The sequence below is a fragment of the Cygnus olor genome, chromosome 1 (assembly GCF_009769625.2).
Source record: "Cygnus olor isolate bCygOlo1 chromosome 1, bCygOlo1.pri.v2, whole genome shotgun sequence".
Classification (NCBI taxonomy): Eukaryota; Metazoa; Chordata; class Aves; order Anseriformes; family Anatidae; genus Cygnus; species Cygnus olor.
This window is the reverse complement of record NC_049169.1, coordinates 186421863-186527369: the sequence shown is the minus strand read 5'-3', so window position 1 is coordinate 186527369 and position 105507 is coordinate 186421863. Positions and strand designations below refer to the sequence as shown.

At 45.2% G+C, this 105507-nt stretch overlaps 2 protein-coding genes and 1 long non-coding RNA gene across 4 annotated transcripts in view; 1 reads left to right on the top strand and 2 right to left on the bottom strand.

Moving 5' to 3' along the window:
* LOC121063453 (arachidonate 5-lipoxygenase activating protein) overlaps positions 1-10750 on the top strand; it is a 12722-nt gene extending 1972 nt beyond the window's left edge. The window contains exons 2-6 of the mRNA XM_040543878.1: positions 1830-1951; positions 7086-7185; positions 8321-8391; positions 9023-9104; positions 9926-10750. Of these exons, the coding sequence (XP_040399812.1) occupies positions 1882-1951; positions 7086-7185; positions 8321-8391; positions 9023-9104; positions 9926-10088 (486 nt within the window). The 5' untranslated portion in view covers positions 1830-1881 and the 3' untranslated portion in view covers positions 10089-10750. The remainder of the gene's footprint in view (positions 1-1829; positions 1952-7085; positions 7186-8320; positions 8392-9022; positions 9105-9925) is intronic.
* Positions 10751-52179: 41429 nt separating this feature from the next.
* Positions 52180-74791, bottom strand: LOC121063452. Its single transcript, XR_005815984.1, has 5 exons — positions 74675-74791; positions 72328-72418; positions 71911-72139; positions 70908-71349; positions 52180-52191 (listed from the first exon to the last, which is right to left on the bottom strand). It is a non-coding gene; the product is annotated as an uncharacterized LOC121063452 (long non-coding RNA).
* Positions 74792-80377: 5586 nt separating this feature from the next.
* Positions 80378-103217, bottom strand: HSPH1 (heat shock protein family H (Hsp110) member 1). Of its 2 annotated transcripts, XM_040543876.1 has the most exons (18): positions 102936-103217; positions 102645-102702; positions 99405-99545; positions 97550-97672; positions 96368-96467; positions 93006-93139; positions 92324-92568; positions 91187-91415; positions 90152-90258; positions 88680-88813; positions 86282-86487; positions 85371-85502; positions 84481-84618; positions 83933-84058; positions 83304-83411; positions 83083-83202; positions 81791-81952; positions 80378-81242 (listed from the first exon to the last, which is right to left on the bottom strand). In XM_040543876.1, exons 1-18 carry the CDS (start codon positions 103040-103042, stop codon positions 81042-81044), a joined length of 2571 nt encoding a protein of 856 aa, XP_040399810.1. In that variant the 5' UTR covers positions 103043-103217; the 3' UTR covers positions 80378-81041. The 2 variants fall into 2 exon arrangements, with proteins under 2 accessions (XP_040399810.1, XP_040399811.1); XM_040543877.1 differs by lacking the exon at positions 85371-85502 and having other exon boundaries at positions 102936-103206.
* Positions 103218-105507: the final 2290 nt, after the last annotated feature.

Below are 105507 nucleotides of genomic sequence, written 5' to 3'. Positions count from 1 at the left end.
TGGGACCCAGCGGAAGCACAAAGCAGGGAGGAAAAGCAGCGATATCAAGAGGGAGACAAGCTGGTGGGGATGAGGAGTAAGTGAAGGCATCAGTGGCACCCCAGCCCTCACCACCTGGCTAGCACACGTAGCATAAGTTTGGGTGGGATAGCTTGAAAACCCACTGGCTCCCACTATATATATTTATTTTTTGCATTAGGGCAACTCCAAACTTAACATTGAGAGCCATCCTTAAATACCAGCTATGATCCCGTGCTTGGTAGACAACAAAATTTTGATGCTCAAGTAAGAAAAGACAGTTTTGTGGGGAGAATAAGAACTTCAGGCCAAATAAAAGCGTTCTCAAAGCGCAACTGTGCTTCTCTTTTTGTTCTTCCTTTTTTCTTCCTACAGCAAATTTACCAAGAATTGAAAATCTGGGGAAAAAAAAAAATCACAGCCCAAATCTATATCTAATTACTGTTTATGGCCTCGCCACTCGTACAGTAGTGTGCGGATGGTGGTGAAGGTCTCCCAGAAGTGCAGCCTCCTCCTGGTAAGCTAACAGTAGGTCACAGCTCACAGGCGGTGTTAGCCACCCCCTCGCTGTCAGCATGTTTCTGTATGTTTGCTTGTACCCAAGTTACCCGATAGCTCTCCTTATCTATGAATTTAGGTGATAACAATTTGCATGATAGAGAGGCTGGGTAAAAACACAGCTGTAGGTAAATTTGTCCCCACGGAACAAGGCGGATTTTGCAACGTGCACCCGCTGGAATCCTGCGCCTGGGTGAGTCGCAGGGAAATGTGAGCAGTTGTCTGAGGGCAGCTCTCAGGCCTCCGGGGTAGCATGTGGTGAAGTAAAAGTTAATGTTTTCAACAAGGCTTTTCCCCATGCAAATATGGGCAAAAGGGAGCAGAATGGTTCTGGCCAGCTAGTGGTGTGCACTTTGGATGAGGACGCTTTCCAGCCATCTGACAGAATCACAAGATGGTTTGGGTTGGAAGGGACCTTAAAGCCCACCCAGTTCCAACCCCCTGCCATGGGCAGGGACACCTCCCACCACACCAGGTTGCCCAAAGCCCCATCCAGCCTGGCCTTGAGCACCTCCAGGGATGGGGCAGCCACAGCTTCTCTGGGCAGCCTGTGCCAGGGCCTCACCTCACTGAAGATGCTGTGAACTTCACAGAAGCCTTTCCGCAGCTTCCACTCCCACAGCCTGTGCTTCCCTGCCACATGGGATTCCATCTTCCATGGGATCAGAGCTGGGGCAGAAAACATGCTGCAACAAGTTTATTCAGCCATAATGGGCTCAGCCTAGTGAAACTGGGGTGCACCTGCAAAGGCTGAGCCAGTAAAGCTGAATGCTGGCAGCTGTCACCATCTTCCAGAGGGAAGGATGCAGGATCCATCCCTGGTAATGACATATATTTTGCGCCCACTCATAATGCTCACGGCATTTGTGTTCTCCCTGCTCAACCTACCTGTTCCAACACGCTGCATGCACGGGGAGCTTCTGCTTGTGACCTGAGGGTCTCGTCACTGGTGGGGCTGTGACTAGAGGGGTTCTGTGTCTGGGAGCAGCAGGGTTACCGAGACTGGCCAACGTCCTTTCTCCTCCTAGCTGGGCAGTGGTCAGGCACTTGCTGACTTGTTTCTCTGCGCTTCATCTGTAAAAGAGTGAGAGATGAGGATGAAAAAGGGTGTGATGACGGAGCTTGTGGGCTGTGGCTGTGCTGCGCTGGCAGGCATCCGAGTGCGGGGTGCTACTGCTCTCCTGTGAGGCCATAGGAAGTGTTTCACGATTCAAGATAAGAGAGATCATCACTTCCTCCTTCTGTGCTCGCAGGGCTGAGCTGCCACCACGGCTGCAGCGTCCACCCTGACAGCCTGCTTGCAAAATGGACCAGGAGACCCTGGGAAGCGTGGTCCTGCTCGCCATCGTCACCCTGATCAGTGTCGTCCAGAACGGTGAGACAGAAATCAGCATTTGTGGAAGGGCTGAGAAAAATCCAGTGTGATGTATGCTGAGCTGATCGCTGGGCAAATAACCTCTTGCTCTAAGTGCGTGCAGGCGCAGGTATCGCTTTGGCTTTAGGGATGGTCTTTTTCCCTTTTCAGGGATCATCTTGCATATCATCATTTCAATAGCTTGTCAGTCCTGCTCTGTGTGTTGGTCATATGTATGTCAGCTAACGAAAGGGATGCCATGCTGGGGCTGCCGGTGACAACGTGAACTTATATTTGATGACTGGGACCTCTTTCTATGGATAAAGACCCAGCACTGCTCTTTGACTGGAACCTGATGGGCTGCAGGGCTCAGAGCTTTGCACAGAGCTGGGTGAAGGCAGCAAAACTGCACCAACCCCTCTGAGAAACCTGCTTGGATGATTTTGAGGGCACCCAGCTGTCCTAGTACTGCAGCTCAGCTAATTTCAACTATCCGCAGTCCCTCCCTAGAACACTGTGCATTTCCTAGAATGGGGAAGTTTCCTTTTTTAGATCTTATTCAGACCCCTACACTCAGTGTTATTCTTCAGGGCTTTTTAAATCAAACTGCAAGCTTCTCTCCTGTGCAAATGTGTTTTTAGCCTGATCATCATTCTTTACAAATACTTAATCATTTTAGCAGAAAATGGTGCTGAGCAGCCAGATAAGGGAGTGGGTTTTGCCCTGGGTACACTGAGATTGTCCGAGTTCAATGCGAACCAGAAGCATGGTGGGGATCTGATGCAAGTGCTTGAAATCTTCTGCTGAGGCTTCTTGGCATGAATAGGAGATTTTCACTGAGGACAAACTTCTTGATCGGACCTAGGAAATGGGCTGTGCTGTAGGGAGGGGAAGTGGTGGGAGCTCAGCATGAGCCTGGCTGCCACAGGGCGGAAAAAGAGTGAGGATTGGTAAAGTTTTGACATAGGCACTAAATGCTGCATCATTCGACCCAATCCTCTTTTCTGGTCAATGTCCAGTATGCCATGTCAAGGGTGGCAGAATAGGGCATCAGAGCACACGCCACGAATAGAAAGATGTTCCAGATGTACGTCTGACCAGATGCCTGACCTTAAATGCTGGTTTGCCCTCTCTCTCTCTGTGGTGGCTTAACCTTATCTGGCTGCCAGACACCCACCCAGCCGCTCTCTCACTCCCCTCCTCAAAGGGAAAGGGGGAGAAAATGCAATGAAACAGCTCGTGGGGTTGGGTAAGGGTAGGGAGATTGCTCACCAGTTCCCGTCATGGGCAAAACAGACTCAACCTAAAGGAGACTAATGTAATTTATTGGCTATTGATAATGGACTAGAGCAGCGAGAACCAAAAGCAACCTAAAGAAACCTTCACTCCCCCACATGCCCTCTCCTACCTCTTCCCCATGAGCAGTGCAGGAGAATGGGGGAATGGGGGTTGTGGTCAATCTACAGCACTTTGTCTCCGCTGCTCCCTCACGGTCCCTCTCTGCCCCTGCTCCCTGTGGGGTCCCTCCCACGGGATGCCGTCCTTCCCGAACTGAGCCTGCGGGGGCTGCCCACAGGCAGCAGCTCTTCAAGAACTGCTTCCACACGGCTCCGTACCACGGGGTCCATCCCCCAGGAGCAAACTGCTCCAGCACGGGTCCCCCACGGGCGGCAGCTCCCCCCAGACCCCCTGCTCCTGCGTGGGCTCCTCTCCACGGGCTGCAGCTCCGGCCCGGGGCCTGCTCCTGCGGGGGCTCTCCATGGGCCTCAGCCTCCTCCAGGCCACATCCCCCTGCTCCACCGGGGGCTCCTCCACGGGCTGCAGCGTGGAGATCTGCTCCGTGTGGGACCCGTGGGCTGCAGGGGGACAGCCTGCTCCACCAGGGGCCTCTCCACGGGCTGCAGGGGAACTTGTGCTGCGTGCCTGGAGCACCTCCTGCCCTCCTGCTGCACTGACCTGGGGGCTGCAGGGCTAGTTCTCATTCCTCACTCTCCCAGCTGCTGTTGTACAGCGGTTTTTATCCCTTTCTTCAACCTGCTCTCACAGAGGCCCAGCCAGCGTCATTCATGGATCCCTTTAGGAGCCAGCTGGAGCTGGCTCTGATCTGACACAGCTCCTGGGCTCTTCCTCACTCCCCCCGCTACCAAACCCTTGCCACATAAACCCAATACACTCTGAAACTCAGGCCTTTGCCTTGCAGACTGACACGCACTTTGGTTTCCTGGAAATCCGTCTGTGAGACTACTGACCTGACTGCTGTGGACTGGCTGCATTGCAGAGGGCTCCACGTGCCACTCAAGGGTGACACGCAGCCCTGAGCTATGGTTTCAGAGCTTGCATTCACTTCATTTCCTCCTCCCAAGCTTTCTGACTAGAAAGACCTGACTGATGCGGATGCTGTATATTATGTATACAGTAATTAGGGCAGTAGAAATGCTTGTCAAGGGACTGCAGTTGTGCTAAACTCTTGTTGTGGTTCCAGTTCAGCACAGCAGAAAGAAAAGCCATTCTGGTGAATGCTGCTGTTCCAAATCCAGATGCAGGCTGTGGTGCTGCTCCCCACCCGTTTGCCATCACCTTGCTCATGTCAGGAATCTCCGCATCCTGCAGAATGACTCGAGTGGCCGGACGTCTCTGAGTCACCCATGTAGCTTTGGTTTTGTTCTTGCATCACTGTGATGTTGCAATCGAGCAGCTCTTAGGGCAAAGCAGTGCTCATTGCCGAGCAGATCAGGGCAGAGGAAGCGATGTGAAGTGGAAGGAAGGGGCAGCCTTGTACGCTCGCCAGTTTCTGCTCGGCCGGAGTAGCATCGCACTGGCTCTGTTTGTGTGGACTTGCGAAACAACCAGGCCTCCTCCCCTCACACGGCCACACCAGGAGCTGGTTCATGGGAATGAAGCGCTGAAAATAGACCTGAAATCAAAAGTGTGTTATTTCCGGCTGGATCATCTCCCCAGCTCCCTCGCTGTGTGTGCCTGGGTGCTGGGCTGCGGTGGTTCAGGCTCAGAGCAGCTGATGCAGCCCTGGAGCCTCGGGGCATCATGCAGACGAGCCAAATTAAGCCCTTCGGCCTCCTCTCTCCTCACACCTTCCTGCTCTCCTCACTGGTCTTGGGTTGTGAGAAAGCACCTTCTCACCTCGACGGTCAGAGAAGAGCAGGAAATACAACTACGGTGCTGCAAGCTGCTTCACACCGCAGAGTCTCCCATTTCCCCAGCCTAACAGGAGCATGATGCTGCTGTTCGGTGTTTTCGTTTTGGTGCTGCCAGCCCAAAGCCGTGGCAAGGGCTACCTCTGGGTAGGACCTGCCAGTGCTGCCCTGCTCCTCGGCAGAGCTTCAGGAGAGGTGTAAGGACAGAGAGGTGAAATCTCCAGACACCAGGTTCCCCCCAAATTCACTGCCCTCACCTTGGGGAGCCCATGAGGCAGCTGTGGTGGTTTGGAGGTGATCGCCCCATGCATTTTTGTGAGCCAAGAGGAGGTCACCTCATGTGAGCTGATTGTCTAAGCTCTTTCTGGGTTCAGTGGAGAAAGGTCAGCACTTTGGTGGGGTGGTTCCTCTCATGCTGGTACCTCTCTGAGGGATGGATGGGCCTACAGGCACTCTGTAGGTGCCTTTCCTCTGTTTCCCTCTGTAACCCACTGATTAGAGAAGCAAAACACCCATCCCCCCAATACTTCTCAGTGTCTCACCCACGATGTGGGTGTTATGATAAACCCACCTCCGTCCTTTGCCTGAATGCCCGGTCCTTTGACCAAGGACCCATACACCACATCAGAGGTGTTGAGAGCTTCCAGGACAGATGCCTGGATTTCCACAGCCAGGGCCTTGCCCAGGAGACCCAGGACCCCCAGGCCTGTCCAGCCCTGATGCTGGAGGCTGGGAGTGGTTTCCCATCACAGGAGCTCTGCACTGGACACAAAAAAAATGCTGTTTGTCTTTGACCATGTCCTCTTAGACCCCATAAGAAGGTTAATAACCCAAAGGTTGGGTCAGCGGGCAGAGGGGGACACCAGGAGCTCTTGGTGGCTGTGCTGCTTGATGGGGTCAGCTCTGGGCTCTCCAGGGCCAGGTCCTCCAAGACACCATGCTGGTGGCTCTTAGTGGATGCTGGCTTAAAGTCCTGTGGGTTTTTCTGAAGAAAGGCTGTGCATACCCAGGGAATTACTCTATATTGGAAAGCAAAAATCTCAGAAGTTTTTACTGAAGGCAATATCAGTACAAAAGACATGCCTCCAGCATCCGTGAGGGGGAAAAAGAAGTAGCTCTTTAGATTCCAGGGAAGAAGTCCTACAGCTTATCAAATCATCCTTCTACTGTTACGATATTTATTTATTCATTTTTTTGTGATGTGTTCTCTTCTATATACATCTTCGGCTAATATTCTAAACCACAGGGTGCCTTGGGTGCGCTGAGATTGGGTGCGTGATAACACAACACTTGCAGCTTGTAGCCTGCCACAGCGCTGCCTGGTATATTTAGATGCATGATGGATGGTCTCTGTTTTAGTGTCGTTAGATAAAGCATGTTTGTCAAGCACACGATACGTTATCTTGAGGTACCGCATTTTTGCAGCGGCTAACATCCTGACACCACACTATTGCTTAAAAGTGGGAAACACGACATGGATACACAGAGATCTGTCATCCAGACAAGGTTTTCAATGAGCCTTTTAGGGAAATGAATACGTCCTGTAGGATGGCCTTGTTTTGGCAAATGGGTGCCACTAAAAGAGAAAGGAATCTCTTTTCTCCCTGCTCCGTTAGAGAGTGAGGATGGAGTTTGGCGGCTCTGACTAGGAAGTTTTTCCCCCTGGGGGCACAAATGCCTGAGTCGTACCTCTGCAGGTATGGGGATTAAACAGGGCTTAGGGCTGCTGGTCACATGTGAGAGCATGGGGACGCCTGAGGTGACACCACATGAAACACTTGCACAGAGGGTGGGGTTTCACCATGGTGAAGTGAGCGTGCTGGCCACATCCTGCACCGCCACACGTCTGCGCACTCTCCTGCTGTCCAGGCACACATGGGGATGCTCACGACAGTAGAACTGAGCCCACAGGGACCAGCTTCAGAACTATCTCCAAATTACATCTCAGATCAAACAGCTTGTGTGCTTTGTGGTGTTTTTTTTTTTTTCTTTTTTCTTAACAGCTTTTTTTGCCAGCAAAGTGGAGCATGAGAGTAAACACTGCAACGGCAAAGGGATCCAGCGGCCGGGGTCCTCTGCCTTTGACCGCGTCTACACTGCCAAGTGAGTAACAAGCTCATCTCCCTCTTCCTTAGGGCTTAATCCAAACCCTTTTGGGGTCCACAGGTGGGTTCCCAATGCCCTCAGCTTAAGGCTTTGCTCTGCAATCCCATCGCTGGGTGCATTGTGGCAGCGTTCGGACCCGCGGCTTTCAGTTGTGTTTGCTGGTGAACCCAGGACTTGCAGCCCTGGCATGTAGGATGTCCTGTCATTTGGGAACCAGTTCCCCCAGGAAACACCTAAAGCTGGACGTGTGCCACAAGCACAGCCGGTGTCCCAAAAAGCTCAAAAGGGAAGAGATGCTGACTCGAGGAGCAGGGGGGTGGCAGAGCTCCTAACAAAGCCCTGCTCCTCTCCGCTCTCCACTTCCCAGCGCATCTTGTCTTTGACATCCCTTCAGAGGGAGCGGGGCGGGGGGGGGGGGGGGGGAAATTAATTCCAAACCAGAGGAGAAAAGAACATAAAGTATTTTTTATTACCCGTGAAGTGGTGGCATTGCGCTTGAAAAGGCACGGGACATCAAAATGCTGCCCTTCACAGGTGTGTGACCTTTGCAAGAGGAGAATGCCTCCCTCTGGAAGAGCGTTCCCAGCTGACGGAGGGAGTTGGAAATAACTCCTGTGCACATACAAGGAGACACATTAACTTTGTCAGACGCTCCTTTCTGCTGCGCAGTTTTCCTCTTGTTGTTTTCACTCAGCTCTCAATGCCCTTAACTTGAGTAATACGACTTAAGCACAAGGATTTCCCGAGCTGACAAAGCACACATTGTCTGTTACACATGCTAGAGGAGGCAAACACATTTCCCAGCTGCCAGGCACGTTCGCGGGGCGGTTTGTTTCCCCGAGCAGGCAGAACAAAGGTGTCCATTCTCTGCACGAGGAGGTGGCAGGTAAGCAAATCCATGGGCGAGGCGGCGATGGTGCTGGGACACGGGCACGCAAGGAGCCACTTCCCAGCTTCTGCTCACACGCCTGCTCTGCCCTCAGCTGCCTGCAGCATCCCCATGCCTGCACGTGGCCATCGTGGAGCTCGCACAGCCCAAATCCACCCCACCGTCGCTCGTGGGTGAAACAAAATGATTTTCTTTCCATTTTCCCTCTGTTCTGACTTTTCTTGCTCACAAATTCCTTCCCAGCCAAAACTGTGGGCACGCGTACCCTACGTTCCTTGCCGTGCTTTGGTGCGCCGGGCTTCTCTGCAGCCAAGGTAACACTTATTTTTATTCCCCCTTCAACCTGGAGTGACTTTCAGCAAGGGATGGAGAGCACTTTGGTGCTTTGGACTATTCCCATAGAGTCATTACCCTCTGCTCAGGGTGGAGGGTTTGGTGCTGGCTGCTGGGCGTGCCATGCTATTCACCCTCAGAGCTGGAAATGGGCTCATTTGATTAAATTGCCAGAGCTGCCCTGGAGGGGGCTGTGAGTTTAGGCCCTGCTGGGGAGAAGGTGCCTGGGGCCACGGAAGGTGGGTGTGTGAAGGTGGCATTGCCACCCACCTGGGGCCAATGCCACGCACTAAGCGTTTACCTGCTCTCCTAGATGATATCCCCTCCAATGCAATGGGAGTTTTCCTAAAGTTAGGACCAGGAGCATGCTTAGTTAATTTCCTAGGGTCAGTGGCTGTTCTTTCTGGAAGAGAGGAGCTTCATGGCCAGGGGAAGAGGTGTGGGGAAAGCCGTTACGTTCCTTTCTGGGTTTCTGATGGGACCAGGTGCATCTTTTGCGTGGCTGAGGGCAGAATTACACCCAGAAAGTCCTCAGGAAAGGGAGAGTGTGGACAGTACATGCAGAGGGACCCAAGCTGGTGTTTGTAATGTGTTCTTCTGTGCTTTATGCAGCTCCTGCTGCTTTTGCTGGCCTGATGTACTTGTTTGTGAGGCAGAAGTACTTCGTGGGCTACCTGGGGGAGAGAACGCAGAGGTAAGACTGTGCAGAGCCCTTCACAAAACCCAGGGTGCTTCAGCAGCTCCTACTCAGAATCACAGAACCACAGGATGGCTGAGGCTGGCAGGGCCCCCTGGAGGCCCCTGGTGCCACCCCTGCCCAAGCAGGGACACCCAGAGCAGGCTGCCCAGGACCACGTCCAGGCGGCTTCTGGAGATCCCCAAGGAGGAGACCCCACAGCCTCTCTGGGCAGCCTGTGCCAGGGCTCCGTCACCCGCCCAGCACAGAAGTGCTGCCTGGTGCTCAGAGGGAGCCTCCTGGGTGCCCGGCTGTGCCCATGGCCTCCTGTCCTGGCGCTGGGCACCGCTGAGCAGAGCCTGGCTCCGTCCTCTCTGCACCCTCCCTTCAGGGATTTAGGGACACGGATGAGATCCCCCTGAGCCTCCTCTTCTCCAGGCTGAGCAGCCCCAGCTCTCCCAGCCTCTGCTCACGGCAGAGATGCTCCAGCCCCTCACTACCTGTGCAAATGCATGCATGTGTTTGTGCTAGCATTTGCACGTCTTCCTCTCATCCTAATAAAGCTAATTAAGCACATGAGGAATAAAACTGTCCCACAGCCGTTGATGGCTGTGAAGATGGACCAGGTCCCTCTGAATGGCCTCTTAGGTGTTTCCACTGACATCTAAGAGCTTGCAGGTGGATGTGGCAAAAGCACAAGCCACAGCAGGAACTGCCCAGCTCTGTCACAACCCCTGGGTGCACCAGCTGGTCTCAGCCACAGAGGCTGGAGGCCGAGTCCTCCTTGAGGTAGGTGACCCATGATAACGAGTTGCTTCCCTCCCTTCCTGTCTCCCCAGCACTCCCGGCTACTTGTTTGGGAAGCGCATCATTTTGTTCCTGTTCCTCATGTCCGTGGCTGGGATACTCAACTACTATCTCATCTACTTCTTTGGAAGTGACTTCGAAATGCACATCAAGACGATAACCAGCGCCATCTCACCACTGCTGCTCATTCCCTAGCTCCCTGCAGAACTGAGGGGGTCAGCCTGCTTCACGTATCGATACCCAGAAGCAGCTATAATTCAGATGTTTAAGAAATGAACCTATAACCCTTTCAGATTGCTGTAAATCTAATGCTCAGTGGGCTTTGTAGTTTGATTTAACCTTGCTTTTTCCTTCAGGAAAAAGATTTATTGTGAGCGCTCAGCATGCCCAAGGAACGGTAACAACTTCCAGCTAATTCTTCAGAGGTTTTTTTTTCCATAAACTGAAGCTTGAAAGCTGATTGCACGACTGTAAGGGGTATTTTATGCTTCCATCGTAACTGTGTTGTCCTTAGCTCCTGTCATGAAAAGTAGGAGCCTCTCAGCCTCACCTCTGAGGGATTGTGCAGCCACGACCACCTCCCACATGCATGCAGGTTTTCGCCATCGTCCTGCACCCAGCTGCCCACACAAATGCACAGGGCACCCTTTCCTTCGCATTTGTTGGTGACTGAGTACAGGAGGACAGCAAGCTTCCTTGGTCAATATAGATGTGTGTAATGCTCCCAGCACTGATCTCATCCACGCCTCGGCCCGGGCCTTCTCCCAGAGCTGTGGACAGGGGTCTTGGGTCAATGAGCACCAGGTATATTGAGGGGGTTGGGTTTGTTTTGCTTTGCTTAATAAAGCAGCCTAAAAGGATGAAACCCATTCACTGCCATCTTTTCGCTTTGTGGACCATCCCAGTACCCAGAGGCTCGGCAGGACGCGGGCAAGCAGCGCAGCCCCGGGCTCTTGCAGGAGCTGCTGGTGGCCGTGAGCAGCCCTGAGGGACGTGTCTTTCTCACCTCCCTCCCTATTAGCAAGCTCAATTTGCCGCTTCCGTCACTAACGATGTGCCCCTGCACGCCCATGCCAAGCAGCAGCCTGATGAGAGAAGCAGACCGAGGCGGGCAAAGAGCCCGGCGCAACCTTTGTAGGCACTGCTGCCATAAGAGCGCTTAAGCTCTTAAGCCCGTCTGATTACCACACGCAGGACGGGTAAAGCTGCATTTTATGACTCCTTTGGGAGGGACGGAGTCATGGCTACGTGAGAAGAGGGTTTGCAGAGCTGCGTGCCAAAGAGAGCAGCCTGCCTGCGTGCTGCGGCTTTGTGCCACGGTTCTCTCTCCGTACCTCATCAGTAGCCACCCATCCTCGATGGTGGCCCACCACCCCTCCATGGGGCCAGCCCGAGCAGAGGGTACCAGGCAGCAAGGGACGGCAGCACCCCCGGAGAGAAGGGGCAGCTCCTCGTTGCCTGGAGCCAGCGCTGCGGCAACGCTCACGCTGCCGGTACTGTCACTCGGTTCAGAGGAGGAGATGCTCTCAGGGGCTCCACCAGCACCACGGGCCTTGCTCTCCAGCCTGCCTGCTCTCCCTGAGGTCTGAGTCCTGGTTATGGAGGCCACCGCTTGTTGGAGGTGGCTCTCCCAACCCTGTGTGTCTGCCCTGTGGGTCTCAGTAGCCGGGTGAGGCTCCCCTGGTGTCCTTTTTGTCCTCTGCAGCCCACTCGAGCTCCTTCTGACAAATCCCGCTAGCATGAAAACAGCCCTACCAGCCTCCTGATTCTGTCAGCTATAAAGGGCAAAGGATGAACCAAATGCCTCTTTGGGGTCAGAAAAGCAATCCCAGTACTTTTAGGGTTCTCTGTCAACTCAATGGCTATCTTCTACACACCTGTATGTAGGTGAAATCATTTCGGGTCTAAGTCATTTTCAGAGGGAACTAAGTCAGGCCCATCTTCTGCCGTAATCACTTATTTTGCAAGAATGTCACCTACCTACTTCCTCAAAGCCTTTCTGATAACAAAAGAAATGAAAATGTAGGCAAAATCTATTTTCCATCTCTCTATAAATGGAAACGATGAGAGTCCCAGACACACAAACAGGTGGTGCACAAACGGAGCGCTATGCAAATTCTCCATGAATGTCACACTCTGTTTTCTATGCTGCAGGCAAGGCTTGTGGTTGCATTTGCCTTTTTGCTCTTTCTATGCGGAAAGGCCGCACCAGTTTATTTGGGCTTTCCCTGCCGTGCTGCACAACTCCAGTTTTTGCTTTCTGCAGGCAAAACCACCCCGTTCTCGGTGGTGCAGCCGCCAGCACTTTGCACACCAGCACACCAGGAAGCTGCAAACATACATCCACGTGCAAAAATAAATATATGATCACAAAAGACATGCGGGTGCATACGGGGGTCATAGAGACGTGGACCTACAAGGACCTTCTGTGTGGGACATGGGGGCAAGGCTGGTGACAGAACCCTGTGATGGCTGTATGTGATGTGTCTATATGCACAGGCACAGTGTATTTACTTACTATATCCGTACGGACTTATATAGGAGCTGCTGAGTCACGGGAATGCTAGGTTTTCGGGAAGGGCAGGGAAGCGGGTCGCTCAGGCAGCAGCTCTCCTCTCACAGCTTGTGGGCTGTGTACATCATGGACTGCGGAGGCTGCGGGAAGCTGGGCTATAGCAAGATGCTTTCCATCTGCTGACAAAGCGCCGGAGCGCATGCAGTATTCCTGCCACAGCAGCGCATCCTTTTCCGTACAACACTACAACCCTCTAGTGGAAACTTGCTCCTATCGGCACGCAGGTGCTTCGGAGCTATTCCTCTGAGATTTCCAGCCTGACAGTGATGTAACAGCACCTTACATCTGTGAACAGATGCATTTCTACTACTGAATGCTGTTTTATTATTCTGCCACATCGGAACCCCAGTCTTGAAGCAGGACCCCAGCCCGCCCATCGCAAAGCAAGCAGTCCTGCTCAGCACTGAGCCCCAAAAAAGCAGGCAGGATTTGAAATCTATGCGTGCCACCCACAAGAGTTTCCTGGAGCATTTGCCAGCTTCCCAGCTTCCCAGCAAGCACCCTTTCAGTCTGTGTTGTGTCTGCACCAGGTGAGGGTTGGGAGAGAAATTTTGCTGGCATGGAGCAAAGACTGACCCTGGGCAGCTTCTTCAGCCCTGAGATTGCATTTTTCTAGCAGAGAAGCTGGTTTAGCATCCACAGACACCTTTCAAAAAGCAACCCAATGCCTTGTTGGGGTGGGTTGTTGCCAAGCATTTAGCACTGGCCTGGCTTTGCCCTGCCCACATCAGTGGTGTGCGTTTTGTAGACCACAGTGGGAGCAGGATTAGGCCATGCAGGGAATGTTTGGCAATAGTCCATCCTTGATAAATGAAAGGGTAGCACAGAATGAGACTAGTGGTAAAACCATTCCCTGGGTTGTTCTAAATTGATCTCATGCTCCAGCTGGAGCGAATGGGATGAGCATTCACATGGAGAAGCTGCAGATACTGTAGAACCTAGCAGAGCCCTTAGAGAACATGCTGGCACCCAGGAGGGGGAAGGACCTCCCTTTGGGGCACCCAGGGGATGTGCATGGGCTTCACCATCCCTTTGGGTGACAGCTCCTGTCCCTAGGCCCATCAGCAAGGTGCAGGACACCAAAGGACAAGCAGCCTCCACAGTGAGCTCCTTTTGCTCTTCAGAGGAGAAATAAATGACTTTTCAGTCCCACCTGCAAGGATCTTCTCGCTGTGAGATGATTTCATCAGGCAGATGAGCTTCTGGGGCTCCTTGCTGGCTTTTTATGGAGCTGCTCAGATGCCACCCGCTGGGGACATCCCACATGTCCCCAAGGGCAGGGGACTGGACACCAATGGGCCAGCAACAATGTGATGCACAGGGAGCAAGCATGGAGTTTTTTTTCACCTAAATAAACAAATACATGAATACATAAATAAAGCAGTGGTGGTATCACAGTGGGGGGTTGAAATTTGGATTGTAGCAATGCTAAGTCTACCACAGTGTTTGTCTGCACACTGTGACCGCTCACAAGGCCAGAGGCTGCTTCAGGAGGCTTAGGAGAAGGACTGATGCCTGCTGTGGTGCTGCTGGCCACCACTTGTATGAGCTGTGGATGATTTGTTGTCCTTGTGTTTTCTCAAGAGCATGCCACCAGAGCCCCCATCACCAAACAATGTTACTCTGCATTTTTGGCACTGGCTCGGTCCTTGAGGGGGGGACATACTCATGCTCTGGGGTGAAGCAGGGCAGCACGGTGCCTCCTGGCCACCTGCTTCATGCTCCTCCTGTGTCACAGCACAGGAATTTCTTTTCCAAAGGCAGCAGCAGCCCTCAGCAGATGGGAGGGTTGGTGCCTGTCTTCACCAGCAGCTATGATGCTGTGGTTCCACCAGCTGCCATGTCCCTGTGGCCTCCCACCTCCAAGGAGGCCCCGAGTCCTTGTCGTGGACAGATTTACTTCCTTCCATAAAACAAAATACCCCATCATTCATCAAAGTTTAGATTAGAGCTTAGTCTTGAGCTATGTTTTGTGATACTGAGGATTCTTGAAGCATGTCTCGCTCCACATGCCTTCAGCAGACACTGGTGCTGAATACAGTTTTTGTGGCATGACTCCATCACTCAGCCCCACTCCAACCTCATTCCCCAAATCTCCCATGCCCCTGTCCCTGCTCCCATCATGCTTCCCAACCATCCACTTTGGTGCCAGCCCTACTTTTCCATCCCTCTCCCACACTTGATTTCCCTGCCCATCTGTCTGATGGGTACGGACAGGTCTCTTGGTAGATCTGCCTGGTGAGCCAGTGCAGGAGCTGATCTGGCTGAAAACAACATTTTTTTTTCCTTTACTAAGTTATCTTTAACCCAGCTAAGCTCCCTGATCTGTCATAGCCACAGTGGCACAACCAAGATGCCTGGGCAGATGGGGACCCCACAAAAACACTTGTGGGGTTTCTCCTCCATCCAGTGTAAATGCTGTCTTGATGTTTTAGTCTCCATCCAGTGTAAATTCTGTCCTGATGTTTTAGTCTTGAGGCACCCCTGTGTGGGAGAAGTTTCCATTCCCTGACTCACACGGAGAGTGGCCAAGCCAAAACCCCACTTCTCACACCTCACCTAGTCCATAGGATTCACACAGTCCATCACAGAAAATATGATTGTGCCTGGTTTCTGCTAGCCTTTTCCTGCTGCTGTGCCAGATCTCCAGCAGCACCTACCCCACACAAGGTCTACTAGCAACACAGCTAACAAATGGAAAATAGCAGCAGGAAACTGTCCGGGCATGTTATGGGCACCAAAAACCCTGTGAGTCATTGCTTGTCCCACCCACTGTTGGTTTAATGGCTCCTGGACTGCTTGCTGTATTGCAGAACAGTACCTTCTTTTCCAAAGCACGGACTTAAGATTGATTTTTTTTTTAATATTTTATTTTTTTTTACTGAAGTAGCAGGATGTAGCCCTTCTGATGGGACTTGGCTGGCAGCAGCAATGTCACGGTTCAAGTTTGCAGAGGTTGCTAATGAAACTCGAGTTCCCTGGCAAATACCAGCTGAGCTTTTCCTGGCCCCACACACGTCAGACTGCCTGTGAAACAGTGTTTTATTGAAAGGGAGAACTGAAAAGCAGGAAGGTAGACAAACAGCGATGCCTTTTTAGTAGAGAAACACCTTATGTAGGATTGTTTCACACGTCCACCAAGTCCTCTTCACCTCTTCTTCTCACGAGGTGCCACCAAAACCCTGTCCCACTTCCCTGTGGGACATCCCTGAACCAGGCCTCGCTTGGCTGCTGCTGACCCTGAGCACAAGCCTCACCAGGGATGCACCCCGGCGTGCCCAGCTCCGGCATTTCTCTCTAAAACCCATTTCCAAGAGACTGCCCTGTCCCCTGTGGTGTCGGGGGCCCTGCATCATGCCTTGCCCCATGGTGGGCTCCTCCAGTGGGCCAGGCTGCTGCTCGCCTCCCAGGCCCCATGAGGCAGCTCCTGGTTTCCCCAAGCCATATGTGGTCTCTCAAGCTGCCAGCCGGTCGTGAGTGCCATGTCCTAACTGGAAACAGCACAAACCCACCCCAGCCATGTTCCTAGTATTTATCAGGTGCTGGGCACAAGGCGGAGATGGTCACCCACATGGTGGGCCCACTGTAGGCACTGCGTCATGCACCGGTGTACATGGGGTAACCCAAAGGAGGCCATGAGGGGTCTGGTTGGGACTTCCACGTGCAGCCACCATGCAAGTGATGAGTAAGGAGTTGATGGGTGAGGTGTGACGTTACACCTCACATGGAGAGACAGCAGCTTCACAGAGAGCATTGTGGTAGCTTGCAGGCACTGGAAGGAGATGGCTCTCAGCTTCCCGTGCTTTCCTGAACCCCCTCCAGCTCTGGGGAAGGGGTTTTCTCACCCCCACCTTTACATAGACACGGATGAGATCTGATGGCCTCTCTCTCAAATGGCAGAGGTCTGCCCATTTCTGCAAGCTGCAGCAGCCTGCGGAAAGCATCTGACAGAGGCCAGAGCTGTTGCAAGATAAATTGCAGGAGGAGGAGGCACAGAGTGCAGCCTCTGCCTGTGGCTGGATAGTTATAGTGCTGGAGATGAAATTAGTGGAGTCACTCTGAGCCGGTTAAATGCTCCTTTTAAATACAGCTGTAGATTATAGGAGGCCTGGGGAGTACTGCTGTGTTTACCCTGTGCTTGCACCCATTCACAGGGAACTATCTGCTCTCATCTGCTGTCAGAGGCAGGATCCTGCCTGCAAGCGTTTCTGGTTTGACTCAGTAAAGCTGATCTTATGTTTTTATGCATTTCTTCTCCTCACTTATTTTGCAAAGCACACCATGGCTCTCCACCAAGGTGAGGGGAACAGCGCAGTGACACATGCTGGAAATCAATTAAGAGACACCCTGCCAAATCTGTTCCTTTGTCAAATGATTCAGCAAGCAACTATGGGATGGTACAAATGGGTTTTATCAGCATAGCATGAAAAAAAAAAATCAGCACTGCTAATGAAAGAAAGATTAGTCCACGGTCCCTCTAGACCGCAGCTGGGCAGGGCTTGCTCTCTCCCTTCACCAGCAGATGACCACCTGCCACACACACACCTCAAACATAAGGTGGTGGACAGATGTCCCCTGCTCCCAGTGACATCCTCTCATTGCTGCATTCTCCACTGAAAAGAGATCCCACACGGGTGCTCGAAAACATCACCCCATCCTGGGGTCCTCTCTCCACTGCTGCTGCATGCACTGCTGGTGCTCAGCATCCTTTGGTTGGACCTAGACCCCGTGGCACATGGTGCTGCCCTCTGAATCTTTGTCACCAACAAGAAATTTAACAATGCAGCCAGTGGCAACAGCTCCAATCTGATCCTGTTTTCTTTCAGGGGGTCTGGAGTGAGTAGGAGTCAAACTGTCTCCAATCTGCCACTCGTAGGACTGGTGGCACCTGTGAACCCACACCGCTGGACCTTCTGCAGCTTGCACAAGACACTTAGTGGTGCTGGGGCTGGGCACGCTCATTTTTGAAAGAAGTGGCACCCTCAGGTTGTCATGCTACCTTCACCCAGGCGTCTTTCAAGCGAGTATGACAGGAGCAGCCCAGCAGGGAGCCGTGCAGAAGACATGAATGACAAGATGAATGCCCCACTGTGCCACACAGCACACCTACACCATTGCACCCCCTGCACCCCATGCTCAGCCTCCTTCAGCAAAAATGTATCTGAACACAGGCTCAGGGCACACCTTGAGGCAGATGCCTCTCTAAGAGCCAGCACAAATTCAGCACCAGCAAATGTAGAAGCATGGCTCATGGCAGCACTTGGCAGGCTGCTCGCTGCCTCCTCCCTGCATCCCTCCTGGGCTGAGGAAGCACAGAGGGTGATACAGCAGTTGTTTCTCCAGCACAGTCAGTGCTGCAGCTCTTTGTTTTGTAGTGGGGGTGTAACAAGCCTGGAAAAGCAATGCATCCCAGGAAGCACCTGAGTGTGGACAGCCTCAGAAACCAACTACAAACCAGCTTGCAATGGTCCTTGGCAAGTGCAAGGTGCGCAAGATTTCATAAAAGTTTTGTCCCCTTCATGACAGTGTTCTTTATCCTTGCTGTCTGGAGTTTTCTAACCCAGATGGCAAATGCTAATTGGCTTTTTGCTATGGGTGACTACTGTAACATGCTTTATCCTAACAAGGGCTCTAAGGTTCCTTACCGATCCGGTTTCTTGGGCTTTCATTATGTACAGCAGTAGAAATCTGTGGGAGGTATACTAAAGATACCCCTACCGTAAGTGTCCATTTGTGGTATAGCCCTGCGGGAGCCACGCAGGGGTACATAACTCCCTCTTTATGTTCACCGTCAGTATGGTTAAAACTGAATTGATGGCATGCAGAGCCAGGCCAGCTTACGACATGCGTCCAAAGCTCTTACACTGGTACCTTGATTGCCATGCCAGGAAACCCCACAGAGGTTATTGCTTTGCTGCGTGCAGAGGCAGCCTGGGGGCTGGGGTAGGGTAAGCTGTGAGCGGCTGCCTTGCATGCTCTTTTTTTTTTGCCTCAGCACATCTTATATCACTTAGGCCAGCGCTCTTCCAACAGGTCTCAGGATTTAGTGTCGTTCGTATTTGATCAGGCAGATCCCCGAGGAACCATTTGGATAGTGGAGGATATGAGTGCAGAATATGAAGGGAACACCTGGGTCATTAAACCCCGTTCCCTGTCGTCCCTGGCAACCATATAATAGACATTTAATCCAGAAAGGCCCAGCTACCTCCATTCCCTCTCCCCTGTGTGGCCGGAGCCTGAAACATGATATTAAAGCCATCACCGAAAGCACATTTCTTGCTGCAAAAAGGCAGCGCTCCCAGAAAATGGAAATTCTCTTGTGTCTTTGGTCATAGTATATCGGCAGGAATAACACCGCTTCTAGCAATAGCATTTCACACAGCCAGACTTGGCATCTGCCCAAACACTTTCTCAGCCATTTTAGAGATTTATAACTAATAATTGCATAGCTGGATAAATAATTAGACTCTAAGGTTTTGTCTTAGCTTTTTTTGTCTGATAAATAAATCCCTTATTCACAAGCTATATTAAAACACCTGTCAGTAGTATAATGGGCCCTTCGTATTGGTGACTTGCTTATTTCCTGCCTGGGTACATTGATTTTATTTCCATTATCCGTACTATTTTATTCATGCAATTATCAGGCCTATCTTCTGTCAGAAGTACATCTGCTGTGTGTGTGTAGGTGTATATGAGTGTCCATAGGGATATACTGGAGATAATTCACATACACAAACACACACTCATGGTTACAGAGAAGCGGGTCAGTGCAAGGCAGAAACCCACCAGGAGATGGTGGAGCCATTTTACATTAAGCCTGATCTCCAAGTGAGTGTCAAGATACGGTGGAGACATGGCGTAGAGCCAGCTGAGATGTGGCAGCCACATTGTCCCTCGAAGGGGGACACACAGTGTCCCTCCAACTCCACCAAAGAACTCTTGGATGATGTCTGGAAATAACTCAAGAGGGTGTTTCCAGGAGGTCCTTGTGAGAAGGGACAATTAATAAGGCAGAGAAAAGTACTGCAACGCTGAGCTCTCGTGGAACCTAGGGTTATCAGATATGCCTTAAACATCCCTAATACATCCATTCTTGGCGTGCTCCAAAGCAGCTGCACAACTACTTAAAGTCAAGGACAGAATAGGCATTGGGTTAGATTTATGAAAGGACAGGGACCCTCAGCACTGAGAAGAGATGAGCACATCACCTTATGGCAACTGGAGGCAGGTATGTTGGAGGGAGGATGTGGGGGCTAGGAGGGGTGCAGCATTACCATCTCCTTGGGGGATGTTCTGGTAGTGAGAAAGCAAGGCAAAAGCTGTCTAGCAGTAGACTGCCTCTTACCAAAAAATGAAATGTAAACTCTGAAGACCCAGAAGATGCTGGAGCCAAAGCCCGGGTTTTCTCTGCACTTGATTCCCTTTGCATTTCAAGCCAGCTGGGTTCTGTGGTGAGCCAAAGCCAACGGTGCTGCAGCAAGGGGGGCAGGAAGACCTGCGACCATTGCTCGCATTTCAACCTCACTGCAAAGCCTGGGTATAGCCAACATGGACCACCTGAGCTCATCAGTGAAAACTGGGCTCATTTTTGTGCTGATCAACTTGATTTCATGGCTATGTGGGGATACAATAAAAGTAAAGGCACTGGCTTTGGGCCCAGCATCTTGTGCCTCAGAGGGTGAGAGTTTATGTGCAAGAAGTATTTCTTAGTGACAGCAATTGCCTTTTGTCCACCTGGGAGCTTCTGGCACAACACCAGCAAGTGGCAGCAGCAGTGAGGTGGATAAACATTGCTTTTTCCATTTTTATTCCAAGGATGGACAAAGTTTGCATCATGCAGCTGTAAAAAGTAAACCCTGATGGGTTGAGTCAAGAAAAAACAATCTACAGGATCTTACTAATTCCCCGTAACCACTTTCTGATTTTCCCCCTTGGGCCCAGGCCTTGCAACAGGAGTCACAGAAATGGTTTTTAGACAAACCCATGAGGCAACTCTGCAGGAACACCACCAGAAGTGGAAGGGCTGAGCAGAGCCCCAAGGACTTTTCAGAACTCTCCTTTAACATTGTGTTTTTGTTGGAGGTGCCTTTGCCTTTTGCTGAAGGGCAGCAGTGAGCTGTCCGCTCCCCGACAGCCGTGGCAGGGTGATGGTAGGTGGCCAGCTGCTGGACGGGGTCCAGGAGAGTTTCAGGAAAGATACCAGTCACGCCACTTCCCAGAACACTCTTCAGTAACCACCAAGTGCTCTCACAGCCCTAAGGGGTTTTCTTTTCATTTCCCTGGTGTGTTGGGTTTTATTTTTGATATTACCTTGTGAAAAGCCCTGGAGAACTCCTGCCCTTAGCAGCTGAACCTGTCACCGCCTCTCAGAGCAGGCAGGTGGCCCCAGCACCCTGCAGAGGGATGCTCTGCTGCTGCAAAGCCTTCCCAAAGCTGAGCCATGGTTCAGCATCACTCAAGGAGTGCCCGGACACTGCAGTCACATCCCTTGCACTCATCTTGCCTCTTAGAACAGCAGTTTTGTGCCATACTGATGAAAAATCAAAGTACTCTTTCAGCCATTAGTTGACCTCACGGGTCATTTCCCTCTGTATGTAGACAAGAGTGAGAGGGATCACGTTGACCTATGTTTATCATAAATTTTCACATAATTAGGACTTTCTGACCAGGGTCTGTGCTGTCCTCCAGAGGCCTGACCAGCCAGATGTAGTCAGAGCAGCATGGGGAGAGCAGCCAAGATCTTCTCTAATGAGGTGAACTGTGGGACCTAGAGGCTGGAGCACACTTTGTACAGGGCTACTGTGTCCGGCATTAGGGAATTACACTGCATAACCTACATGGAAAACATTCCCAATGATGTTATACCATGTTCTCTCCTGGATGGGATGGAGTTGGAGAAAAGGCAGAGAGAGACAAATAAAATGACGAAACATTTTGAAGTAAGGAGGGGCTGAAAAGGCTTTGGAGAGAAGGCAGCAGGGCAGGGGCAGGGGGTGTGACTGACATTTGCAAAATCATAAAGGCAGTAGACGAGGTGAATGCAGAACTGTTATTTGTCATATCCCACGTACTAGAACTTGGAGGGGGCATGATGAAACTTGTAATAGATTGGGTTAAGGTAGATAAAAGGGCTTCTTTAAATAGCAGAGTAGTGAACCTCTGAAATTTGAACATGAAGGGAAAGGAGATAGGACAAAAGGGGACTAAACACTCTTATGGACAACAGGTCTGTAACAGACGGCAAATGAAATACAGAGGGATGTACCATCTACCAGCCCTAATACACCAATTGTAGCTGCTGGGGGAGTATAGGGGAGAAGGGCTGCAGAAAATCTCTGGTCTCATGTGTGCTCCCTAAGAAGCATTTCTTAATGCCATGGTCAGAGACGGGGTCCTTGGCTAGAAGAAACATTGGTCTGAACATCCAGGACATTTCTTGTGTTCTTAGAGAGAAACATGTTGGGGAAAAAAAAAAAAAAAGAAAAAAAAAAAAAGAAGAAAAAAAAACATTTCTCACTGATGTTTAAAAATGACTCAGACGGAAAATGTATCCCATATGCTTCTGTGCAGGAACTGATTCTGGTCCAAACAAAGGGAAAGAAAGGGCTAAGGCACAATGGCTTAGGAAGGGGGCAATGAAATTAGAACCTGCTGGAATAGTGCTTAAAGAGTGTCTAGAGGGAGTCCGACCTGATGTGATCCTGTTCGTTCCCTCTGAGCTGTCCCCAGAGCCCTAATTGGTCTTTTTCTTGGAGAGAGCTACCTGGACCACATGCAAAACTGAATGAAGATACGGGCCAGAAGTTAAGCAATGGATCGGTCAAGGATGATGAGGGTCCAATATCCCCTCTTTTACATATCACTGTCATCATATCCATTGTGCATGTCTCTAGCCTGCACTCACTGACAATTTTGCAAAAAGCCATGTAGGTGCTCATCTGTTTGGCTTATTATAAGAACACATCTTCAACCTATAATTCTTGCACAAAAAGTAAAATAAGAATTAGGTATGAAAAGCTGTGATTTACAAGAATGAGTAAGCCAGTGTTTAACCTAGCCAGCTAATTTTCCTTTAAATCTCTGCTGAAAGCCACAGGCAGGCTTCCAGCATGTGAGTCTTTCTTCAGCATTTCCTACAATTTGAACAAGAGTTCATTTGGAGTTAGAGATTGCTAGGGGAAATTGGCTCTTCTCCATCTGGTTTCCACCCATTCTGCAAAGATCCCACAAAAAACTGAAAAGCATTTCCTAAAATTTCAACATGTGCTGCAGCCACTGGAAATCGGTGGGAAACACTAGCGCGATAACCAACAAACCGTGGCATGGCAGAAAGATCTTGACCTTCAGCTGCAGTGGGACTGGAGTACTGTTAGGAGCAATGACTCCCAGGTCACTTATGACTAAGAATCCTTCAGCCTGAGTCAATGGGAGCCATGAGGAGAGGTTTGGGGAATTCGTTTTCCATTCAAGCCACATGGAAAGAAATCTGGAAACCGCAACGCCCCGATCTCTAGACCAAATCCAAATTTTGGCAATCCTACAGGAGACATGTTTTTTAACCAGAAATTTCAGAACCTCAGCCCATGTGCATTTCCAGCGAAAGGGCCCAGAAGCATCCCAAAGTACGTCTCATGCCTTTTCAATATGCTCAGTAGCTATTTCTGAACCTTGTATGAAATTTTGTGGGGGGTGAGCAACCGAGCAGGTTGCATGTAGCTGATCTCCAAAAGTGGAGCCTGGCAGAACGCAGGGCAAAGGAACACGAGCATGGAGAGAGCCCAGTGTGCGCAACAGTGCACTGCTGTACAGCTGAGATATTTAATGCTGGGGCTGCTCAATGTTTAACACCTAATACCTGTATCATCTGGGACACAGGAGATGGAAGGTTCCTTTTAACTTACTGTGGAAGCCTTTCATTCTGGGAACATTTGGTGCATGTAGATCTGCTCAACTGACCTGTGGAGAAAGCTGAAGGCACAGCATTTATCATCTTTCGGAGTGGGACCATCAGCCAGAAAACAGGGCAGAGCTACAGGTAGTGAATGTGAGTTTTGAGCTGATCTGGGTTTGGAGGGCAGAGATGCTAAAACCTGGTTAGTTACAGCCTTTGGACAAGCCTATGAAACTTATTAGATAGGTTGATCCAAAACTTTTACAAGTTTGGGCTACACTGACAGCCCTGCTGACACGGGCATGCATTTGTCACAGCAGCAGCATTCAGCAGTTCTCCAGGTGCTCTCTTCCATCAGCTGTGCTGTGTTTGTGGGAGGACATACAGACAGGTCCAGGAAATTTATGCAGCTTTAAAAAAAATATATACATATATTTTTTTTTTTTTAAAAAGAAAGGGGAGTGGTTATTTCCAGTCCATGTGAGTTTGCTTGTTTGGCCTACGGTACCATCCCAGGAACAGTAGTTAGCAAGGGCATAGCTGTGGGGTGGCCACGAGCAATCAGCAGGACAAACTGCTGGAGCTGGCGCTGCTGCAAAGGGAAATATTTGTATACCCACAGCCTGCATTTTTGTACCCCAGAGGTGGGCTGGCAAGACCCAAGACCCCAGGTGAGTGGCTGGTCAGGTTCTTGGGGGCCTGGGAAAGTCCCCAAAGGCATCATTCAGCAGAGCCTAGGTCAGGTCTGCAGAACACAAGTGACCATCACTGTGGAAGGAAAGCACATATTTAAATATGGGGAAATGTGGATTCAGAGGTGTGTGCTGAAATGTGTTAAGGTAAAGCATCACCTTTAAAGATGCAATGGCTACAAAGTGAAGGATTTCCTTTACTGCATAGTAATGCAGTCTCTGAAGTATATTGGAACTTATTATCCAATAGTTATTCAAAATTTTACAAACTTTAACTGTGAAGTTTAAATTAATTTCACACTTTCTGAAAATACAAAACTTTAGTCAGCACTTCAGCAAAGGTTTTGAGCTGATATGCAGGGCGGCAAGGATGTAATACAACAATGCAGACTAATCACTTGGTGCCCCCCTCCCCATTTCCAAAGCATGATCGCATTGGACTTGTCATTGCAATCAAAATATCCTTGTTTCAGCAGATCTGCATCTTACATGGCACTGTCCCTTCGAGGACTCTTCCTGTTCCCCATGTGATTCCAACCAACAGATGGCAGCAACCCTATTGCTAATGGCATCACAGCTGCGATTTTTATTCCCATCGAGGCACATGGCTGCCAAGCTGCATGATGCTTCAGACCTCACCAATGAGCCTATGGTCAAAAAGGCACCAGAAATGTCCCTGTAACAGAGCAAGTGGCCATGAAACACAAAGTGTCTCCATTTGAAGTAGTCCAGCTGCACTCTTCATTGTGTTCTTGGGGCTTAAATGAGGCTGCAAAAATAAAGAAAAAAAAAGGAAAAAAAAAAGGAAAAAAAAAAGAAGAAAAAGTAAACAAACAAACAAATACAAAAGGTGGCTGAGTCCTACCAGAGACATCAAACTCCACAGCCCCACTGGCTGTGAGGCAGCTGATTTTCAGCATTGCCAGGACCCTCATACTCATTTTTTTTTTTCCATATGTGAACCCTGGGTGTTTTATGTAACTCCGTTATTTACGCACTGCATCCATTCTGTTTGCCAAACAGCGCTTGGCACCACTCACACATAGGTGGTCCTCGTGGTGAAACACCACAGGCACTGCTCCGTTCTCCTGGCTCTTTGCCGCTTGTCCTCTAAAGGCATGTGGCTGTTCACAGACAGCCACAGTCTTTTCCCTCCTCAAAACCACTTGAAACTCAATCTCCTCACATAAAAGTTTTCTTCCTCAGCCAGCACTTACATTTCACACCCGCTCTATATTTCAAATGTACAGTGAAGTTGACCATGAGGATCAGTGGTATAAAATTCATTTTTCTGCTGACATCCAATAGACACCCCACAGATCTCATATATATTTTACTGTATATGCAACACACAGCCCAAGGGCTGGATGGGGCCTGCCAAAATTTTCCTTGGCCTACCACACTGCATTGGAGAAGGAAATTATGCAATTTCCCTGACCGTGGCCAAGCATGGAGTAGATGGGGAGAGCCAAAATCTTCGTGGCACTTGGCCAGTAACCATCATACACAGGTTTTTGGGTGCTGCACAGCTTGCGGTGCAAGGGGAAGGATAGGGAAAACCTATCTGTGAGGTACTTAGCAGCTCCTCTGAGACTAGTGCTGAGGAGAGGCGATGAGCGGTGGCCCTGTGGCTTGGCTGGCCCATGGCTGGCCACAACTTTGCATTGCTGGGTGAGAGCTGCTGGGTGAGGCTGCAGTCTGGGCTCTGTGCAAGGCCCCAGACTGTGGCAGAAGAAGACAGAAGACCTCAGAGAGCAGGGGCAGGAAAAGAGGCCAAGTTAGGCTGGAGTTACCTCGCCGCTCATCGTTGTGCTCCAAATTTGAACCAAGGCCTGGAGCAAACAAGCGGCTGTTCCAGTAAGCAGGGGAAGCAAAAGCCTTGAGGGAGATGGCGCTCTGCATCTGTCACCCATACAGTATGTGTTTCCTTAACGTGAAAGGTGCTGCAAGAACAAATCCATCCAGATAAGGCTGGGTCCTGTTGGTTGGCACACAACTGAGCAGTGCCGAGTCCAGCTCTTGCTGGAGTACTGAAAGATGCATCTTCTATGGCTGATGCATTTCCTTGCCAAATCTCAGTTGCCTCTCCTTTCTGCTGTAAGACACCTCAAGGAAAGGTTTGAATAAATCTTTTCTGATGGGGGAGATGTGTGCTCTCCACTCTTAAGTGCTGACTAACCCAAGTTTATTCAAATTTTGCAACCCCCTTCCTTCCTGGACAACTTCAACATTAAAGATGAAAGATCAGGGAAATTGCCAATGTCTGCTGGATGGGCAACACAGCAGGGCTCCAGCAATGCAGGAGGTTTCTGGAGTACACCGATGATTGAGGAGATGGTGAGGGGAGACTCGCTGCTGGACCTCAGAATCACAAACAAGGAAGACAAGGGCAGGCATGTGAAGGTCAGAGGCAGCCTTGGCTATGATGACAACGAGATGATGGATCCTGAGAGGAGGGAGCAGGGCAAAGAGCAGGACCACAGCCCTGGACTTCAGGAGAGCAGGCTTCAATCCCTTTGGATTGCTGCTTGGAAGAATCCCATGGGATACGGCCCTGAAAAGAAGAGGGCTGCTTGATTTTCAATGTTCACCTCCTGCAAGCTCAAGAATAGTCCATCACCGTGTGCAGGATGTCAAGCAAAGGCAGCAGGAGGCCTGCATGGACAAATGAAGAGCTCTTGAAAAAGGTCAAACATAAAAAAGAAATGCAAAAGAGGTGGAAGCAGGGGCAGGTCACCCATGAGAAATACAGAGACACTGTTGGAGTGTGCAGGGATGGGGTTAGGAAGTTAGCATGGAGTTAGGATGGGGTTAGGAAGGAGTACAGTTTCCCCCTGTACTCGGCTCTGGTGAGGCCTCACCTCGAGTACTGTGTTCAGTTTTGGGCCCCTCGCTACAAGAAGGACATGGAGGTGCTCGAGAGGGTCCAGAGAAGGGTGACGAAGCTGGTGAGGGGTCTGGAGAACAAGGCTTACGAGGAGCAGCTGAGGGAGCTGGGATTGTTCAGCCTTGAGAAGAGGAGGCTCAGGGGCGACCTTATCGCTCTCTATAGGTACCTTAAAGGAGGCTGTAGCGAGGTGGGGGTTGGTCTATTCTCCCACATGCCTGGTGACAGGACGAGGGGGAATGGGCTAAAGTTGTGCCAGGGGAGGTTTAGGTTGGATATTAGGAAGAACTTCTTTACCAAAAGGGTTGTTAGGCACTGGAATGGGCTGCCCAGGGAAGTGGTTGAGTCACCATCCCTGGAGATCTTTAAGAGACGTTTAGATGTTGAGCTTAGTGATATGGTTTAGTGGAGGACTTGTTAGTGTTAGGTCAGAGGTTGGACTGGGTGATCTTGGAGGTCTCTTCCAACCTATACAATCCTGTGATTCTGTGATTCTGTGATAGGAAAGCCAAAGGTCACCTGGAGAACATGGTGAGGGACTTGAACAGCAACAAGAAAAGCTATGGCTATAATAGCTGCAAAAGTCAAACAGTGGGCCTGCTGCTGAAGTGGGGAGGGGATTCTGGTGAAAAATGGCATGGAGAAGCCTGAGGTGCTCAGTACCTTCTTTGTTCTGGTCTTTCCAACAAGACCAGAAATCAGAAATCCCAGGTTCCTGTGATTCATGGGAAAGTGTGAAGCAAGGAAAACTTACTCTCACTGAGAAGGACCAGTTTAGTGAAGATTTAAATAAATTGGACATATAGAAGTCCGTGGGACCTGATGGGAACCACCCACAAGTACTAAGGGATTCAGACTCTTCCCTGTGGTACCCAATGGAAGGGCAATGGGCAAAAACTGAAACACAGGAAATTCCCTTTAACATAACAAATACTTTTTTTTTCTTTTTTTTTTCTTTTTTTCTCTAAGAGTGATAGAATACTGAAATGGGTTGCCTAGAGAGGTTGTGAAGTCTCCATCCTTCAAGATATTCAAAATTCAACTGGACAAGGTCCTGGACATGGGCATAGTCCAGCACTGGCAGACCCCACTTTAGCAAATGGGTTGAAAGAGACGATTTCTAGACATTCCCTCCAACTAATATTCTTTGAATAACCTTGTTTTCAACATAAGGTAAAAGCATACTTTTCCTGAAGTGAGAGCTGAGGCCAAGAAATGACACAGAAAGATGAATCAGTGAGATCTTATGATTTTAGATTTTTTTTTAGTGATTTGTCTGTTCCTTAAAGTAATCGTGTGATTAAGTCTTATCGGTGACTTTATTCCTCAGAAACGGAAAGCCTGCTGAATTTCAATCCACATAAAAATCAACATTGCCAATACCCCAGACACCAGACTAATAACCTGCCTCTTCCATCACCCTTTGGGCTAAACGAAACATCTTAGGCATCTTAATTAAGTATAGGCAGACATCTTGGAAAGCATATAGAAAATGACCTAAGCCACAATTAGCTCACAAGGTCTGGCTTCTAAGGGGATTTTCTTACACCCTTGATTATGCTGCATACATTACTGTACCACTGCAAAGCACCTCAGAGACTGACAAGAATACACAAGCACATGTGAATGTACTGTCCTTGTCCCTCCAGTCTTACCGCTGATCTGTGTCCCTGTGGTACGCCCGGAACTATGCTGGTGTGTGTCCCAGGCACAGTGCAGCCCTCTTGACTCTGCTGCGCATAAATATGTTGAATTGCTGTCCTCCATCTCATTTATGTGTTCTCCAGGGAGCTTTATTGGTGGTTGCCTCAGGAGAGGATAGAGAAGAGAAAGCTTACCCTACTAGCCTTGTCGAAGGGTCAGGTACGGCTGCAACCCCTGCAGTTGGAGGAGGATAACACCTGGTACCCCTGGAAGGAGGGAGGGAGGGACAGGCATGGCTGTGATGTTCACGGAGAGAAAGGAAGTGAGAGCAGGGGCTCGCAGACACAGTTCTCAAAGAGAAAAGGGTCCTAGAAGACATATCATTTGCTTTTGCTCTTTTGAGAGAAAAAAAAAAAAAAAGTAAAAATAAATCAAAATAAACATTCCAGCTTTTATGGGTTCACTGAAAAACAGCCCAGCTGTAATAACAACAAATCATACATAGTGCATAGCTCATTTTTCCTTCTGTAGGTTAACCAGAGAAGGTCACAGCAATCATGTTTAATAAAAGAAGTCTTGCCTTATTTTCTGGCACTGCCTCTGAGCAATTGGCCTACAAGTGTTGCTTCTAAAATCATTCTTCAGTTATTTTGTCTCTTTTCTGCTCATCATTCACTGAGGCACTTGCAGCCAAGTAAATTATTTCTTTAAAAAAAAAAAGAGAGAGAGAGAGAGAGAAAAGATTATATTAATTTAGCTCAGATTTCAACCAACACACATTATAAGTCTCTGCAGATAGTATATTAGCATGGGAATTTTGAATACACAGTAATTGAAATATATTATATTCAAATAAAGCCTCAGGAGGGCAGCTTCAAATGATGGTTTAATTCTCCTGCATTTTTAGAAGTCTGTGCATCTTATGAAAATGTCACTGGGAGACTCTCCCTACACTGATGAACTGGTTCACTGTTTCCTCCTAATGGCACCTTGTGTCTTTTCTTCGACATTTACTTCCAAATATTTGGCTTGATTATCGGCAGATACGTTGAGCAGTCTGTGTTGTGAAGTCTGTCAATACTTCATGCCATGAAATGGTAACTCTGGTAATAGCTGAGCCACGTTACCCATGGCTACATCTGTCATCTGGGAGCAGCCACGCTCACCACACACCTCGCACAGCCACCGCTGCTCCTGCGCGTCTGCTCGTGGGATGGCCTCTCTGTTCTCTTCTCAGGATGGCAGCAGGCTCCGCAGACACCCCGCTTTGTCCTCCAGACACCCCAGCTTTGAGGTCCCTTCACCAGGACTGCCAGCAGCCCATGCAGTGAGCTAGCAAGTGCCACCAAGCCCACGGAGCCGCGTCAGTGCCCACGGAGATGACTCACGCAGACACAGCTGTCACTGCCGCCTACCTAAGGAACCAAGAGCCGTGGTGATGGAAAGCAAGCCCGCAGCTTGTCCTAGAAGCAGAGCCCTTAGGGAGCGGGCAGTCGTGCCCGTGGTGTGCCACCTCCACGGGCTCACCGTGAGACTGCCACCCATGGGCCCCAGCTGCAGTTGACGCCACCCTTGGGGCAGTCTGGTCATCGCTGGGCTGAGAAGCTGCCACAGGGACATCATCTGGATGGGGAAGGGAACCACACAGGCTTTCCCAAAGCCACTGCTTCCCTACTCACAGCTGCCCTGAGGGGAAACAGCCCCTGACGAGCTGAAGGACAAAAGCCTGGGGCCTTACACCTTCCCTCAGCCCAGACCCACCTACCGGCTCAGGTTCTGCAGGGCCCAGGCCTCCCCAGCATTTCTGCAGCCTAAAGCAACCTGCAGGCTGGGGAACTTCTGCTTCTCCTCCCCCAGGCCTATTTACCTGTCTAGCAATTAAATACAAAAAAACACAAAACTGTTAGTCTGTCAGCTGGGCTCCAAGTTGTGCCAGGTGCTTCCTTGGAGCCTCTGGGGGCATGATCTGGAAAGCTGAAGACAATCCCTGATGTGTCTGTGCCTGCATTTCCCCGCGCTAAGGCTGTCTGGGTCTCATGGACAACCCCCTCACTTGGCAGGTTGTGGTGGGAACCATGAAAGCAAGTCAAAGATGCTATTACAGTGCCTGTGGTCTGAACTGAGGGACCAGCTTACATATTTTCCCCTCTATAGTTGCAGCACCTTCTGCAAGATGCCAAGCAAAGTGATAGAGCCCAAACTGCTCCAGGTTTCTGAGAAAGAATTTAAATATTCACACAGGCAATTATACTAGGGCTTAGAAGGGAATGGGGTATTGCAGCCAATTAATTTCTGATGCCACAGAGCACACGTTTCTGCTCCAAACCACAACAGGACAGCTGAAATCATCACCTCTTACAATTCTGGCTGAGAATATCTGTACTGTAAAGATATACAAACTATATACATTAACTCTGCTGAGTCTGTGCTCTAAGCAAAGGGGAAAGGTCACAATGATCAACTGGATGAAAAATTATCATTTAAAATAGTAATGGGGAACAAGGACAGAGGCTACTAGAGTGAAATCATGATATGATGAACGGAGTGTGTCATTTCTTGTTGATTAAGTAGTATTGGAAAGAAGAAAGCATTTCCAAACTTCAAGCTGAATTAGAAAGTGAACAGCAAAATAAGAAAATCATGGCAAAAGACTCTTTGAGCAAAGGGGGCTGCTTGCAATCAGCGCAGAGTAAAGATTAGAGATTACGTAGGTATGGCCCCTGAAACTAACACCTCTTTACAAACCCATGCTGAGACGTTATTTGGAATACAGTGTACTATTCCCATAGATCATCTCCAGGGAACATCTGAAGTGGAACAAATACAGCGTATAAATGTCAGGGAGAGAAAAGAGCTATTCTAAATGGGAAATTGGCTGCAGATGAGTCTTGGCTGGAAATGAGAAGACAGTTTCTAGCTCTTAGAGAGAGAGGCTCTGTAATAGATTTTCAGGAAAAGTAGCAAGAACAAATAGGTTAAGTCATTTAAAAGCTGGCCACAGCAAAATATGAAGTCCTTTTTAGTTCCCAAACCTGACAATCTGTTCGGTCAGAGTGATACATTTGTAAGGAACTAGCAAAAAGATGAGTTTCTTATGAATTAGGTTGGGTGTATTCAAGTTGGCCAGAAGTTGAGGTGCAATGTTCTCAGCTCCCCCAAAACACTCAGTATCTGGTCACTGTTTCCTTAGCTGGATTTATTAGGCACAGAAAACATCACTCTGAGGTCTGATGGGTGATGCTGTGCTGTGTGAGTATTTCAGCAGACACAGACGTGTTAGTGTGGAACAGGAAAGGCAATGCCAAGGTATGGGTGATGTAGAACAGGACAATCTGCCCGAGAAGATCTTACCAACCACATGAAAATGTCATCCCTTGCCCAAGTTCTTCATGGACGGGGTAATTCTGTGTGCTGCTTTGGGTTAGGCAGTTCAGATTCATGCCTCTACACCCAGAGAAGTTCAAGAGAATTCTGTGGTCATTCATTTATTAACAGAGTTATCTTCACATGGGATAATCACTGCAAAGACACGGTGAAGAGTTGACGACAACAGAGGACCAACTCCTACAAATCTTTTCAAAATACTCCTGAAGAAGACATTGCTATAGAAAGCATATTTTTGCTGCCTGAAAATCCAGAGCACCAGCTGCAACAGCCCAGATGTTATCATAAATGCAAATAAACTTACACACACTGTAAGAAGGTTCAGCTCCAATAAAAGAAACAGATGATACTATCTCTTAAACATTTTCACTCCATGTCAGATAGAACTACTGTGTTGACAAATTTTGTATTCAAATATTTCAGTCCAGTGGGTAGAACACAAAAAATATTGGACCCGTGAAAGAGATGTAAGTGGAGTCGTTCACCATGCTGAGTACAACCTGATTACCAACTGTCATAAAAAACACCTCCTGAAATGACAAAAAACATTGCTTTGGTTTAATGAATTTCATAGCACAACTCTTCACTGCAGTAATTTTTGAGTTTATATTTTTCCAATATCCACATATGCTAAGTACCAATTTTGCTATGTTTTCAACTCAAGTTTCCTGAATTGTTCTCAGTAGAGTATTTGCAATACAGTGAAGTTGAAGCCATTTAGTTTCTCCAACTAGTTCCTTTGTTCACTGATGGAGGAAATGCCTTGTACCTTTCCTTTGCATTACTTATTACCCGTATAACTGAGGAAGAAAAGAACACCACAAGCAGTGCTTTGTCTCAGCACCTGGGCTGTATCCTGCATATTCCTGGTGCAAAGGCACTGCAGAACAGCCTGTCCCACTTGAAACATGCCTTGTGCTTCTTGTTCTCCATGAGGCTGCCTAGCTCCCTGGACCATGGACAAGCTCCTTGGGCTGTGTGGGCACCAGAGCCAGGAACGCAGTTGTCTTCTCCTGAGCCTGGGACAACAGCTCTTACTGCCATCCTTGCTAAATGTGGCTCCACACGGATTAATACCACATGGCCCAGCAGGACAAATCTGATCCTGATTAAGGGTAAATACTCAATTTCCCTTCTGTTAGATTAGCTTAAGCACATCAGGATATTTATTCTGACTTTATGCTTCATCCCATCTTCTTACGTGTTGCGGAAGGACAAGCGGTGCCTTTTCTGGTGCACAATTATAATGGCTGACTACAAAACCCATTCAGTGTGAAGTGGGCACATTTGGAAGAGTGAGTGGGCACTGTTTCTGTACCTTGTGCCATATGGCCATAGGAGTTCTGATTCATTACTAGGCCTTCTAAAACCAAATTACATCTCTCAGAGCTGCTCTGCTACTGTAAAGAATGCATGGGACCCAAATGAAGTACTGCTGCTCTTTAGGAAGAGTACTTCATTGTATATAACAACAGTATAATAGTGAAGTCATTCAGCCTTCAGCCTTCTGTATCAGAAGTTCCTTAAAAATCAGCCAGCTTTGGAAATAAAATCTTTAGTTGCTTTATGTTAGAAAGAAAAAGCTCTTAATGAAAAAAGTGGAAGCATATTTTTGCTTCATGAATAGTCTAGCAACATTGGTTGGTGCTCAGAAATATCTTTCTAAAATGTTTAATGTGAATTCGTGGTGATATTGTTTTGCTTCTATCACATATGCTCCATCCATAAGATTTCAGTCATTCTCACAGAAAACAGGAGGGTCTCCATGGTGACAAACTCCTGTGGTCTGAAAAAATGTGACATTTTCTCTATCTCCTAAGGTTTTTGTTTGATGATTTTTTTTCCAAAGCTGAGTTTACAATGATAAACATGTAAAAGCACATTTTTTGATATTCAGTACAAAAAAAAAATCTTCCTGCATGTGCAAAGAAATTATCTTCTCTTATGTACATCTGAAAAAAGTTACTAACGTGTCCCCATGTAGTGAAAACTGTCTCGGATGGGTTTCTTGACACAAACTGCTGCAGACTCACCCACACGAGGACTACCAGAGCTGGAAAACATGATTTCCTTAGCCCTCCCTTATGACGAATTAACACAGAAATGTCTCTCATATACCCTACCAAGGTGGATTTTGCAGCATGTTATGTGTTTATATAGCCTTATTTTTGCCGTAAAATCATCAGGTAAGGGCCAATATGAAAGTATCCACTTCTGGTCTGCTGGTGGCCCCAAAAGACTGTTGAACACACCAACAACACGTTGTTGTCCTGCCAGCAGCTCCAGTGATGCAGTGTGTGAGCCATCCTTCCCTCTGCTACCCATTCCTCTTCCCCTCCAAGCCCCTCTCCCTGCTGCTACATTGGCCATAACCACGAGGGGTTATTTTTGCCCGTCCCAAACCACCGTCCCCCATCTCCAATGGCAATTGTGTACGCTCAGGAATAAATTCACATGACTGAATTACTTTGCTGGGTGAAAGTACCCTTCCATTGGTGAACGATGGCAATAAGGCTGCTCTGAGCAAACAGGGTGTTGGAAAGCCCCACAGCCCCCCGGCAGGAGTCCAGTAATGCCCATATGAGAACCCACCATGAAAAGGTCTGTAGAGCCATCAAAGGAGATGGACCGTTTCTCCCATGGGCCTCCCATTCATGCCTGGTGATGAAATCTGAGCCACCCTCCCCAGATCACTAAGAATTGTAAAAGACAGAATAGCCATTCAAGTTAGGGAGAAAAAAATGCCCTCGCATACTTCACACAGGCTTGGAACTGATCTGTCTCAAAAATACCATGAACTGCAACTGTGCTTTTTGTAGATTCAACTTGATTATATAAGCAAAGTAATTCTAGCAGCTGCTCTGCTTTCAGTACGTCATATAGTCTGTGTGAATAAAATTACTTGAGTTTTTAACTGGAGGATGATATGATGCAAAATATTTGGCAGAGAATCTCCAGTTGGATTTTGGTCTTCCAGTGGCTGTACTCACACCGATGTCTTAAAAATGCTCTAGGACTTTCAGAGCCCCTGCAGGACAGCAGCTAGCTCAGCTTATATAATTTTTTATTACTCCCAACAAGTCTAACATCAAACCAACTTTTATTACAGCTTCTTGCATCTACTCCAGATCATGTTTTTTGTTTTTTTTTCTGAGTAATTTATTTTAATTATTTTTTTAGTCTCTGTAATTAGCGTTGCACAAGTTCCCTAAGAAAATGGCCGCTAATCTTACACAGGCTTTATAACAAAATATTTGTATTTAGTCAATGGGGTAGCTCCTGATTTATAATGGATTCCTGTGAAGAGAAAAAAAAAAAAAAAAGTCAATGAATTATAGGATTTTTTCTTTTTTAAACGTCAGTTTTGGGGGAAAAAAATCTGGAATGAATAAACACTTTGTGAGCGTGAAAATGAGTAACAGATAAAATCCATTTGTCAAGGACAATCTGTCAAATTAACCCACATCTCTTCTGGGTGATAGGCCTCGTGAGTAGGGGGAGAGAAATAGAAGTTGTGCATCTGGAAGTTAGTAAGCTTTCGGCTGTCTCGCACGATGTTTTCATTGGCAAAGGAGGGACACACGCGGTAAATGAAATTATGACTACAAGGTGCAAAACTAATTAGATCGTATACCAGACGGTGAATGTTAAAGATTAACCCATCAAACGAGGGTCTGTACTGAGTGGAGTACTTCATCCGCCCGCCCTGAGGTGTTGTTGGCTACCCCAGAGCAGGGCAGGGAGGCCTGCTGGACCCACCTGTGACAAAAGGCCACGAGCAGACGTAGATCTGCAGCCTGAACCAGCTCTGGAGAGTGGAGTGATGGTCTAAAAGAAATCAGCGGAATTTCCTGGGTACCCGTGCTGAGGTACAGAGCTGAGGCCAGAAATACCCCTTTGGGAAAATAGAGGAAAATAGAGGGGAAAGCTGGTTCAATGGCAGTTCTTCTGGAAAGTATCTCAGGGTTATAGTGGATCCCAAGATTCAGGTGCATCAACAACGTCCTGGTTTGGTGAAAACAGACAAGTTTCATGCTGAGGTTTTAGACTGCAGGTTGCAGCTTTTGTAGCTTGATAAAGTGCCTGCCAGACATGGCACTAGCACTGCTGATTCTGCACTCCTGGGGCTGGGGATGGGCTCTCAGGTAGCTCAGCTCACCTGTTTCCAATGGTTCTTTCCTGGATGCTTCTCTTTTCAGCAATGAGCATTGACCCTATCAGTTCTTCTTTGCTCTCAGCAATAGTATAAAGAATCTGGAGTCCATCAGGCCTACAGCTGCCAATGACTTCAAGGGGAGTGATGCTGCACTGCTCTTGTTGCCAGTGCTAGTGGAGATCCTGTGCTCAACTCAGTGGTCTACATGCAGGGTTCAGAGGGTGTGTGGGGTTGGCAGAGGATGCAAAGCACACATGAGAAACTGAAGTCATAGATCCTTAGAAAAATTAAGGTTGGAAAAGACCTTCAAGATCATCTGGTCCAACCATCACCCTACCACCAATGTCACTAAACCATGTCCCCAGGCACCACGTCCAACCTTTCCTTGAACACCGCCAGGGACGGTGACTCCACCACTTCCCTGGGCTAGCCGTTCCAATGCCTGACCACTCTTTCTGAGAAGAAATGTCTCCTAATTGTTGAAGAGTAGTGTTCTTTGTTCAATTCTTTCTTTTAATTGTTGAAGAGTAGGGGCATGACATTTCCATTTTTCCACTCACCAGGGATATCGCCCGAATGCCAGGACTTTTCAACTATGATAGAGTGAGATTTGGCAACTCCATCAGCCAGTTTCCTCAGGACCCTGGGATTCATGTCATCAGGCCCCATGGACTTGTACCTGTTTAGATTCATCCGGTGGTCTCGAACCTGCTCTTCACTTACAGTGGGTGGGACTTTGATCCCCCAGCCTCCATCTACGGGTTCAGGGAAATGAAAGACTTGGGAAGCCCGTCGACCAGTGCAGACGGAGGCAAAGAATTTGCAGAGTACCTCAGCCTTCTCCACGTCTGTCGTTACCAAGTACTCAGATATAGAAACTCACTCCTAGGATAATAAATTAGCCACCTCTAATCGCTTACACACTCCTATTTTCACCCCTCAGTCTATTTTCACAAATGTTAAAGGCGCATGGTGGCCTTCGGGGACTCCTCCTGTCACCCCAGCGCAGCAGCCCAAAGGGAGCTGGGTCCTCTCTTGTGCTCTTCCTCGAGGCTCTGTGCAGAAGGGATGCCACCTCTGGCACAAGGGCTGGGGGATGGGAAAGAAGCACTCACACAACCCCTGAGAATCAGCAACAGAGTTCTTCATTGCCGGGACATCTTGCAGGTGAGCCTGCGGGATGTCCGTGGTGTTTGGCGGCTCCAAGCTAATGCTTGGGATGGAGCCTGAGCGACGACTAGGGAGCTGGCCGGGCACTCCTGCGACGCTGTTGGTGCGCCCTGATGGCAGGTAGCAAAGACATGCCGGGGTCGTCCCAGGTCTGATCTGGCCGAGGTGGATCCACTTCCATTGCTTCCTCCACATCTTCTGGTGGATTCAGCTCCATGGGCTCCACGGTGTTTGGCACAAGGATAAGCCAGTCCTTGCCTGGGACTGCCCAAACGGGATGCCTCCCATCTGGAATGTTTTTGGGGCAGGGTGCTGCACCAGGGGGTCATCCAGTTCCACCCCTAGGTCCCATGCCACTGTCAGGTTGATTTTCACGCATGGGTCCAATGCTGCCATCTGTTTTACGGCCATGGCTGGGTCCCACACTGTGTTCTGGATTATGGGCATGTCTCTGCTCCCTGTGGCTGTCTGCCTGATGCTCCTGCCTTCGCTCCACGGCACCATTGTGCCAATGGTTAGGCCCAGGCCCCCTGTCGCTGTGTGTTTGAGGGGGCGGCCTGTTCCCCGCGTCGTTGCGGTGCCAGTGGTACCGCCTGTGTGTGTCTGTGGGCTGCGTGCCAGAGGTCCCCTGAGCACTGGTGTCAGTTGTGCTGCAGGCACGATCCCTCTGCCCACGACACTTCTTCTCGTTAGGTGCACTCCTGCTCGGTGCTTCCTTAGACTGCATTGCTGTCCTCACACCGAGGAGGCCTGCCGCTCGCCTTGCTGCTTCGGCTCTTCTTCCTGCCGCACAAGCCAGCTGTCAGAGTGCCTAGAAGCTCAGCGAGTGGCGGGCCAGCTGCAGGGGTCCTGTTTTATAGGGCCCAGAGCAAAGGCGGGGCAGTGGTGGCCACTGTGACCTCAGCAAGCCTCTGTGATGGAGTGGCCCATGCGTGGCCAAAGGCGGCTGTGTTGGGAGCGGCCTGGAAGATGCCCTCACGTGGAAGAAGGAGGAGGGCTGGAGGGCTGAGGGCCCCTTTTCTGGGGCTGGCTCCCCCAGGCCATTTGGCTTGCCAGAGGGAAAGGCTGCCCCTCAGCCACTGGGACTGCTCTCCACCTCCCATCCTGTGCCCTGGGTATATTTTTAACACCGTTTTATAGGTAATTAAAATTAATTTACAGAAAAGAACAGAAGCAAGGTGCATCTTCAGCCCTAATTCCCACGTGCGCTTTGTGCTCTGAGTGAAAAATTTCTTCCTCACATCACATCTAATCTAAATCTCCCCTCCATTTGTTCAAAGCCATTATTTCTTGTTCCATGGCTACACTCCCCGATAGAGTCCCTCTCCAGCTTTCTTTTAGGCCACTTTTATGGGCTAGGTTAGGTGGCAAAACTGCAGGACCTTGCAAATTGCAGCCTTACCTACCTTGTTCCACATGCTCCACATGACATTTTCCAGCTCAGGCTCTAGCCTCTCATCGGTGTAACATGGAATCACAGAATCATTCAGGTTGGAAAAGACCTTCAAGATCATCTGGTCCAGCCATCACCCTACCACCAATGTCAACTACTAAACCACGTCCCTAAGCACCATGTCCAACCTTTCCTTGAACAACCCCAGGGATGGTGTCTACCATGATCCCCAACACCTTTTCTGCAAACATCACTTCCAGCCATCTGGCTTCCAGCATTTACTAGTACACAAGATTTCTTCTCTCCAGGTAAAGTTCTCAGCATTTGCTTTTGTTGAACTGCACGATGGTCCTGTCAGCTCATTTCTCCAGCCTGCCATACTGAGATTATTTAATTTCCATAATGATTAAAAACTATTATTGCTGAAGAGCCACTGCAAAACACATGAATTGCTTAACATGCTTTAAAGCTCTTCCTTAAGTACAAGAAGATGTCTTAAATGGGCTTCTAACATTTTACTGTTATGATATAAGACACATGAACATGAAGGCAGGTATCATCAGTCTTAAAGACTTATTTTGAAGAATTAATTTAAGAAGTCTTTAAGAATTTGCTCAGACACTAACTGGGGTGCCCTGGGCATCTCAAACAGAACTGGATGACTATTTTTAGCCAGTGGAGCCTAGCGGGCACCTTCACTTGATCATTTGAATCACTCTCTGGACTATCTTGATGGTACTAAGTTTACCAAGTCGACAAAGATCCTGACTGTTGTCTTCAGTAAGCAGATGAATCCCACTTCAGCTACTTTTCATAGAAGTTTCGTCAGACATTCATTCCTAAAAGTCAAATACCAAACCATTAAAGAGAATAATACTTTTGTCCTACCCTTCGCAGGAAGCAAGCTGGAAGAAGCTATTCTTGGGTACAGTGCTCCTTCTTTGGCTTCATTTTATGGCTCTACTACTATTGACAGATGGGAAATACTAGCTTCTGTTAAGCCTTTTCCCCCATTACCTCTAAGCACTATACAGACAGGGACAGATAATTTTGCCTTTCTTCAGTCCCAGAAACAGAGACACCAGGACATGTTCCCAGGTACATGGAATATCTGTGCAAAACTGAGAACAAGACCACAAAATTCTCAGCATATCCACTCGTCAAGTCTTGCTGACCTGTGACACATTTTAACTGCAAGCTAAACTTTTTGCTGATCTAATTGAAATCTACATTAATATGCTGTGCACCGAAACCCAGAAGCAATAAATAAATAAAAGATGCAGGAAGAGGAGAGGTGTTAACCTGCTGCATAAATATTCAAAGTATCACTGCTGTCTTGCACTTCTCCTCAGAGATCCTAGCTCTAGACACTTTACTCACAAAATGTTTGGGATTCCATAATGTGAAATGGAAAAGCCTTGGTGCCTCCTTTCCCTCTTTCGTTACATAAGATCTGATCACATTGTGTGACCCCCAAAAGGACCAGAATGAGGAAAGAAGAGACCAGCCTTACTGTCATGGTTAAAGCACTCATGTTAGTTACGATCATGGTGGGGCAAAAATACAAAAAATAGAGGCTTCCAGCCAAGCAAAATATATCATAGAGTACTAAGAAATCGTAAGTCATGTGATATATGATCCAGCATCACCCAGCTTTCTCACTTCCAAATGGCAGTGAGATCTGAAAATTGCCCACTTTCACATCATTTACTGAGGGTTAACAAAAAGATCCATTCTGTCTCACACTGTGCTCCCTAGAGAATTTATTTCTAATTCACGTGGTTTTGCTATTGTGGTCCTTCTCTGCTTTCAGAAATGTCCCTGGAAAAATGTCTGCTTTCCCCAGATGCCTGTTAATTGTGCACAGTTTACTATGAAATGATTGGTTTTTTTTCTTCTTAATGGTTTATCTTGCAAATCAAACAGAGATTGGCTCATCCATCTGAGCTCACGCTTTCTCGCACATTAACAACAGTGCAGAAGGAAGCTAAATTATGCCCACAGTTATTGCAGGCAGTCATGGTCTTCCAGCTAATCTGAGAGTAATGTCCCTGGAATCCCATTATCTTGAGTAGTAGAGATTAGGCTGAATTAAGCAGCTATTTTCCACCAGTGATATAGAATTGAATCAAGCTCCGCCTCTAACATTTACTGAATTTGCAGAACTAATACATAGTATTAAAAGCTTTCCAACACAGCCCAGTTTTAGGGTTTCAACGAACAATGCATTTTCTTGACTACAGTTACAGAGTACATGTGCAGTCAAAAAGTGAGATGCTGAGGGCAACAGAAGGAGGCAAATTTAATCCACATCAAACTTTCGCAGTACAAAACTATTCAGTTTAAAAATGGTATATATAAACAAGCACCAAACAGATAAAAACTAACCATGAACATGTCCAGAAAATGAACTCTAACCATCAGAACAATGAGGCCCCGGAACAGTTTTCTTCTAGGAATATCAGGTATTAAAGTCAGAGTAGCTGAAATGTAACCCTGGTCCTTTGTGAGAGCCACGAGAGCAGTGTGTTCCAGTCTGCCCAGCAATGGACAACCTCTGGAAGTGACTCCAGATATGAAGGATGCCTCCACAAGCATCTGCATACACAGAAGAGACTGCATGCTTCCTGCCTCCCCACCACCTTCCTGCACCTCTCAGCCTGGGCTCCTGGAACATCCTCAGAGCTGCTCTTTGCTAAATATTCTTCTTTTGTTATTAAAGTGATGTTTCATCTGGGCTGTTAATTTGTACTCCTAGAATGTGGATTCCAATTAAGTTGGAAAAGGAAAACTAAAGTAACTACAATTGATGTGAAAACAAAAAGAGTCTGATTAGCAGAACCTAAAAAGTATGAAATCTATTTTAACATTTCTGCATGTACACCAAAGGTACTAAAGTATCTCTACAAATCTCTAATTGCTGCTATAACAGAGAAAAACTCACTCACAAGCGATCAAGAACGTTGTATTGGTTGTCAGCTTGGTATTCAGGTATCTGCAGATTAATTTGACCAGAAGATTTCAGTTTCCTCTGATCTCCTTGCTTTCTTTAAATGTAAATTCATTTCAATGCCTCCTCACTGTAAGACCCTGCAGTTTGTATGGCAATATCGCTGGCTACACCCAAGGGACCTGTCAGTCTGCTCAGGGCTTTCCAAAGTTAGTTACAATATACTTTGTACCAAGACATGATCAATAGCTCAATTAATCTATCAGTCATGTTAAACTGATGTACCTGAGCATGAATGACTGGATGTCCCAAGAAGAGCACTTCATATATGAGCAGTATAATCATAACCTGGCTCTTCTAAAGTTAAAATTCTCCATTTGTCTTAACTACATGTGGAAAAACTCAAATGCATTCTGAGTTTTCCCTACTACACCCCTACTACTGCCACCACAGATCAAAATTGCACTCACTGAGATGTCAGGATGTCATGTGGAAGGGAAGAAGAAATCTGAAAGACTCCAAAATAGTAGAAATTTGTAAGCTGGGGGACCCCTGTCTCTTTAAGGTGCTCTGTGAAAGCTCAGAAAGCTCCTTCCCAAATTAATTTTGCATACTTCTAAAGGCCACTGATGGATGTGAACACTGATGTTTACTTTGGCAATGGCAAGAAATGGAACATGCATGAAATCTTACTGGAGCTGGCTGTGGGCTGTGTGGTCTAACCGAGCTATTAAAATACCTAGATAGTGCATTCAGTGCAATGTGTACAATTACCTCATCTTCTTACCAGCTCGTAATCTTGAGACTTTCCTACAACAGAATCTCTGTTCTGGCTTTTGAACACAACCAAATAGCAACAATTCTTCAAAAGGCACATTAGGTTGCCTAGAACAGCTTCAGTGTTGTGCCATTGCTTTCACACTGAGAAATCAATGAAGTCTTTCCAAACACACATAAATCATCTTGAAATATTTCTTAATAATTTCGACTCATGCCCAACTCTGCTGAAGTCAACACCATTAAACAGGCATGGCTGTATGGCAGAGTTCAGCTAAGAAGAATAGAGCTGAGGGGGAGATTTGGGAAGAAAATAAGAGACCTGAGCAGTGCTCACAGGCACGCAATGACACTGGGACACCTCCGGAAGAAAACCTTCAGCAGAAAGCAAATTTACATTAAAAAAAAAAAAAAATCCTGAAGTTTTACCAGTAGAGGGAAACAGAGCACCTTGGCTACAACCTGCTCAGAGAGGCAGGGTTGTGGCATCTTCAGTTTCCCTTTTCTTTGATGATGATCCTGAGTTTCCCTTCTCCTGCCTCTTCTTCTGGTGGTCTTGCAGGTTGACCCCTTGCTTCCTGCAGCCCTACACTGAGTGCAGGTGGCCCCTTGTCCAGGAGGAGGTGAGGTCCTGGCAATGGGTCACCCCACCTACTCCATCTCAGGGCACCTTCAGCTTATTGCTGTCCCAGCTTCTCTCTTCCCAAAAATGGGGTAGTGTTTGTCCTTGGTATACAAATGAAAACTGCAAAGTCTGTTTCATAAAGTTAGGTTGCTAAATCTTCATTAAAGCTTTCACTTACAAGTCACTCAGTCTTCAAAGCTGTTCCATGCCTCTGACTTAATGGAATTTGTGACTTCTTAGCAATTCTGAAAATCAGGCCCCTGAGGATGTCCTTCAGCACTTGCATTTGGCAGTAGAATTCTGGCTGGAGGGGTGGAGTTGTTTTGGGGGGGTTGATTTGTTTTTCTGATTCCATTAAGAAATATCTAATTACTTTTATAGGCAAATTATAAATGGTATATTTTTTTCAGTTTTCAGACTGCCTATCTCAGAGTAATGACTGTGGCATACACATTTAGAAAAAAAAAAAAAAAAAGACTGTGTGTGTGTATTTTGTATGGCACAAATAGAATAACAATTCATTGAAAGCAATAAGACCATAAATTTTCAAAGAAAAAAAAAATATATATATATAAATCCTTGCTTTCCCAGGGATGGATCCTACATTTGGAAGCTGGAGAGCGAATTACACAATCAGGGAGATTTTCTACTCATGCAAATGTGTGTGAGACCTCTGCACACAATCCCAGCTTTCTGTTATCTGTCCCACATTCTGCAGTGCCACCATCATATCCCCAAAAATTGACTCCTGTTTGCAGTGACAAAGAAGGAAAGCCAGCAAACTGTTTTAAATCTCCTTTATTTGTCCAGAAGATATACAGAGTGATACCAGACCTGTTAACAATTGTTAACAATGAGTAGTAAGTTATTTTTTTAATGAACTTCATTTCCTAAAGTTATGCCATGGGGAGGAAATGCGCTGAGGTCTGGGTCTCCCATCACCAAAGCCAGGGACTTGCGGTGGGGTGAGGTGTTGCCATTGGCCAGGACTTTTTGGGAGGCAACGGTACAGGTACCAGCACGGAGCAAGATGTGACTGGGATGTGCACCTGGGCCTGAAGAGCCTTCTTGGATCTCATGGCTGAGAGTAGGTTGATTCCATGGCCTGGAATCAACCCAAAAATATGACTCATGGTCTGCATAAGCAAATGCAGATTATATTTTAAGTCCACTTAACCACTGGGTTACAGCATTCAGTGACAGCAAAGTATGAATTAGTGGAGTTTTCACAGATTAATTTTTTTCTGAGTAGCCCTATGTCTATTAACATGGTCTTCCTCTTGAAGGAGTTAATACTCTATTACCATTCAAAAGCCACTAAAAAATGTATCTCATTAACAGGGTTATGATTGCTCAGATGAGATCAATAGGCAAAGCCGATTTTTCCAAGAATTGAGGTCACATGGGGGTTTAGACTCACCATTGAAAAGTTTTCTTGCATTGAAAAACTGGTCTTATGGAAGAATGATGGTAAGTTAATGAAAATGAGTGAGCCTGAAAGTGTTGCACAGGAAATGTGTATTTTTTCAATTGCATTCTTATATGCTCATCAGGAGAAGACATAGGTGTAGCACCACATCTTTATTTCATAGGTACCAATCTTTATTTTTCTTCTTTCATATAAACTACATCATTAACATAATCATTGCTTGTCATGAAAATTTCATACTTGGCTAGAAAAATGCAGAGCAAATGACACAGGACATTAAATTATCAGTATCATTTGTTTTGAAGTCAGAATATACAAAAGATTATTTTAAAATGTGCATTTCTATAAGCTCTCTCTGTTTTTGTTCTGTTGTTTTTTAATACCAGCCTTTGCAGGAGGGATAGAGACAAATTATCACAAGCTTTTTTCACAGTGGACTATGCAAGTAAAATGCAACAGGTAGGATTATATTAAATTGACTCAGCCATCAAACATTTTCTTCTCATTGTTATCTTTTATGGTGACAGGATTGCTTCTTTGATTCATTTGTGCTTCTTGTTTTTTTTTTTTTTTAAGGAGAAAAAATGAAAGTTTTCCTTTCCTTTCCTTTCCTTTCCTTTTCCTTTCCTTTCCTTTCCTTTCCTTTCCTTTCCTTTCCTTTCCTTTCCTTTCCTTTCCTTTCCTTTCCTTTCCTTTCCTTCCCTTCCCTTCCCTTCCCTTCCCTTCCCTTCCCTTCCCTTCCCTTCCCTTCCCTTCCCTTCCCTTCCCTTCCCTTCCCTTCCCTTCCCTTCCCTTCCCTTCCCTTCCCTTCCCTTCCCTTCCCTTCCCTTCCCTTTTTTTTTCCCCCAATGAGTGGTGGGATTAGATAAAAATGAATCTGCTATTGACAGGGTCAGCTGTTACACAATACAAATTAGCTCCCCCAAATCATAATATTGGATCAAAAATAATTCATTCTAAATCATTTAATCAAAAAATCTATTTTCTTCTTACACTATTTGGATCATGCTTTCAGATTTTTCCTCATAACTACATGCACAAGGAACTTGAGTTCTAATAGATTTTTTTTTGTGTTTTCCTCTGTCTCTAGGGAATGAATACCTACAGTAAGTCCTGAGATTTGGGAATGCAAATTTCCCAAATTTTCAGAGGCAGGTGGGTAAAACTGGACCTCATCAAATGCCTTTTATTTAGCCATGTAGCTCTTGTAATGATAATTTGCAGAGAATTGTATCCTTAAGTGATTTCCTAAGTGTCTCCATTTCTGTGTGAGTTTAAATGAGGGGAGACTTATATAAGAGAAACTTAATTATGTGTTGTTTTCTCTTTCAGAAAATGTTCTCTCCATGTTAAAAAAACGACAACAAAAATCCTACTTAAAACCAGAAAGAAAAAAAAAAAAGTTCAGTTCCAAAATAATAGATGATAGTAGTAGATAATGGTGCTCTGTTTAATAGGGATGTAATACTCACCAGCCATGGTGAGTATGAAGACTATGGAGAAACCATCCTAAGCAGCCCATTGGCGTTCTCTACAAACATCAAAATGAAAAATGACTCCTTAGAAACTACGTATTCTCTATTCCAACTATTTTCTACTTGTATTTAAACTCTTCCAAGTGAAAATGAAGAGCTCAGTTGGTGTGAACTGCCCCAGTAGGAATGTGCTGTGTTGATCATTTGGCTACAGTAATGCTACTTTCATTTACCTGTAGTTGTCGTAAATGCTGACTACTTGACCTGAAGTTATTTCACACATTTTTTTGCCAGATATTTTCCACATGTTCTTAAGATTTAAGCAAACAGTAATTCAATCCCTTTGAAATCCAAATAAAATGCAAAAATACACTTCATATTTCACTTACCTGATTTATATTCCAAGTGGCTATTCGTTGGATGATGTGCTTTCCTATGGAAATAGGCTTCAACAAAAATATGCCTTGCAATGGCCTAGTGAAAACCATCTAGGATCTTTGCAAATGTTTTCACTCATTCTTTGAGTGCTTTTAGCTTGTAAATTATTCAGGTAGAAACATTATAATGCATATGATCACACTGAAGAGTTGGAAAATGAAGAGTGCTGCACTGGGACTGAAGGAAAGCGTGCATAAGAGGCTTTGTAACTGGCCTTCTCTTTCTCTCAGAGCACCAAATCTGCAAGGATTTCTGATATTTTCAGGAAAAAAAATTGCTTTTGGGTGCTTTGCTTGAAACAGAGCACTCTCATCACCCTGCCATGCCATTGAAGCATTGTAGCAACAGACAAATACAGCTCCTACTGAACGCTTCTGGGGTTTTATGGTATTCGGTTCACTTCATGACACTAAGAAGTTTAATATTGGACTAAATTTCTGCTCTCTTACTTTGATATTAAAGTGACTCCACAAAGGTACACATACGGATATTTAAATCTACTAACTGGAGTGGTATTTCAGAGCCAAGGTCAGAATGATGGTTTTTTTTAACCTGACAATAAATAATGATCAGTTTTTTTGCACCTCCTGCTCTTGAGCTTAATTAGTCTGCTCTGAAGCAGGGATTAATGCCTCTCTTTTGGATACTTACAAAAATATTTTCTATTATTTCTTAAGAACTAGGCTTAATGCCATGAATTAAACACCACAGTGAGTTTTTTGCAATATTATACATAAATGAAAGTGGATAAACAAGGCAACAGATCTCTCTTGGAAGGTGCCAATTTTTAATATATAAAAAACATTGAAACAAGGGGTTTCAAATCATGGCAGAACTAGATTTGAAGGCAGCTGTCCAGAAGGTTTCCTTATTCTTTATAATAACGGTTTCAAGGGCAAAATGGATCCTTTCCCTCCCATCCTGGCAGATAAGAGGTAGCTTTCAGTGGGATTTTTTTTACATGCACTATATCTATATATAATGTAGGTGTTTTGTTCCAGACTGCGGCAGAGAAGTCCAGGCACATGAGCTCTGATAGAGGAGGACATACCCAACCCTCACTTCACTTCTGTTGGACTCTTCTGCCATACACCAGCATCAGAAGACAGGGACATGCCCCATGCTCTACCCACCCTGGAGAAGTATCCTAAACCACTGATGAGTGAGGCATGAGCACATGTCCATTGCGTGATGATTCTCCACTGCATGGTGTTGATATGCAAGTAAATAGCACAGCAGGTTTGTGGTTAACATCTTAATTCACTGCAACTATTTGCTCAATGAATGTGGAATAAGAGTTTCTCATCTTGTTGACCTTCTTTGTGTCCCCTGAAAATTCCACTTGGTACAACAGAAATTCAGTGTTTTTGTAAATTGAGGTAGAGCAGAGCAAGGGCTATCAGTTGAAATCCACGGGCCACAGATTTGGCCTTAGAGCTCATTTTGAATTTTTATAGTTTAGTAGCAAAATGACCCAGCAGGTGTAATGTTTTTAGCAAGATGTCATGCATTAAAGCAGTGAAGTGTTTGCTAACCGTTAGTAAATGACTGATGACAGTACATCTTATAACAGCTGTTAAGTAATAGGTAATGAATCTGTTTTGAAGATTTTTGTAGTTAGTTTCTTTACAAAGAAGATTGTTTAACCATAGGAGTAAATGGGCTTGCAAGCTCAGGCTAGAGGTTTATCAAGGCATAAAACTCTGAATTCATAGTAATTCTGTTAAAGTTGCAGGATTCAAGGAAATAAATACATATTCATCTAAATAAATAAATAAACCAACACAAAAATACAGGTAACCCTCCAGAGCATTTGCACTCCTGCTCCATATATACTGGATGCATGGAGAAGTAGCTATGGAGTACCCTAACAGCACAAGATGTCTCTCTTAGAGATTTGCCAGTGAATTTAATGCAGGATTTGCGTGCCATGCCAGGGGCAGAGAGGTGGCCATGGTGCGGGGCCATGCAGTCCCCCCCATCCTGAGTGATTGTGGTGGTTTTACTCGGGTGGGCCGCCGAGCTCCACCACAACCACTCTCTCACTCTCCCTCCTCAAAGAGGAACGGGGAGAAAATACGATGAAAAGGGCTCAAGGGTTGAGATAAGGATGAGGAGATCACACAGTAATTATCGTGACGGGCAAAACAGACTCAGCATAGGGAGATCATAAGATTTATTGCCTATTACTAACAAGCTAGACAAGTGAGGAACAAAGGAAAGAAACCAAAAGCACCTTCCCTCCCATCCGCCCTCTTCCACCTCCTCCCCCCGAGCGGCGCAGCGGAACGGGGCGGGGAACGGGGGTTATGGTCAGTCTATGGCGCTTCTTCGCCGCCGCTCCTTCTCGGCCACTCTCATCCCTTGTGCTGTGGGGTCCCTCCCACGGGATGCAGTCCTTGCTGAACTGATCCGGCGTGGGCTGCCCACAGGCAGCAGCTCTTCAAGAACTGCTCCAGATATGGGTCCGTACCACGGGATCCATCCCTCAGGAGCAAACTGCTCCAACCTGGATCCCCCACGGGCAGCAGCTCCTGCCAGGTCACCTGCTCCTGCGTGGGCTCCTCTCCATGGGCTACAGCTCTGGCCCGGAATCTGCTCCAGCAGGGGTCTTCCACAGGCCGCAGCCTCCGTCGAGGCAGGTCCACCTGCTCCACCGTGGTCTCCTCCACGGGCTGTAGGGTGGAACCCTGCTCCACCGTGGTACTCCATGGGCTGCAGGGGGACAGCCTGCTTCACCATGGTCCTCACCACAGGCCGCAGGGGACTTCTGCTCCAGTGCCTGGAGCACCTCTCCCCCTCCTTCACTGACCTTAGCGCCTGCCAGGCTGTTCCTCACTCCTCTCACTCTCCCAGCTGCTGTGTGGTGCAGCGTTTTTTTTTTTTTTTTCCCTGTCTTAAATATGCTCTCACAGAGGCACAAACAACGTCACTTATTGGCTCAGCTCTGGTCAGCAGTGGGGCCCTTACCAAACATGGGGCAGCTTCTAGATCCTTCTCACAGAAGCCACCCCTGCAGCCCCCTGCTACCACTTTGCCACGTAAACCCACAGAAACCTGAGAGATGAGAGAGATACTCAGATTAGAAATGTTTGACCCTGACAGGTAAGAGAGATGGTTCTTCCCTCCCATTCCCCCCACATACCCACATTTATTTCAGCCTCTCCCATCTCTCTTATTTGGTTCGCAAATGGGTGCAGATTCAGCCCTGGAGTTCCTCGTTTGTTGGCAGGGATTGTCATTGCTCAGCAGCTGTTTATGGCTGTCAAGGAATCAAAGCCACCACTCTTGCTCCCCAGAAACTGAAATTTCCCTCTCCCATGAAGATGCTCTGTTGAGGACCTTTGCACATTCACTTCTCTGCATGTGCATTTTTGCATATAAATGCAGGTTCTGCAGCAAATGATGTTTTTGGAATGGTTTTGTTAGACCAGCTGCTGCTTCGGAGCTCCTATTCTCACAGATAACTTCTCCCTAGAGCATCGGTTGCCACAAGAATGCTTGCTCTAGTTTCTAAGAAAAAATGCTGAAAAGCTGCACATTGCTCATGGGTGAGGGGGGAGGCTGTAAAGGAAGGAATAAACACTTGGCACGGATAAGTGGTGGCAGGTAGTTTACAGAGCTGGCACTGGTCCTTGTGACCCATTTGTCTTCTGTGGTATCAGTTCCCTGTAGAAGACTTACCCAATTTTACAAATTCAGAAAAATGACTAAATGTTAAAATAGTTTATGATAGTAATGTTCAAGTGACGGAGCAGTGCTTTATGGGTCATAATTACAGACTCCAGTCATCCTCAGTGATCAGAATCACTTAGAAAACTGTGTCCTCATCCCAAACCTCGTCCATGGGCAACATGTTGCTGTGTGTCCCCAGTACCTCTGTGTTTAATGGAGCTTGACCAAGAAAGCAAGCTGTGAAAGGCTTGTAGAGGAGTAGTGCACTGGGTGCAGGGAGTGGCCACATTGACCAGACTGTAGGAGGACATCAGACACCCACCTTGTTGGTACACCCCCTGATGGGAGCAGCCATAAATGTGACCCATAAAGGCTTCCTCAGAGTGCAGCTGGGTGCCTGAGAACCAGAGACTTCCTGGAGGTACCATCGATAAGGGAAAAGCCAAGGAACTTATTGTTGGAATGGGTGAGAATAGTTTGGAAAAAGGAAAGCATCCTCAGAAAGTAGGAAACATCAGCTGATCTTAGAAGTTCTACCTGAAAAGAAAGGAAATAGTCTGGGAAAAGTATGGTTTTGTGTGAGAGAATAGGAAACATCATCTATTAGTTACCTCAGGAGAAAAATAGAAACTAACAGTGTCCATTGGCTGCTATAAGCAATGGTGTGCTATGCTGTCTTATGTCTCGGTGACATAAAAATGACTCATTTTCTATCCAAAATGGAGCCTCTCTAGAACTTCCTCTGCTACACATTTTTTTTTATTATTTTTACTACAGGTTTCCCTACACTAATTGAACCTTCACCTGGCTGATCCTGAATTCCGTGATGTGCATCATCTTCAAAGTGAGACTTTGTTTGTTATTTTATTGGTCCCCTTCCTGGGCCCATTTCTGGGGTCAGTCCTCATTGACCTTTTTCTGAGGCCAGTTTGACCTCACTTCTGGGATCTTTTTGACAGTACTTGACACCTGTAGCACTTTGAAAAAAAAAATATATATATATACATACATACGCATATAAGTAATCCATCATAAATATTTTTGCTACCTCACTAGTGATAAGTTTGCAGCAACCTGTAATATTTGTGTATATATATATACTTGCTACTATATTACAGATTGCTGCCACTATTGATAATATAGATATATATTTTCATTCCTAGTAATAATTCAGAATAGTTTGATATCTACTTGCTTTGTCAATCATAGGTATACTTACTTGATAGTTGGAATTTGTAGTAACCTGTGATAGAGAAATTTAGGAAATAGAGCATCTGTGCCCTTGCATATTACAGCATCTTGCAAACCCTGTTGTATACCTGCAGGCTGGGTAACCCTTTAGGTCATGATACCCCAAGGTGTCCACATCTGGAACTGAATCTGGTCCCTTTCTGCCCATTTCTGAGGCTCAGCAGATTTACCATCCCACAAAGGCTGAACTATGTGGCTAACGTGTCCTTAGCTGCTGTCAGCAGATGTTTCCCCTCTACTTTTCTGCTTTTAACTTCCCTGTCCACAGCAATAAAGAAGCAGAGAAGTTCACTCATCCCTGCTCTCCTGCCTTGTTTTATCTTGCAAGCTTTTTGTGGCACTTAAGACAGTGGAGTAAAGCATCCAATTAAAGACAAAATACAAGCACCTGCTACCGCTCTGTCTTGGCTATGGCAGTCTCTGGTAACTGGCTTCTCCCTGGATGCAACACAAATTCCAGTTTGAAGTGAAAAGAGCTTGGGACTCAAGAATTTCTGGCCTGCTTGTAGCTTTGTGCATGTATTTCACGCTACCAGCTCAGCGTGGCAGTCACGTACAGCCTTCCCCCATCTCCTCCCCCGCTGCTGCTGTGTTAGGAGAAATAATTCTCACTCTGTGGCTGCAAAAGATAACACAAAAAAACTCAGGAATGCATGAACCAGGCACCTCCTCACCATTTCAAGCCCACATATGCTGACAAGCCACGACATTGTGCTGCAGGATGGTCTCACGGGTGACCTGCAATACCACCTGCCATATGGATCACTGCTCTGTCGCACCATTTCGTAAGGATGCTCACAGGCAGGATTTACAGGAGGCAGGGATTGTTAGTGCTCTGCCAGTCGTAATCTCTACTCGAGAGTGTATCAGCGACGGCTTTTTTTTTCTTTTTCTTCTGCATGCTGAAGCCTGGAAGAAACAAGTTGTTTTCTGATTATAGGGATCTGAGCTACATGCATATTATTCTCCGTTACACAATGTGTTTGATTACTAACATCCTGGAAATCACAGACTTTTCTTCTGGCAAAACCAATTATTTTCCGTAATCTCGCAGCATGAGCATCATTGTCGTCTGAAAATGACTTTGCCAGGATTGAATTTTATAGCACAGTTTTCTCCTTCCCTTAAATCTGCTTTTATCTGTGTTTTTCACAGATTCAGCTAAGGCGCATGCTGGAAAGCCCCAACCAGGGCATCGGTCTGTTGCTCGCAGTATTAAGTATGTTCCTGTTAACAGGAACTGCTGTGACATGTGGGAGCCCTGACTCTGAACCAGGTTCCCACTGAGACAGTGACTCCACAAACCCAGAAAGTGATGAGCTACACCATGGGAGTGTACAGCTGAAGAATAGGTAATAGGTATATATGAAACACATGAATACAAGCAAGTGTATGTAATGTGGTAAAGGAGGAAATATAAATAAGGCAATTCTAGTGAACACCACAGAGAGTGTTCTTGGCACATCAGCAGCCTAACATTTTAGTCTACCTTTTTCAAATGGTCAAGGTTGTAGGGGGAAGGTAATACTGGTTTGTAAAGGTAGTATTGGTTTGCAACAAGACGTGAGCTCTTTGGACATAATGACCTTTTTTGTGCCCGTGCTGTGTAGTCACAAACGCTAAACATTCAGAAGAAGAGCAAGAAAGTCTCTCTGCAGGCATTAACAGGGAATTTTACCCCTGGGGGAATGATGGCAAAGAGGGGATAGTCAGATGACGAGAGCTGGTATCTGAGTAAAGCCTGCAGGATAATACACAGCCATCACTTGTGGCATGGGACTTTTAGGTAGGACATAAGATGTTTACCAGGAGAGCAGTGCAACGCTACTGGAGCACTTATGCAGAGAGGGGAATCCCCATCCTTGGAGATTTGCAAGACTTGGCTAGATAACGCCAAGGCTGGCATGGCCTAGCTTTGGTAACAGTCCTGCTTTGAGCAGGAGGTTGGACTAGAGCCCTCCAGAGGTCCCTACCAGCCAACACATCCATGGCTGCAGCCATGCTCTGCTTGCACCCATGGCTTCAAGTAACTTTGCTGAGGAAACATGAACACTGCAGTAGCACCGGCTGCTGACGTAGGGTACAATCTTCCTCACTATCCCCTTCCAAAAGCAGTGGTGTTTTCTCTCTCTTCTCTCATATCTGTAGTGCTGAATAAATGAAGGATAGGGACTGATCCCTGGCTCCAAGGCCAAAGGGCACAGGCAGTATCCTAACGCCACTACTTTGAACTTGTTTCTCCTGAAACAGGCTGGCTGCTTATCCACCACATAGCACTGAGCCATGCGTCTCATCAGGACTCCGTACAATGCCTCTAAGCCACAAGATGTGGTTATTGTTTATGGGAGATTTTTCCAGTTCAAAGTGTACGAAATAACATGAAGGCAGTGTTGCAGCACATGCTGTGCTCTGCATGTCCTGAAGTGTGGGGGGCACGTGGGGTTATGTGGGGTGCAAAGCCTGCTAAGAGGGTGCTGAAGGACTGTAAAGGAAAGCAGGATGTCCGTGTTCCCTTTTGGAAAAGGTCCTCTTTTGGACTGTCCCCAGGCATCATCTGGAAAAGAGCTGGCTGTAGTGGCCCAGATCAGAGCCAGGAGACAGCAGTGGAGCAGAGGGGCCATCAGAGAGCTGTCATGCTGGAGCTCCCTCTGCCCTTCCAGAGAGATGCAGCATTTTAAAACTGCCCTAAGTGTATTTCTTTACCCATCTGCAGTAAGACGTTGGGCTCCTACCACTACTACTGGCACTGCCAGTGACACCTCCCCAGGCTGCTGAGGGAGGCAGGTTGGGAACCAGCCCAGGAGGCAGGCGACCTGCTCCGGGTATGGCAGGAGGGAGGATGGCTCTCCTATCCCAAAAGTCTGGTGAAGGAGGTGTGGAAAGTGTGGTGGAGGAGTACCTGCCTCGGGTTCGGGGAAACACAGAAGCAAGTGCAAGCGTTCAGCATCGCTTTGGCCCTGTCAGTAGCAGTTTGGGATAACTTAATTACACAACAGTGTAGGGAAAAACAAACTGTTTATGACTTGCTGGATTACAGATGTAGCTGTTCAGGTGGAAGGTAGAGTATGAGCTGGCCCAAAGCATATCTGAGTGGCTTCCCAAGTCAAACTTCAGTCCTAGCTCCTGGATCTGCAACAGGCAGATCTGAGCTGGCAGAGAGCTCACACCTTCCGTCTTCATCCCATGAGCTGCCCAAACCAAAGCCTGCTGCCCAGGCAAGTCATTTCCAGGCTCCTGCCTGTGTCAGCCAGGCCACAAGCCAACAGTGAATCCATCACGTGTGGAGCTGAAAGAAAACTCTCTTTCTCCTGACTGAACTAAGCCTCCAAGGGATGGAGGAGAAAATACAAGAATGTGTGGGTGGCAGGTAACACTTTCAGAAGGAGAATTGGGATGCTGGAGAGTACAGGATTGCCTGAAGCAAAGAAAAGCTAATAGGATGAGCAAGCTCTGGCAGCAGATAGACAGGTGTAGGATAAACACAGGATTGAGTTAACCGGAGGAAATTTCTGTCCGTGAATGTATGCTGATTTGTCTTCTGAGTAGGGCTGGGTGTCCGTGAGGACACGGCAACATGAACACAGAGGAATGGCAATACTTAGAGCTGCAAGGAGGACCTGGGCATGCATGGTGTGAATAACAGATTTCCACACGTCTGAGCACTCTGAATAAAGAAATGCCTTCTCTCTCATCAGCCTGTTGTTATTTATTCACTTTCAGGAAAGCAGGATGGGGAGAGAAAAGGAGACTGGCGGCCAATATTGGTATTCAGGAGCTGAATGAGGATTTTAATGTATGCCTGCTAGTCAGGAGGCAAAATCCTCAATATAAATGCTAAGCATTGCATGCTCTTATGATGATGACTGCATGAATATGCATTGTCTCTGCTGGCATGTGGAGTCTGTCTGATTGTCCTTGTGCTTTGTCACAGTCTGGACGTGCAAGAGAGAGCTGTCAGGGAGCCAGCCTGTGACTCCACCAGCAAGACAAACAGCCAGTGCTGGCACGGCTATAAAATGGGCTTAAAACAGAGCTAAAGGCAAGTCTGGCTGAGAGCTCCCAGTGCAGGGGAAGCCTCTCCCTTCCCATGCTCTGGAAAAAAAGGAACCTTTTGTCCCCTCTCACATGGTGGTGGGGACAAAAAGGGCTGGGAAGATCTGATGGGGAAGCCAGCTGGAGGTCTCACCAGCAGAAGCCATGGTTCTGGGGGAGCTGGGCTCTCTGGTCACTCGGAGATGTCCATACAACTCTTCGGACTGCCTCTGGAGGAGGAAGGGTTTGAAGCAGACTTGCACCTACACCTCCTCGACTCCCTTCCCAAAGTTTTTCTGTGCTTAATATAAATGTGTGGCTGGTCCATTTGCTGCTCTCACAGCACCAGCTCTCTTTTAGGATGTGCCCAGAGTCCAGTTCACCCAGTCAGACCCCAGCCCTAGTGCCAATAGTACCACCCGGAGTAAGTACACTGATAACGAAGTGAAGTGCTGCTTGTTCCATTGCTTACCATCGCAGTACCTTCTTGGTTATTACTGCTCAAGGAACATTATCCATGCAGTAAATTATTGACAAATGCATCTCTCTGGAAATTCAAAACTGTTGTCTGTCATTCTGCTGAATAAATAATGGTATTTGGAGCACTTGCAGCAAACATCGTGTCTCCCTGATCCAAACGAAAGGAGGGGAAAAACAGACACATGCACTTTCCCTGGATGACTTCAGAGGCAGAGAAAAATATTTCGCTTCTCAAGATCCACACTTGATTTTACTAGGAATTACATGCAAAACAAAGGATGTAGAGAGCTCCCAGCAGCTATCAGGAGAAGACCCTTAGTTTGCAATGAGAAGGCACTGCTCCCTTCATAGTGTTGAATCCTCATTTACCTTCAATAGGTGTAGGAAAGATTTTATTTAGGGGACTTGGATAGATGGGACCTTCTTTGCATAGATACAGTAAATTTGTTTAAGAAAATAATCTGACAGGAAAAGGCAAAAAGTGTCTGCTAATTAATTCAGATCTGCCCCTTCTAGAAGCCTGCACTCCAGGCACCTAAATAATTCATTGCACAGCATTACTGTGTGTGACTAATAGCACTGTGGGTGATGCTTTTTTTTTTTTTTTTTTTTTTTTTGACACCTGCTTTCTTTTGTTACTTTGCAAAACTGAGCAACAAAAGAAGATCTTCAGAGACTGAATTCTGCATTTCAGGTATGGTTGTCAGGGAAATTTTTCTCTCTCATTGTGGCACTGATCAGAAAGATGCATGCTTGTATCACACACAAAAATGGCCAGAACCACATGTTGACTGGAGAAAAATATTGGAGCAGGGATAACATTTTGTATGTGTTGTGTATTTTATTTCTATTTAATGCTACTAATCAGCACATTCTTCACTGTGATCATCACATCTGATCATCTTTGGGATTGGAAAACTTGGAATTTATGAAGTATATGACATCAGTCATTCGCTGTCTCTGAAATGTGCATGTTTTATTGATGGCTTGACCTGGCAGTATCATCAGAGCATGTTCTGTACACAGGCAGATCATTTCCAAGTGGTTACCCAGATGTTCCCCTGCCCAGTGCCTTATAATCAACCAGGAAGGTTGGTCTGGGTCTCCCCAGACACAAGCATCAGAACAAATGCCCAGAGAGAGCAAAACCCGTAAATCCCAGTGACTGGGTGCACTGGATGAGACTGGGCCAAGCACTGCAAGTGGTGCCTGCACTGCTCCAGCCTCCCTGGGCCAGAGGGGTTCCCTTAGCTGGTCCGGGTGGAGGTGGAAGGAGGGAAGCCTTCTTACAGTGGTTATCCAGCCTACAGATGCTGGTGGTGTGTGCTCTTTGCTGCTGATAGATTTACTCTTCATCAGTATGATTCCTGCTGTCAGGATGAAGAAAAAGCTTCGGAAAAGAAATGGCAGCTGTGCTCTGGAGTTGGAGGCACAGCTGCCTCTCTAACAGGGAAGGAGCCAAGTGCTGTCAGAAGGAAATATCTCTGCTGGAGGAGGAAAGCTGGCACCCGTGGAGAAGGAGAGGCAGATGTAGGCTGGGCAGCCTGCACGGGGGGCATGTGGCACTGTAGAACAAGCAGCACTATTCCTTTGCTCACCCTCCAAGCTGCAAAAGTACTGTAAAACACATCCTTTCTCCTGCTGCAGTTCATGGGACCAGGGGCCGGAGTCGTGCAGAGGGGTGCTTGGTGGGGCTGTGGCTGAGGGCAGAAGAGGTGATGAGGTCTCTTCCTCTGCTCGCGGCTCTGCAAATTGCTTGCCATGGAGCCATGGGTCCGGCTGCAGATGAGTGGGGCTGTGCAGATGAAGCACCCCCCCCCCAGCAGCACCCTGACAGCTCTGCAGATGCTGCCAGCACTGGCAGGGCAGCAAAACTTCCCCGCTGGCTGCGTTCAAGTGCGAGGCCCTTTAAATAATACATGGGCAGCACTGTTTTCTAGGCCACCTGATGTGATCATGCCTCAGGGCCCTCAGGGCTCAGACGGGGACATGGCTAACCTGCTGGCCACTGAGTGAAAGTTGCTCTGCACCTTCACCTGACAAGCCCCAGGAGGACACAGGGGACATCCATCTCTACAGTGGCTTCAGGGGAATTGCTGCCTTCCTTCCCACACCATCCATTGCCCGGGCAGGTGGCAAACAGCACCAGCCACTCCATCCTGGCCCCCTTTGCCAGCCTCCTCTGTTCAGACAGGCTCACAAACACATTACCCCTCTCTCAAGACCAGAAGTGGATTATCAGCAATCTTAATCCAACCCTACAGCCAAAATCTTGATCCTCCAGGTCTGAGTGCCTTTTGGAGACACCCGCTCTATCAGAGGGGCCTCTCTGTCAGAGAGGTGTGATGGAGGTCTCCATTACGGTAGCTAGTGATAGGACTAGAGGGAATGGCCTCAAGTTGTGCCAGGGGAGGTTCAGGTTGGAAATGAGGAGACATTTCTTCTCAGAAAGAGCAGTCAGGCATTGGGACGGGTTGCCCAGGGAGGTGGTGGAGTCACCGTCCCTGGGGGTGTTCAAGGAAAGGTTGGACGTGGTGCTTGGGGACATGGTTTAGTGGGTGACATTGGTGGTAGGTGGGTGGTTGGACCAGATGATCTTGGAGGTCTTTTCCAACCTTAATGATTCTGTGATCCTGGAGGTGGCAAGAGGGCCCCTTTTGGTAGCCATTAAAAATTGCCCCACAGTTATACTTGGTACACACAAGAGCCATAACTTAACCTGGTCCGTGGGATTTTTAAAGCAGTTTGACATACTTGTATAGACTTCTCACCAGCTGCAAAATACGTTTTTCTCAACAATAGCTGTATTTCTAAGGAGCCTGAAATTACGGTAATTTGTTTCCCAGCACAGAGAAAGCCCTGGGTATATTTCCTGGCTTTTGTTTTCCTTCATTATTTAACAGCAATGATACCACTGTATCCAGATGACTGAACAGTAGCCAAGCAGATTTGCATTTTATTAAATGGTATAGTCAGGCTGCAAGCAGCATGAGAGATTAAACCCAGTTGTCACAATTTCTCCAAGTCAGGTGACAGGATCCATCCCAAGGTGCTAATACAAAGCTGTATTTTCTTGCCTACTAGAATAATGAACTCAGCATGGATTTAAGAAAATTATTGTATTTCTAGACAATTTTTTTTTCAGAAGTGTAGGCTCACATTAACACACTTACTAATGAATGATTTTTAAGCAAACCAAATGCAATCTTTTTCAGCAATGTGTTCTTTTACTGCCAGGAGCTGGAAAATAAGAACAATAAATCATTGGGTGTAGAAAAGCTTAAGCAGATAATGAAGAAGTGCATGAGTCCACATAGCACAGTAAGTGAAATACAATTTTAAAATGCTTGAGAAGCAAGACAGCAGTTTGTTAAAACCTGGCTCTGCTCTGTGGACCTACTCCTGCAGGCAGGAGAAATCATTCAACAGCTTCTGTGCTGCCAGTCACCAAATTTCTCCAGAAATACAGATTATTAGGCATTCAAAAAATATGGAATATTGAAACAAAATCATGATATGTTTTAAATGTATCATTTGTGCTCGTATCCAGAGTGGTTACTTGTTTGTTGTGGAAAGATGGAAGGCAGGTTGTTTGCCTTGAGTGAAAACAACAGGATTGTAGGATAACTGAAAACTGAACAGAACAGTGTTTGGGCCACATTTTGCTCTGTCATGAAGGGTTCGGCACTTTTATGTAAAATGAACCCTTAGCTGGATTAATCTGATGCATGTTAGGGAAAAAATAAAAAAGAAAAAAAAAGAAAAAAAAAAGAAAAGAAAAAAAAAGACATTTCTGAAATTCTGGTACTCATCCAGAAACCAATATTGAAACTGAGACTGCAAAACCCCATTATTTCCAGCTGACTAGAAATCTGTTGTGAAAATAATGCATACTAATACAGTTCTTCTTCACTTATTTGTCTCAAAGTCCTATCAGCCACACTTTTCAGAGTCACGAGCGAGTTGAAAGGCATTTCATGAAAATAGACCATGCTATGACGGGGAAATCCAGTGGGTGAGGGTGTATGTGGAACAGCTTTGGGGCTCTTTTAATTTCTTTTCTCTAACTTGGAGAACAAATCTTTTAGCCATCCAAAAACAGGAGTGAGAACCTCAGCCTCAGAAACTCATTAGTAGGATTTAAGTTATGGCTTATGGTATATTAGACAGAGAAAGTGTTAAATGGGATTCAAATTTTCTTATGAAAATTTTTCTGTAAAATGCACTTCTTATTCTATTTTACAGTTTGCTTGGTAGAGGATCCTAGCTTCTTTCTGGGTTTTGTACAAATTGAACAAGAATTTAGGAAAATGATCCTGAAACCCCAGTTGGGCTCAAACTACCCAAAGGCATACTGCACACCAGTGTCCCTGCTCCTATCTCTGCACTGCAACCAGGACATGCTGGATGGACAGTCTTCCAAAAACCACCTGAGCCTCAGCATACCACTCCCAAATTTGATTAGATTCAGCCCTGCCTATGAGATGTTTCATCAGGTGGGTTTATTCAGGATGAACCTCGCCATCCCAATGCCTTTGCCCCCACAGCCTTGGGAAATGTGGTCATGCAGCATCCCCAGCCCTACAGTCTGTTGTCCCCCTACATGGTTGGGAGCTAGCATGCCTCTGCACCAGACAGACTTCAAAAATCCAGGTTTTATGCCATTTTTTTGCAGATGGGGGACCAGCACAAAAAAGGTACATTTTTTTCTTCCAAATGCAGCAGTATCCTGATCCAGGCAATCTCATACTGTGAACCTTTAGGTAGCTAAACATCAGCTTATACAAGCTATAAAGATTACTGATCACTTTAATAATGAGAAAAGAGCGTTTCTTCCCACTACCTGTGATATGTTATGCTGCAGAGGGAATCTAAATTACAATAAAATCACAATAGAAAACTATCTGCAGAACGGTATCATCCTTCCTATGCAGCAAGTACACGGCAGCATACATGCAACGTATGTGCACATGCAGCGTGGTGCTGCTGGAAATGTAATTTGAGATCCCCAGTTCCCAGTAGCTGCTCTTGCCTGCATGAGGACATGAAATCCCTGAGGCACTTCATTTTGCTGAAAATGCCTACCCTTTTCATTTCCTCCAGCATCTCCCATCTGGAAAGTGGTCCTTGCAGAAAAGCGTCCATTGCAGCCACAGTTCATGGGCACATCATGTTTGGATGGTAGCTGCTGATGTTCTGTAATGGGGAGCTGCTGGTGGTTTAAAAAATGGCATTTATTGTTTGGAGAAGAGTTGTACTCCTTCGGCATCTGTAAAGTCTTACCTCTAGGAGGACGTGAGGAACACCAAGACTTTAGCAAAGGCAAAAGGTTTCCCTGAAGTAATAAAAACCACATTAAGGCAAACAATGAGGTGCATAAACTCTAATTCAGACAAGTACCCAAGGGAAAGTTGTACAGGTCCATCTTCTTACACTTGATTGCAGTAGTGAGACTTTGTGAAGGCAGGAGACAAAGGTCACCCCACCAATAAGAAAAGATATTGTGGAATAATTGATCTGTCAGTGCTACAGGTAACAAGTAAAGGTCTTGTCCTCAGTGGGGCACAATGGCTCTTCATTCTCCATATATTTAATAGGATGCAGTCTACACCGTGCTCAGCCTGGGGAAGGTCCCATAACGCTTGCCTATGATCTCAGCAAGGTGTTTGAGGTCCATGGAGGTGTCAGAGGGCAGCCATTCCCACAGCCCAGGTTTGGCAGCAGCATCTTGTCGTCCCTTGGAGAGTGGGGACGGCAACGTCTTCTCTTGCCGTTTAGGAGAAGACGGGTGAGCACGGCTGCTGCTGCAGCCAGTCCCACTTCTGCATCAGCACACCATCCTCCCCCTTTTCTGTGTCACCATTCACACCATTGCAAACCTCTGGCTTTGACAGCAGTTATAGTCCCATGTCATACTTCTTCTACAATCTCTCATTAGATGTAGAAAGCTGTATCATTAAAAAGGTTGTTTGCTATAATCTTAATTTTATGGCTCTAGCCACTTTAGTCTGGAGAAGATGAGGCTGAGGGGAAACCTCATTGCTCTCTGCAGCTACCAAAAGGAGGTTGTAACAAGGTGGGTGTGGGCCACTTTTCTCAGGCAACAAGTGATAGGACACAAGGAAATGGTCTCAAGTTGTGCCAGGGGAGGTTTAGATAGATAGCACATTAGGAAGAATTTCTTCATGGAGGGGGTGGTCAAGCATTGGAATGGGCTGCCCAGGGTGGTGGTGGAGTCCTCATCCCTGAAAGCATTCAGGAGATGTGTGGACGTGGCACTAAGGGATGGGACTTGGTAGGTTGGGTTGATGGTTGGACTTGGTGATCTTGAAGGTCTCTTCCAACCTAAATGATTCTGTGATCCTATGATATGCTTGGGTGTTTATTCAGCTTGAAGTCGGACATAAATGGTAGTATGGGGATGCATCCTGGCCTTGACGGTGAGTGAACACGAAAGGCAGCTAATGCTTGTTGAGAGCCTGCCTCCAAAGTATTTGGTACCCAGAAACACTCAGTGCAAATGAGAGATGACACTGATTGACTACACAGCTTGGCCAGCTGGCCCCCAAACTTCCTCACACCTAGCCACTCACTCCTTTTCCCTGTGGGTGGTTACTGGGGGGGAAGTGTTGCATCTCCCAGAGAGAGGCATTTTGTTTTGATTCCAAAATATTATAGAAACATTAAATGGTCTTCTTTCAACTCAGGCATAGCTATATACGTATGCATTTACATGCTGTGTGGACTTGTGCAAGCCCCTTGAGCTTAATTTCTAGCCATGCAAGCTGGTGAAGTGGCTTGACCCTGGTCCCTGGGAAGAGCCAGGCCGTCCTGGGGAAGCCGATCAGGGACAGCTTTAATCCTGCTCCCTTTCAGGTGACAAAAAGCAGGGCTGGACCCACTGCAGTAAAATGTCCCTGTTTACCACTGTGCAGTGTACAGAACAGCCTGCTGTTGCAATAAAATATTTATAACTAATCATTTTGTTAAATGAAACATACACTTTAGTGCACCTTTTATAATTAACAAGCCATGTTGCAGTCAATTTTGCACATGATGTTTATTATCAGGTACTACAAGGATATATAGTAAGTACCTACAAACAACTGCCCATATTAAGCTGTAGTATTGCACACAAAAGCAATTAAGCTCTTGGGAAGCTTAGTATTACTCATTTGCAAACAGGAATAAAAGCGAGACCTTTGCCAAACAAAAGATTGGGTTAGTGGGATGATAAAGCCATCAGCCTTGCAATGAGCGAACATGTTACTGTGAAGCTACACCGATGAAGGGATGGGGATGTTTTAGCAGAGACTTTAATGAAGCTGGGGTTTGTTGACAGATAATGTTTAAAGATACGTGTTGGGTCAAGTTGTACTTAAAGACACATTAGATGACCTGAATGTTGGCATTAACACTGAAATACTGATTCGTGTTCTGAGTAAGGCATCCTCAGTGCATTATGACTACACGAACATAGCCAGCATTTGCCATTAAGTTGTCTAATTGGCTGATTAGAGACTGAAAGAAGAAGTTTGAGAGGTTTGGGATGAGCTGTTTTCCTCAAGTGAAACCTCCAGCACTTGCTATTCATCTTGTTCTGGATAAGCCAGAGACTGTGAATGTAAGGAGCTGTGAGAGATCTCGTGCTATGAGTCCACCAACTCAACCCCAGCCATGCCGAGTGTTAAGCTGTCTCTCATTTCTGCTGCCATCATTTCCCACCACTGCCTAGGAGGACAAACCTGATCAGGAAGAAGTTACCAAATGGACTTTGTCTTGCCGTCAGTACAGCAACGGTAGGCTCAAGACAGCTAAACCTCACAATTTTCATATTGCAGACATAGTCTGAGCAGACAGCTCCAAAAGTGCATTAAAGCATCTTCTGGGAAAGAGCTATCCCTTGGATAGAGCTAGCAAGATGGGCATCCTTCCCCTTTTCTCCCTGTCTGGCAGAACAAGTGGGATTTCCAGCACTCAGGCCACGACAAACTCTTTTATTTCCCCACCTGGTGCTGATGGAGCCCTTCTTGACAGATAGCACCTGGAGGCTCCCCTGCTGCTCTCCTCTCCCCCAGCTCATCCCCAGGGTCTTGGGCAGCTCAGTTCCTGTCCCTTCCCATGCCGTGGGGCCACACTTGAATGGCCAGAGGTCTGTAACTCCCAACAACCAGCAGGATCTGGACTTCCCCGTGAATTATCTGTCCTCAGGGCATTTTGCGTCTTGCTCCGCAGGCTGGGGCTGGCTCTACTGGTTGTTTGGAAGCTGGCAATTCTCACATATTCATTGCTTTTATTGGTACTCTGGGTTTTCTCTTTGCAAATTGCTGAGCAGCTTTGTGAAGCTGATGTGTGCCTTCAGCTCTCGCTGCCTTAATCGCTGGTCCTTTGGTAATGAGTATCTACAACATGAATTAGCCATCTGCTAAATACTGCCCTGCTCTACGTGTGCCAAATCCCCACATCCTTATTTGGGCAAACCTGCCTTTGAGGAGGAAAAATGAGTTTCTCTGCAAAATGTTTCTTGGCTGTTTCTTTCTTTCTTTCTCTTTTTTTCAGGGCTGTGTTGATATTTGGCTCATGTCCTCGGTGGGAGAACTCCCAAGGTAAGCATTTACGTTTCGAATACGGTACAAAAACAGGTGAAAAGGTCTTTAGTGTTGCTCAGTTTGAATGCTAATAAAATTCATGTGATTTTTCACTGAGTTTAGCTTTCTTCTCTTTATCCTATATTATCTCGATCTGCCAGCAGGGTCATTGATGCTCCCCAGACAGCACTGCTCTGGTGAGGATCACCCATTCTGTCGTTGTTGCACCCGTTTCTTTATGTTTGCCCTGAAACTGGGGGCAGAACAGCTGCAGAGGTGTGCAACCAGACAAAAAAAATTCTCTTTTCCTTTTTCAGGAGGAAGCCAGCAGATGGTGCTTACTGTCTGCGCACGATTCTCGGAGAAAGCCTATGAGAGCTCCTGTCCGGCTCAGCTTGTTCCTCTGCTACCCACTCGCTTATTTATGGAAGTCACCCGGGGAGAGCGATGAGGCTCACAGCTACTTGTCACTTTTCAGAGGGCTGAAGGATTGGACACTGAAGCAAAACACATCCTACAGTGTTGAGAGCTTTAGGATTTGAAACCCCTCTGATTTGGGCTGTTTTCACGGGCTGTTTTCTCAAAATGCTGCTTTGCTGCCACCATAATCATTTGTTTTTTCTTCTTTAGAATTGGAAGGTGGGAGGAGGAGAGGGAGTTTTATCATCTCCTTGGACAGGTTTCAAAATGCAGCTCGCAGGAGCAGTCTGTATGAGACAGCTTTTGCCTCTTGTATGAGGTTGCTGAGGCCCAGGGGAGCCTGTGCAAGCCGGGATAATTCACAGGGAATATTGATCAGCGTGTGCTTACAGGAGGTGTGCTCTGAGACCTCTTCAGCCTGAAAGAAAAGAGTGAAAAATGTCTCAGAAAAGTACCTTCCTGAGACATTCCCTGCACCGGTGAAGAAGTGCTACCCATCATAGAATCGTATAATTGGCTGGGTTGGAAAGGACTTCAAGATCATCAAGTCCAGCCATTAACTTGACCTACCAATTCCCATCACTAAACCATGTCCCTTAGTGCCACGTCCACACATCTCTTAAATACCTCCAGCAACGGGGACCCCCACCATTCCCTGGACAGCCCATTCCAATGGTTGGCCACCCTTTCCATCAAGAAATTCTTCCTGATGTCCAACCTAAACCTCTCCTGGACAAACTTGAAGCCATTTCCTCACATCCCATCACTTGTTAGAAAAGAGACCCACACCCACCTTGCTGCAACCTCCTTCCAGGTAGTTGTAGAGAGCAATAAGGTCTCCCCTCAGCCTCCCCTTCTCCAGACCAAACAACCCCAGTTCCCTCAGCCGCTCCTCATAGGACTTGTGTTCCAGGCCCTTCACCAGCTTTGTAGCCCTTCTCTGCACATACTCCAGCACCTCGATTCCTTCTTGAAGTGAGGGACCCAAAACTGAACACGATATTCAAGGTGCCAGCTCACCAGTGCCAAGTACAAGGGGACAATCATTTCCCTGGTCCTGCTGGTCACACCAGTTCTGACACAGGCCAGGATGCCATTGGCCTCCTTGGCCACCTGGGCACACTGTAGGTCCTTCCTGCCAAGGGGAAAAAGCTGTTGGATGCCCACCTGTGCTTTGGGAGGCTGGGGAGTACCTGTGGAGAAGCACATCAGGGCTCCCGGCAGGCTGTTCAGTGTTTATATATGTGAGCTATGCTGTCATTTGTTGAGCAAGAGTGCAAGCACAAGAGTGCTGAGGATGAAAAGCTCTATTGAATGTTTACACCATTCATACCCATTCAGAGACCTTAACTTGTCCTTCTTTATTCATCGATGTGTTTCCTTTCAACAGACACACAAACAGAACAGAAAATAGCCCGGCAGACTGCACCTTCCCGTGAGCACATCTTTTATTAAATATTACTCTCTTTCTCTCATTCTTTGTAGCAGGATTATTAGGACTCCATTAAAGCAGTGATTTCTACCTCCAGCCATGAGTCGACAGCTTCAGTAATAGGTAACAATTTTGCTTATCTCTAAAACCAGCAGGAACTTCGTTCAAGATAATGTGCATCCGATCCGCTCTCCCTGCTTCCAGGCCTGCAGCCATTCCGGGTTACTGTGGCCCCACCACAGCGGTGGTGATACCTCCATTTCCAGTAGTAGCCTGAAGTTTCAATGTCTCCTTTGATGATGGAAGCAGAAGCAGTATTCTCTTTTTTTTTTTTGCATTTTTTTTTTTCTGTTTGAAGGATTACCTATTGTAAAAGCCCAGCTGGGTTTTCTACATGGGAGGGCAATTTAGAAACACATCAAGGCTGGTTAGAAAAGGCACTGGTCTTGTGGTTGGGCTGGACTGGTTTCCTGACTACTCTTACCAACTTTGGCAGCTGACCAAGGGTTGCCAGGAACCTGTGCTGCTTGGTGCCTGCTCCTGACAGTCAGACCTTCATTCTCAGGTTTTCTCAAAATATATAATTTCTTCCTGAATGCAGGTTAGCACTTGGTGAAATCTCAGAAATATCAGTGGTTTTCTGAGACTGTCAACTGGTTCTTTTTACCTCGCTGGAAATTATGCAAAATAAAAATCTCTGACTGACTAAAAACTGTGTGATCTGTTCATATGTGGGTAGTGTGAATCAAACATTTTTCTAAATTATTTAGATGTGTCTAGATTATGTCTAGGCTTGAGCAGAGGAGCTGAGAGGTTCCTCTAATACCCAGTCTGCAAGAAAAAGGGCTTTCATATTCAGCTCACTTTCTTTCCTGTGTCTGGGACCATGGTGCATGCACAGCTCCCCTCACAGAAGGTGAAAAGTGCTCAGCAGCTCCGTGGCCCCGTTTCAACAAAGCACAAGCAGTTGCTAAACATTGAGCTCGGCGGGAGACATGCAAATTGCTTCCTTGCTTTGATGGATTGAAGACACAGAAAGGTCTCTAAAACCTGCTTTGCTACCAAGGAAGTCAATTGCAGAGCTCCTATCGATTTCAATGAGAGAAAAACCCTTCCAAGGGTAAGTAAATAAATATAGCTCACCACTACAGTGATCAGCACTCTCACAGCTTTGAAATGTGAAACGCTGAGCATCTCTAGCCTGACAGCGAGCGTGCTTCATCGCCCAGCCCAGACCTTCCCCCATCCACGCTGCCTCCATCTGCCCCCAGGAGCAGAGCGAGAGGAGTCACGTCTCCTCCAGGTCACCTTGGGTTTCCATAGTGACTCTGTGAATGCGATTGTCTTATCAATCAGAACCTCCGTTACTTTCATAAGCAACTATAATATCTCTTCTGGTTTCTATAGCAACCGTCTTTAAACCCATATATTTGTTTTCTCTGGTCTTAGCTGAATTGTTGGAAATAGTGCAAATTAACTGCTGGTGTGATGTTTCTTACATTTTTTCCCCTTTAGCTATCCTATACTGTCATCCAGAACAACCCTTGTGATGAGGCTATTGTCCTTTTGCTTCAGTTACTCAAAGGTCCTCTTTGCTGCATAACTGCAAAAGCAACACGTCTTAAAAATCATCATTTTCGTGAGGAATATGAAAACCTGAAACCTGAGGAGTTCAGTCTTTCCCTTCCTAGTTCAGGGCCTCATGTCACTCTGTCCCCAGGCACTCAGAAGAACAAGCAAGTGGTGATATTTTGTTCCTCTATATCTTTCTCGTGATAGTATGCAAGAACAGAGCCTTCCTTCCAGTAACCTCAACGCAGAGCACAGTCATCACTTAACAGCAACACTGCGAGTTAGTCAAATATTATTGTCTGCATGGTGTGAAGAGTGTGCACAAAGTTAATGGCCCATCTACACTGCAGACCCAAGAGATGTCAAGAAGGTTATTTTTTTTCCAGCCTAAAAGTCACAATTGCAGACAAAGCTGATATCACGTTGTCTATGGTTTCATTCAGCAGACAGCAGGCAGACATAAAGTTATCTGCAATAGCTGACTCTGGCACAATGACAATAACCCTCTTCATCATCCGACTATAAACACCCATTGCTTTTCAGTCTCGCAAAGCCCATTTTTCCTGGGTAGATCATAAATGGAGAATGTGTTTAATTCAAGGTTATAAAATTAGTAATAGATAATTGCTCAGCTCTGAAACTCCGGGGCAGGATTTCTGGAATCCTAGGCAGCAGCAGATGCAGCCACACTTGTAACTTTGTGCAACTCCAGCCTGCTTAAAAAAGTAGATGGGACCCTCCAAGGGGAAGAAAGGACCTGGACTCCACCTGCGGTGCTGGCTTCTAGCTGCCCTGGGCTTTTCTCTTTCTTCTACCCCTGCATTAGGAAAACAAAGTTGGGTTTGCAAGATGACAGAATGGTTTGTTTCTCTCTTCATTTCTAACCTGTGCTAGAAACCATCACTTGGTCCCTCCAATGTTTCCCCCTTGCCCAGAGCTGGCCCTGGTGCCTTGTGCTGGCACCACAGTGGTGGCAGCTCCAAGGAGAGTTGGAGAGGATCAGGTGTGTTCAGAGTCCACAGAGGAGTGAAAGTGTTTGTGCTCAGTAAGAAAAGCAACCTGCCATTGGGTGTGGAAAGTGAGTCGCGGGTGGTTTTGCTGAGATGTGAGCTCAGGACCACAGCTCTGTTGTGTTGCTTTGGACATGGCAGACATCCCAGAGCACAGCACTGCAGCTCACTGCTCCTCACACTGCATACCGCCGGCCTGTACAAACCCCAGCGAATAACCCACTGCCATAAATGCTTTGCAAGAAGGCAAACTGTTCTCACTGGGAGCTTGGCTGGAGCTGGTCCTCTTTCCCCAGCTCCCCGCATGTACTGGGTTTACATGGCAAGGTTTTGGTATTGGGGATTGGCCTCTGTGAGAAAAGTCCCGTGTTAGATAAGGGCCAGTATCTGCTGACTCCAAGGCTCCCCTGCGGCCCGTGGAGAGGCCCCTGGTGGAGCAGGCTGTCCCCCTGCAGCCCGTGGGTCCCACATGGAGCAGGTCTCCACGCTGCAGCCTGTGGAGGAGCCCCCGGTGGAGCAGGGGGATGTGGCCTGGAGGAGGCTGCGGCCCATGGAGAGCCCCCGCAGGAGCAGGCCCCGGGCCGGAGCTGCAGCCCGTGGAGAGGAGCCCACGCAGGAGCAGGGGGTCTGGGGGGAGCTGCCGCCCGTGGGGGACCCGTGCTGGAGCAGTTTGCTCCTGGGGGATGGATGGACCCCGTGGTACGGAGCCGTGTGGGAGCAGTTCTTGAAGAGCTGCTGCCAGTGGGCAGCCCCCGCAGGCTCAGTTCGGGAAGGACGGCATCCCGTGGGAGGGACCCCATGGGGAGCAGGGGCAGAGAGGGATCGTGAAGGAGTGGCGGAGACGAAGCGTCAGGGACTGACCGCAGCCCCCATTTTCCGTTCCCCTGTGCCACTCAGGGGGATGAGGTGGAAGAGGGTAGATGGGGGAAGGTGTCTTTACTTTGATTTTTTTTTTAATTTCTCACTGCTTGCTAGTAATAGGCAATAAATTACATAAATCTCCCCATGCTAAGTCTGTTTTGCTCGTGATGATAACTGTTTGTTGAGTGATCTCCCTGTCCTTATCTCAACCCCTGAGCACTTTTTATCCTATTTTCTACCGCTTTCCCTTTGTGGAGGGGGAGTGAAGAGATGGGTTGTGGTGGAGCTCAGCTGCCCAGCTTGGTAAAACCACCACACAGTGGTTTCTGCCCAAGCAGATGCCCCATGGCTTTCAGCTGAGAAGAACCCAGTGAAGGACCGTGAAGACAAAGAAGGGGCTGGAGCATCTCCTGTAAGCAGAGGCTGGGAGAGCTGGGACTGCACAGCATGGAGAAGAGGAGGCTCAGGGAGATCTCATCCATGTCCATAAGTCCCTGAAGGGAAGATGCAGATATCAGGAGCAGAGCTCACTTACAGCCTGCAGGGGAGATGGCAGCAGAAAAGGATGAGGCACACAGGAAAGCAATGAAACAATGCCAACTATCAGGAAAAGCTGCTTTCCTCAGGGAAATGCTTGCAGCATCTCGGCTGTCATTTCAGTGAAGAGCTGCTCTTGCTGGCTAAACCTTCACAAGAAAATTTGCACAGCTTTGCTCTCCAAAACACAGGTAGTAATAGATTTAAGTCCATTACGTGTGACGTGACTTAATGAGAAAGTCTGAGACTGCTTAACACTGAGCTATTCTCATCTAAATTTCAGGTGATACACAGGCAAGCTCAGAAGACAAAGCCATAAAACACCAATCTTTTACCTCTGCCAATCTGAAGATGTTATAATATTTTCTGTGTCCACAGAGAACACTTTAATGTCTGTAGAGGCCACTGATACCATATTCTGGTTCTTTCTATCTAAATAGAAACTAGAGAACAAGTCTTATGAGGAGCGGCTGAGGGAGCTGGGTGTTTCCCTTGGGAGCCAGGGGGATGTGGGGTGGCCATCACTGGGGCATGCTGTGCAGTCTGTGTGTCAACCAAGTGGTTTCCATGACAAAGCAGAGCGGTTCCTCACATGGCACCCATCCTGTGCTGCAGGTGCTGAGCAGCTTGCAAGCACCTGTAAGCAGGAACGGAGCTGCACCAGCAGCACCATTTCTAATATACCCATGGGAACATCATTTATTCCCTCCTGTGGCATTTCAATGCCCTGCTCTCTGCCAGGTATTCAGCTGCATGTCCTAGTCATCTGCCAGGCAGCTGCTCCCAAGAACACAATTTTATTATTTATACTGTTCATTTTCCTGCTCCCGTGCCAATCAGACAGTGTCCATCCAGAGCCTGCCCTGGGCTTTCCCTTGGGTGCATGAGTGACTCCAGCAGCAATGAAGCCCAGCAGCTGTGCTGGATGCTGGGTTCCTCCAGAGCAATTCCGGTGGGACTGCCAGTAGGCAGACTGGTCCTGGACTTTGACACTCCACTCTTTGGGCTCTTGTGTCCCTGCAGGGTGGCATCAGTCCCTTGCCCTGGAACCACTTGACTTGCAGCCTTCCACTGGAGCATCTGAGCATCTCCTGCACAAATGGGAGCAGCTCCTGTGGGAGGAACTGCAGGTAACCACTGGATATTGGCTTAAAACAGGGCTGGCAACATTACCATCTCCACCTGTCTTTTGAAGGAGGTGGGATGTGCTCTGAGCACAGTCATGGGGCAGGTCCTGCAAATGAGGTGGTGGTTGGCCTACGTCATGGATCCCACCAGTGCCCGGGGTGATCCAAGCAGCTCTGCGCCTACCTAGCCATGGCCACTTACACACAGGTGCTAGGCACCCAGATCCAGTTTCATTCAAAGGGCCTTTACGTACTAAAGCCCACTCAAATTTGTCCTCTGGCCCCCATTACAGCATTGCTGAGACATCCGAGATCTTAGTAATGGTGACCAAAGGACGTGCCTTTTCCCTGCTCTTCAGCAGAAAAGAAAGCTGGGGGTTGAAGATGGGCATGAGGGGTGGGAATTGAAAAGGTTTAAGCTTCTTTTCAGACTCCAAATTTCCTTTGCCTTTTATCTCCCTTTTAAAGAGCAATTAAATTGCGGGATTTTGAAATAGGAAAGCAGTTATCTGAGTTCACCAGTGCTCATGGAGAGGCAGCAATCACCTCTTTGACTTCTGATAGCAGTGGAAGAAGGTGCATTTCTGTGTATATCTGTTACATCTCTGCAGGCATTATTGCTGGTGCATGCGGCAAAGAGCACTGATACCAAGTCCTGTGCTAGGCTGGTTACATGAGGCTGGGACAGATGCCTGAAGATACGGGGTCACAACAACAGGCATTGTCTGCATGCTCTAAAGGCAGGTAAGCAGTCTGCTGATTTCTGGAAGAAAGACTGGAAAAGGTTTAAAGAATATAAGTGGGAGTGGATTGCTTTTTTTCTTTCCCCTGCAGGAGGAAATTGTGCTAAGGTCTGTGACTGCACCTCTGCGGAGGTGAAGAGGAGCGAGTTAGGTCTTCCCCAGCACTGCGTGAGCCTTGCCCCAGAGCCAGATGCACCCAGTGGGAGTTGCTGCAAGTCACCGTGCTTTTCTGTGGGAAGTTCCTCCCCTGAGACGTTCCTGAAGGATTAGTCAGCTTCGCATGCCTCAGAAAGAAACGTGTGCTGCAGCTTCTGGAAAAAAAGAATAAGAAAAATAAAGCCAAGCAGAGCAGTAGCACAAGCCAGGGGAGCTGCCCGTGAGGACCAGGGGCCTGCACACCTGCAGGAGCTGCCTGGTGGAAGAGGCTGGATGAGGAAGGGTCTGGCCACAGGATTCCTTGTGTTCATTCACATCCCCTGGTCACCTGCAAAGGCCAGGATGGCTGGGGAGTTCCCCAGCCCTCGTAGCAACCCCAGGTTGAGCCTATAGGTCAGAGCCTATTGCACTAAGCATAGGAGCAGGTACATCAGCGAAAAGTGCTGTAGGTTCCAAGAGGAAAAGTCATCCCAGAGCAGAAAATTATCTCCATTTCATCCTTCTAGAGAAAAGTGGCTATGCCGGAATATTTGAACTAGCCATGTGTGAATAGCACACCTCTGTCTAATTTTGGAGAAGTGTGCTGATAAATCAAATACATCCTGAGCAGCCCTGAATGTTCTGGTTTATTCTGGCTATTGGGTGGGACAGAAGAATAAACATGTAATTTGTGAGTAGACAGGCTGCGTTGAAAAGAGGTGTTTTTTTCACATCAAATAATATAAAATTGCTTTAAATGAAAACCTGAATTCAGTGTTTTGATGCTGGTAAAAAATGTAACTAAAGTAATTTTACCACCACAAGAACATGCTGTTTGGGCTTGAGACCAAAAATGTTTCCCAGGTTTCCCTTCTAGGCCCAGGAGGTACAGGCATCTTTCCACAGAGGGGGTTTTCATCGAAAAAAGTTAATTTGTTAGAAACAAACATGTTAGCTTCAACAAACTGGACAATGTTGAGAAAGGGACAGAATAGAAAAGAAAAAGCTTGCAATAGGACATTTCTCCTGCTTGCTTTCTCTTTAAAATAAAGATAAAATAAAAGAAATAAAATAAATGAAAAGTAGCTTATTTTATCAAAAAATGGGAAAAAAAAAAAAAAAAAAAAAAAAAAAAAAAAAAAAGAAGACTCTTTACTGCCTGTGAAGTGTATTTCTGACTGGCCAGCCCTTTTTGCTGGCAGGGCCATGAAGCCTGCGCAGCACTGACCTTCCCACCCCTGAGCAGGGGACGCATGTCTGGGGCCAGGGAGGACAAACCTCCTGTGGCAATGGCCACATCAACCCCACCTTGTCCGTCTCTTTGGTCCAGGACTGGGCAGGTGAGCTCCATCATGTTCTGAAGCCTCAGCCCTCTTGGCAGGAGGATCCACCTGCAGCCTGGCTTGGTAGACATGCTCCAGCTTTGTCTGCTTCCCACCAGCTGTGCTGGCGGAGGAGGAAGGTGCCTACAGGGAACACAGCTCAGCTTTCCAAAGTCTTCACGAAAGGAACATTGGGAATATATTTAAGATAGATTGAAGTGGTTGGCTTTGACTTTTATGAGGTTACTCCTGTCGTATATTTATTGAACAGATTGAAAACCTCATTTGAAGTGTTTTCTAAATGAAAATAAAATCATTTTTACGCTAAACATGCTAAAACAGCCTCTTTTAGAGACAGTCAGGCTTTTCCTTCTATTAACCCCAAAGTGAAACGGTGCTGAAAGCCATGGTTTGGCAGATTGCTTTCCATTTCAATAGACTTAAGTTTTCCGGTGTTTTCATCATTCCTTGACCAGCCCTGATGAAAGCTGCCAGGGCTGACGTCTGACGTCAGTAGAGGTCTTGTGAGGCTTTGAAGGGACAGCCCCAATGAATCAATGCATTACTTAGAAAAAATCAAGGGCAGGGGACTTCTTCACTGTAATTTCAGTACAGCAAAAGGGGGAGCATCTTGCTGTGTCAACATGATGCGTTTTATTCACTGAACATCATTCTTTACAGGAAAGCAATTCTCAACTCTTCCATATTTAAGCAGGCTTACAGTGAAGGAACAGATTTATTTCTTCCTTTTGCTTTCCAAGCTGCAGACACAAGTGTCACCCAAGTGGTACCTCTATGGACTCGCATGGCTGGGCTCGAATCTGAAGCAGCAGCTCTCATTTCCAGGGGGCCTCAAGGCAGGAGTTAACCCTGAGACATGGTGCACATCCCAGAACATCACAGCTCTGTGCTATATAGGGTATTTCTTTAAAATGGTCTGTGATTCAGTTTTTCAGAAAAATAAAAGGATTATTCTTATGTTTTTTTAGAATGCTGTGAATTAGTTGCTTTTCAGGTTGCAGTCATAACTAATCTCCCCTCTCCCTCTGCTTTCAATCCATAAGGATGTATACTGCAGATTATTGATTTTCATAATTTTAGAACATTTACCTTAAATTGGTGGCCGTGCAACATGCCTCTCTTGTGTGCTCACATCCACTGGACCTCTGGCCCTGGTGTGAGTTGGTAAAGTCTGATTTTCTCTGATTAGCCCTGATTTCATCAGCTGTGGGCCCCTCCCACTGTTACCAAGAAATATTTTGGCGTCACAATTTGGTTTCTGGCAGGTTCTGACTGCTTCTGTAGCCCTACCAGTCGGTTTGCCTGCTGGCACTGGCACATGCTGGTGGCACACAGAGGTAGTACACATCGGTGGCACGCATATGAGGAGGGAGGAAAAGCATATTTTCTCTGTAGAGCAGCTGTAGATGTGTATCCCCACTTCAGATTTGTTACAGACACCCGTATGATGCAATTTATGTCCATTAAAATAGCCTGTGCTGCATTACCTCAGACCTTAAATTACCAGGTAATCGTACAAATGGCGTGCCTGTCTGGCTCAGGCCAGGGCAGAGCGGCAGCTGAGCAGCACGCTGTCCCTTCCTGCAGTCCGGATCTCGGTGCTGGTGGCAGAGGTTGTGTGCGTGCCTACAGCATCGAGGGCTGTGCCCTTGGGAGCCCACCACCACGCATGAGCCGTGGCTGGCTTCCTACCCACACAGTTTGAGGTGCTGTGTGTACGTATGTGCTTGCATCTGAGCAAACATCATAAGGGAAAATAAGGATTTAAATGAGCAAAGACCCTCCTAAGACCTGTGGCTACATATGAAAACCAAACAAATCAACCTCCCTCCTCCTCCCCCATGGTAATCTCTTTTCTCCTCTTGCACGTTCTCATAAATCCGCCCTTGGTTATGCGGTGGCTAGTTGTCAGCGCAGCTACATTTGTCCCCGTGTAGCATTTCAAGTCAAACAATGTAATGGCCCATTGGCTAAATGCTGACAAACCTACTTGGAATTCAGCAGGAGGTAAGGACTAAGTAAAATCTTGGTGAGGACTTTGGCACATCACCCCATGTCACACGAATCCTTGCAGTCTAGTGGAAGCTATTTACTGACGTGGGTCTGCCTCCCTCTCTGCCTGAAAACTGTTGTAATGCCTTGTTGTATGAAAACATTCCTGAGGCAGGGATACTTCTTAGTTTCTATTTGTTGGCCTTTGTGTCTGGCCCGGCACAAAATATTGCCTCTTTGCAATGTCATTCACTGAAACATTGATATCGGCATGCATTTATGTGCTACTGCAAATCAGATGAAATACTATAGATTTATCCTTTATTTTACTGCAGATATGAATCACTGGCTAGCACACACAAACCCAGTTGTATAAGGGCCGCGTGAACATCCACCAAGTGCACAGGCCTGTTACAGACAGCTGCTTTGCAATGGCAACACGGTTGGGTTACCTCATTATCACCCCAGCAGCACCACGGGAGACCTCAGCTCTGCTCTCTGCCATCATCCAGAGGTCGCTGGTGGCGATCACTTCCCAGACCACACGAAGTGACATTTGAGGTGCCAGTTTTACTTTAGAGTCATTCAGATACATCTGATCCGGAGATGCAGCTGCTGGAAACACGCCGTGGGTTACAGCATCAGCACAGAGCCCCCGGCCACTCCACAGTCCGAGGGAGGAGGTTCTCCTTCTGAACCTCTCCTTGGAGCATCCCTCTCCATCCCGTCCCTTGCAGGGCGATCCCAAGAGGGATGAGCATCATATGTTGAGGTCTGCCTTTAAAGCCACCCATCACTGCTGGCAGCATGGGACAGCCTCTGGAGCCTGTGCACCTGCATGCCGCTCTGCCCCTCTTTCGGTAGACGAGAGGTGGTACGTGAAGACAGTCCTCTTGTCCTCCAGGATGGGTTTCGTCAATTCCACAGGGAAGTTTTTTTCCTACTTTCCCATGTGCATCCTACTTTCTGAGAAGCAAGAATATGGTCTATCCACATTTGAAATTGACTTCCCTCAGGCAGAAGGGCTAGAGACACAAATTTAAGGTATCTCAAACACTAAAAATGCAGATGTTGAAAGGTTTTATTATGCCTATTTTTTTTTTTTAAAGCAAGCAAACAAATCCCTCCCAGCGCCTCGTGCAGCCCCAGCCTTCCCCCTGGCAGGGCACCAGAAGCTGCAAAGTCCTTGGCTCTGTGTGAGCACTGCTCTGCAATACTAAAACATTGGTGTGTTATCAACACTCTTTTCATCAAAAACCCAAAGCACAGCATCACACAAGCCTCTATGAAGAAAACAAACTTTTTACCAGCCAAAACGAGTACAATTACCATCCTCTGAAATCAACACCAGTTTGGGGGATTGATCAAGGTTCGTGGAATAAGCAGCGCCTGACTTGGACTATTACATAAACATGAATCTATTTATTTTTGGAACATTATTCAAAGAGGTGTACTGTGGCTTAATTACAGGGAGACAAAACACAAAATAGATATATTCAAAGGCCCAAACATATCTCTACTGGAACAGTAGAGACCCTGGTAATGAGGTGCTCAGCTGTAACGGGGAAGTTAAAACCTCCCCTCCACCACATCCCGACACTCACCTGGCAGCCCAATGTCTTTATTTGTAGAGTTGACAACTAGTGCCCCTGGTTTACGTAAATGAAGAGCCAGGACCCAAAGATCAATCATAGCAATGCTTCAAGTCCCTCCTTCTTTTATATATTGTTTTAAAGGGCGACAATTTCCTCTCTTTGAGCCTTTTGTTGCGCGAGTACTGTGATTCTGCTTTCGCTCCTCCTCTCCCCAAATGAAACTTTCCTGGAAGACTTCCTACCACCTTTAGCCAGCACTACCCCGAGCTTTGAGAGGAGTCCTTCCTGGGCACAGTCAGCATGCCTGCCTCTCCCCAGGGCTGTCTTTTTTTGTCTTTTCGGTTTTGTTTCTCACCCCCACCAGGAGGCTTTAGCCAGCCAGGCTGAACCATTACAGACTGTAGTGCGCTGACAGAGCCCCAGAGTCTGCCCCTTCACCTGGTGCTAGGAGCATTTTGGTTCTACAAGTCATCTGCTCAGATCAGAGTCCCCAAATCTGGGGGAAACCCGTGCCTAAGGTTTGTGCACAGGCAGCAGTGCATGCCATTGAGCTCTGTACAGCTGGTTAAGAAACAAAAAGAATGAAATGCAACCTGAGATGCACTAAGTAGACTACCATATGGTAAACCAAAACTTCTTTGTTTGCAGGAAGTATCCTTCATAGTCCAGAGAGTTTACCTTATTATGGCTCCATCATTTGGATCATGTACATCCACAAAGCAAGCAAGATCTATTGCAAAAATGTGAGAAGCAGTAAATAAAAGGAACATTTCACTGAGGGACAAGACAATCAAGTGTTAAAATGCATAAGCCAAACTTTAATAATAATCTATGCACTGTTAGTCCATAAAAATATGCTAGATCGAACCTTCAAGAGTGGATATACAGTAGATAAAAGAATGAGGTTTAACTTTCTTTTGTCCTTAACCTTCTGTGCATCTAAGTTCTTAGTGGCTTAGAATACTTAATCAGTGCATCATTTCAAAATTTTTGTTCCACCAAATCTTTGAAAAAAAATGTAATGGAAAAGTAAAATATAACAAATCTGGTAAATCTCAGGTGTTCTGCATAACTTTGAATCACATGAAATCCAGAATTACAGGAAGATCAAATTTCAGGCAATTCATGTGGTATGAGCTTATAAGAGTCACTTTAAAGACAGAGTTAATTCACAAGTCTTATGTTGGACAAGGCAATGGCAATTGAGGCATATTTCTACTCTGAGCTAGGGTTAATAACGACCCAGTAAGGCAGAAAGAGTAAGTGCTCTGAGTGTTTTCCATGTATGTCCTTTAACATTTTTAGAGGGGATTTAACCTCCTTGTATAGATCACACACGTTTCTAGGAATGTGACTGTATTCCTTAGACTTTTCTATGATCTTTGAAAGAAGTCCAAAGAATCCAGAATACAGCTTGAGAAAACCATTATCTCAGTAATAATACATTGAATACTGATGGATATTCTCCTTATTAGTAATGCTGCAAGAGCAAAAAAGAGTTGTAAAGATTTTGTAGGGAATTTAGGAGACAAGCATTGTAAGTAAATAACTTAGCTCACACTATCCAAGACACTCCATCAAAAGGCTTTCAAAACCTTTTTGTAGAGCAATTAAGTTTTCTTCCTTTAGAAGAAAAAAAGAAAGACTCAGACCTTTGTGCAATAATTAATCAGTAACACAGTAAGAGACCAGTAAATCACCATGCCAATAAGATTAACCTGACCACCTATCTATTCCTTGCACTGCTGAGCATTGCTTCAGTATGCTGCAGCATGAAGGGAACTGCCATCCCAAACATCCTCGCCTGTTACTGATGAGATGAAAAAGGAAACAAACAAGTGGCTTTCATGTGTGTCTGGTAAAAGAAATTATAAAGCAAGAAATTCATTGAATTAGGGGGAGGGAAGAAGAAAAAAATTGAATCACTGATTTCTGCCTTTTTTTTTTTTAACCTCAGACTGAAGCCTAAGCACTTTAAGTATTTAAATAAGCCACTTAATCATTAGGGATCAAGCATTTACCACACTATTAGCTGCTATGTAAGTGTTCCAGAAACGTGTGAAAAAACACTCGTCTGTTCTCAGTACAGACTTCTTTTATGAAAGTTCATTAGAGGAAAAATAGAGCAGTACCTTCTCTCAAGGTAACTGAAGACATAATTCATCACTCCTGGGCCAGCAAAGCTTCTTTCTGTAGATCCAGGACTAGATGTTCTGGCAGAATCCTACTTAAAATAAAATGTCCCCACAAAGCCTCTCTCTGATCAGGCTGTTTCCTGCTACAGCATCCTACTGATTTTGCAATGTAAGTTCTAGTGTCTTTTATAGTGCCAGAGCAATACTTTCCATTTCAGCTAGTAATAAACTAGCAACCAGTCATCTGTTAACCCTTGATGCTACCATTATACTGGTGTCAATGTACTCCACCTTCTACACTTCAAACAGGATTTTGAAATCTGATAAGACTTCCATAGCTTCTTCCAGCCTTCTTCCAGCATCCAGTGTCACAGAATTACACATGGACTCTATGCTCCCATGCATCAGTAGAGATAACACCTTTCGGAATATGCTTCCAAGAAGAAAAATCCTTCCCTCCTGACTTCAGGTGCCTAACTCCATACCGTAGTTTGATGGCTCTCAGAACACAGGTGATCTTTTTCAGCATCCTGTGCTACATGTACCTAAAAACTAAGCTCCAGACAGATTTTAGAGGAATTCTTAATATTTAAAATTGCTACCAAGGTCTAACCAGAGCCATTTACTCAGAATGGGATGAAAGAATTCTACTATTTCAGTTTGGTCTGCAACAAAATGCAGTAGAGCCTAGCTCAAGTATTTAGCCATTTTTAGCATCTTATTCCAAACTGCAGATCCTTGTCTCTAAGGTACAGGATTCTGTACATTCATACCAATGCTTTCAACTCACTGCACAACTCTTTCTTCTAAGACAGACAGAATCATTTAGGTTGGAAATGACCTTCAAAGATCCAAGTCCAACTGTCAAGCTGACCTGCTGAGTCCCATGACTAAACTATGTCCCTTCTATCTTCTGTGCTAAATGTTGAAGTTTGTTTTGTTTTGTTTTTTTTGACTCTTGTGGAAGAACAAAACAGCCTTGTTTATCTGTTGCCAACAGAGGGAAGGTCAATACTTACACCAGACTTACACCAGAAGTACCAAAACCAGAAAACAAACAAGTCAGGAGATACCAGTAAAATGAACTTTATTTTAAAGCTCATTAAAAGGCTTCACAATAACACTAACAGAATTAGCATTTCCTTCATTTTATATACCCCACATGAAAAATGTATTGTTTAGCAAGAGACGAAACGTAAGCGTTTCTGCATGCTACTAACACATTTCACCATCTTATTGTCTGATAAATGCTTTGGACTGCAAAAACCAAAAGCCTTAGAATGGAAGAATTTATTCTGGAAAGTCCTTATCAATGGGACAGACACTGGCTTTTTATTGACATACCCAATCAGATGTCCAGATGAAAGAAAACTACCTTGGCATCCACAAATGCCTACGAAGGTTTCGATTACAACCTTTTGAAGGAGCAGTATATTTCAGAGCAAGGGCTTCTTTTCATCTTTACTGATGCAAATGGTTAAATACTGCACAGAAGCTTAGTATGAACTCACAATTCCACAGGAATCTGAAAGTTACCAAGGCAATTTTCCTTTTAGGATAGTCATGACCAACACTATTACTATTCTTTCCTCCCATAACACAACATATTCCAGACAAGTTAAGAAAAAATATAAATAGTTCCCAAAACAATGCATTCCCACCCCCCCCGATCACAGACGACAGCAAAAATATCTTCTGTCATGGGATGAAGTAACTTGCTGCAAGTGCTGTGGTTTAGTCCAAGTCCATGCTAACAGTGCTTTGATCACTTGGATGACATTCGCCATTTTGTTGAGGCATTTCTGAATTTTTGTCATCTTCTCCCATGTCTTCAGTTTTATAATCGCTCCGTTCATTTAATGGGTTTTCCTCCTTAGGAGAGTCAACTTTTGGTTTTGGTTGGGTCACAATAGGCTCACAGACATTGTTCAACTCCTGAAAGAGTGAGGGGAAAAAGACAGTCAAAATATGCATTAAGGACACATCAGCTTCACTAGTGTGAAGAATCCCGTGCCTAAAAGGCTATTTTAAACTTGCTTATTTGTTTCCCTAGTCAAAACTGACAAGTACACATTGTACCCTGAAATAAAGTAACAGATTTACTTTTCAAAGTTCTGTGGGCAAAGTTCTTCGCTTCGCATTTTCAATGTCACATGTGATTGTTTTCTTTCTTGGTTTTGCCTTTTTTTTAAGAGAAGATTTTGTACCTTTCCACCATTCTGAAAAACAATCTGAGTTTTTAAGGTGACTGAGACACACAAAATGTCAATAGCTCCACAAAATTATTAACAGTATAGCACAATTCCTCTGCTTTCTACTGAATCTCATTTTGTCCACACTTCTAGCCACCCTTTAAGAATACTGGAGCAGTAAGGTGAAATAAGAAAGGAAAGGGTGGAGGGAAGAGGCAAGAATCAGTCTAGCTTTTTATGCTACCCTATCTTTAGTAACAGCCTCTAAACTTAGTTTCTTGTGGTACTTACTTGTAGCTTTGCCTTAATTTCACTTGACCGCACAGCTGGATCCTGATCTAAGCTCTTCTTCGCCTGTGCACTCATAGCATTGTTCATCCACTCTACCACTTCACTAACACACCTCTCTACTTTCATCATTTCCATTTCATCAATATGGATATATTTTTCATCCTGCACAAATACACATTTCATATTAGTTAATGTCAAGTTTAGTGGCATCAAGTTACAAGAATATCCCACTTATTTACAGATTATCTTCACTGATTTTCAAAAAAAAAGTAGTCAGCAACAAGTTAGGTATGTTACAAAAAGAGACAAGAAGAAATACAGACAACAATAAAAAGTTCCCTTTGTCCAATATTCAAATAGGAAAGTTAGTTCAGTGGGAATACAGACTTTTACAAAGAAGTTGCACAATGAAGTAACACAATATTCTTAACACTTTTTGCCAAGTACACCCTCCTCTCCCTCTTGAGAATCTTACACAGACCCCCAGCAGTTAAGAACATGCCATTCTGCTGTATGTAGAAAGGGTTACAATCAGAGTTGCTCAACTTTGAGCCCCAGAAACAGTCACACAATTAACTGGTATCATGATTTCTCCTGACCTATTCCGCAGCATCACCTTTGACTTTGGCTGGGAATTCAAAAGATGGATTTGATATACTTAAATGTACTATATTCAGTAATATTGATTTCAAGACTCTAAAACTACTGAATAATTTCACTTAATGCTAAATTTGTAGTTATAGCTGTGAACACAGTTATTTGTTGCAAATCTCAATGTTACCTTGGGTGTTGTGGACTGCCCCATTAAAACCCGAGGACTAAATATTCAGAGGCAGGCATGCTTATCAAGAAAGTATCTTCAAATGGCAGTGGCAAAAGAAGTATGTACGTAAACATGCTACGTGTTTTAGTTTCTCCTACATAGCTTTTATATTAATGCTTCTCAGCACAGTGCCATACCCATTCTTGTTCCCAAAAGAACATAAAGAAGAGCACAACTCTAAAGTAGTCAAATTAGCCCTTACAAGGTCAAGAATCAGAACACAGTCTAATCCCTCTTCCTCTTTTAAGGAATGTACTTTTTGGCCTGAAAACATCCAGAAGTATCAAGCAACTGAAAACGACACACTGCGTGAGGTTTTGTTGAGTACTAGGAAACATTTGTGGTGTTAAATTTGTGACCTACATAACCAGAGACTGCAGCTAATCTGAGAGAATTTGAAACCTCTGCCAGCTGGTGGGCCTCAATGAAACCCTATGTGGTAAAAGAAAGGTACTTCGAGGCCACATACCTTATTCCTGAATTCCCCAGCTATTGTGGCATAATACTGGAGCCTGTGTCCCAGTTCTTCTAACACCTTCGGTCGTTCTTCTGCTTCTTGATAGCGCATTTCAATTGGAGTACCTAATTTCTAGAAAAAGCAATTCCCATGCATTACGTATTTCATTAGCATTGTTTCCTGGGGTATTTTGGAAACTCTGCATTTTGCTTTGGGCGTAGTAACAGACCTACCTTTAAATCCTCTAGTTTGTCTACGTACACCTGCTTAGCTTCATCCTCACCCTCTTCATACAGCCAGCCTTCTGTCTCTGTTAGGAGCGCAGAGAAGCCTTGAAGATCCTACATATCAATATAAATCAAAACGTCAAACACCAAAATACACACCAATTGACTATGCTTGTAGTAACAGTACACTAGTAAGTGTAAACATTAATTCTTGGCCTCCTACATAAGTTACATTTTTGTCTAATTAAGTCCAATAAACCACACCAGCTTTTGAACTGCGAAACACACACCTGCAACACAGGCAGCACCTATAGCCACTTGCCTTGGGCTAGGCCAACGATTGGGCTGTGGTTTTCATTCATGGTTTTTGCTATGAATACAACACAGCTTCCCTTTCTAGTCAAGGACTTTACTTGGAAGCAAAATAAGTTTTGTTGCAAAGGGAGTGAAGTTGTCAGGGATATGCGCTACTTGCTAAGCCTGGCCTTAATTCTGGATCAGCCCCAGCCATTATTCAAATGAATTAATATTTCCAGCTATTTCCATGATAGGTGGATGAGAAAGCTTGACCAAGGACTACAGAATAGATATTTAGTGTCAGCATTTACAGAGAAGCTGCTTAAACTATAACCTACCTTTTCACAAACAAACTTCTCATATGGTCCAGACAATTTGTCCCTGAACTCATACACATATTCCTCCACTGCATTCTTTGCATCATTTCTTTCTTTTTCCAGCTTGTCTTGCATAATCATCTTTCCCTGTGTAATCACAGAAAAAAATTAGAAAATACCTATATTCAAACAGCTTTCCAACGAGCATAGCCAGTGTAAAACACCCAAATCTCCCACAGACCTTAGCTCACATCAATCTCTGGAATTCTCATAACTACCAAGTAGACTCACCTGAAGAAATGGAATGTCCTTTTCTAGGTTACAATAGCTTGAACCAATCTGTGATTTCATTCCATGCACCAGTGCTCTGATACTATTGTTATAAACAACACTCCAGTATTTTGTTAACATTTCTCAGTTGTGTTAAAGTTGGACAGTGTTATTAGCTCACTGTAAATTAGCTGAATTTACACTCTAGGGTTACAGTAAAAGATCAGACATCGCCTTGAAGAGCGGACAAATGGTTAATAACTGCAAACATGAAAGCAGTCTAAGCCACACTAACTCACCTCTGTTTCAATATACATATTGAGAAGATCTTTTCCTAACTGCCAAACCAAGTTAGCTTCAATGGGCAGTTCCACATTCTTCACCTTTATCTTGGGTTTTTTAGCTTCTGGAGGCTGATCACCTTTCTTCTCATTTGTCTGAGTTGGAGAGAAGAAAAATAAGATAATATTCCTGACTTCCTTCTGATGAATTAACACGATGATGATAGAAGCATTCATGGGGAAGAACATGCAGAGATTGTTTTCTTTGAAAATCTTCAAAATGTACTTGCAAGGCACTTTCCCTTCAGGCAGCCCACCTCTCATCCTAGCCTGTTTCCAGTCTATTTCACAGCAAGTACTGAACAACAGTAAGGACATTTCCCAGATCTATCATCTATTTGCAGGTTTTTCCAGAAGTACCCCCCTATAGCTTAGCACTTCACTAGTGGTGCTGACAGTGGCAAGATTTTAATCCAAAACATTTTTCATCTTACACAGATGAAAGGAAACTACTAGCAATATCATGCAGGCACATGTTTTTCACATTGATTATCTCCCCTTCGGTTTATGAGTTCCTAATTCCAGCTTCTCTCAGCAGACCTAGTCAGTTGGCCTCTTAACAGCTGTTAAATTGAAGTGTCTGCACCTCAAACAAATTCGCTATAGAACACTGCATAAAGACAGGGAAGTGGTAGAGAGGGACTTACTTCTTGCAGGATTTCTTTTACAAACTCTTTATGAAAAATCATCACAAGATATACAGACTATTTTTCATAATTAATAAAAGGTTTAGAAGTGAAAAAGGTTTTGAGTACCAAGTTCCTTACTTTTTTTTCCTGGAACATTACAATTTTAAATGCCACCATTATACAGTATAACATTTTCAACAGAGTTAAAGGGTCACTCACTTTCTTGACATCTGGGATTTTGTTTTCTTCAGAGGGAGGTTCTGATGAAGGGGGAGACTGTGACGTTTGCTGACCATCAGTTTGTACCTGGGACTGTGTTCCAGCCTCACTGTTCTCTTGCTGGATATTTTTCTGAAATGAAAGCCCAGGCACAAAGGATGTAGAAGGCATGTGCACTTGAATTTAATCAAAGTTATAGGGCACCACTTCTGATGCACATACAAGTGCCCTACAAAACATTCTGTGCACACGCAGACACACACGCTTTAACTGATACAGACTAGGTATAAGATCAGAAGGACCTGGTGAAAATGCTACCTACCAGTGCCAGTCTGACAGTACAATACTTGCGTGTGTGTGCACTCTACCACTTTCTTTTAAAAAAGTCGCTTTTAATTTATTGAGTCATAGCTTAAGGTTTTTTCCCCCCTCAGAAAAATATTAAAACATCAAGTCCACCACATTATTCCCCACTGTTCCCCTTCCCTTCAAGGCTGTACAAAATGGTCCAATTTTCCCTTCCACAAGAAGTTCCAAAACTTCACTAATACAGAGGATTACACACAAATCCTTTTGACACAGAGAACATGGATGACTAACAACCCAAACCAAGTTTTCCTATCTGGAACACTCCGATAACTATGTCAGCTGTAAGCAACCCCACACCCTCAAGCAAGCTGCTTCCTGCCATTTGGCATTTTCCCTGAAAAGTGAATTTAAAATCCACATAATTTTCAAGATGGCAATCATTTTCTCCTTTTCTTATAAATACATTTTTTCTAACAGCTATGCACATCTCAAAGTTAGCCTCATTTTGCATTCTTAGATGTTTTTTTCTCTTCCCAGGTATGTACCAGCAGAACATACTTTGATCAGTAAGGACATTCACACACAGGAAAGGGTCAACTCACATCGTTTGAATTTTCAGCAGGCCTCTGGTCCTGGGTTTCCACTTCAGTCTCAACACCAACATCTTCACAATCTTCACTTTTAACTGGTTCTACCATGGATGCAGTGGACACACTGAAAATGCCATGAGTATTGACACGGACTTTCACTTTGACTTTAGACTTCTCTCCATCTTTCTGGGCTGCCACATTCTGGATAACATACCTACCTAAAAATCAAAAGAATCAGAATTCACACAGTGGAACAAAATAGACAACATTACAGAGCTAGAAAAATACTTCCCTCTTTCACACAAGAGACTTTAAATGTTTGACCACACCACTAATAACTGTGCTAATCGCATGGTCCCCAAATGAAATGAGTACTATTAAATACAAAAAGAACGTTATTGTTCCATCAGTTTTACCTTACAAATAAAAAGACATAACATTTATTTTCATCACCTAGGGTAGGTTCTCCTGTCACTGGTTATATAGAAATGTAGAATAGAGAAAGTAAAAGCTTGCTCCCCTTGCTTGTGTTACCTGTGATGCTATAATGGGACGAACAAAAGCTGTAAGGATTTAATCTAATGCCAATGTTGTGGTATATCTTTTGTAGGTCAACATAGCAACAGTATTTCTAGACTTCTAGAAGTATAATAAAAATTAAAAATGCATTTTTAGCTTTTCATCCATATAGGTCTGTCATCATCTTTTACTCTAGGGAAAGTGTGAAATTGTTTCGTAGCTCCTGCAACATTTGAAATTTTAAACTAGGAAACAGACAGCTAGGTTAACAATATACAAACAGCAAGATCTGATACTCCAAAGAACACACTCGTTTTTCCTGCCTATTATATGTATATCACAAAAACAATGACCTGGAGACAATGATGCTTTACTGATATCCTCACTGGCTGGATCCACACACGCACCATTTCCTCATCAGCAGATCTGATCCTTATGCATATGAGCTTTTATCAGCTTACTTTACAGACCAAAAAAATGTAATCCCCTCTCTTGTAAATCCAATAATGCTGCAGTTGTGACCTGTCCTCTTTTGGTAGTCTCATCAGAGCTACTGACTCACCCATGAGGGCTACTAACTCTGTTCTGAGCAAAATTAATTGGTGAATAAGCTGAAACCAATCTGATTTTCAAAATCCATGCTCAGTTGCAACACAGCAGTTAAACATCTCATTTGTTAAATCCACATAAGTTGAAATCCCACTACTGGTCTTTACAGAAATAGCTAACACGAAACGAAGTTTGTCATTTCTGTGACTACGAAATATCGAACTAGCTCCTAAGACATGGTGTTTGAACTTTGTGACTCTCAGTGAACCAACCAGAGCATTTGGTTCAGTGTAGGGAAAATAACTGATTTTTCCTGCTGGGAGAGTTATAGGTGACTTTGTAGTGCATTAGGTAGCAGGTGAAGTATTGGTAAATCAGACTGATATTTCTGCCCTATGCATTCTCCCAACCACATCAAGATTTATGAAGTTTATCTTTAGCACTATGATTCTGGTGAAACTAAGTCTACTGTTAACAAACAGAACAGCTGTATTAAGAAATACCTAACCAATTGATAGCTCAGGGGTAAATAAGACAAGAGAAATTATTTTCTTGAGTTTTGTCATTGCTTCTAGTCATTTTTTGTCATTGCTTCACTGAAGTCTACGAGAAGTAACCACTGAACTAACAAAACCAAGCAATTACTTGTCAATTAGTAAAGTCTTCTAGCTTAATTTTAACATGCAAAAATGCATCATCCAGTTGCATGCTTGAAACTCCAAAGCAAGCATTTAATTGGCCTATCTTTACCAAAACAATATTTTTCTAACTGCATTATAAACTCCTCATACCTGTCAACACTGTCAATGTTGTAACTTGTCAAAAAGAATCAAAGACTGCTCGTTACCAATACGATTCAAATCAACACCTTAGTTTTGCAGTTCCCACCATTTAGCACTCAGTAAGTTTTAAGCAAAGCAGACTTATGTCACACCCAGAAAGAACAGAAAAAAAATGCAACATCCACTAACAAGATATATTCTGTAGTTTTACTGTTCCTGTGTAACACACATTTAAGTTCTCTACATACAGGAGATATTTTTCAAGTGTTCCTAGATTGCTTTAGCAGAAAAGATCTTGCAATTCTCATTCTAGTCATGAGCATTCTGTTATAGTTCCCCTTTATTTCATCATAAGAAGGAAACTTTTGAAGCCAGACAAAATCCAAATTTGTTTACCTATGGAACAGGACAGTCGATAACTGAGTTCTCAAGAGACCAAAATCTAAATATATACATCATACAGCTTTACTGCAACACAGCACACTGTTAAAGAGCTGATTTAACGCCAACATTGATATCAAACAATGTAAGACAGCAACAGTTCCAAGACAGTTACTTACCAATTTTTGTTTCTGGATATGGGACTCCATTAGGATCAGAATAAAATGCTTCTAACTCAAATGGACCTTTCCTGTAGAAAGTAAGAACTTTGGAGAAAGGCGCTGCATGATTTCTGCTGAACACTTCATGAACCCTATGATTAGGAGAAAAAATCACTTTTAGTGCAATCTTTGAGCTGAAAGACTTTGATTTAGCATCAGAACTCTTCACAGAAACACCACTATGCTTTGACACATTTACCCTTCTGAACAACTCCAAGAAAGATACTTAAACACCGTACTGCAAGGAAAAAAAAACAAAAATATTGTTGTGTATCGTAATCAGAAAGTATCCTGTTCTAATTTTGAAACTCAGAATTAAGGTTAGATGTAGGTGGCAGTTTAGCAACAGACCATCAGCAGACCTCCAAAATTTGTTTCCCAAAGACATTCTGAGTTTGGAATAGCATAATTTAAATCATAATTTGCACTGTTCCTCACAAGTCTCAAAAGGCTAATTATAGTCCCATTAATTCCTTTCTCACTTACCTTCTATGGCTCATTTGAGAACACTGACACCAGATTATTATTCATTCCCTGATATGACAGAACGACAACCAGCTTTATTTTATGTTCTTCTTCTAGATTGTCTGCCATTATGCCTGCCTGATTCTGTTTTCCAACCAATTTTTATCTCCGAACTATCAAAGGAGATCATCTAGCAACCTAAGTGTGAGAAAATAAGAGCTCCACCTAGAAAGTGGATCTAGAGTTTGCTCTCAGAAGCCTGTGACAGAAGAAATGTTAGATACTGTGTCTCCACAAGAAGAAACAAAAGAAAGCTGAGTTGCAAAGAACTTGGAGAGAAAAAAAGGCAAAAGAATATCAACAGCTGCTATAGCACTCTAAGCTCCCCAAAAGTTAATCTCAGAACTTTCAACATCTTAGACGGCAAGAACTATTTCCCACAGGCATGGCACAGTTAATAATAACGTAGGTCAGAGTTTCAGACACAGCAATTGCATGAAGTTTGTCCTACTAAAAATTTTGCTTCTGTTTCCAGCCAAATAGTAACCATGTAAGTTCACAATGTTCACATAGTGCATAATGTTACTACAGAAACTAGAATCTTGATGGGTGTTAGGAACACCTTGGATAAAAAAGCCATAAAGAAAAATGGTCTCAGTATACAACAGCTTTTGTAGTTCATTTTATATTTCAAAACATGACGAACAGATACAGGTAACACGAGTATATTGCTTGTCAGTTCATTCAAGTTTTTAAAAAAAATCTTTAACATAGGAGGATAGTTATGGCTAAAACTTTAATTTGTGCCTTTACAACAGAATCTCCACCATGAACCATCTGTGGTATATGACACACAAGGCTTTCTGCACCAAAATGCCAAGAATCTAGTTTAAATGCAACCAAGAAAATTATCCTTTAACTGTGAAGGCTAAAAGTTTCACAGAACTGTAGTTTGAGCTACCTACCCTTCAGTGTCCTCTGCTTCTGTGTTCCACAACAGAGATATTGGGAATGGCGTAGCATCTGTCACAGAGAATTCTCTCACTTTAAAAGCTGGAGAAAGAATTGCACACTAAAAAAAAAAAGAGATGCATTACATTACAGTTGGTTAACTGCTCTAGCTCCTGCCCCAAACCTTTTAACATATTTAAACAAGAAAAAGAACTGTGGTGACTTCACTAAAACAGAGCTAGGTGAGTTGCTCGATTTCAATGAAGTCTGATCAGAGATATACAGGTATGTTCATATTTTTGAGTTAGCAACACTTTCAACCTTATTCTTACTGCAGCTTGTGAAAAGGGAAGCAGTCTAAAGGAACGGCAGGACTGTAAAGAACAGAAGAGCTGCATTACTTAGGTCTAAAATTTAAAAAAATAAAGAATAATAGGCGTGTATTTTACAGGTTCTACTTCTTTCCCCGCAGACAATGATTACTAGTGATGGAAAGCAATTAGTGAGATGGGGTAAAGAAACAAGTCAGAAAATGAAGTGAAATAAGAGAATGGGTAAAGCAGGTAAGGAAGAAGACAATGAGTGATTTGCCTGTAAAATATAGTTCATTGATTAGAATCTATAAATAATTTGGAGGTGACAGGGAAAACAGAATAAAAGTCAGTTTTGCACTGATGGGAAGCTTGATACCAGAAAACGCAGAGCTACAACATTTTAGGTTCTACGTAGATAAATCTTGTACACTTTATTGATAAAAACACCTCTCAGCTTGACAGTGACTCTTAAATTCCACTCATTAAAGAAGATTTCTAGGCCCGTTCATCTGAAGAGAAGAGCAGGCTGCTTACAGAATACATCCAACATCAGTGCTTTAAATAAACTATTGCACCACAGAAGAGTACTCTGAATTCTTTAACAGCATAATCCCATTAACTCCGTGAGCAATGTATGCACACTTAGCCATTTCTCACAAGTGCTTGGCCACCTCTCCAGACAGCACTCTCGGGAAATTTAGCTTTTCAGTTTCTCATGTGCTGCCGGTACCATACCTGCAGAGCACAGCCTCTAGCTATGGCTTCATCTGCATTCAGCGTTGTACTGACATCTTTGCCAAAGAATTTAGCAATCCTTTCTTTGACAGCAGGAATGCGCGTTGCTCCTCCCACAATCTCTACAGCTGTCACATCTTCCACTTTCAGCTGTGTTTGTTCCATTAATGAAAGCAGAGGCATCTCTATCCTCTGCAGCAGGTCAGCACACAATTCTTCAAACTGAGACCTAAGGAAAGAAATGTCAACCACACCATGCCTGTCCCCTCCCCTTAAGATTTTCTGGTATTTGTTTCTACACTGATTCTGATTTCTGATCAGGTTTATTAACTACACTGCAAAAAGACTTGAAAAGCTAAGCCCCTGCGAGCAGGCTGAAGTGACAGCCAGCAACAAGGCAGTACATGAACAGCTGCCTACAGATTTTCCTATGCTGCTATCAATGTAGCTAACACAGTTAGATGAAGGTATTGTTTGGGCAGGCACTGTATGTTTGCCTCTAAACAGAGGTTGCAGATAAGAATACAGAAAACACTCATACTTCCTTTACAAAGAAAATCTGTTTCCTAAATACTGGAGAAAAAACACTCACTTGACAGCAGTCAGAAGACTAGCAGTGCAGTGACTATAAATGAAGTTGTGCCTGTGAGTGCACGCAGGAGAGATGCGCAGGGAAAGGCTATTTACACTCTGGGCATAATCAAGTCACCCCCAGAAGTACCATTCCTGTCCTCCATTTCTCTCCCAATATCCACAGTTCAGTAAGAGCAGATAAAAAGGAGAGCTTGAATTGTTCCTATCTTAAGAGCAGTATGGGATTTAGGTTACCTAAAATATACTGCAGACCTAAATACGTAGCCAACCCCCCGCCCTGGTTTGCATGCACCAACCCATGGTTTTAAAAAAGTGTGCCATTTCACAGAAAGAACAAGCTTCTTACGCACTTATTACACTGAAAACACAGGCTGAAATGTAGTGCTCACCTATCAGAGCTTAGTTATTCTAACACTTAAACTCCACAGCTATTCGACACTTGCACTTTATTTTAGCACAGCAAGCTTCTTTCAGATATGGGGACAAACACTCAAGAAATGCAGCCACCAAAGCAACAACCTAACCATGTCCAATAGAGCTCACCTGTTCATTTTTCCAGATACATCCGTATCATTCATGAAGCACTCAATGTTTAGGGGAATGTCTGTGCTATTAGAACTCATCAGTTTCTTCAGCTTCTCACACTCCTGATACAGACGAAGAAGAGCTCGAACTTTCGATTTTGGATCCAGTTTGTACTTTGCTTTTATTTCTGCACAAAAGTAATCTACCAACTTTGCATCAAAGTTCCTTCCACCTAGGAAAGGGTCAAACGCTGTGCCAAGTACCTGGTTTGAAAGAACACAATTAGTCTAACACTCAACAGAAATCAAATAGAACAGCAGCTTTCCAATACCAACAAGCATTTGTTCCCAAAAAGGTGAGGGGCAAGTCAGCCTGTGTTCAGGCTTAAGTATTTACATCAACCACATCTGTAAAAATTGCTTTTCAACTTTACAGCGGAAGTAAACCTTAGTAGGTGATAACTAAGTATTTACAATTTTAATCCATCCACTTAGTTTAAGTGGTAGCAGTTACTGTGTATCTCACAGTGGTATATTACAGAGCAATTTGCAGCCTCCATTTAAAGTCATCCTAATGAAGAATACTGACAAAGTCTTCTCTTTGCACCTTACATGCCTAAATTACTTCAGAATTTTAAAAACAGGTTTATACAGCTGATTCTAGTGTCTCGAAGCCTTTTATCTTCATTTAATCTTACTACCTTTAGTTTACTCTTGTTGAATGCACAGGCTGATACTTGAAATGCAGAATGTCCCATATCAACAAACACAACTACTCGTGGCTTCTCTTCAGGTGCTGGAAGGTCTTGTTTATAAATTCCATAATTCAAAGCCACTGCAAAAACAATGTCAGATATTATCAGTGTAACCTCTGGTTGGTCTCCAATTGCATGCCATCACATCCCTATGAACATTAAGCTACAGAATAAAGAGCAGCCAGAAAAAAAGATTCACCTACACAAGCTCTTTCCTACATGAAAGCTTTATTCCACTAACATGGATGTTGTAGGACCCGAGAAGCAAATCCTTCCTCAGTCATGTGCACGCTCTATCCATAGATGTTTAAGCATGCAAAACTAAGAACCAATGACCCTGTTTGAAGGGTTAATCTCCTTCGATCTGTTTATTAACAGCTCAGTTTTTAGTGTCTCATAGTAATCAAAGATGCAGAGTGTTGTAAGAAGAAAAACCCAGTTTTGAGTTTAAAAAATCTCCCAGGCATGAAGGTTATGTCTGAGAATGCTATGAATGGTCAGGAAAGGCTGCAAAAGGGAATCATCTCTGTCTATGCATCATATCAGACAGAGGATCTGTGAAGTACTGCAGAAGTGTGGAACAGAAGCCAGTTTGGCATGTAAACACAGTGATACAGTCAAAGGACAGAACAGTAACAGTTTTGCCACAGCATTTTGGATATATAGCAGTGTCACAGCAAGGTAGGAGGCTGATGCAGTAATTGAAGAAAAAAGGCCTAGAGAGTTTCACCTACACAGTTATGTAGGAAAGGCTCAGATTTTGGCACATGTAAGTGCATGTTCTCTCATTTTCTAGGATGAAGAAACCCAAACTGAAGATAATAGGCCAGGCTCCTAGCCAGATTATCAGGCAAGAGAATTAGAACATTAGCGAAGGTGGTAATGAAAGGCAGAGAACACATGCTCTGAAGAACAATGTTTTATTATCACATTGACACCTTCTGATACCTTCTCACATAGGAGGAAGGGACACTGGCTCACTGGCTTCCTTAGTCTGGAGCTACAGATTTTGATGTGACTATCTGGAACAAGTTCAGCCTCATTTCCCATCGATCAGTGGCTTGAGACTTAGGGATTCTGGTGGCTAGTAAAGTTCCCCTGCACTTGGTACACTCATTCTCATCTGTGTGGATTCTTTGGCAGCCTACAAATCCTAGCCCCCCCCAAAAATCACTCCCTCCCACAGCCAGTCATGAACAGGTGTTTAACTAAAACCAAACTATATTGCATGGAATACATCCAAGTGATACATCCTTGAGATCTAGACTTGATTGAAATGTGAATGAACAGACCAACACGTTTGTATTTTTTGAGCATGCTGAACAAGTTACCCTTGTTCCCAAGTCAAGCTTTATGAAAAATGTCACAGCAGAATTTGTCTCATTAGGAAAAATACAGAACTATTTTTATTTTCTGCTCTACTATAATCAAGGACCCCTTCCCACAGATATTATCAAAAATTGTAACACTTAAAATTAGAAAAAGTTGGACAGTACTCAGTAGCCCTACAAGGTAAGGAAAACAAAATGAGAAATGCTGTATTACACAATAAAGGAAAGCTGCTGGTTCTACTAAGGAGACGAAAGATCTACATTTTTGTGATTTGTTCATTCCAATGCAAAAGCTTCTAAAGATCCTTACTAAAAAGTATACCTGATGTGGGCTCCACACTTGCCCAGCTCAAGAATTCATGTTACCACATTTTCTAGAGCACTCTTTGCTACATAAGCAAAGAATTAAGCTGAAACTAGATGATGGGAACAGGTATATATGGCTTCTGTAATGATACTGTCAGATTCGCTCTTCATTAGGTGAAAATACCTAGCATTCAACATAAAAATCATACTGACCAAGCACTTATGTTTATTAGGAATCTTATGCTTTGCCAGATATCCATCTGAAAATTATTATAGAAAAACTTTCAAGATACCACTCCAACATACATTAAGTTACTTAAACCCTTAAAATTATCTTCCTTAGGGGAAGAGCAACTGACATCTACCCAGACCTGTGCAAAGCATTTGACACTGTCCCCCCCATGATATCCTTGTCTCTAAATTGGAGACATGAATTTGATGAGTGGACCACACGGCAAGTAAAGAATTGGCTGGATGGTTGCATTCAAAGAGTTGTGGTCAATGGCTCAATGTTCAGGTGAAGACCAGTGACAAGTGGTGTTCCTCAGGGGTCAGTATTGGGACCAGCACTGTTTAACATCTTTGTCAGAGACACGGGCAGTGGGATCGAGTGCACCCCCAGCAAGTTTGTTGATGACACCAAGCTGTGTGGTGTGATCAACACACTGGAGGGAAGGGATGTCATCCAGAGGGACTCTGACAGACCCAAGAGGCGGGCCCTGTGCAAACCTCATGAAGTTCAACAAGGCCAGGCGCCAAGGTCCTGCATTTGGGCCAGGGCAATCCCAAGCAAAACTACAGGCTACAGGGAGAACGGATTGAGAGCAGCCCTGAGGAGAAGGACCTGGGGATGTTGGTTGTAGAAAAGCTCAACATGAGCTGGCAATGTGCGCCTGCAGCCCAGAAAGTCACCTGTATCCTGAGCTGCATCAAAAGCAGTATGGCCAGCAGGGTGAGGGAGGTGATTCTCCCCCTCTGCTCTTCTGAGGCCCCACCTGGAGCCCTGCATTCAGCTCTGGGGTCCCCAGCACAAGAAGGACATGGACCTGCTAGAGCAAGTCCAGAGGAAGGCCATGAGAATAACCAAAGGGCTAGAGGAAACAAGTGCTAATCATTACAACATTTAAAAACATGGAACAGTGCTCTGTCCCCAAATGCAAACAGGAAATGCAGGAAAACTTAGGATAAGAACACTTGTTTTAAGAAAAGACCAGACAAGCTCTTGGTTGTGCCAGTGTGTTTGTAGAGTCCTGAACACATTAGCAAGAGGAAATCAATTGCTATTTTTTTTTGTTTTAAAACCACAATTATACTGACAAACTTTGGAAGTTAGTGTTAATAATTTATTTTAAGAGTGCCTAGAACCCACAACTGTGAACTGTAAGTTTTCCTCCAGGAAATGTGGACACTAAACAGACAAGTAGTCCAAGCACATGGGGCAACTCTGGAGTACATACTCAGGGACATAACCACCACTAAAGCTTCATCTCTTCTACCCCTTCACACAAGACATTAAGATGGAAGATGCAAAATAAAGAGAAGAGAAACAAGTGTTTAGAGTGCTTGTGTTTCATGTCTGATTTTTAAAGCCAGTGCTGTTTCCCAGAGTAACTAAAATGCACCTGCTACCATATACACTATTTGAAGAAACTGCTGTTTTACCATACTTACCAGCTGTCATGTCATTCATTAACCTAAGACAGTTTAATCCAACAATCTGAGCTGCATCCAGAACAGACCTCCTTTCAGCATCTGTGAAAAATGATGGAACCTGAAGAAAGCAGGTGAGAAAGAAGTTAGTAATACCAGAACATGAGACACTGTTTATTTGAAAGCATTCATAAAAATTGTATCCATTCCTCATTCTTAAGAATGACACTCACTGCAAATTTTTAACATGTAACTAGTTTGCTGAACTAAGACTTCAAGTATTCTACTCAGTCAAGCTGAGATGAAATTAAACAAGCATCCACTATTTTACATGAACATACATTAGCAAGAAGTAATTGAATTGTTTGTATACAAATACTAGGGACCTTAAATACTAGTGCAAAATATAAAACAAGGTGTTATGAAGAGAGAATAATCTATCAGAATTAGCAGATGTATTGCTGCCCAAGAAAGCAGAAAAATGCAGTACAACATTACAGATGAGAGATGTCATAAAATGGTCACAAATAAAGAGAATCTGCTGTGGCCAAAAGGACTTTGGACAAGTGGTAAGATTCTGAAGGGGTACATTGAAAATTTGCTACAGATCTCTTGCATCTGCTTTGGACAGTGACCTGTGATGTCCTCAGATACTGAAACTGTATCAGAGGACATTAACTTCTCAGATATCAAGTAGACAAACTTCTCAACAGACTCAAATACTTGTAGATGCAACAGGAGACAGACTTGTTCAGTCAGTGAACACAGAAGCAGATGGCATTTTATACTTTCGAATAGAATGACTGTTCTTGGTCTGAGATAGTTTTCTTGTACAGTCAAATTGAAAAAAAATGAAGTTAATTTCAGCTGCCACAGTGCAAACTTTGACAAACAAAGGTATCTTTACTGAGTGTGTTTAGTCATGTAATGAAGTTGCAGAAGAGTAAACACCTGGATCAGGGGCATTCTTTGTCCTGAAATTGACACATTCCCAAAGGAATGAGTTCATGAACTGGCTCAGGGACTGGAACATGGAAGTAGCCCTGGGACTTCTTTAAGTCAGAAGCTCTAAAGCTAGTTAGGATTAATCCCTTTGTAAGTGCTTATCTCAAGTTCTTTTTCAGTATACACGAATAGAAACAAAATGTCCTCAATAGTTGAAGTTAAAAAGACATAATGTTCCTGTGCACTACAATTACTTACAGAAATAACACAGTCTGTTACTGGCTTTTTCAGGTTACTCTCTGCAGTCTCCTTTAATTTAGTCAACAACATAGCTGAAATCTGCTCCACACTGAAGATATGCTCCTCATCCATGTACATGACCTGAAAAGAAGAAATAGGGAAAGTAATACCATCATTTCAATAGGAAGAAAAATTATTTTTGCTAGACTAATAATTTGAACCTTGACATGCTTAATTAGTTCATTATAGAACTGCAATTTACAATTTAATTTACCATTTAAGTGTCTACAGAAGCAATAATTTCATTTTCAGATTTAAAACACTGAAAACAGTATCAATACTATAGACGAAGGAAATGACTAGGAGTTTATAATGATTTTAGAAGTGATTGAGCCTAGAACACGAATAAGGCTAGGTCATGTATTATGCCAAACATAGTAAAGTTATTAATTTTGTAACTGCTGCCAACTACAGAAAAGTCCCAAACTACCTGCTCTTTCCTCCTAACACTCTTATGTCTGCTCAAGACTTGAGGAGCCTCTAAAAGAAGAGCTGCACAACAGTTCACATAAACCAACTAAAAACTTAAGATGAAGCTCAGCAAAAAGTTTAATTTCTTGCTAAGGAAACAGTACAAAAATATTCTTGAATCAGTCTTCTGGGTAATTATGCCAATGATCAAGTGAGGGAACATTACAATTGATTCTTGAAAGCAGCACTAGCCTTTCATCCACATCATTCCAATGGGGAAAAAATAAAGCATTTCACTTTAAGCAGAAAAACATCCCAGCCTTACCAAGTATGACATACTGAATCAATTCTTAAAACTTATTTTTGCACAGTTCGAATGCAAAAAATCGCAAAAAACCTACTGATTTGTTCTACAAAGACTGAGGAAAAAAGAGATACCAAGTAGCACTGTTCTCTTACTACACTACCCTTTCACTTACATAAAAGACTCCTACATGCACTTTAATTAAAGGAAAACATTAATTTCTGTCTGCAATGCATGTTAACATCACAAGTCACAATCAGTATAAGAAAATGTACCTCCCTCCTTTTTGAAAAGCTCAACTATCTTTCCAGACAGTTTTTTTTAAAGCATAATCTCTTATGCAACCTATTCATTACCAAGGCCAGATCTGTGCTGAAGTCTTGAGGCATCAGTTCAAGGTATGGAGAAAAGGAGCAAATAAAATGTACAGCCTTAAATAAGCTAGGGTCTTCGTTAGTGAAGCAGCATTACATGTGAAGTTACAAGACTTATCGGTATTTTTGTACACTTCTGTAAATGAATCCAGTGTTGATGGCATCTGTCCTAGAAAAAGCTGACATTCTATCAGTGAACTCCGTGTAGCATAAGCAAGGCTCAGACCCAGACTGAGTTGTACAAGCTGGTCAGTTACAATTCAAGTAACTTACAGGATACCAGATAGTCCTCTAAAGGCACTCACTCATAACAATTCTAAATCACATTTCACACTACTTTATAAGGAATATGTAACCATGTAATTAGACTGTAACAGTGCATTCCACACAGGAGTGACAGAAAGGTTAATACTTCAAAGTAAAGCCATACAACCTCATAATTATCTTAGCAGTTCCTCCGCTGTAATGTTTGAGCTGGATGTACAATTTGCCAACAGGGAAGCTCATATTTCAGCAATTACTTGCAAATGAACCTTAATTTGATACTTAACATGCACTACTTAAAGATGAAACTGGCTATTCATACAAGAGCTCCTCTTCAAGACAAAGGTTAAAGAAAACCTTTAGGGTAATGAAAGGAAGCTTGTATTTTGCTGACTAGGTGTCGAAATGTAAACTTTTCCATGTAGATATAAAACCAAGAAGAGCTATACCACAAGCATACCTTTACTCCGACTCCACCATTCTTCATAGGAACTAAATCATAACTCAACTTTTCTTTTTCCTTTTGAACAAAAGGATCATTAAATGCACGGCCATGGAACCTCTTGAAGTTAGATACCGTGTTGTGGGCATGAGTGATTTGCTGCAAGGAAATACAGGACATTTAGAAATCTATTCTTCATCAGCCTGCAACATTGAGTGCTGCTCTATGTACCCCCCAGCATCAGTCATGTTTTAAGAAAACTTTTGCTTACCACATCAGTTTCTATAGCACCTGTAATTACTATCTGGTACTTCATACTACCTCATTACTACAAAAAAATGACTCAGAGGGCTACACAGTTACAGACCATCATATATTATATACTATAAATATTATAGAAGTATCCCTAAGACCTCAAAGCAACCAGGTGAGCAATAGCATGGTTTTATAGCACCTATTCTTTAGGTCATCTACTTTAGAAGCAGTTCAAGTAAATGAAGAGAGGAGCCAGTTTCCCAAGTATTTGCCATGTCTGCCAACTGGTACCCCAATGCCAGCTACCTCACCTCCAGCTATTCACTCAAATTGCCACTACATTAAGCACACAACCGTTTGTTCCATCATTAGCTTCAAGCCAATCTCCTCACTCATTTCCTTCAACTGCTCTTAAACCAGGTGAGCTCCCTGTTCACATTCACCTAGCAGTTCCTTAAATTCTTGCACCAGACCATAGAAGGACACGGTTCATAGACACAGTGAGAAGCATGAGACACTATTTTGGTACCAATGTCAGTTTAAAGTACACGCTGAGCTACAGCATGAGCCGCCCACAGAACCAACTGACCAAGAGAAACATTCTTTGTCAGGAATACAGTGCAGAACAGAAAGTAGACAGCTAGACTGTCCTAAAAGAGATACAGCACATATCTCAAAGTAGAATGAATCCTGTTCTTTTGGAAACTAAAAGCATGTTCTTCTCTAGAATAGCCTTAGGCAGGCACCAACAGACTGCATGGTATGAAGTCAGATGATGACCACTCTGAAAACGACTTCCAGCTTTCACTACCCTCAAAGAAAAGCATCAATTTCCTATTGCATAAAAAATATCCATCATGGAATTAAATAACTCAAGCTATATCTTACACTAGAGAGCTATAAAACTATGATAGTTCTCCAACAGAACACACCGAATCCAGCCATATCTGTACTATTAGACAAACCTTCAAAAAGCTGTGGGTGGGGACATGTCACACCCATATTTCCTACTGCAAACTGTCCCTGGCTTATTCTAATCACCCAACAGTACTCAACAGTTATTAAGAAGAAGAACACTAGTTAGTACAGGCTGAAATCATGCCAGGAACTATTCCAACACTGTAATGCAATAGAACTATTTAAGTTCCTGTGTCCAAGACCATTTCCTGGCATGGCTTCATTTATTTGTATAGCCATAACTCCAGCGTACTTGAATGCTACGTAATTCATAGCTGTATTGTTGAAGTACATTGAAACAAAAATAATTTTTATGTAGTGGGCAGAGAAGCACAAACACTCTGATGGCTTTTACAGCCTAATTTAGAATTACGCTCACAGCCTTTTCCAAGAGAACAATCTTAAGATATTTTTAGAGTAATTGTATGCCATTAGATCTGTAGCATGTTTCAGTATCTCCCTGCTTAGTCACAATTAAGAAAGAATTATGGCCTGTTAACTAAGATACTGCTCTCATCTGCAGTGCTATCTGACTTAAGAGGAAACCAGTTCTCAGAAAATACATTCCAACAGCAGCTCCTCAAGTGTTAAAGCGATCACCTCTGAGTATTATAAGCTCTCATATAGTCACATTGTTGAAATCATTAGTCAAGAACTTTTTTAATTTTTAAAATAGGAAACAACAAAATGAAAGGGACCGTCTTTCTCCTCGATTTAAGAAGCTAATATACTTTAAGACTTAGAAAATGTAACTCAGTTGCTCATGTGAAGAAACTCCCATATTTACAAAAGAAACAATATACCTGACAGACTGAACACTAACAGCAAGAAAAATAGATGCTCACCAAGCACAAAGACAACACATTAATATACACTAAAGGTTAGTCTGAAGTCAACTGAACTCACAGGCATTCATCACTGGGAGTACATTCCTTTAAATGCAGTTTTAGAGATAGAATCTACTTCACTTTCAGCTTACTTCAAGTCTTCAACTGCACTTAACAGAACACTGAAACACTCTCAAGAGCATCTACATAATATATATATCACTTGCTGTTTTGAATAAGAACTCATTTTTGCACAGATTGTTAGTTTCTGATCTGAATCAGTGGAATCACAGTCAAATAAGCAAAAGCAATGCTAAAATCAAGTTTCTCTGAAGAAAAAACACATACTTATATATTCACTGTATTATTCCAAACATTAACCTGTAACTAAAAGGGCATGCATACATGTGAACATGTAAGCCATTCACATTTCATTGGCCATTCAAAATAAAGAAAGAAGGTATTACAGGGGAAAAAAGTCTCCTTTAGTGCTCTCTCCATGGAAACCCACTGCAGTCCTTCTACTACAGGAGAGATCTGCACAGGCCAGCAGAGACTGCAAGCTTGGTCTCTACCAGCAGTAGTTACGCAACAAGCCTCCAATACGGGGCTTGAGAATACCTGAGGATTTATTTAACCACTACATTTAGTTATCAGGAGTTGTGAGAGAATTCAGCTCTCCCTTTAACATGAAAATATTACTTTAATGAAGAAGACATTTGGTATTTCTTCAAATCCTATTCAGAGTAGCTTCACCAATAAAACCTAATGATTTATACCTTCAAAAAACCACACAGGCATTTACCTTCTAGTGAAAGGAAAGGTAATAAGGAACCTTAATTGCTTTAGGAATCTTAGGCAACACTTTCTTGATCCATATAATTTTAAGCAGCTCTATGCAGCAATTCAAAGGTTTTACACTAAATGCAAGGAAAATAGTACATACAGGCATTAAGAACAGAAACATAATACCCAAGCTGTCAGAAAAATAGTGTGTTCAGTTGGAAAATACTACTATTAATGAAAGAGAAGACAGTGAAGTTCTAGTAAAGCCACCCTGCCTTTCTCTGAAGGAAGCACGGCACATAGCACAAGATTTGACAATGAAAATTAAGTTACTTGATTTGAACTACAGGGCAGGGTCTCTTCTTACACCCAGTAGTACTTGAGCAGCTTGCCGCGGCTGTTTTATAGTTACGAGTGCCTGGAAAAGACCTACCTGGTTTTTAGCCGAGACGCCGATAGCTCTGTTTTTGGACCCGAAGGAAACCACGGAACTGCAAAGGACAAGAGGCTGCTTAACTCGGCACCCGGACCTGCTGGGATGGCTTTCAACTTAAATTACCAGGCTTTCGGTGAGGATTTATTAAACCAGGGGAGGGAAGGCGGGGGGAGCTGCCCCGCTCGCAGCGCAGCCCGCCCGGCGGCACCCCCGGGAAGCTTCCAGCACCTTCCAGCCGTGAGGGGGGCCCCGCGCCGCGCCCCCTCCCCGTTACCCCCCCGTACTCACGGCGTGCAGCGGTCGCTGAACTCGTTGGCCACCGTCTCGATGCCGCCGGCCCGCGCCACGGCGATGTAGCAGCTCTGGAAGCCCAGGTCGAAGCCCACCACGGCCATGGCCGAGCCGCGGTGCCGGCGCTGCGCGGGCGCGGAAGGGGGGGCAGGCGGGTGGCGGCGCCGCTTTAAATACGACAACGGGGCGAAGTTTCCAGAAGCTGCGGCGGCCGCTCGCCGGCTCCACGTGCGGCTTCCGCTTCCGCCTTCGGCCGCCTTCTCGAACGATGCCCGCCAATCAGCGCCGCCGGGGGAGCCGTGACGTCACATGTTGCCATGGAGACCGCGGACGCCGCCGGCTCTGAGGGGAGGGGGCGGGGTCAGGCGGGAAGGGGAGGGGCTTGGGGGGGAGAGGTTGCGGGGCGGGAAGCGCGCGCGGGGCGGGCCGTTAACGGCCGGCCCGAGGGGGGAGGGGGGAGCAGCTCTGCCCTCTCCCACTCAGAAGGGGCTGCGTTAACCGGGGGGGGGGGGGGCGTTAAATAAAGTATGGCTAGAGACTGCTGGCTCTCTTTTAAGAGGACTCTGCCTCTCTGTGTGTCCAGTGCCACAACCCACTGCTGTGTAAATGTCCCACGTATGCTCGTCCAGGACCCCATCCCCTGTCAGAAGCAGGTCCCAGCCCCTAGTGTTCCATGCGGAAGCACGCTGGGCACGCGGATTTCATTTCTGTTGTCAGGGGTACATCCCTCATCTGCTGCCTTCTGGTCCTGCCAGCTCCGAAGGGCAGGGAGAGAGGGTTGCATTTCATGGCCCTGTGTGTCTCTGTGTGGAATCATAGAATCATTAGGGTTGGACAAGACCTCCAAGATCATCTGGTCCAACCATCCCCCTACCACCAATGTCGCCCACTAAACTATGTCCCCAGGCACTGTGTCCAACCTTTCCTTGAACACCCCCAGGGACGGTGACTCCACCACCTCCCTGGGCAACCCGTCCCAGTGCCCGACTGCTCTTTCTGAGAAGAAATGTCTCCTCATTTCCAACCTGAACCTCCCCTGGCACAACTTGAGGCCATTCCCTCTAATCCTATCTCTAGTTATCTATGAGAAGAGGTCAACTCCCAGCTCCCCACAACTTCCTTTCAGGTAGTTGTAAAAATACCAGTATTTTGCCCCTACTCCTTTTCTAGACACTATGCTGTACAAACCTACCTCTAAAGCTTCACTTCACAACAGATTAACATTCAGTTCTCTGTCAGATCTTCACCCTTGAGTATATATGGGAAGGAATTGGCACCCTAAAATAATGCTTGCTTATTTTAGAGGAGGCAGATAGCTGAAAATCCACTGAGACTGTTCTGTGGCTGTAGCTGAGGATGTAATTTATAACTTAAATAGCCAAACGTTAAGGCCTGTGTGCCTGTTGATGAGGTTTTCCATCCCTGCTTGACACAGTAAATGTTCCTGATACTGCACTTCCAATTTTCAATGAGGAGGTAGATTTCTTTGAATTATTTAAGGTGCTTAAATATCCCAATTTTTCTTGGGTGATGCGGATATGCTCAAAATGCTTCCATCTTCTTTACGAATGTATTAATTCCTTGAATCAGAACTATCCTTGAATCCTGGATAGTACTTGTATAGAGTGTGAAGGTGAAAACCCAGTCTCTTTATTACCAGCTCATCTGTACATCAGCCTTAGCCCTATCTAACAAGAAGCTGAGTGCCTTGTATTTTTAGTGGTTGTTTAGAGAATCCTGTTGTGTATGTGATAAACATACTGCGTAACTGCTAGTTTAAGCGTCACCATAGATGATTAAAGTAGATACCAAACATTCCTCTTGCTTTTTCATTCTTTGCTGTAAATTGTTTATCCTTGAATAGAAATACGGAAAACTTGACCGTTTGCCCAGATTTGCAGCTGGTCTCTAAAGGGAGAAAAATGTTAAGCTCAAACAGTGAATTTGGAAGTTACTCTGCTGGCATCATCTATCCGATGGTTTAGTACGGTGTTGTGCAGTGCAGTCGCTAGGCTGCAGCTTCACTGACCTGGGAACCCAGCAGAGGAGCAGAGTTTTTCTTGGCCTGGAGCTGAAGCCCGTACTGACAGTGACTTGCTGTCTGTGAGGTGAATCGCCACTACGGAGCGGTGCGGAGGGGAGGGAAGCACTAGCGCTAAGGTGCCTGCTCAGGATGTTCCCTAAGGCTGGGCCTGGGTAGCCAAGGCAGTGGTGAGGGTCAATCTGAGAGGGCAGCAGCCCGGGCTGCCCTGCAGGGTCTGCACGCCACAGCCTGCAGAGCTGTGGTGATGAATGCAGCCCATATACTGCCAGGAGAGAGCTCTGTTGAAGAAGTCATTTGACTGTTGTATCATGCATAACAAACCTGTGGTTTTCATTGCTGGCGGAAGCCAACAAATATCAGATCAAAGAGTTATCAAGAAATGATACGACATTGATTGGCTAAGGTTGACACACTGGTTAGGCCTGATGGTGAGATTTGTGTCTGTCTGGCTAGACTGTGATGTTCTGTATATACCAGCAGGACTGGAATCATTACAACTGTGAGTTACCAAAGGTTTTAGAGACA

Bases quoted from the DNA above. Each gene is read 5' to 3' on its own strand.
- HSPH1 (XM_040543876.1), bottom strand. From the start codon at position 103,042: ATGGCCGTGGTGGGCTTCGACCTGGGCTTCCAGAGCTGCTACATCGCC. The intron at 84,619-85,370 runs GTGAGTGACCCT...TCTCCAACTCAG, and splicing joins AAATCCCAGATGTCAAGAAA to ACAAATGAGAAGAAAGGTGA. The intron at 84,059-84,480 runs GTGAGTTAGTGT...GTGATTACACAG, and splicing joins ATATGTATATTGAAACAGAG to GGAAAGATGATTATGCAAGA.